Source organism: Myotis yumanensis, unplaced genomic scaffold, assembly GCF_028538775.1.
Source record: "Myotis yumanensis isolate MYYU_CA2020_CCGP unplaced genomic scaffold, mMyoYum1.0.hap1 SCAF_6, whole genome shotgun sequence".
Taxonomy (NCBI): Eukaryota; Metazoa; Chordata; class Mammalia; order Chiroptera; family Vespertilionidae; genus Myotis; species Myotis yumanensis.
In genome coordinates, this window is record NW_027223757.1 from 8806703 (window position 1) to 8928598 (window position 121896).

The 121896-nt window shown below is 45.4% G+C and overlaps 2 protein-coding genes across 8 annotated transcripts; one reads left to right on the top strand and one right to left on the bottom strand.

Moving 5' to 3' along the window:
- The first annotated feature begins 7436 nt into the window (after positions 1-7436).
- ZBTB2 (zinc finger and BTB domain containing 2) lies at positions 7437-39270 on the top strand. 6 transcript variants are annotated; one of them, XM_070417464.1, is made up of 4 exons: positions 7507-7653; positions 24634-24692; positions 25158-25342; positions 36535-39270. In XM_070417464.1, the coding sequence occupies exons 3-4, from the start codon at positions 25170-25172 to the stop codon at positions 37907-37909; spliced, it is 1548 nt and encodes a 515-aa protein (XP_070273565.1). In that variant the 5' UTR covers positions 7507-7653; positions 24634-24692; positions 25158-25169; the 3' UTR covers positions 37910-39270. The 6 variants fall into 6 exon arrangements, with proteins under 6 accessions (XP_070273560.1, XP_070273564.1, XP_070273565.1 ...); XM_070417459.1 differs by lacking the exon at positions 24634-24692 and having other exon boundaries at positions 7437-7653; XM_070417460.1 differs by lacking the exons at positions 7507-7653; positions 24634-24692 and adding an exon at positions 8085-8188.
- A 7481-nt stretch (positions 39271-46751) lies between these two features.
- AKAP12 (A-kinase anchoring protein 12) lies at positions 46752-120442 on the bottom strand. Of its 2 annotated transcripts, XM_070417466.1 has the most exons (4): positions 120068-120442; positions 82014-82128; positions 50619-55521; positions 46752-49751 (listed from the first exon to the last, which is right to left on the bottom strand). In XM_070417466.1, exons 1-3 carry the CDS (start codon positions 120227-120229, stop codon positions 50627-50629), a joined length of 5172 nt encoding a protein of 1723 aa, XP_070273567.1. In that variant the 5' UTR covers positions 120230-120442; the 3' UTR covers positions 46752-49751; positions 50619-50626. The 2 variants fall into 2 exon arrangements, with proteins under 2 accessions (XP_070273567.1, XP_070273568.1); XM_070417467.1 differs by lacking the exons at positions 82014-82128; positions 120068-120442 and adding an exon at positions 64619-64749.
- Positions 120443-121896: the final 1454 nt, after the last annotated feature.

Sequence of the window (121896 nt, forward strand, 5' to 3'; positions counted from 1 at the left end):
AGAGCAGGACGGTGGCAGGATGGTGGAGGAGAGCAGGCGGCGCCAGGCCAAGGTGGGTGCGAGCAGGGGCCAGATTGCCCCATCAATTACCCCACAGACTGCGACCATAGGCGGGGGGCGGGGCTGCCACCTGGCTCCCAGGTGCCCAGGGAGCCGGGTGGAGGGCCTGGTCCTGATTGATCACCCCGCAGGGCGGGATGGTGGAGCAGGTGAGGATGGCGCCAGGCCAAGGCGGGGTGCCAGGCAAGGCTGCAAGTCTGGGGGCAAGAGCTAGGGCTTCGAGGCTGGAGCCCGATTCCCGCAGGCCACCGGGAGGGACCCCACCCATGCATAAATTCATGCACCAGGCCTCTAGTGTGTGTGTGTGTGTGTGTGTGTGTGTGTGTATAAAAAGGCTAATATGCTAAGTGTCCTTCCCACCGTCCAACTGGTTGCTATGATGTGCACTGACCACCAGGGGGCAAATGCTCAATGCACTAGCTGCCAAGCTGCAGTGACTTGGCAGCAGCAGTTCTCGGGTGACACACCCTGAAACCAGAGAGGAGGGAGCCCAATTCCTCACGGGGCCACGTGATTCCACCTTCAGCTGTGGGTTATGTTGTTGCTAGGCACTGAGGGCCCCAAATCTGGTTTACTGCACACTTGAATTTGCGCTCACACCCTGTGCGACAGCAACTTTGCAGAGTGCCCTCTCGCACTCTGGGACCCCTTGGCGGATGTCAGAGAGCCAGTTCCGCCCTATCCCCACAGGCCAGGCTGAGGGACCCCACCTCTCGGAGGGACCCGGCTCACTCCACAGACGCCAAGGAGGGACCATGGGAGGTTGGCTCCAGGGCTTATCCAGCCCTTCTCGCCCAGTCCCGCCCCACCCGAAACCTTCTAATTAATTTCCTTTCAATGTGCACGAATCCGTGCACCAGGCCACTAGTCCTATATAATAAAAGCATAATATGCAAATCAACCGAATGGCAGAACAACTGGTCACTATGATGCACACTGACCATCAGGGGGCAGACACTCAACGCAGGAGCTCCACAGTGGGAGTACTGCTGAGCCAGAAGCCAGGCTCACGGCTGGCAAGTGCAGTGGCAGGAGCCTCTCCCGCCTCCGCTGCAGATGGGCAGTAAGGAGTGAGGGGGTCCCAAGACTGCGAGAGGGATGTCTGACTGCCAGCTTAGGCGGACATCCCCTGAGGGGTCCCGGACTGCAAGAGGCGCAGGCCAGGCTGAGGGACAGCCCCCTCCCCCCCCCCCCCCCAGTACACAAATCTTGTGAACCAGGCCTCTAGTTTAAATATAAAGCAGTTTAAATATAAGTATTTCCACTGCTTAAACGGTTTTTTAAACTACACATTTTACACATACCAAGTAGCGGCCAGCAGGCATTCTGGGGTGCCTAGATTACTGCAGTAGTCAAAGGCAGAAATATTTCCATATGCAAAAATCAAGTTTTTAGGATTATCATGTTTTGACAAAATAATCACATTCTCCTATTTTTAATTACTGACCTGTCTTTCTACCACTTAGAGCAGTTTTTCCCAAGTCTGGTGCTCAGACCACTGCTTCAGTAAATAGCTGGGTTTCCAGGGTTACTGATTCCTGTGTTCTACAATCTGAGCCTGAGGCTGCAGTTACCAACCTGTTTTTTACAACTCTCCAAGAGATTCTTAGGCTTACTAAATTCTGAGAACCACTAACTTAGAGCCTATTAACTGGTTTAATACAGATATTAAGTAATTTGTTAGTACCTCTTGCTCCACTTAATGTACTAAGTACTAAATCTCAGGGACTCAATTCTGCTTTCCACAACCAATCTTCTCAAACTCCCATCTCCCTGCCTTTACAAACTGTCACTGTGCTGGGAGGGGATGAGAACGAGAAGAGGAATATTCTGAGTACCTTCAGTCCAAATCTATTTACTTGCAATTCTTTCTGAGAGTTCTGAATTGGCTGTTTTTAAAGAAGATTTAAAGTTTCTCTTCCAAATTCCCTTTCCTCAATGGAGATTTCCTCACAGAGCAGCGGTTCTCAACCTGTGGGTCACGACCCCTTTGGCGGTCGAATGACCCTTTCACAGGGGTCACCTAAGACTATCCTGCATATTGGATATTTACATGAAGATTCATAACAGTAGCAACATTACAGTTATGAAGTAGCAACGAAAATAATTTTATGGTTGGGTCACAACATGAGGAACTGTATTTAAAGGGCCAGAAGGTTGAGAACCACTGTCACAGAGGGTTAACAAAACGAAATTTAAATGCTGCATTCTCACTCCTTCAGCACAATGAAACAAAACATAGATTTACTGGTACAACCAGTGCTTTAGAGCAGAATGGGAACTGTCAGGAGTCCTGGTGGTTAAGAGAAACCGGAAAGGTGTTTAACCCCTAGAGTGCCGGGGAGCGTGATCACGCTCCTCCTGTCTTCCGCCAAAAGTGCCGGAGCGCTATCGTGCTCCTCCTGCAGTGTCACTATTAGATGCTAGTAGTTCACTCTTTATTGACAGATGGCACCTAAGTGCAGATTTCCTAAACTGCTGTAAAATCAGCAAAAATGCCTTGGCAATTTTAGCATAGTTCCTAGGATATTAGTTGACACTCAAAGGGTTAAGAAAAAAGCAGCCATTATCCAATCTATTACAGTAAAAGTGTAAGATAATTTACTGCATCCCCACCTATTACTCAGAAAAGCATAATGGATTAAAAAAAAAATCAAGGAAGGCCTTAGAAATTGATCCTAGCTTCATTCACACTACCAATGTCAGGGTCTCCTCCTGCTCCTTGTACCATTAAGTCAAACTGGTCTTAGAACAAATCCTTCTAGCTCCAGTTTCCATGAAAATTTCACAGCAGAAAGTACACTTGAACCTTGATTATCTTTAAGTTAAAACTGTTTTCAATAGGTTGAATCCACAGACTCAAAGGGCCGAATGGAGAGTTAAAAGTTGAAAGTATAAGTATGATTATGTGAAAGCTTGCAAACTGGAAGACTAGAGGACAACAGTTATACACTATAACTTCTTTAGAAAAGATTTCTTAAAAATCAGCCGATTTTCTCATCTTTATCAGCATAGATTATTCATGACAAAAGTCAGAGAAAAACTGGTGTTTTTTCTCCGAGAATACATGAGCCCACTTTCTCAAATTTAAGGTTGAGGAGAGAATGAGATTAGATGCCCTCAGAGAAAAAAATGAATTAAGCATGATAATTACTTAAAGACTGACATTTTAGCAAGGCTTCCGGTTCAATCCTAATTCATCCATAAAGAGGAAAAATATAGAACTGTGTTTGTTGCTAAAAACGCCAAATTCTTTGATACTTCTCCCTTGAAGACATGAAGCTTAATACCGTTCCAGTTGGCCACAGGCTGAACTTAGTGACTTGCTTTGAACTAACAGCAAGTGACAGTGATGGTGCGGCTTCGTCCTTGGCTCTTTCTTGTTTCATTATTTCTGGGGGAAGCCAAGCACCACCGCACCATGAGGACACTCAATGAGCCCAATGGGAAAACACTGAGACTTGCCAACTGCGAGCATTAACCTGCTGGAGTGTGAGCCGCCTTAGAAGCAGATCCTCTGGCCCAGTCAACATACTGACTCTAAGTAACCTCGTGAAAGACCCTGACCCAGAACCACCTACCTAATTAAGCTGCTCCCGGATTCCTGACCCACAGAAACTGTATGAGATAAACAAGTGACCTTCAAACTCTGAACCTTGATCCATTTGTGATTGATGAAATCCATTTAAGGCACCACAATCAGCTTTAAAAAAAAATAAATGAACTAGTTAAAAAAGATAGCAGAATATATAACTGATAACAAGTACTAGTTCCTGAAAATTTTGTTTCAATTTTATGTATTTGTGTACATTCAACAAAGCATATGTCTCAGAATCACAACTGAAAAAGTTTGAAACCCACAAGCCTACACTTAGGTTTAAGACAAAATGTTCCCTAAAGTGTAGGAACTTTTGAGGGAATATGGTCTCAACAACAACCAACTATAAAATGAGCATTTTCTATAAATTTTATAACCAAACCAATAAAATATAAGAGACTCTAAAAATACATATTTTCAGACTTATATGTTAAGCTTGATATAAAACACAAAAGGCATGGCAGACTTATAAGTGTGGCTTGTAAAAGCATGTCACTGTCCAAACCTAAGAGGTTACCCATAAAATTATGTAGTGCAAAAGCTGCTCTGGGATACACCCACATTTATTAGTATATTACTTTAATAAACAATGTTAAAGGAAATTCCATCTTCAACCTGCGCACACACACCAATTTCTGCGAAAAACAAGTACAGTATTATTAAATTGCTTTCTGCCCACAGTCCAAGGCTCACTGGACCTATCTCTTCAGGACACAGCAAGCATATTTTTCTCATGTACCTCAGCATAACTTATCAAAACTTTCAGCACTACAAGAGTTTGCAGAATATTTATGTATAACAACTTTTGATGAATCCACTCAGATTATTTATTTGCTTGCACTATGATTTTCTTGGGAAATGTGTGAAACTATTTTTGAACGCCTAATCTGCCAAATGTATTTCCAAAATGCAAACTCAGCACATAAACACTAAACAGATACTTTAACTTATTTTTCTTATTTAATTCAGGTTACTTATGGCTCTCCCACAACCAGTCTAACAGCTTTCCCTGGAGACACTAGTCCTTCTTGCAAAGACTAAGTTTTCTCCCCAAACTTTGCGTATGCATCCATTTAATTATTTCTACTTCAAGTTGCAGAAAGCAGATATAATCTGTACAGCATCCCTTATAATGCTATGACTTGATGGTAACTAAAAGTCAAACTAATTAGCATACTTGACAAAATCTAAGAATGCATGCCTATGCCTTGAGAGAACTAGCAGCAAAACAACTGACCATTTCTAAATTCAATAGCAGCTCTAGCCCAGCAGGCGTGGCTCAGTGGTTGAACGTTGACCTATGAATTAGGAGGTCACGGTTCAATTCTCCGTTAGGACACATGCCTAGGTTGCGGGCTCAATTCCGTGTGGGGTGTGCAGGAGGCAGCTGATCAATGATTCTCTCTCATCATTGATGTTTCCCTCTCTTTCTCTCCCTTCCTTTCTCTGAAATCAATAAAAATATTTTAAAAATAAAGAATAGCAGCTCTTGAAGAAAAGTCTAGGCCAGTCCTTGACAGCACTTTTCTCTAGGAATAAGACTGAGTTTCAGGAATAACCACTGGGTCTATTTTTATACAATTACATAGAATGTAGTATTGAGAAACTATTCACTGATTTTAAGAATAAGCAGTTCTGCCCAGCTGGTGTTAGCTCAGTGGTTGAGCGTGGACCTATGAACCAGAAAGTCACTGTCTGATTCCTGATCAGGGCACATGCCCAGGTTGCAGCTTTGAGCTCCAGTGTGGGGTGTACAGCATGCAGCTGATCAGATCAATGATTCTCATCATTGATGTTTCTCTCTCTCCCTTTCTCATTTTAAAAAATCTATTTTTTAAAAAAAGCATAGTTCCTTTGACTCAAAGCCAATTACTCTAAACACATAAGCAAGTTTCTACTTCAGGGCTTTCATCTAAAACTTTAGCATTAGTTTCGCCCACTTTTTCTCTTTAGTTTCTCTTTTTTTTTTTTTAAATATATTTTATTGATTTTTTACAGAGAGGAAGGGAGAGGGATAGAGAGTTAGAAACATCGATGAGAGAGAAACATCGACCAGCTGCCTCCTGCACATCTCCTACTGGGGATGTGCCCGCAACCAATGTACGTGCCCTTGACCGGAATCGAACCCGGGACCTTTCAGTCCGCAGGCCGACGCTCTATCCACTGAGCCAAACCGGTTTCGGCCTCTTTAGTTTCTCTTAAACCAGTTCACTCTCCATGTAAGCACTCCATCATATCATAAACTTGAAAGTTCAGAGTCAAGGTCTAAAAGAACTAAGGACCCGGAGATCTTTAATAGGACTTTCTACCAATCAAAACCACTTTAGTTTCCCAGTAAGATGAAACAGATCTCAACTGGAGAGCCAATCCAAGAAGCAGGCCTGTCAGCCTGAAGGCCAACTTTGATGTTTAGTGATAGCGCACTAGAAATACTTAAACCAGGGTCAGAATTTGGTTTTGTAGGCAGACATTTAACCACTCACGTCATTTATCTCGCTGATCAAAGAACAAGAGAAGTCCAAGGCAGGTATGCAGTAAATCCATTACCCACGTTTGGACCACTAGTTACACAGCTGCCTGCTCAGTTTCCACAGAGGGAAGCAGTCATCAGTAGCACAAGTGTAACTACCCGGGTCACCAGATCAAACGCAGTGCTTTAGAAGGGACGCTGTATGTTGCATTAGCTATCTTAGATAGTAAGCTTGCCTTAAATATCTGTGAACTATGTACCAGGGCGCTGGGCTATGTAAACCAACATGGGTTGGACAACAAATCAAGGACCTTATGACCAAGATAACATGCTCTCAAACCAAAGTACCCTGCAAACTGCTGCCTCCATTCCCGGAAACATCAAGCCACATTCATTTTTAAGACTTCAAAATACTGTGCATGTAAGTTATTACATCCAGTCCTCAAGGGACTACATTGTGCTTCCAAAGACATAAAACTCTAGCAAAATGGCAACAACAAACCAGTAAACTTTAAAAGGTTAAGAATGACTACCAGACGAAGTCCCCTCGCCTGCCCTCTGGCAGCTCGGGACCCCCCTGCGAAAAGGTCTGGGACCTCTGCATTCACGGACACCAAACTCAACAGCAGAGGGAACTGTTCTTAAGTAGCAAACATGCCTTGCAGACGGATATTTTTGGACCAAAGCTTCAAAAGCTAACACCCAATGACTGACATAAACAACCAATTCAATCCCGACAGAAACTTCTTCGATCACACCCAGCTAGTCTGTTGGCACCTCTGCCTCCACACACAGCACCAACCGGCCTGGCTTTCCCATCGCCGCTGGTGACAACAGGTATTCGTGACTTATGATCTCGGTGGCTCTCAAGTCCACTCCATCTCGAGTCCTAAAGTTAGAAACGTAGGTCAGTAAGGGAGGTCAGGGGACAAAGGGACGGGCCGCGAGGTGTCCTGCACCGGGAGCCTGCAGGGGGGTCCGACCAGCAGCTCCCCCGAGCATCCCTCCCCGGAGCATCCCTCCCCGGTCCTCCTACCGAAACCCCGCACGTAAACACGGGGCTCGTGACTCAGGCCTCCGGCCCCGGTGCGCGGAGAGAAGTTCCTCGCCGCGGCTGCACATGGCCTGCAGAAGTTTGGCTGAAGCGGAGCGCGGAGCCCGGGTGGGAGCGGCAGCGGAGCGAGCGCTGCAGGCGGCGGCGGCCGAGCAGCAGGAGGCGGAGGCGGAGGCGGGCGAGGGGGAGGGGAGGCGGCGGAGGGGGGCGGAGGGGCTCTTGCCGCCACTGCGCTCGCCGCCTCCCCCCCGGCGGGAGCCGCTCGCAGCCTCTGCACTAGTCGCTCCGCTCGCTCGGTCATGTGACCTTAACGTAACCGGACAGGAAAAGCCCCGCCGCCGCCGCCGCCGGAGACACCGACCGCGGCGGCAGCAGCAGCAGCAGCGAGAGGCGGCGGCGGCGGGCAGGGCACGGCCAGGCCGCCCGGCGGTGCCTCCTCCACACCCCGCGCCACCGCGGCACCGGCGACAGGTAAGCGCGCACCGCCTCCGCTCCCGGGCTGGCGCCCACGTGCCGCCCCCGGCCCGGGCTCCGGGAAGGCGGAGGGGCGGGGGGCACCGGGCTCGCAAACGGTTCCGGCGGAGACGGTAGCAACAAAGGCGACGAATGCCCCCGGCCCGGCTCCGGGCGAAGGCAGGCGGAGGGCCGGGGTCCCTCGGGAACGCGGTTCTGGGAAGTGAGGGCAGGGGCGCCCTGGGGGCGGCGGCGGCGGCGGCGGCGCCTGGCGCCGGGCTCTGGCCGCCTGACAAAACCATCCCCCGGAGCCAGGCGGCGGCGAGTCGGCGGCAGCTCCATCCGGGGCTTTGCGGGAGGGGGAGGGGACGGAAGCCGAGAGGGCGGGCGGCGGATCGGAGGGGAGGAGGGAGGGAGAAAGAGGAGGGGGCGATTCGCGTTCCGTTCCCCATCGCCGGTCCCTCCCTTCCCGCCGCCACCGCGAAGTGCGTCCTGGCGGCGGCGGCGGCCGGTGAGCGTCCCGCGCCGGAGCCCCGAGAGGTTGGCCCGTCAGGTGCGTAATCCTGCCGCCGCCTCCTGCTGCCGCCGCTGCTGCTTCGGCGGCCAGGCCGCGAGCTGCGGAAGTGGGCTTGGGGGAGGGGAGCGGGAGAGGGAGGGGGAGGGGAGGGATCCGGTCCGACCGGAGCAGGCCCGGCCTCTCTGGCGCGTCTCCCAGCTGCAGCGGCTCCTACAGCTGCTGCCGCTACTGCCGCGGCTCCGCCTCCCGGCCGCGGGCGGGGGCGCGCACGCGCGCTTCCGGCTCCCTGGGTCTCGCGCTGTCTCCGGCTCTCGCGCGCGCTCTTCCCGCTCCCTGTCTGGCCACCGCCCGCCCCTGGCGCCGGGGCTGCTGCGCCGGCCGGGGCGTCGCGCACGGCGTAGGCGTCGGCATTGTGTTAAACTCCGCGGGACTTGGGAGAGCGCGCGCGCACGCGGGGCCGCGCAGCCCGAGTGCGTCGCCCCTCCCCGCCCCTCCCGTCCCCTCCCTTCCCCTCCCCTCCCAGTCCCCGGAGGCTGGGGCGGGCCGAGGTGCGCGGCGCCCGGACCTCCCGGCCCCCTCGGGTCTGGCCGGCCCCGCCCCCTGGAGCGGGCGGAGCCGGCGGGGCGGCCGTTGCCCCTCTCTCCCGCGGGCCGGGGAGACAGAGACCTTCCTGGGCGCCGCCGCGGGCCGACGGCGGGTGTGGGCGCGCCGAGCGGGAGGCGTCGGGCTTCCGCCCCGCGGGCGATGTGCGCCTCAGATGGGGCCGAGCTGCGCTGTGGTTTCTGGCCGCTGCGCCTCGCGGCGGGGGTGTGGCATGCGAGCCGCGCTCCGGGCAGCACAGCCCTCACCCCGAAGGGGTCCCCAGAAGGGAGGAAGGTCGGGGGTGCTGAGGCCGCTCCCCAGCCCCGTGGAACCCCCAAACCATGAACGTTTAAACAGGCTGCAGAGAGACCTGGTGGTTCAGAACATGCTCAGGAAGCGAGGGTTTTGTCATTGGGAGCTGGTGGTGAATACAGAGGGCAATAAAGAAAGCAGGGGTAGCAGAGCGAGCAAGAAAGCGGGCCGCGTGGAAATGCAGTTGTTGCCACGCCATTTGCTGCAAAAACTTGGAGCCGCCGAGCTAATGGTGCCTTAGGGAAACATCCCAGGCTCAGCCCCCCCACCCACCTGCAGTGTCCATTTGCTCATCGTAAAGTGGGCTCCCTTAGTGTGAGTCTCAGTTGTATTCATGTTCAGACGTTACTGTCTTGGTGAAATAAAACATTGAAAGGTCAGACTCACTGGCTCCCAGAACTGCAAGGTGCTCTGGGTTTCCTTAAACACGCCTCCCCCCGCCCCGTCCCTTCAGACTATGTTGACCCCGACCCAGCTCAGGAGCAGCCTGCACGTAGCAGTAGCGTTATAATCCGAGAGGCCTGAAATTTCAATAGAAAATTAGAATTAAGGCATTTTAAATCCTCATTTCTCTGATTTATTATAAACCAGAAATAATTATTAAATTTTGTTTTCTATTCTAAATACCCTTGGTGTCTATCCAGGGTGTTTTGAGGTCATTAAAAGGTAATTTTTAAGAAAGAAAGATAACTAATACCACATTCCTTTAAACTGGGTGTTTCTCACTTCAGTGCCTGGTTTATATAAGGTTATCTTCTAGCCAAAGAATTGACCCGATGTTGAAAACCATCATGAGATCTCAAAGCACAAGAAGTAATAAAACAGTGTCAGTGCCACCGATGGTCCCCAGGGAAGGAGTCCTTAGAGTGGCCGATGAACCGCCCCCAAGCTTTATTGTCCAGTCCAGCTGCTTGCTTGGAGTTTTCAAGTTTCTCCTCTCTTCAAAGAGGATGCAAATAGGCGCTCCACAAACTCCCACCAAAATACTCCAGCTGCAGAGAATAAGCCCTAGGCGTGTTTTAGCTCATAGAATAAAAACTTCCACCGTGACGGTTTCTTTTTTATTTTAAAGATTAACAAAATAAAACTTTGCACTGTCCTCCCAAGTCTACACATTTGTAAAAATTCTATAAAATAACCCTCTAAGAATATGTACCTGCATGAGGGGATATGCTTTTCCCAGCTTGAGAATTACTGAAGTAGAGTTAGGGAGTTGAAGGAGACAGCTCAGGCTGGTATGTCACATTGGCTGGGATCAGCTTCATCAGACCTGGAGCCTCCCCTGCCATCTCCTGTCTCATCTCTAGGCCCACGCATCTGTCCCTGAAGTAACTGGGAAACTGGGCACGTAGTGTGGCACCAAGCTGTCACAGTAAAGGGAGAACTGCTGGTTGGCTGGACACTGCCATAAATTCCAGAATGCACCTGGTGAAAGGGCATTTATCATTTTACCTACTGCCTTACGGTCTTCAGGTTGCAAAGCGTGACCCTGAAAACCTAAAAGGAAGTTGAGAATTTTTATTTCCTAAAGAAGAAACAAAAGGCAAAGTAAACATTCGAAGCATTAGATAGAGAACATCTTTTAAACCTTTTTTATGCTCGAATAGGTTATAATTCTTATTAGCAAATTAAACTTAAATAATTAAAATATTACTTTGAATCAAGAGTAAATACGTAAGATCCAGTGTTTCACAATGCTAATAGGTCAGTAAGGGATGGAGTCAGTAGCCTCAGGACACTTATCAGGAGGTGGCAGTCTGAGACATTTACAACCTTTTTTTTCTTTTTATGGTGCAAAGGCCAAGTTAGAGGCCAATATCTATGCTCAAGTACATAATCCCCAGTTCACATGCATGAGGTATGTATCGTGTGACTTCCTCACTTCAAGAAAGGTCTGTGCAGAGGGAGGAATTTGTAAAGCACTTTCATGTGCCTGGTTCAGTACTCGTGAAACAACTGTCTTACTTTACAAGAACTTTTAGTATACAGTTCTTGTAAATAGTGTGCACCCCTACGTTCTGCACCAGGCAAAGGGGAGCATCAAATGGTCTTGAGAACCACCTCACAGTGTGTGTGTATTTTCCTACACCATGCCTAGTCACTTAGATCTCCAAATCCCCAAAGTGTCTAAGTGTCATCTGCAGTCCCTTGTGAAACATAGGACCCCCTCGGGGCTCCATGAGGTCAAAACTGTTTTCATAATGATACTAATGTGTTACTGGCCTTTTTCACTGTTGAAAACGTGTCCCCATTGGGAAGATCCACATAACTCAATAAGCTGACATTTCCAATTGATCAATGGATGATCTTAAAAGTCACCTGCAGTTAAACAGTTCATTCCAAGCGCAAGATAGAGCAATGAATTTTACTGTAATAGAGTAGGAAAATAGCATTTATTGATGTATTTTGAGATCACACAACTCTTAAGAAACTAACACTTGTCAAGTTTTGATGTAGTATCAAAGAATATCCACAATTACCAAAAATGGCTATTAAAAATTCCTTTTTTTTCCAGCTATACAGTTGAGTTAGGCTGGATTTTCTTCAATACTCAACCAAGCTCTATCCAGTTTGCTCAGTGGTTAGAGTGTTGGCCTATGGACCGAAAGGTCACAGGTTCTATTCCAGTCAAGGGCACATCCTTCCCACCAGCAAGGGCACCTACAGGAGCCAGCCGATCAATGTGTCTCTCTCACATCAATGGTTCTCTGTCTCTCTCCGTCCCTTCCGCTCTCTAAAAATCAATGGGAAAGGATTAACAACAAAAAAATACTCAACCAAAACAAATTATCACAACAGTCAGTGGAGCGCAGAGTAGATGCAGAACCCAGCTCTCTTCTACTAAAGAGATTTGTAAAATTACGACAAGATGCCATTTCACTAATTTTTGTTTTGGAAAATATATTATATTTTTAATAAAAGTGTTACATTAGCGCACAGTGGGCTTAATAAAGGAGTCCTGATACCAAAAAGTATGAGAATTCCTGCCCTCAAATCCTATAAAATAAAAAGCTAATGCGCAAATCAACTGAACAGCAGAACGACCGGTTGCTATGATGCACACTGACCACCAGGGGGCAGATGTTCAATGCAGAAGCTGTCCCCTGGTGGTCAGTGCGCTCCCACAGGAGGAGCCCCGCTCAGCCAGAAGCCCTGAGCCTGGGCTCACAGCTGGCGAGCACAGCGGTGGTGGCGGGAGCCTCTCCTGCCTCCGGAGCAGCGCTAAGGATGTCCGACAGGGAGCAGGCCTTAGCCGTCAGTCAGACATCCTCCAAGGACTCCTGGACTGCAAGAGGGCGCAGGCCAGACTGAGGGACCCGCCCCCCCCAACCAAGTAAATGAATTTTGTGCACCAGGCCTCTAGAATTACTCAAGACTTTTAATGAAAACACATTTGGTGCTCCTTTGTCTGGCATACACTGAGCTATTTCTGTAGATGACTATATTTTCTTCAGATTGATTTTACTAATCATACAGCATTTTTAAAAAGGCAGTCTCTGCTTTGGTGGGTTATTATAAGCAAATTAGATTAGGTTTTAAATTTTGTTGTGTGTTCATATGTAGATTTCCTTAAAGTTGATTGTAGCATAATGCCTTTAGAGTTATAACTTTAATATCAAGTCTTTATTCGCCATAAATCTCTAACTTGCTTCTCCTTGACACCTAAACTGTCCCTGAACTGGCCTCAGCTTATACTCAGAAACTAAAAACTAATTTTAATGTTAACAAAATATAATTGAAAAGACAAATCTTTTACAAGTTCATGTTTTCCGAAGTCAAAATAAGTGCTATTGGTTCATTTATTTCCCTCCTTTTTTAATTACTATAGAAGAGGATTGACTAAAAAAAAAGTTAAAATATACATATACCATTCTGTCACCACAACTAAATAAGATACATTTCCTAGCTTTGAAATACAGTTCTAAAATATATTAAAATTCAAATGACCAGGCTTGTTCAAGTTTACTTTATGGGCCTTCAAGTATTAATTATTAATAATACTGAAAAAAAGCAGTTTTTCCATCCTGGTAAGTGGTCTAAACCACTTGAAAGAATCAATCTTACTTGTGGGAAGTGCTTTTCTGTTACTGATGCATGCTGTGCATTACAATTTTCATATATGCTTCACTTGAATAAAATCAAGGACTTCAGAGGACCTTTGAGTGCCCTTGAAATGGGTAGTCTAAGTGGTATTTTGTATCTTCAGAGAGCTATTATCTTTAAAAAGTAAATCATCAATTCCAAGAGCTGTTTTGGCCTCCTCTTCTCATACTAAAAGTGGAGGAACTTGAGTTGTCAGAATACAGTGTGATTATGTTTGTTCCATTCAGCTGTACCTCCCAAAACTGAGTAACAAGGATCAGCCCACATGTGCTATGTGATAGAAGCTGAAAGCCCTTGCCATCTGGGTAGTATCAGTTATCAGTGTGGGAAACAGTGGTGATCAAAGCCAAAGCTTTAAACAATATAAACCATCATTTACATTTGGCTTTGGAAAGTGTTTTTCACTTATTTCAACATGACATCTTATAGTCTCTGAATTTACTTAAGGGAAAAACCACTTTGTACATTTAAACATACATAAAGAAGGCATTCTATGAAAACCCGCTTTTAAGAATTGCCTCCGCCCTGGTTGGTTTGGCTCAGTGGTTAGAGTGTCTGCCAAAGGACCAAAGGGTCTCTAGTTCAATTCCCAATCCCTGCCCAATCAGGACACGTGTGGGATGCAATCAATCTATGTGTCTCTCTCACATCATTGTTTCTCTCTCTCTCTCTCTCTCTCTCTCTCTCTCCCCCCCCTTCCTTCCTCCCCTCCACTCATTCTTAAAAAAAAAAAAAATCAATGGAAAAAATATCCTTGGGTTAGATTTGATTTTTTTTTTTAAATTTCAGAGAGGAAGGGAAAGGTAGACAGAAATAGAAACATCAATGATGAGAGAGAATCCTTGATCAGCTGCCTCCTGCACACCCCATACTGGAGATCAAGCCCGCAACCCAGGCATGTGCTTTTGACCGGAATCGAACCCAGGACCCTTCAGTCTACAGGCGGACGCTCTATCCACTGAGCAAACATGCTAGGGCTCCTTGGGTGAGAATTTTTTTAAAAAGGAAAAAAAATTGCCTCCCTTAAAGAAAAGAATTATGCATAGTCTAAAAAAAAAAAAAAGAATTGTCTCCCTTCTCCATCTCTGCTCACTATTCTGATTTAGATTTTTTCTAAGTTCCATTAACAGTGTTAAATGGCTGGGGGCTTTATTAGCAGTCCTCTTAGTATTAATAAGAACTTTTAGGAATGATCTATAGCAAGGTAGGGTAGTGGGAAAAGCATGAAATTTACACACAGAAGACCACGGTTCAATGAACTCCTGTTTTTTACCGTTTTTACTTCTCTGAACTATCATCTAGTGATTTAAGGATGTGGCTTCTGGAGTCAGACATACCTGGCTTCTCCCAAGACTCTCAGACACAAATCACAGTCAGGACTTCAGAGCTCCAGACCTTTACAACGAACATGTAGATGTTCTGCACAGCTCTCCTTGGGTGTCTGTGAAGCCTCTCCACCCCAACCTGTCTACACCTCACTTCATGATCTTCCCCCCAAAATGGGGGTTTTGCCCCGGTTCCCTCTCCTGGCAGAGAGCCCCATGATCTATCCAGTCACACAGGTTAGAATCCTAGGAGTCATCTGGGACACCCAGATCTTCCCCATCCTCCTCCATCTAATCCACCAGCCAGTCCTCTGATTTTTTATCTTCCAACTATCCCCGCCCCCTTTTGTCTTCATCATCACCACCCAGTCTGTCATCTCCTTTCTCGACCACTTCTACCATGTCTCCCCTCTCCCACCTCTGCATCACCTCCACCTCCCCAACTTAGTTAGCTTTGCAATTGCAGGCATCTGCTGATGTCACCCTGCCTCTGGAAATCCCCTGCAGTGGCTTCTTACCGCCTTTAGGATGGGAACCAAAATCCTTAACCGACCTGAGTCTCCAGCCTCATCTTGCCTCATCCTTCTCTGTCTGGCTCTTGGCCCTAAAGCCACTGTGACCTCCTTCCCACTCCTCAATTGCATCTTGCTCCCTCCGATCTTAGGGCCTTTGCAAATGCTGATCCCTCTGCCTGGGATACTCTATTTTGATCAGTTAACTCTTCTCATTCTTTATTCACTTAACTGGCATTTCCTTACAAAAGCCTTCCCTAGCCCTAGCTGGTTTAGCTCAGTGGATAGAGCGTTGGCCTGCAAACCCAAGTTCTATTCCAGTCAAGGGCACATGCCCGGGTTGTGGGCTCGATCCCCAGTAGGGGGCGTGCAAGAGGCAGCCAATCAAAGATTCTCTCTCATCATTGATGTTTCTGTCTTTCTCTACCTCTCCCTTCCTCTCTGAAATCAATGAAAAAAATATTTAAAAAAAACAAAAGCCTTCTCTAATCCCCAAACCCCAAATTAGACCCCAGTTTATGATCTCATATTTATTTATATTTTTCTTTGATAGCTCTTATCAGAGTTGGCTATTATAAATGTGTATACTTATTTGATGACACCCTTGAACTCTGTATTCTGTGTATCACTGCATCCACTGTGCCTGGTACCTTAGAAAGCTCTCACTAAATACCTGACCACTTCCCAAATCTGCTTCTTATGAGTTAGCCCTACATGTGGGCAAGGTACGTCACTTCTCTAAGTCTAAATTTCTTCTTCTGGAAAGAGGATAATTGATCCTTGGCACATAAGTGGTCATTTTTAAATTAATGCTGTAGTTATTATAATTAATAATGAATAGTAAGAAAGTGATTTGCCATGGTATTGAGGATTAACTGTTATGTGTAAAGGATTATCATAACTCTAAAACACTATTCAGAACTTAATTGTTAACATGAAGTAACATTTTAAAATTGAAATATTTTTCCAAAATGTAGGGCACAGTAAATTGATGAAGATTTTTTAGGTTAATCTAAGATCAATCGAAATTGAACTTTTACCCCAAATCACCCATCTAGTCAAGGCCAAGCCATGACTGGGACTCAACACTCTCCTCTCCAAACATATAGTTATCAATTTATTTAACAAATACTGAACACCCGACCACTTGCTGTGCACATGGGCAAAGTAATAAATGATAAATAAGGCTTAGTGCTGGCTTTCCGGAAGCATCAGGCAGACACTTGCAAGCTGTCTTGTTCGCGGATGCCCCGGGCAGGACATTTCTGCAGAGGACAAGTACAGCTGGGGGGAGGGGGCAGGTGGCAGTGTGCGTCCTGCACAAGGGCCTAAGGCCCCTCCCCACCGTCTGTAGAAATCAGGCTGCTGAGCTGCCCAGCACTGAGAGCGAGGCCTCAGCAGTGAGTGGTGCAGACCGTTAGGACCCAGCAATTTCCTGGGCATTCAAAGCCTCTGGGCAAAGAAAATTGCCCTTCTTCATCTTCTCATTCATCCGGAATTGCCAAAGTGAGTGAAATAACATCGTTGTGTGTCTGTTATTTACGTACTTGCATGAAACTGTATTTTTCCCCCCCTTTATTGATTTGAGAGAAAGAGAGAGAGAAACATGGATGTGTTGTTCCACTTATTTATGCATTCATTGGTTGCTTGGTGCATCGGACAACACTGTAACCAACAGAGCTACCCAGCCAGGGTGAGACTAGATTTTTGGTGATACTTGGACTTCAGAACAAATTGGGACACTAAATGATCACTTCGTAAAGATCACCAAGCGGACAATCTTGTATCAAGAAAGCAATCAGGCACAACTTGATGTCATACAGTAAAATCTTAGGTTGTGATGTCTTTGTGTGGAAAAAAAAAAAATTCCATATATTAAGTCTAGTGCCAAACTTGCCCTTCCTTTAGAAAGATATTCTGACATTATGTCCTTTCTACCTATTTACATTTTTAAAAATCTCCCTGCCCAGCTGGTGTGGCTCAGTGGTTGAGCGTCGACCTATGATGAACCACGAGGTCACTGTTTGATTCCCAGGCAGGGCTCATGCCCAGGTTGTGGACTCGATGCCCCAGTGTGGGGTGTGCACGAGCAGCCAATCAATGATTCTCTCTCGTCATTGATGTTTCTATCTCCCCCTCTCCCTTCCTCTCTGAAATCAATAGAAGTATATTTTTAAAAATCTCCCATCCCTACCAAGCATGTATATCTTTTCTTGCAAAATAAAGAGGGAGCCACAGACTGTTGGAGCGCTGTTTCGAGGTTGGGTGTGTGGTTTTTAGAAGGTCTGTGCAATCCCAGGCCTGGAAGCCATCAGATTAGATCCACACTAGAGCCTGTGGTGCAGAGTCAGCAGGGGTTGGGTCATGCGGGCTGGGTGAGCTATGCTGAGGAATTTGGGTTTCTTCCTAAAGGCAGTAGGGAGTCACAGGAGGATATTAAGCAGGATAGAAGCATCGCATTTGACCTTTGGGAAGATCATTGTGGAGGGATTAGAGGGGCGCTAGAGCTGGAAACAGATGAGCGGGGAGGTAGAGCTCAGGTGTGATAGGGTTCAGGTAGGAGGTGGGTGGCTGACTGATGTGACGGGTGGAAGAAGTGGAGGCCTGAAAGCTGAACTGAGTGCGCTAGCTTGGTCAAGGGGTGGCTGATGGCGCCAGGCCTAGGCTGGGGGAACAGAAGGATCAAGTTTGTATCTATGGCTTTTACAATCCTTTTGGAGAAAAGGGGGTGGAAGAAAGCGGGGGGAGGATTTGGGTTGTTTTACCCAGATTGAACGTAGGGTTCCTGTGGGACAGCCAAGTGCAAGTGGATCAGATCACTAAAGAGCCTGCAGATGAGAAGTGGGCTGTGGACCAGAGGAGGGGAGCGTCAGCAGAAGAGGAATCGTTAATGGGGATTAAAATAGAATAGCCAGAGGTGAGACCAAAACCAGCACAGCGGCCTGGAAGCCAGGACCGAACAGTGATGGTGCAGGAGGAAGGGTGTTAAGTGCCGCAGAGGTGGCGTCTGTGGGGCTGGGGCACAAGCCTGGGTGACCTTGGTGAGCCATTGCAGTGCAGGGGGCTGATGTGGTTGCTGAGCAGTTGATGGAGGTGGGAGAATAGACATCCATTTCCACAAGGTGGGGGCACCTTGAGCAGGGCGGCCCGTTAGATGCTGCATCCTCAGCCTACGAAGCATTCTTCGCAAGTACAGCCACTTGGGAAGGGGCCACGTGAGGAAAGAAGGTTTGGGAAAGGGCAGTACTGTCAGCTGGGCTGGGCATGTAGGGTGGGAGTTGCCCGTGATGCACTTCAGCTAGAATCCAGGCCTGGTTCCCTCCCCCCTCCTTCCTCTGACCCCTCCTCCTCCATCTGACCCCCCCCCCCTCCCTCTGACCCCTCCCTCCTGCCTCTCATCCCTTGATCTCAGGATATTCACAAATGTAAGAGTTTAAGGTGGTTGTTTTTTTTCTTCCTGAGAAAGACTTTTTCGTGTCTCAAATAAGATTTTTAAAAATTGATCTGTGTGGGATTTTCCCCCATGTGAATTGTGAACATATGACTGTTCTTTTCTTTTTTCCTCCTTTCATTTGCTTCACCTCTCTGCGACTCCTGTACACGTGTTCTTCCCTCTGTGTTTGAAAGGCATGTCCGTCAGTGTGTTTCCTATTCTAGAGGTTCCAAAATTGAGACTCTAAAATAACCAGTAGATTCCCTTAGAAAAGAAACATTTCACAGTTTAATCATGGCTTCATTCTTAGGTCTGAATAAAATACTTATGTTAGTCAGTTCAGGGGATGAGAGGGAGCCAGTCATTTTGCTGTGTCCAAGGAGATGACATATATCTGTTAATACAAAACCTGAAAATCCTATAAAATACTGATAAGTTTGATGCCATTAAAATAAAAGTATATATGTAAAAAAATCTCTATAAAACAAAATCAGAAGAGAAAAATATTAGTAAAAGCTGTAACAAAGGGCTCACATATAATTTTCCTTATATGGAAAAAATTTTAAAGATCTACAAGAAAAAAAAAGCAACCTAATGTTTTGTTTTATTTTGTGTGTTTTTTGTTAATCCTCACTCGAGGATATTTTTCCACTGATTTTTAGGGAGAGTGGAAGAAAGAGGGAAAGACAGAGAGAAACATCAGCGTGAGAGAAACACACCAATTGGTTGCCTCCTGCATGAGTCCTGACCAGGGCCCAGGCCAGGGAAGAGAACACAAATAAGGTACCTGCCCTTGATCAGAATCGAACCCGGGGCCTTTGGCTCTATCCACTGAGCCAAACCGGCTAAGGCAACCTGATTTTTAAAAGACAAATCTATCTTTTCTTTCTTTCTTTCTTTCTCTCTCTCTCTCTCCCTCTCTCTCTCTCTCAAAATCAACTTTTTAAAAAAAGTTATGCCCAGTGTTCACCAGTTTGGGGAAATGGTGGGGATGGAGAGACAGCTCCCACATTTTAAGTGTCCATAATATTTGAATCTCTTATAACAAATACATATACTTAAAAGCAGCAGTAACAAGACTATTTCTCATTATTTTAAACAAACACGTTTGCATTGTATGCTCTGACACATCAAATGGACCCTTTTGCACTTATGGATTCTATCATCTTGAGCAAGCTACCTAACCAATCTAAGGCTATTTACTCATTTATATAATGTGGGTAGCAATTTCTCACAAAGCTCAAATAAGTTCATGTGAAATTAAGTTAATAGCACAAGGAAATGAATGGTTAACAGTAAACACTCCATAAAGAATAGCACTCTCGTCATAACACCGAGCGGATAACAGCAGTGTGTTCATGCACTTGAAGCTACTGTCAGTGGACGTGGCGCCTGAAGCTGCCTAAACGTCGATCATCTTGATTAGAGCCAGAGCACGTGACAAGGCAGCTCATCACAGTTTGCTCTTAGAAGATACACTTTTTTTGTAGAGAAAAGTAGGTTAGTGAGATAGAAAAGGAGTTCTGGCACTTTTCAGAGCACAGCCTTGAAGACAAACTTCTAAAGTTATATCCTGGTGGAAGTTAGGTTAGAGTGATGTTCTTTGTAACCCAGGTTACCTTGCAACCTGGCGCTGTCACCTGGCACCATCTCTGCCTTCATCATGAACCCCGTGCTTTCCTGTCTCCCCTTCCTTATCTGAGCGCCTTCACCTTCTCTGACATACACAGAAAACACTGGGGAACCAAGTTCCTGACCCTCCCATCCATGTTCGCACTTCAGTGACACTACAATCTAGGTCTTTATGCTCAAATTACTGCGATGTGGATCCAGTTCTTGGTAGAAAACACGCAACTCGACATCCTGGAGTCTTGCTTTGTGACCTGATCCATCTCTTAAAGTATTATTTCGTTTGATTCATTTATTTTAGGGCCCACTTGCTAGTTTCTGAATCTCTCAGCTCATCCCTATCACAGGAAGGAGAGTGGGGAATTCACCTGTTGAGTCAGAATTGCTGTGGGTCAGATTTTGCTTTAGCCCAGCCCACGGTGCTCAATGGTTGAGTGTCAGCCTATGAACCAGGATATCACAGTTCGATTCCCGGTCAGGGCACATGCCCAGGTTGGGGGCTCGATTCCCAGTGTGGGTGGGGCATGCAGAAGGCAGGCAGCCAATCAATGATTCTCATCATTGGTGTTACTATCTTTCTCCCTCTCCCTTTAAAAAAATTTTTTAAGCTTTTTTAAAAGTTTTTTGGTAATGCATTCTCCACAGTAGCTTCCATAATTCTGAAGTTATCTATTTTTTTTAATCTGGCTAATTAATTTTTATGTGTTGGGCTTTTTTATAAATTAAATTCTTTATTTTGAGGTAACTATAGATTCATATGCAATTGCAAGAAATGAGAGTGGAACCTTATATGCCCTTTACCTTTTTTTCCACTAATGGAAACATCTTGCAAAACTGTAGTATGATATCACAACCAGGATGTTGACAATGACACAGCTGAGCTACACGACATTTCTATCGCCATGGGGATCCCTCCTGTTGCCCTTCTAGAGCAGAACCCATTTCCCTCCTGCTCCCCTCACCCCTCCGCTGCCAATCTGTTCTTCATTACTGTCATTTTCAAGAATGTCATATAAGTGGAATTGTTCAGTATATAACCTATTGGGATTGGCTTTTCCACTCATCATTGCATGTATCTGTAGTTCATTTCTCCTTATGGCTGAATAGTTTTTGTTGTATGGGCATACCACACTTTATTCACCCATCAAAGGACATCTGAACTGTTCTGGTTTTTGACTATGAGAATAAAGCTGCTGTGTGTATCCATGTGCAGGTTTTTTTGTGAGTGCCAGGTCTTCACTTCTCTGGAATAAATGTCCATGAGTGTAACTGCTGGGTAGTATGGTGCTTACATATTTAGTTTTTTAAGCAACTGCTAATTGCCCTCCGGAGTGGCTACAGGGCTTTACATTCCCACCAGCAGGGTTTGAGCAATCCAGTTTCTCAGCATCCTTGCCAGCACTTGGTGCTATCATTGTTTTGTGTCTTGGCAATCCTGATAGGTATGTAGTGAAGTCTCATGTGGTTTTAACTTGCTTTCCGAATTGCTAATGTGTTTAACATCTTTTCTTATGTTTATTTGTCTTCTGTACATCCTCTTTGGTGTAAGATCTCTTAAAATCTGTTCCCCACTTTCTAACTCAATTGGTTTTTTACTGTTGAGTTTTAAGAATTTTTATATATTTTTGAGACTAGTTCTTTATCAAAGGGCTAGTTTGCAAAGGTTTTCAAATTTTTCTTACTGGTCTTTAGCTTTGTTTTGTTTGTTTTCAATTTTCTTAACAGGGATTTTTTCAGAATGAAAGTTTTTAATTTTAATAAAGTCTAATTTATCAATTTCTCCTTTTATGGATTGTACTTTTGATGACATGTATAAAAATCCTGTATCTAACCATAGATCTCTAAGATTTTCTCCCTTTTTTCTTTTCCAAAAGCTATACTTTGGTGTCTTAAATTTGAGTCTGTGATCCACTTTGAGTTAAATTATTTTTAGTATGTTTTTTAATTCCTTTTTAATTTTTAAATATATTTTTATTGATTTCAGAGAGGAAGGGAGAGAGAGAGAGAAAAACATCAATGATGAGAGAGAATCATTCATCAATCATTCATGGACTGCTTCCTGCATGCCTCCCACTGGGGACCGAGCCTGCAACCCAGGTATGTGCCCTTGACCAGAATTAAACCTGGGACCCTTTGGTCCACAGGCTGACACTCTATCTACTGAGCCAAACTGGCTAGGGCTTCTTAAATATGCTTTTATTGATTTTTTTAGAGAGAGGAAGGGAAAGGGATACAGAGAAACATAAATGAGAAATATTGGTCAGCTGCCTCCTGCAGGGCCCCCCACAGGGGATCCAGCCCGAAAACTGGGTATGTGCCCTGACCAGTGACCTCTTAGTTCCTGGATCAAAACCCAACAGCCGATCTACACCAGCCATGCCACTTTGAGTTAATTTTTATTTAAGATTAGTCTTAGGTCAAGCTTCCTTCTCTCCCACCTCCCCCTTTTGCCTATGGAAGTCCAGCTGATTCGGAACCATTTGTTGAAAAGACTATTCTTCCATTCCTCCATGGAATTTTTTGTGCCTTTATAAACAATCAATTGTGCATCTTTGTGTGGGTCTACTTCTGAGTTCTCTTTTCTGGTCCACTGATCTGTGTTTATCCCTCCACCAATACCACACAATCTTGAGTACTGTAGCTTATATAATACATCTTGAAATGAAATACACCGATTGCTCCTGTGGAATCATGAGCAGAGCAAGGATGATGGGCCGGGTACAGAAGGTCACCAGGGTGGAAAGCCCCAAGGTGCCTAGCAACGGACAATCAACTGTTGGGTGACTTTTCTCCCCGAGCATATCACTGGTCATGCAGTTTGGACCCCCTGACCTTTCCTACCTAGAGATAACATCTATGCCTCAAGTTGAATTTCAGCTGCAGGCCCATTATGCAACAAAACCAGCCTCAGGACCAGCTGCACTGGAAAATGACCCCCTGCCCTGGTGCCGGCCAATCAGTCAGTGACCACACCCCTGAAAGGACACACCCGGAAAGCTGCTGAGTATTCTGTTAAGATCTCCCCTTGGGACCTCCCCTAACATCTCCACCCTTAAAACCTTAAGAGGACCCAGTGTGCTTCCCTTCCTCTCTCCTTCCCCCCTCTCCCTCCCTGCCCCAGGCACGTTACTGTTAGCTTCCTCACTCCCAAGTTCCAAGGGCCCTTCTTTTACCTCTACAACTTATTTTCTAAGCCCATGTCTTCTAGGAATTACTTCTAACTCTGTAATTTACCAAATAAGTGTTCTCTTACAGTTGGGTCTTGGCTCTGAATTTTTTCCTAGCCAGAACCCAAGTACCGAGGTTGCTGAACACAAGGGTCAGACACCCAGTGCCATTCCTGCTGCTTACAACACTCCCACTTTATTACTCTTTTTAAGAAATTGTTGTAGCTATACTAGATCCTTTGCCTTTACCTATGCATTTTAGATTACTGTCTGTGTCTTTAAAAAAAGTTCCTACTTGAACAGTATCTCTCTAATTGCCAAATGGAGGTGCTGCTTAATCATGAATCCCTTAATAAAACCAATTAATCTTCCAAAAAAAAATCTTACAAGGATTTTGATAAGAATTGTATCAAGCTCTAGCTGGTTTGGCTAAGTGGATAGAGGGTTTGGCTAAGTGGATAGAGCATCGGCCTTCTGACTGAAGGGTCCCTGGTTCCATTCCGGTCAAGGGTGCATGCCCAGGTTTCGGGCTTGATCCCTGATCCCCGATCCCCAGTTGGGGCGTGCAGGAGGCAGCTGATCAATTATTCTCTCTCATCGTTGATGTTTCTAGCTCTCTCTCCCTCTCCCTTCCTCTCAGAAATCAATAAAAATATATTTTTAAAATAAAATTTGTATCAAATCTATAGATCAGTTTGGGAAAACACTGATATTTTTACTATGTTGAGTCTACCTAACTGTAAATACAGTATGTCTCTCCATTTATTTAGATCTTTTATTTCTTTCATGAGCATTGTGTAGTTTTCAACAAACAAGACTTATGTTTTAGATTTATGTGTTGTATTTCTTTTTTTTTTCAGTGATTGTAAATGGAATATTTCTAATTTCAGGGTCCACAAGTTCAAAGTTAGCATGTAAAATTAGTTGATTTTCATATGTCTATTTGATGGCATCCTATGGCATTGCCAAACTCAGTTATTAGTTCTAGGAGTTTTGGGTACATTCCTTGGGATTTTTTAAGTAACAACCATGTCACCTGCAAATAGAGACAGTTTTGTTTTTCTTTTCCTGTGTGAATGCCCTTTCGTTCCTTTCCTGCTTTATTGCACTCGCCAGAATGTCCAGGACTATGTTGAATAGTGAAAGCCGACATCCTTTCCCTGGTCCGATCAGAGAATGACTCTTGTAGCATTAGGTATTCTGTTAAACATAATGCTGATCTATGTGTCGTTATAAATGCTTTTATAAATGCTGTTTGACTGTGAGGAGGAGCCGGCCACAGCTTTGCTGAACCAGCTCCTCTAGAGTCCGTTCTGCTGTACATGGATTTCTTGCTAGGGTGCCCTGTGAGAAATTAAGATCTTAGAATCTGGAGTCAGAACACTCAGATTTAAATATTGGCTCTCCTACCTTCTAGCTCCATGGCCTGGGCGATGTTACACCTCGAAGCCCATTTCCTTCTCCACAAAAAGAAGGGTGAGCACCCACTCCACTTCCTTACTCCCTCCCTCGGCTGGAAAACTGCCCAAACTTAGTTCGATCTTCACCCCGCCCTGCTGTGGCCCCACCCAGCACCTTAATTTATCTCTAAGGAGATTTGATCATTAACATTTGCATTTGGAATCCTAAACTAAAAGACTAAATGGCCTGGGAATGCTTGCTGTCCGGAGGGCAGACTCAATTTCCTGGCTCCTCCTCTTAAACTGCCTTTGTAAACTTGGGCTGACCCCGCAATCCCTGAATCCCCAACAGTGCTGTCCTCTGTGAATGGGAGTTATGACAGCTACTCCGAAGGCTGCCAGGAGTCTCAATGAGTGGACTTAGGGAACGTTTTCAGCAGTGCCTGGCATGTTACCTGTGATCATTGCTATTGGTGACTGTAAGGACACATACTTGTTTGTGAATCATCTTTCTTAAAAAAAAAAATTGTTTGCTTTGCAGATTTTTAAAAAAATGGATTTGGCCAACCATGGACTTATTCTCCTGCAACAGTTAAACGCTCAGCGAGAGTTTGGTTTCCTGTGTGACTGCACGGTTGCCATCGGCGATGTGTACTTCAAGGCACACAAATCAGTTCTTGCTTCATTCTCCAATTACTTTAAGATGTTGTTTGTCCATCAGACCAGGTAACTAACGTGGTTGTGATAATCGAATGACTGCAGACTGAACTTCGTGGCCCTCTGTCCCGCTGGACCTGCTCTTTGCCCTCAGCAGGACCACGGGTCTCGCTCCCCGTCCCTGGGCTCCTGGGCTCCCAGTTCCCTCGTGACCTCACTCCCCCCTCACCCTTCTCCGTTACCACTTACTTTCTAAGCCTGTTTCTTCTAATCCCGTCCTTCCAGTAGCACTTGGGAATCATGGGCCTTTGCGCCCCAAGCAGCCCCTCCAGGGGCCCTCACCAGTGTCACCTGCACGGTCCAGATCCCAGCTCAGGCCCATTAGGAAGCCGGCTGCTCCTGACCTCATTAATCTCCTCCTCCCCCTAATCCGGCCTCAGCTCCGGGCTCCCAGGATTTATCCTCGACTCCTTCTCTAATGAGAAGCTTGATGGCAACTCACTCCCCCAGTTTTTTCCTTCTCTCTTTTTAAAGGTCTCAAGCTCAGTATGTTTACTTGTTTGTTTTTCATCCCATCTCTTCTGTCTTGGAGAAGAGGGCCCCTCAGTGTTTAAGGAAAAGGCTCTTCCTCCCGACCTCACGCCCCCAGATCCCATCCCCTAGTTTTTATTCTGCACTTGGGATTGTATACTTTTAAGCCCCCCAGTGTATGAAGGGTCAGTGCTTCCTTACACGCTGTCTGCCTGCGTTCCCGTGCCACTCTCCTCTGTTTGGCTACGGAAGTGCTCCAGGGTGATCTACGGCCTCTTGTACGGGCCTCAGCCCACATGCTTCCTATCCGCGGGCCCTGTGGCTTCTGAAATCATCCCTCCAAGGTCACCTCTTCCTCAGCACCTCTGCTCTCCTGTCTCTGTGGTCCTTGTCCTGTCAGCACTTGCTGCTGTCTTCTTCCTCAGTCTTCTCTGCATTAGGTCGCTCTGAGCCCATGCTCTCCTGCCCTCTGTGAGGGGGGTGAGGAGGGCCTGGGGCTCTTCCTTCCTTTCTGTGTGCAGTTCTCTGGGGTGCTCACGGGTCTCCTGGATCTCACCTCTGCCCGAAACCAGTTTCCAGCTCTGACCTTGATCTTTATTTCCCAAGGCCCCAGGCTGTCAGGCAATTACAACTGTATTTCCTCCTTTTATGTCATTTAGCATATCTAAAACTCAATTAAGCCTTGCCTGAGGTCCCTCTGGGTTTCCCCATTTTTTATCTTTGAGAAACCCATAATTAAAATCTTAGTTCCCAATCAGGTTTTCTTCAAAATACCTTTCATTAGTAGTCCTTCCTTTCCCCTCACTTCCGTTTGCTAATCATCTCCACGTTAGTGTCCACTTAATATTCCTGAACATTGCTTTCAGTGTAGTGTGCCTTTAATCAGAAATCCACTTGCTCTGATTAGAAACCTAGAGGGTACCCACTGCATACCAAAATAACATATTCTGCTTTCACAGTCCCACCTCATCTCCAACTGCACCCCAGTGGGACACCCCGCCCTTCACCTGAACCACACTGTGCTGGCCGTATTCTGCCCACCCCCCACTCCCAATTCACCTCTCCAGCACCCCTCCCCTAACCGAGTGAACCAAAAGCTGTCTTTCTCTCTCACATCATAGCACTGGGTGCCCTTTTGTAAGATCTATCCATCTTCCCTTTGCTGTCCGTGTACTTGCCTCCCCTCCTCATGTGTATGATTCTCGGGGGCAGAGACTGGGTTTCACAAATCTTTTTAACTGCGGAGTGTGTAGTTCAGGTATTTGTACATAATAGCACTTGATAAGTTTTACCTTGTGACTCTAAGGATGTGCTCCCTTTTACTCGACTGTCAGAGACTTGCTTCACTTACTGACCTCGCCGCCAGTGTGTACTTAGACGCCCCAACACAATGCATTACAGCTATCTTGAAAGGGGGAAGGTTTTATTTGGGGGGAGTAGAAGAATACAATGTAATGAGTTTTAAATGGATGCAAGAAACTTAAGTGTTGGCAGTAAGTAAAGGACTTTCCAACAAGGGAATGTGGTATCTGTGCAAATAGGAGTCCCGAGTTTAAGCTATAGTGTGTGTTACTGCACCAGAGGTGGCACGTGCCCTGTGGGCTGCCGCACAGTGGCCTTGCCCACCTCATTGGGACAAGGCAAATACTGGGTGAAAATTACTCCCTTTTTCTCAAGCCACTAAGAGCTGCTGCCTGACTGCTTAAGAGAGAGAATCTGAGAGCATAGTTTTTTCACTTGGCAGGGGTGGGGAACCTTTTTTCTGCCAAGGGTCTTTTGGATATTTATAACATCACTCTCGGGCCATACAGAATTATCAACTTAAAAATTAGCCTGCTAGCCAAAACCGGTTTGGCTCGATGGATGGAGCGTTGGCCTGCGGATTGAAGGGTCCCAGGTTCGATTCCGGTCAAGGGCATGTACCTTAGTTGCGGGCACATCCCCAGTAGGAGGTGTGCAGGAGGCAGCTGGTCGGTGTTTCTCACTCATCGATGTTTCTAGCTCTCTATCCCTCTCCCTTCCTCTCTGTTAAAAATCAATAAAATATATTAAAAAAAAAAAAATTAGCCTGCTATAGTTGGCCAAACATGTAAGTAATTCACCCCTAATGCTTTGGCAGGGCCAGACCAAATGATTTCGTGGGCCTTATCCTGGCCAGACGATCCCCACCCCTGGCTTAGAGAGTGTTTTGTCTGTAGTTACCACTAGGTGTCTCTGTCCTGTGAACGCTACTCTAAGTGGTTTTAAATCATGTAGGACAGCAGGCTTGCAGCTCTCAACTGAGACACGCCTTGCTAATAAGTACAGCTTCTGGCAGTGTCTACCATTTGACTCTTTCTTTTCAAACTCCTTTAAGCCCATCTTAAGATACTAGAATGTGAAGGAAAAAATGAAATTTTAAATGACTGTGAAAATTTTAAATGACTTTATACAGAAGGCTTGTAGCTGTGCTAAAACTATGTTTTTCCTACATAAAATGTTCTGTCAAACAGACATGTGCACATCAGGCCACTTGGTGAAATTGTATTGTAGCGAGCTGAGTTCTTCCCAGAGGACTTGGAAATGACCAGCGTGGCCGTAGTGAGCCGAGTGGTAGCTGCCTGGGAGGGAAAGCAGTCAAGGATAAAGGTGGCTGGACCTTCTCAAAACAACTTCTTTATGTGTCTGTGTCTACATGTGCTTCTGCTTTAAGGGGAAAAAGTTATAATGAAGAAACCAAGATAAGTTTATGTCTGGAAACGCCCTGGGCCCTGGCAGTAACCCCAGGGGCCTCCCTTCCTACTCCTGGTGGTTTCTCACCAACTCTTGGGGGCCCCAGAACTGGCTGAAGTATGGACTGGGGTCTCCTCAGCACCATCTCTTCTTTGCCATCAGAGACTCACATTGTTACTACACAAAACACTTGAGCAAAGTGAAAAATGTGTAGTCTCTGATAGTTCTTGAAAATCTGAGATGTGTACTGTCCAGTCACCCCCATTCACAGACTGTAGACAGAGGACAACCTACACAATAACAAATGAGGGGAAATTGCTGAACTTACAGCAAAGCTTTCATTAAAAGGGCCTCTGCTTGGTACCGCTCATGGATGCTGAAAATCAGAGTCCCAGTTTGGGATTTCGGCCCTTGCTTTTCTTTCCTGGGGAGGCAGAGTGCGCACTAACTCTAAGCCCTCCTTCCGCCTGGAGGAATATTCTGTCTGGACAGAACAAGAGGTGCCCACCATCTTGTGGGGGTGATTTTTACCCCTAAGGGCCTATGGTTTCCCAGTTCACTGGCCCCTGCCTGGCCCTGGAAAGATCCCCCCTGGTTATGTCTTCAGGTTAGGGTTGACTGTTTACATTATTTGTCACCACACTCTCTGAAGCCTTATTCTGAATGCTGAGCTTCCTGAGGGCATCTAAATATGTTACAGTATCCGCAGTGCTGTTGGCACTCACCTTGTGCTTAATGGGAAGACCACCTGTATCTTCGTTCCTATTTAAAGGACTGTAAATAATTTAAAAGGATTATAAAAAGAGGCCCAGTAAAGATATGAGAGATCTGTATATCTTCTTTTTTAATAGTCATGTAACTCTTCCCCTTTAAACTCTCAAGGGATGCTAGTTTTTACGTTTATTCTTTACTAGAGGCCCCGTGCACAAAAATTTGTGCACTCGGGGGTCCCTCAGCCCAGCCTGTGCCCTCTCGCAGTCTGGGACCCCTCCGGGGATGTCCACCTGCTGGCTTAGGCCTGCTCCCCGGGGGATTGTGCCTAAGCTGGCAGTGATACATCCCTTGGGGAATGTCCACTTGCCAGCGGGCCGAAGCTGCAGTTGAACATCCACAGAGCTGCTGAGGAGGCAGGAGAGGCTCCCACCATCGCCAATGTGATGCCTTCAGCCTGGCTTGTGGCTGAGCAGAGCTCCCCCTGTGGGAGTGCACTGACTACCAGGGGGCAGCTCCTGCATTGAGCATCTGCCCCCTGATGGTCAGTGTGTGTCATAGTGACCAGTCATTCCCAGTCGTTCTGCTGTTAGGGTCAATTTGCACATTACCTCCCTAACGGGTTTGGCTCAGTGGATAGAGCATCGGCCTGCAGACTGAAGGGTCCCAGGTTCGATTCTTGTCAAGGGCATGTACTCTGGTTGCGTACACATCCCCAGTAGGGGGTGTGCAGGAGGCAGCTGATCGAAGTTTTGCTCTCATCGATGTTTCTAACTCTCTATCCCTCTCCCTTCCTCTCTGTAAAAAATCAATAAAATATATTTGGGGAAAAAAATTGCATGTGCACATTACCCTTTTATTATATGGGATAGAAGCCTGGTGCACGGGTGGGAGCCAGCTGGTTTGCCCTGAAGGGTGTCCCAGATCAGGGTGGGCAGGGGACCCCCAGCTCCCTACGATTGCCCATGCCGCCCCTGCTCACGATCGCTGGCTCTGCCCATGCTCACGCCTAACACCTCTGGCCAAGGCATTAGACCTGGGCAAGAGACCCCCAGCTCCCCACCATCTTCAACTCGGCCCCTGCTCCCTGCAATTGACCACTCCGCCCTAATGCCTCTCACCCAGGCATTAGGCCTGGGCAGGGGACCCACAGCTCTCCAAGGGACCTCCTGCTCCACCCCTTCCCAGGCCTAATGCCTGTGGCCAAGGCATTAGGACTGGGCAGGGGACCCCAAGCTCCCACCATCAGCGACTGTGCCCCTGCTCCCCATGATCACTGGCACTGCTCCTGCCCAGGCCTGATGCCTCTGGCCAAGGCATTAGGCCCGGGCAGGGGACCCCCGCAGCTGCAGCCTCCCAAGATCATGGGCTCCACCCCTGCCCGGGCCTTACGCCTCTGGCCGAGGTGTTGGGCCCGGGCAGCAGGGACCCCCAGCTGCAGCCGCCCCTGCCCCGGCCTAACACCTCCTCTGGCCGAGGCGTTAGGCCCAGGCAGGGGAACCCCCAGCTGCAGCCGCCCCCCGATCGTGGGCTCCGCCCCTGCCCGGCCTTACGCCTCTTGCCGAGGCATTAGGCCCGGGCAGGGGACCCTCGCTGCAGCTGCCCCCCGATGGTGGGCAGGGGACCCCCACAGCTGCAGCCGCCCGCGATCGTGGGCTCTACCCCTGCCTGGGCCTCACGCCTCTGGCCAGGCATTAGGCCCAGGCAGGGGACCCCCCCCCAGCTGCAGCCGCCCCCCGATTGTGAGCTCCGCCCCTTCCCGGGCCTAACGCCTCTGGCCAAGGCGTTAGGCTGGGCAGGGGACCCCCCAGCTGCACCCCCCCCCCCCCATCGTGGGCTCCGCCCTTTCCGGGCCTTTTGCCTCTGGCGGAGGCTTAGGCCCGGGCAGAGGATCCCCCAAGCTGCAGCGCCTCCCGATGGGCTCCGCCCCTGCCCGTGCCTAATGCCTCTGGCTGAGGCGTTAGGGCAGTGAGGACCCCCAGCTGCAGCCGCCCCCCCACCCAGCTGCAACTGCTCCCTGATCGTGGGCTCCGTGGGCTTCGGGCAGTGGCTGCAGCCACCTCTCGATCCCAGGCTCCACCCCTGCCCAGCTCCCATTGCTGGCTCCACCCCTACTTCCTGCTATCACTGGCCAGTGCGGCAAAGGCCAGGATTCTCCGATCATGGCTGGGGGGCCGCCTTTGCCCTGCCCCTGGCTCTTAGCTCCCCCCTGGGAGTGCCAGGGGGCTTATTCTGTGCTTTCCATTTTGCCTCCCTGCATTGTGCCTACATATGCAAATTAACTGCCATCTTTGTTGACAGTTAACCGCCATCTTGGCTGGTGATTAATTTGCATATCTCGCTAATTAGCCAATGGGAAGGGTAGCGGTCGTACGCTAATTACCATGTTTCTCTTTTATTAGTGTAGATTCTTTGGCTTCCACACTTTGTAGTCAGATATTTCTCATATAATTATTTGTATGCATTCATCTTGAAACATAATCAATACAGTAATAAAGTAATTATTCAAATCTTCTCTGTCACAAATTCCAATTAAAGTCATTTTTCCCCTTTTTTAATAGAATAAAAATTTAATTTAGAAGAGCTGAGTATACTGTTAATAGTTTAGCGTACTGGAAACTATTTGTTAATAAGATAAAACACCTAAAGGGGCCAAAAAGAGTTATAATAGTAAGAAGTGGTATAATAAATTATTATATCTGGTCAAGATGACAGCATAGGTAAATGAGGTACTCATATCCTCCCTCAACCACATCAAAACTATGACTAAACTACAGAACAACCATCATTTAGAACCACCTGAAATCTAGCTGAACAGAACTTCTATAACTAAGGATTCAAAGAAGCCACATCGATACGGTAGGAAGGGCAGAGACAAGGAACTGGCTGGTCCCACACTCGTGTGTGCCTGGATATCTCAGCTCAGAGGTCTCCCCTGTGGAGCAAGGGGTCCCAGCCCCACACCAGGCCTCCCAGCCCAGGGTTCCAGTGCCAGGAAGAGAAGTCCCAGAACTCCTGGCTGTAAAAACCAGCAGGAATTGAGGCTGAGGGAGACGGAGGCTGCTGGAGTCTCGGGCGTTCCTCGTAAGGGGCCCGTGCATGGACTTACTCGTACTCACTCCTGGGCTCCAGGGCTGGGGCAGCAGCTTGAAAGGCTCCAGGATACAGGGCATCAGGGTGAGAGCCGGGGGGCCGCTTGCTCCCAGATGGAAGCGCTGACAGAGCTGTCGTTCCTTTTCTGAGCGCCTCCCCCAGGAGCTGGCCGGTGGGCACCATATCTGAGTCTCCATGAGCCTGGCTGAGGCTCTTAGCCCTGCCCTGGTGATTCCCCGAGACCCTGCCTACCCAACTTTTAGGTCCACTCACACTGTTTCCGGTGTTTTTCCACACAATGACTTCTCTTGCCTTATGCTTCAGATGTTCCTACAATCTCAAATAAGCTGAATTTGGCTGCAGTGTGCCCCGGACCTCCTACTGAGTGGCCCCAGGCCTGGCACTAGCAGCAGCTGACTGGTTCACAGTGTGGCCTCCTGGGCACCTCCAAGCCCAGTAGCATCTGCAGATCTCTTTGTAGCTCATGCTGGGAGGCTCTGGGCAGAACACAGGCAGCGGCTGACCTTGGCCTACACCCCCTGGGAAGCCCCACAGCCAGGGCACCCAGTGGACAGCTTAGGACCACATTGAAGCATCACCACCCAACCACTTCCACCATGACACACTCAAGGGGCAGACTCAGTGGGCACCAGAGCCCTGCTGAAGTAAGTCCTGCTCTGTGGGGTGGTCTCCTCCTGCACAGCTGATCCTCTACAGTGGTTGGTGGTAGCAGCCAGTCCTTGCAGCTGACCAGCCTGGGGAGTAAATCCTCCCATTGACATGCCAACAGCAATCAAGGCTCAACTACAACAGGAGGGTATACAACAGCCCATCAGGGGGGTGGAGAGCCCAGCTTGGGTGATCAAGGAGGTTATGCAGCTGGACCTTACAGAACACCTACTACATTCAGCCATTCTACCAACCTGGGACACATAACAGCTCTAACCAATACATAGAAACAAACACATGGAGGCTTCCAAAATGAGGAGACAAGCAGGTTCCAAGTGTGAAACAAGAAAAATAAATGAAATGGTGGCAATCAAACTAACAGTTTAAATCAATAGCTATAAGGATGCTCAGGGACTTAGTGAGAACTTCAACAGCATAAAGAAGGATATGGGAATCATAAAACAGAACCAGTCAGAAATGAAGAATACACTAACTGAAATGAATAATTTACAGGGAATCAACAGTAAAGAAGACGAAGTCAAGAATCAAATCAGCAGCCCGGCCAGTGTGACTCAGTGGTTGAGCATCGACCCGTGCACCAAGAGGTTGCCAGTTTGATTTCCAGTCAAGGCACGTGCCTGGTTGTGGGCTCAATCTCCAACAGGAATGTTCAGGAGGCAGCAATCAATGTTGATGTTTCTCTCTCTTTAAAAAAAATTTTTAAAAAAGAATCAAATCAGCAATTTGGAATATAAGGAAGCAAAAAACACCCAATCAGAATAACAAAAAAACAAAAAGTATCCCAAAAAATGAGTTGTGTAAGGAGCCTCTGGGACAACTTCAAGTGTACCAACATTTGTATCATGGGGGGTGCAGAAGGAGATGAGAAAGAGCAAAATATTGAAAACCTATTTGAAAAAATAATGACAGAACACTTCCCTAACCTGATGAAGGAAAAAGACACATAAGTTCAGGGAGTCCCAAACAAAATGAACCCAAAGAGGCCCACACCAAGACACATCATAATTAAATTGCCAAAGGTTAAAGAACGAGAGAATCTTAAAAGCAGCAAAAGACAAGAAGTTCGTTACCTACAAGCAGTTCCCATAAGACTGAAGCTGATTTTTCAGCAGAAACTTTGCAGGCCAGAAGGGAATGGCAAGAAATATTCAAAGTGATGGAAAACAAGGACCTGCAACCAAGATTAATCTACCCAGCAAGGCTGTTGGTTAGAATTGAAGGGCAGATAAAGAGCTTCCCAGACAAGAAAAATCTGAAGGAGTTCACCAACACCAAACCAATATTACATGAAATGTTAAAGGGTCTTCTTTAAGAAGAAGAAAAAGAAAAAATACGAATAATAAGATGGCAATAAGTACATATCTATCAGCAAGTGAATATGAAAAACAAACAAGCAGGACAGAAACATTCACAGATACAGAGAACATTTGATGGTTGCCAGATAAAAGGGGGTTGGGAGAATGGGTGAAAAGGGTTGAGGGGATTAAGAAGTACAAATTGGTAGTTACAAATAGTCATGGGAATGTAAAGTTCAGCATAGGGAATAGTATAGTCAATAATATTCTAATAGCTATGTATGATGTCCAGTGGGTGTGAGATTGGGATGATCACTTAGTTATGTAATGTACACCTGAAACTATTATAATATTGTGTGTCAACTGTAATTGAAAAATAAGAAATATATATTTAAAAGAAAAGAAAATTATTCACAAATTTAAAAAAAATGATTGTAAAACCTAAAAGCATTTAAGGAAGGTGTCTTTGGAGCTGAAAATGCATTGTCTATAGAGTATATCCATTCGGTGGCTGATAGCACGTGCCCCATAATATGTGGAGCTGTATCTCCCTGACTTTTAATGAAGCAGTAGAACTTCTGTCACTGCGGATGGTCCAGGAAGAGCTCTTGGGGACCTCTTGACTATCACTGCTTGGCTCAGGATACCTTTTCAGGGGCGATTGAAACACTAAAATCTAAGAGCTGGAAAATCAACAATCCCACATCTGCCATAGGTACCTCCCATAGATCACTTAACTTTTTGAAACCTCAGTTTCCATGTCTGTCAAATGGGAATAATCACATCTGCCTCATTTACTACACAGGATTGGTTTCTTTGTTTTTATTTGTTTGCTTGCTTGCTTGTTTGTTTGTTTGTTTTTACACAGGATTGTTTTAATGCTCTAAGGCAGTGGTTCTCAACCATCTGGCCCTTTAAATACAGCATGTTGTGACCCAACCATAAAATTATTTTTGTTGCTACTTCATAACTGTAATGTTGCTACCGTTATGAATCATAATGTAAATATCTGACATGCAGGATGTTCTTAGGCGACCCCTGTGAAAGGGTCGTTCGACCGCCAATGGGGTCGCGACCCACAGGTTGAGAACCACTGCTCTAAGGAATCTTGGTATCATGGCTTTGGTATTAGACCCAGATTTAATTCCCCATTTTACCACTTAATAACTCTGTGATCCTGAGCAAGGTATGAATTCCTTTGAGCCTGGGTTCCTTATCTGTAATATGAGAGTTAATGGCAATTATGTGAAGTAATGCCTGGAAAGCCCAGCTGCAGTTCCAATGATGATGATGACGGTGACATTTGATTAAGGAACTGAGCTGTCCTAGAACCACCTCTTTTTTTTGATTTGTGGTCCCACTTATTTAGGCATTCGTTAGTTGATTCTTGCATGTGCCCTGACCGGGGATCGAACCTGCAACCTTCGAGTATCAGAACGACGTTCTAACCAGCTGAGCTCCCCTGGCCAGGGCCCCGCAGCCACCCATGAGTGCAGTCTCACAGCACTGGGAAGGTGACCCGACGGTGCCAGAGCTGGGCCGAGGCCGGCCTTCGTCTCCGTCACCGCCCTCCTGGACGTAGATCAGAGAGTTGCAGACAGACAGAAATAGGCTTTGTTTTTCTCACTTTTGTTGTCTTGCTCTTGGCCACTTGTTCTGACTAGTCCAGCTCCCCATGTCATTTTACAAATGAAGAAACTTTTAAAATCAGGAAGATTGTTTGATTTACTTTAAAAGGTCTCCTACTGAACTCTGGGTGACCTTGGATCCATACAGAACCCTAGACTTTGAGTAAAGGATGTGCCAGGTCATTGGTTCCTAACCATTACTGGGCCACAGGCCACTCAGACTGATAGACAGTGAAGGATCCGCTCCATAAAACACAGATTTGATAGGATACACTTTACATAAACCCCTAGGAGAAAAACTGCTTCAAGACTGTGAGTTAGGATATCTCATTGTTTAACATGAACTTTTTCTTTCTCAGTCCTTGAAGATATACTTATTGTATTTCTCTCTGTTCCTAATATAATTAACGTTAAATTATATGGATTCCCATTATCTCCTTGAGTATTCCATGACACTGACTAACAGTAAGAAATGGGAAATGTTCGTGTTTCATTCACCTTTTTAAAAAGTGCTTGTTTTTTCCTTCAGGCTTGATGTTATCATTTGAGACAGTTACTGACACATTGACTGACAGACTTTTGACTTGTTTCTTTCTTTCAGTGAATGTGTCCGTCTGAAACCGACTGACATCCAGCCCGACATTTTCAGCTACCTCTTACACCTGATGTACACCGGGAAGATGGCGCCTCAGCTCATTGACCCTGTTCGCCTGGAGCAGGGGATCAAGTTCCTCCACGCCTACCCTCTGATCCAGGAGGCCAGCCTGGCCAGCCAGGGAGCCTTCTCTCACCCCGACCAGGTGTTCCCGCTGGCCTCCTCCTTGTATGGCATTCAGATCGCAGACCATCAGTTGAGACAGGCCACCAAGATTGCTCCGATGCCTGAGAAACTCGGGCGAGAACCCCGGCCCCAGACCTCCAGGGTGAGCCAGGAGCAGGTGCCCGAAGCCACGCAGCTCTCCCAGCTGACTTCCAATCTGCCCCAGGTCAACCGGACACACATGACCCCCTCGGACCCCCTGCAGACCTCCCTGTCTCCAGAACTCGTTTCCACTCCCGTTCCTCCCCCTGCCTCCGCCGGGGAGGAGGCCAACCTGGAAGCCTCTTCCTCTGACGAGCAGCCCACCTCCCTCACCATCGCCCACGTCAAGCCGAGCATCATGAAGAGGAACGGCAGCTTCCCCAAGTACTACGCCTGCCACCTGTGCGGGCGGCGCTTCACCCTGCGGAGCAGCCTGCGGGAGCACCTGCAGATCCACACCGGGGTGCCCTTCACGGCCAGCCAGCCCGGGGAGGGCCGCGGGCCCCTGTCCCTCTGCAGCAACGCAGCGGACCTGGGGAAGGACGCCATGGAGGCGCCCGAGGCCGGGATGATCAGCGACAGCGAGCTGCAGCACATCTCCGACTCCCCCATCATCGATGGCCAGCAGCACTCAGAGACGCCGCCGCCCTCGGACATCGCGGACATTGACAACTTGGAGCAGGCGGACCAAGAGCGGGAGGTCAAGAGGCGCAAGTATGAGTGCACCATCTGTGGCCGCAAGTTCATCCAGAAGAGCCACTGGCGGGAGCACATGTACATCCACACCGGGAAGCCCTTCAAGTGCAGCACCTGCGACAAGAGCTTCTGCCGGGCCAACCAGGCCGCCCGGCACGTGTGCCTCAACCAGAGCATCGACACCTACACCATGGTGGACAAGCAGACCCTGGAGCTCTGCACGTTTGAGGAGGGCAGTCAGATGGACAACATGTTGGTACAAACTAACAAACCCTACAAGTGCAACCTGTGCGACAAGACGTTCTCCACTCCCAACGAGGTTGTCAAACACTCCTGCCAAAACCAGAACTCGGACGTCTTCGCCCTGGACGAGGGGCGGTCCATCCTCCTGGGCAGCGGGGACTCTGAAGTCACGGAACCCGACCACCCCGTGTTAGCGAGCATTAAAAAGGAACAGGAAACGGTGTTGTTAGACTGAATGTTACTTATCTTTTTAAAACTGTCATTTTTTTACAAAGACTGTCTTCCTTCCCTTTCCCGATTCAGAACTATCGTTCTCCAAGGCATGATACGAGAGGTCCCAGGTCCCTTGCCCTTCTCCTTGCCCGTGTCCCCAGCCCCTCCTCCCCCTCCTCCATAAGGCTCTGTGCATTATAAACCTGGAACATTTGCTTTCATTCAGGGGACATCGGAAAGATAATAGCCCGTAGTACTTGTACACTCAAATGGGTTTTGAGTCTTAGATTATTTAAAAGCATACTTGCTTGGAACTAATGAAGGGTATTTAACAAAACCAAACAACCAGAATGCAATTTGGTAAGCTAAAATTATGACCTTCCCCGGGCAGTGTCTTCCTTCTCAGAAAAACAATGTCAGGAAATCCAGCATGCTTCTTGGAGACACAGCTGGGCTCTTTACTATGCAAAGTCTCGGGTGGAAAACCTTAAACCCAAGCGAACACTCTTAGTACTCATCCTCCAGGTGTCTCATTTCAGAATGCGTTCTTTGAGATTATGTCCAGTCAAGAAAAATCATTAGTTAAGAAACCTCCTTGAACAAAACACAGGAAAAAAAGTAATAATGTGATGGCAATCTTAATTTTTGGATAAAACATGACAAGCTGTGAGTTTGTGTGTTTGTAAGAGAAAACGTGTGATCCTTGCTGCAAACAGGTGAATTAATGCACATGCCTTATCTAATTGCTGGCTTCTTTCCAAGTTGAACAACAGAGTACTGTATTTTCATTTTTGATAAACGTGTTGGTTTTAAAAATGAGATTGAAAGTGCTATTCTGTCGATGGTCTTTCTGAATAGAGTTGACATGCCATTCTAGCAGTTGCCAGTGGTAAATTTGTATTAGCACCAACCTGCTGCTTTTAAATCAGTGTGTCTACTGCAGGAAAAGGGATACAGGATCTCATAGGGGAAGCTGTGAGCAGAACATGGGAGCCTTAAGGGTTTTTTAAATTAATGCTAATAGTTTACTGGCAACACTCATTGAAAACATCAAAAATGGCAAAGAGAAATCAGGACCAAAAAACCTAATTACTGTTTGGGAAAAAACATGACTTTGATATTTAGTCTCCAGTTTTTTTAACACCTGAAGTTTCCTCTATTGGCCTGAGAACAGTAAAATTGGTCCATTAGTCTTTCCTTTGGACAAAACAGGAGCCAGAAGTAAGGACCGAAGGGGAGAGGGGAGAACAATAGCAATGCTGTATACGAATATGTTAAAACTGACCATCCCATCCTCCTCCTATTTCATGTATAGTTGAGTTCTAAGATTTGTAAGTTTTTATACATACTTTCATTAAATAAACATTTAATTAAATGGGTACATATTTTATCTGTGTATGACTTTGTCAACCCAAAACGATGCAAGGAGGGGAAGTGGAGATGCTTTCTTGCTCTGTCTCCTCCTCCTCCTCCTCCTCCTCCTGTAGAACTTTGGGCAGTTTCCTGACCTGAGTGGCATTTTCCACATTTGTTAAATGAAGACATTGATAACGGAATTATGTCATCATAGTGTGAGAGTTAAATGAGGAAAGTCTATATGAAGATGCTATGAACAATCAAAGTTTGACCAGGAATGGGTCTGGAGATGGTGTTACCCAACTTTCTTTTACAAGGAAGGAAAAGGCCAAGGAATGTTTGCTTAGGTTCATGCTATATAAACCTAGGTTATGAAATATTGAGTGGTTTCTGATTTTTTTTTTTTTAATATATTTTCATTGATTTCAGAGAAGGGAGAAGGGAGAGAGAAACAGAAATAACAATAATGAGGGATGTGCCATGCCGGCACAGCCAGGTTCCCTGAGCCTGAGGGGGCGGTGAAGGATTTAGAAAAGACAGACAAGAGAAGAAAGCTGGGTGCTAGGTGAGACGCTGCCCTCTCTGATGGAGAGACAGCGCCTCGGCCTGCAAACCGAGTCTTTATTTCAGGGGTCCTCAAACTACGGCCTGCGGGCCACATGCAAATACAAATATTGTATTTGTTCCCGTTTTGTTTTTTTTACTTCAAAATAAGATATGTGCAGTGTGCATAGGAATTTGTTCATAGTTTTTTTTTTAAACTATAGTCCGGCCCTCCAACGGTCTGAGGGACAGTGAACTGGCCCCCTGTTTAAAAAGTTTGAGGACCCCTGCTTTATTTTATAGCCAGATCCCAGGAGGCAAAGTAAGGGCGTGGTTACGACATTCTCACGGTTTCGAATCTACTCAATTACATGCACCTGATCAAGCTTTGTTTACTTGTTACACCTCCCGCAGCCCATATCACTCAGCCACGTGGGGCCACAGGTTCGGACCATAAGGTCAAGCTTACAAGAGCCTTTGGCTATAATTGTGCTGGGACTTGCATGTGGCTTTACCACGAGAGGATCATTATTAGTCCCAGGCTTTGAACCTGTCCAAACGCTCTACAGAGGGAGAATCACCGATTGGCTGCCTCCTGCAAGCCTCACATGGGATCATGCCCGCAACCTAGGAATCGAACCATGACCTCCTGGTTCATTGGTCAACACTCGACCAGAGCCACGCCGGCTGGACTATTTAAAAATAATTAATTAATTAATTAAAAAATATATATATATATAAATATATAAATATATATTTTTTCCCAGACAGAAGGGAGAGGGATAGAGAGTTAGAAACATCGATGAGAAACATTGATCAGCTGCCTCCTGCACACTCCCTACTGGGGATGTGCCCACAACCAAGGTACATGCCCTTGACTGGAATCAAACCTGGGACCCTTCAGTCCGCAGGCTGACGCTCTACCCACTGAGCCAAACAGGCCAGGGCTGGACAATTTCCTTTTTAAAAAATACTATATTCACATCTCCTAACTTAAATGAGTCTTGTGTCCAGTTAATTCTCTGAATATCTATGAAAGGGGAAATTGGGGCATCCTCCACCACCCTCCACACCATCCCCAGGCTGCCTTAAAGGGACGAAGGATCAGCCTAAAGACAGGGTCTTGGAGACTTGAAAGGGAGTGGAGTCATTCCTAGCATGCTTCCCGATTTGAAGCAAGGGGCTCCTTAACGAGATGTGTACAATGTACAGATTGGTGCATGAGCTCTTAGAAGAAGTGCGTGTCTGAGACCCTGGGATTTACTCTACATCTCCCTGTTCTCGTTCTAAATGCCCTTGTTAACCTGGGAGCACAGAAAAATCATAAAACACCCTACATAGTTTTTGAGGAGGCCACCTAGATGGGCCTCCTTGCTATAAGAGAGGCAAGGTCTGGATGAGGAGATAAAATGGTGCTAGGTCATGGGCCAAGGTCATACAACTACTTAGGGTAATTACAGAGCCCAGGCCTCCCAATCCAGGGCTCTTTCTGCTACCAGCACACTGCCTCAGAGACCCTCCTTAGCAGTTGTTTAAATTTATCTCTAGGTAGCCCTAGCTGTCTTGGCTCAGTGGATAGAGCATAGGCCTTCAGACTGAAAGGTCTCAGGTTCAATTCTGGTCAAGGGCACATGCCCAGGTTGTGGGCTCGATCCCCAGGCAGGAGGCAGCCAATTAATGATTCTCATCATTGATATTTCCCTCCCCCTCTCTGCCTTCCTCTCTGAGATCAATAAAAAACATATTAAACAAATGTACCTTTATGTATATTTTTGTTAGCAAAAAAAGATGGACTAAAGAATTATTTCACCTGTTTAGAGATGCCCCTAAGCAGACAACGGATAGAAGGCAGCATCCAGAGATGATGCCCAGTCTGGGGAGCCTCTGGAGTGACCAGGGAGAGACTGCAGATTGACTTCCTCCAACCCAAGCCCCCACCCCAGATGGCTCCCCTGCAAGTGTTTCTGGGGGATGTGCTAGCAGCCACAAAACCTGAAAAGGCACAAGGGACAGGCGGAGAGAAAGGAAATGCAGATGGCATGAGGTGGATGTTTCCTCTCTAAAAAAGAACATGGCCCGGCCGGCATGGCTCAGTGCTTGAGCATCGACCTATGAACCAGGAGTTCACGGTTTGATTCCCAGTCAGGGCATACGAGTATGCCTGGGTTTGGGGCTCGATTCCCAGTATGAGGCATGCAGGAGGTAGCTGATCAATGATTCTCTCATCATCAATGTTTCTCTCTCTCCCTCTCCTTTCCTCTCTGAAATCAATAAAAATACATTTTTTGAAAGAAGATGGAAAATCCTTAAGAAGGGCTATCGTGTCTTGGCAGGTGTGGCTCAGTTGATTGGGTTGTGAGGTGGTGGGAACAGCACCAGGTGTCTGACAGGAAGAGCGGGGCGGGGGTGGGGAGGGGCGGCCGTCAGACCAAACCTGGGTTAGAAAAGAATTCAGAGCCAAGACCCAAATTGTAAGAGAACATGTACTGGGTAAATCACAGAGGCAGAAAAAGTAATTTCTAGAAGAAATGAGTTTAGGGAAACAAATTACAGAGGCAAAGGAAGGGCTCTTGGAGCTTGGGAGTGGGGAAGCTGACAGTAAAGTGCCTGGGGCAGGGAAAGAGAGGGGCGGGTTGGAGAGGGAAGGGGGAGGGAAAGGGAAAGGTACTGGCATGCTCCCAGGAGGAAGAGCCCACTGGGTCCTCCATCCTAAGGATTTTATTTTTAATTTTTTTGTTAATCCTCACCCGAGGATATTTTTCCATGGATTTTTAGAGAGAGTGGAATGGACGGGAAGAGAGAGAGAGAGACATCTAACCAGGGCAAGGGCAGAGGATTGAGCCTGCAACCCAAGAGGTACGTGCCCTTGACTGGAATGGAACCCAAAACCCTTCAGTCCTCGGGCTGATGCTCTAACCACTGAGAAAAACCAGCTAAGGCATGTCCTAAGGGTTTTGTTTTTTTAATATATTGATTTCAGAGAGCAAAGGAGGACAGATAGTAACATCAATGATGAGAGAGAATCATTGATCGGCTGCCTTCTGCAAGCCCCACACTGGGAATTGAGTCAGCAACCGAGACATGAGTCCTGACTAGGAATTGAACTGTGATCTTCTGGTTCATAGGTCAACACTCAACGACTGAGCCACACAGGCCAGGGCCAGGGGACGATCTTAATAGAATATTCAGCAGCTTTCTAGGCATATCCTTTCAGGGTGTGTTTCCCACTGATTGATTGGCAGGCACCAGGGCAGGGGGTCATTATCCAATGCAGCTGGTCCTGAGGTCAGCTGTGCCTGGCTTTGTTGCTTATCTGAGCCTGGAGCTGAAATACAACTGAGGCATGGCTGTTATCTCTGGGGCTGAAAGGTCAGGGGATCCAAACCAAACCGCAAGACCAGGGCTATGCTAGGGGAGAAGAGTCACCCGGGGCGAGATCCCACCCTACAGTTGGTTGTCCTATGCTAGGCCCCTGGGCTTTCCACCCAGTGACCTACCTAGCCCCTCATCCTTGCTCTGCTCATGTCAGTCTATCAGTGGTTCTCAACCTTTTGGCCCTTTAAATACAGTTCCTCATGTTGTGACCCAACCATAAAATTATTTTCGTTGCTACTTCATAACTGTAATGTTGCTACTGTTATGAATCGTAATGTAAATATCTGATATGCAGGATGGTCTTAGGCGACCCCTGTGAAAGGGTCGTTCGACCGCCAAAGGGGTCGCGACCCACAGGTTGAGAACCACTGCTGCCTACAACAGTCCCTTAAGCCAAATGATTGCTGGTTTGATTTCCTTTGAGGGCATATGCCGGGGTTTCGGGCTCGATCCCCAGTATGGGGCGTGCAGGAGGCAGCCGATTGATGTCTTGCTCTCATATCAATGTTTCTCGTGCTTTCTTCGCCCTTCTCTCTAAAAATCAAATACAAAAAAATATTTTTTTTAAAAAAGAGGGGAGGGTGCTATCCTTTGGCCTTGCAGGATCACAAACATCTGTGGCCTACACTCATCAAATTCTAGCCCAGCTGGTGTGGCTCAGTGGTTGAGCATTGATCTATGAACCAGGATTTAAAGGTTCGATTCGCAGTCATGGCATATGCCTAGGCCCCCAGCAGGGGGCGTGTAGGAAGCAGCAGATCAATGATTCTTATCATTGATGTTTTTATCTCTCCTCGCTTCCTCTCTAAAATCAATAAAATATATTTTAAATGATAGACATACTTCTTTATTCATTTTCTTTTCAATCCTCACCTGAAGATATTTTCCCATTGATTTTGAGAGAGAGTGGAAGAGAGAGGGAAAGACAGAGAAATATTGATGTGAGAGAAACACATTGATTGGTTGCCTCCTGCACATGCCCTGACCAGGGCCAGGGAGCAGCCTGCAACCAAGGTATGTGCCCTTGACCAGAATTGAACCTGGGACCCTTTGATCCACAGGCCGAGGTTCTATCCACTGAGCCAAACCAGCTAGGCCCTAGCTGCTAGGCAATGAAATATATGCATTTTTAAAAATTCTAGTAACACCCTAGCCACTGTGATAACTGAAAACTCACAGCCCCCAGCACTGCCTTGGAGGCCTAGCATAGCATAGATCAGGGGTCCTCAAACTTTTTAAACAGTGTTCACTGTCCCTCAGACCGTTGGAGGGCCTGACTATAGTTTAAAAAAAAACTATGAACAAATTCCTATGCACACTGCACATATCTTATTTTGAAGTAAAAAAAACAAAACGGGAACAAATACAATATTTGTATTTGCATGTGGCCCGCGGGCCATAGTTTGAGGACCCCTGGCATAGATAGCATAGCAGAGACAGCCTCACTTCCCTGCTAAAATATTTGAATACTTGTTAGGGTTAATCTCATTCCTTGATACAGCCCACCTGCCCACCCTATAGTATCATTTCTGTCAAGTCTTTTAAAAGAACCCTAATTATGTTCAGGTTTCAAGTTCAACAGGCAACCCCACCTGCTTTTCCAGGTACGAGGTGAGCTCCTAAGACTAACAGGGATAAACAGGATCAAGCAGTGTGGCTTTAAAATTTAAATTCGCCTAATTTAAGTATTGCCCGTGTGCTCACTAATTACACTGTTATTAGAACTGAAGGAAAAGCACAGGGTGGTTACTAGGCTCTAGTATCCAGTATCCAGTATCCTGTTGTAGGGAAAAAACACTAATGTCATCAGTTAGGAACTGTTACTCCACCCTGTCCCCAAATCCGAGTGTTATAGTGAAGCTTCTCTTAAGAGGTCAGATGTAACACTGGTGTTACAGATTTCAGTGTTCACAAGCAAAGGGAAAATACACAGAGTTATGAGATTACAGAGTAGAGCGCTGTAAGGATGCCAGTTATATTTCTATCTCAAGAAATGGGTCTCCCCCTGGCCAGGTGGCTCGGTTAGAGCATCGTCCCGAGGACCAAAAGGTTCCGGGTTCAATACCCGGTTGGGGCGTATGTGGGAAGCAACCAATAGCTGTTTCTCTCTCACGTTGATGTCGCTCTCTACCCCCACCCCTTCTCTAAAATCGATGAAAAAATATCTTCAGTGAAAGAAATGTTTGATTTGTGAGCTGTGACATTAAAAAAAGAGATTTTCTTCATTATCTTCACCACCATGCCATCCCCAAGTCCTGGCCACCTTGGCCTAAACCTGTTATCACTTAAGAGCAGGTGATAATCTCAACTCTCATCTATAAAGATAGACCCTCGATCAGTTTCTTTATTTCTTTTTTTCCTAATCCTCACCCAAGGACATGTTTAGAGAGAGAGACAGAGAGAGAGGAACATTGATCCATTACCTCCCGTTTGGGCCCCAATCGGGGACTGAACCCACAACCCAGGCATGTGCTCTGGCCGGAAATCAAACCGGCAACACTTCAGTGCACAGGACAAAGCTCAACCAACTGAGCCACTCCCGCTAGGCCCAGGTCATTTTCCTAATTCCAGTGACCTAGGCTGGAGATGGTAAGGAATTTGGAGAGGAGTGTGCCGAGCCGGCACTGCCATGGGCGAACCTGAGAGGGAGTGCTGAAGGATTTAGAAAAGACAGACGAGACGAAAGCTGGGCGCTAGGTGGGACGCTGCCCTCTCTGATAGAGACAGCGCCAGGGCCTGCAAGCCGAGTCTTTATTTTATAGCCAGATCCCACGAGGCAAAGAAAGGGCGTAGTTACACGTTCTCGCGGGTTTCGAATCTACTCAATTACATGCATCTGATCAAGCTTTGTTTACTTGCGGCACCTCCCACAACCCACATCACTCAGCCACGTGGGGCCACAGGTTCGGACCATAAGGTCAGGCTCACAACTTTGGCTATAATTGTGCTGGGAGGGCTTTGACCTCCAAGCTGGGACTTGCACGTGGCTTTGCCAGGAGAGGACCGTGCCCTCTCATTAGTCCCAGGCTTGAACCTGTCCAAACGCTGTAGCCGCTCTCCACAGAGGAGAAACTTGGAGTTACACAAAAATGCAAGGTTGCCCAGCAGATCCATTTCTGGAATCACTTTGAAAATGAATAGTCACGTAGGCTTGAGGTTACTGGACACATTGGTTGTGTCCAGGTTTTATCCGCTCACTACCTGGAGTCCTTGAACTGTGTTCATTTCCTTTCTTGTGGAGACTTAACTCTAGTTCTTATTGTTGGTTGGGATTTCAGAGTAAGTCTGTGTGACTATCCAAAAACTGTACATGATGACACTGTTCATTTTGGGGTTTTGGAGGTCAGTCAGAGGTTTAATAAGATTCCAATTAAAGGGCTCCCCAGACCCCAAAAGGTTAAGAATCACCGACAGAGATTTTTGCACATTCACACATATCCCAGAGACATTCCAAACTCCCATGATGCTCTGCGCAGTGTCACAAAGGGATGGCTTAGTAGTTAAATAGTTAAATGTGTGAGGAATATCACGAAATGACAGGGAAAAGCAAGCAAAACTGAATTAAGTAAAAATTATAGAGAGAATATCCATGGCATTTCATTAGGTTGCATTTTATTTAGATAAATGAAAATTTGCCCCCAAACAGAACTAGGAATCAGATATTGTCTTAGGTTAAAGAAAACTGCTAGGCTTGAAGCTTACACTGAAAGCTAAAATTTTCAGCCCTTGACTATCTGTAGCTCCAAACAGCAAAGGAAACTTCTGGAACAAAGTAGACATGTACAGAGAGAGACAACTTGTGTGAACCATTAAGAAAATAACCTTTAGGGGCACATTTTATAGTCTTCAATTACAAGAAGTGGCGAGAGTTTACAAGTCTTGCATTGCTTTCTGTTGTACATGGTTCCATAGTAATGCCAAAAATAGCAAAATTTAGGCACTTGCTCCAATTTCTGCAGTTTACACGGTTACTATGAACTTCATAAAGTAACGGCAGCTTTAGAATTATAACACAGAACTGTATTTCACGCTACAGTTGTTAATAGCATTCCTCGTTAGTAAAACAATGTTGCTTAACAGACAGAGGTACAGAGCTCGTACAGAAGAAATCCAGGGCCGGTCCAGATGTAGTCGGAGCAGAGTCATGAAGACCAGTTGTGATGACCTGCTTGGCCACATGTCAGTACAAATGTGATGAAGTGGCGGGATGGAATTTAAACCAAAAAAAAAAAAAAAAAGGAAATCTGCTTACCACAAACGACACAAATCTTTAATCTGCTCAAAATAGCACAGTTTCTTCCTGCCAGAGAGAGGAAGTTGAGTCAATATTGGAGCTATCATTGAACTCCTTCCAAATTGCTGTCATCTCCAATACTTTTTGGTTGATCTTCAAAAACTGACACCAGCGCCTGGCCGGTGTGGCTCAGTGGTTGAGCATCAACCTATGAACCGGGAGGTCATGGTTCTATTCGTCAGGGCACATGCCCAGGTTGTGGGCTCGATCCCCAGTAGGGGGTGTGCAGGAGGCAGCCAATCAATGATTCTCTCTAATCATTGATGTTTCTAAATTTGACACTAGCACTTTTTTACAAAAGTCCCAAGTTGGCCAGAGAGGCTATTTAGATCAGCGGTCGCCAACCTTTCCGACCACCATTGGTCTGTGGGCCACCAGTTGGTGACCACTGCTCCAAAGGCTTCCTTAAACCAGTGGTCGCCAACCTGTCGGACCTCATGGACCACCGGTTGGCAACCGCTGATTTAGGTCACAGGTTTTTTTTTAATTTGGAGATTTTAAAGTTTAACAATTAAGCACAGGTGGCTATTATACATGAGAGTAATTCCTAAAAGCTAGTCAGTACTTTCCAGCTACAAGGCCATACACTAGAACCGATGTTTTATTATAGTCAGGTGTGTTGGTATCAGAGCAACTACTCTTCACTTCTAACAGCAAATGTTCTTTCTGCTAAAAGGCTATTCTAGTCTTTCTAGAATGTTATCCTTGAAAATCAATTGGCCATTGAAATTAAGTTCTCAAACTGGGAGTACCAAGCTGGAGTAAAATTTTAAAAGTGTATTTGCCAGGCCAGTTTACCTGCGGAAAAGTGGAATTTTAGGGCAGATAATGGACTATTCTTTGTGTGGCAACTGTTCAACAGAATCCTTTATGTATTAGCAAGAATCAGACATCATTTTTAATATTTAGAAAAATCCCAAGATCACCTGTTGCAAGGCAATTTTACTACGAAGCCTTCTTAAAATTTCTTTCTAGAAACACTCATCATGGACAAACATTAATGCAGAAAATTGACCTTTTCAGGAAGATACCACCAGATGGTAGCATTGTATCAGTACCGTCCATCTGAAAAGCCCCTGGTTTATTTTGGCAGACACCTATCTGCTATGACTTCCTCTGAACATGAAGTCAAACCGGTATGAAGTGATCATGCCATACAGCAACTACATTAGAAAGCTCTAGCTTATCCTGCTTGCAGAAGGCGGGAAACATGGATCTCAGCCTTCCTAGTATCTAATAAAACCAGCAAATCTAAGTGAAGCAAATATTTACTAGTAAATCAGTTGTCAAATCACAGTTTATCCAAATGAACATAATGCAACATTGTTCTAAAAGAGTGGGCACAAATATGGCACAGACACAATCCAGCATCTATCAAAATGCCATTGTAAAGCGCCTGACTTGCTTCATGCTGTGTGGGAATGTGGTCCCGCATGTAAGGGCAGAACCCCAAACTTACAGTCAATCCTTTTCTTGAGAGTATGAAAAACATTTCACTACTTTGCCTCAGGATTAAGCCCACATCTGTCCAAACCACCATAACAATTAGGAGAAAAGACTGGAAGTTAATCTACTACTGAAAAAAAAAAAAAAAACTTCCATCCTCCATTGGGCTTGAAAGAAAAATTTCACAGTAACCACAGAACATTCTGTATGCTTCCGCCCTAAAGATGCTTTTCATTTTTAGCACACTGTGCATCAGAGGAAAGTGGACGACTTCAGAGTAATACTAAACACGGGCCTCGTCCTTAGGGAATTTTAAAGTGAGAATGTAGCTTCTGCTCAGGAATGTTATTCTAGGAAGCTGTTTTCACAGGTGCTACGGGAGGCTCAGAGCTGCCGAGGCGACACCATGGCCCATGCCCCATCACAGACTGGGGTTCATCGGAAGTGTACTCTACCGCACATCTCCTTAAACAGCAGGAAAAAATATACAATAGATACAGGAGGAGGATTACTTAAGACATACATATAAATACATAAAGAATGATACTCCAGTTTGAGAAGTGGAACTAGGTATTGCCAACTCCAGTTCCAGGTGAAGAATTCAGGACCTCGGATGAGAAACACGATATGGCATCAAGGGGACGCTGCGGCAGGCGGTCTTGAGGAGGAACTGGTTCTAGCTCCCGAAGCAGCCTCAGGATTGTCGGGGTTCTCTGGGAATGAGATCGGTTGGCGGGCCTGTTCTAGGGATCTCAAAGTTCTGAAATCTTGGTCTTGAGTGTCATCAGCAGCATTCATTTTCTTCTACCACTTGTCTTCACATTCTGGTCTTGCAAAGACACTCGTGTAACTAGAGGAGAAAGAAAGATTCCAAAGTAAAAATAGTCTCCTTTTCCTCTCTCCTCATTTATATAGCCACAGAAGAGCTGTGAAGGTGAGCTGCAGTCACTGGCCACTTCCAATACCATCGTTTAATTCTGTAAGAAAGTAAAAGGTGCTCTTCCACTTCAAAGCCAATGTCTGTGGTTCCCTAACATGTCACATGCCTGGAATCTTTTAAAAAGTGTTTGTTAGCCCAGCCGGTGTGGCTCAGTGGTTGAGCATTGACCTATGAACCAGGAGGCTGAGGTTTGGTTCCCAGTCAGGGCTGAATCCTCATTGGGGGACTTGCAAGAAGCAGCCAATCAATGATTATCTCTCATCATTGACGTTTCTCTCCCCCTCTCCTTTCCTCTCTGAAATCAATACAAATATATATTTTTAAAAGTGTGACTAATGCTGGAAAAAAATTAATTTTTCCTCTAAAGAGCTATAAAATAAATTTCAGGCAGTATAATATAAACCTACTTTGAGTTTCTAGTTACAAAAAAAATTCAACAGACTAGTTGGTATGGGGCTGAGTGAGCACAACATATTTCTTAGATCTTTGGCCAAACACGCACATGTGGGCCTTTATTTTCTTTGAAAGCAGTCACATTGGGGATAAAATGACATCATTATTTTCATGACACAAAGATGACTGAATGGCATTTCAATGAGAGAGAAAAAAATTAACTAATTAACCCAGATCTCCTAATCTGGTGGACGGGCATTCCCCAATGGCAGGTTCTGCCTAAAATCATCATGGTTTGAACTCCTGCTTCCCCTGTAACAAATTTGCCATCAAATGGCATGAAAGAGGAAATAATTATTTCAGAAGAAAAAGAAGCTTGCTTACATGACGTCTTAGGGTTCCGAAAGTTCTGGCGTTGCTGGCTGCCTCTCTTGTTCCTGCGCCTCCTCCTGTGTTTGTGTTTTGATCTCTTTTTCTGGCTCGCTCGGCCCTTTTCCTTCCTGAAATCCCACTTCCTTCTCTTTTAGTTTTGGTCCATTTGCATCCGGGGACTCTTTGGTTAAGTCTCCCGAGGCCTCGGGGTCTACCAGGGCTGAGATTTGGTTCTCAGGGTAATGGACAGCGTCACGTTTTTCATCTTCTTGGGGTTCATTCTCTGTTCTTTCTCCTAAGCTGGCACGATCACCCAATTCTGGCACACACTTGGTTCCGGTTGCTTCTCGCTTTTCCTGGGTTGGGAGGACGAGCTCTTCAGGCAGCTGGTCATTTACTGGGGAGCCTTTGACCTCAACGGCCGTGACCTCCTCTGCAGCTGCATTCGCGTCTTTGGAAATATCTGAGGGGGTTTGTCCCATGGCGGTCAGTGCGGACTCCTCTTGGGCTGCCTCAGCCTCTGCCGAGCCCTGAAGTTCCCTTTCTTCTTTTTCAATTTTCTGTTCAGCCTCCTGATGGTCAGCCTTTGCCAGCTGGGCCGGTGTCTGGCAGTCGGTGGGTGTTCCTTCGGTGCTTACCAACTGGTCAACGGCTGTCTGAATGACGTCTTGCACAAGTTTATGGCTCTCAGTCTTAAGCTGCAAAATCTCCTTTTCGGCCTTTAAACCTTCCTCTCTCGTTTCACTCACTCTGTCTCTCTGCCCGCTAACCTGCTCGCAGTCTTCTTCGGACTTCCCTTCCTGGGAGGTGGTTTTATCTCCTTCCAGGTCAGCACGGACGCCTTTTGCAGGGGCGGCGGGTATGACGACCGGGGCCGATTCTGTCGGAGATGCAGGGCCTGTGGGCGCTGCATCTTCCCTGGGCTGATCCATAACATCTTCTTGGTCAGAGGGCTTCGCTTCTGGTTCCAAATGTGCATCTGCAGACTCCAAAGGTCCAGCTGCTTCTAAAAGCTTGACGGTTTCTCCTAAGACCTTCTTCTCCACAGCGGCAGCTGTTAGAGGTAATGATGCCTCCGAGCTTTGAACTTGACTGTCTGTGCAGACTTGAACTAGCCAAGGAGAACTTTCTTCAAAATGGAGAACTTCCTTCTCCCCGTCGATGATGGTTACATGAACCGTGTGGACCAGCTGCTCGCTGAGCACTTCGGCTGGTTTTGGCTCAAGCTTCTCTTCACTCACTCGGGCTGCTTTGGCTTCCGCTTCCTCCCTTTCCACTTGCACTACCATCTCTCTCTCCCCTGGGGCTGGAAGAGACTGAGCAGGACTCTGGAATTCAGTATTTTCATTCTTTTGACAATCAGCTTCTTCAGTAACTTCATCTTTAAGGGCAACTTCAATGGCCTTTTTCTGTCCAGCTGTCATTTCTGTGTCTGCAGACACTTCAAGTCCTTGAACGAAGGGTACGTCTTTGGTTTCTTCATCAGCAAACTGGCCAGCCTCCCGAGTCGCCTCAGCCTTTGAAAGAATGGGTACAGTCTCCACTGATACCTCTTTATCTATATGCTCTGGACCCCCTGCAATTTCTGAGTCTTCTTTCTTTTCTTCCTGGGATTGAAGCCCAGAGGGTGCTGGGGGCATCTCTTTCGGTGCAGGAGCTGCCTGGGCCGCCGTGACCTGCGATTTCGTACCGGATGCACCTTCACCCTCTGCGTGGACTTCCATGACCTTGACTTGCTGTGTGGCGTGGGGAGCCTCACAGTCGGCCACGGGGGTGCTTCCACTGGTCTCGCTGTCTGTGAGAGTTTCGGCCGAGTCGGGGCCAACAGCCTGTTCCAGGACGATCTCTGATTTTACCCCAACCAAGGTTTCAGTTTGGCAGGGGGTTCTGAGCTCGCTGGACTCGACGCTCTCGGGGACTTGAGGGACTTCTCCAGCGTGTTCTGGGGCGGCCTGTCCAAAGACCTCCCCTGGTGTCAGAGTCTCAGCTTTTGTTTCTCCTGCGTGTCCCCGCAACACCACGTCCACCTCTTCCTTCAGCTTCGACACGGGAGGGTCCTCTTCGGTCTCCTCCACCTCTGGCAGCTGGGATCCCTCTTTCCGCGTTGTGTGAATCTCGGCTCCCGGGCCCCTGACATCGAGCTGTGACGCTTCTCTAACCCTTTCCGCCACCGCCTGCAGGACCTCCTGGGTCCGCCTCTCCTGGCCCTCCACGTCGGGCTCGCAGCCCTCCACCTCCTGAACCGGCGTGGCCTCCTCAGTGGTGTCCGGAGACTCACTTAACTGGGAGACGGCCGAGACCATGTCGGTGGTCTCCTCGGCGCCAGATGCTTCGGTCGCCTCCTCGGCACCAAACGCCTCCGTGGGTTCCGCAGCCGTCACGGCCTCGGGAGTGGGTTCCACCTCACTGGTGAGGGCGTCACCGGCATCTCGGCTCTCGGGCAGGGCTTGGGTGACGACGGGGCTGTCCTCTGCCCTGACCTCTCTTTCCAACACCCCTGCAGGGGGTGGTCCAGCTTCCTCTTCGGCTTGTTCGAGGGGCCCTGTCGCCGAAGCAGAGATCCAAGAAGGCGACCTTTCCTCCATATGGGTCACGGCCCTCGCCCCATCGACGACCGCCACAGTCACGGTATGAACCAGACTCTTGCTGAGCTCCTCCGACACAGAAACCGCCCCCTTCTGCTCGGCCTTCTCCTCCCTCTTTTGGGCTTCCTGCGCTTCCATTTTCTCCCTCTCCACGGCATCGTACTCGGACAGAGGGACCACGGCCGGGACGTCGGAATCGTCTTCGTTGACTTCTGTCGGCCCCGCATCCTCGGCAGTGGCGTGATCTTGTTTCCCATCCGACCTTTTCTTCCTCCGGCCAGGAATAAATTTCTTAATTGAAACCCAAGATTCTTCCTTCCCGGGTTCCACCTCTGCCGCTGAGTGTTCTGCACTGGCCCCCGTTCCAGGGTCTTCGGTTTTCTCTTCCAGTTTGGACTTGGATTTTTTCCTCGGGGTGACCAATCTTTTAAAGGACTCCCAGGTGGAAACGCCCTCCCCTTCCGAGGGGCTTCCCGCTTGCTCAGGGGAGGAGCTTCCCTGCCCTGGGTCGTGCTCCTGGGAACCTGCGGGGACAGCCTCCGGTCCTGCCTCTCTGTCTTTTCCTGCTTCGTCTGGTTTGGGGCCTTCTCCTGCCATCGGTTTCGGTCCCTCTTCCTCATCGGAAGAGGATGCCTTTCTTGCTCTTTTCTTGGACGATCCCACACAAATCAAAGCTTCCCAAGACACCGAAGTGTCAACCTTGCGCTTCGGCTCCTCCCCGTGTCCTTTTCCCTCCTCTTGCATCTCCGAGGCCGCGCTCTCCGTGGACGACAGCGTGGCGCTCTTCACCTTCTCCAACTCCTCTTCCTTGTCGCTTTCCGAAAGCCTTCTAACACGTTTCTTGGGCGTCACCATCTTTTTGAAAGATGCCCAGGGAGTCACACCTTCTCTCTTTTTTTCTCCATCGGAAGTGGCTCCCTCTTCGCCTTCCCCCTCCGGGTGTGCCTCCGCAATCCCTTTCTCCAGGCACGTAATCTCCTCGGGCTCCTCCGGGGAGGAAGCAGAGCTCTCGCCCTTTGGCTCATCAGGGCTATCCGGAGAATCTGCCTGGGCCGCGTGCTGCTCCCCCGACTCTTCATCTCCTCGCTTCGCTTTCTGCTTCTTCCCGGAGAGCTTTTTCAAGCCAGTGCTTGTAAAAAGTTTCTTCAGCGGGCTTCCCTGCACCTTCACTCTCTCCTGGGATGCCAGCATCTCCACCTCGCTCACGATGCCTTCCGGCTGGGCAGACAGCGCTTGCTCCTCAGGACCTGGTTCGGGGGGCTGGGTGTGGTCCCCTCCAGGTGCACACACTGGAGGTTCGGCTTCCTGTGGCCCAGCGTTGGTTTCAGCCAATTTCTCAGCCCGTAGGGGCTCTTCTGTTCCTTCCACCTCAGCTTTCTGCTCCTCTGCATTCTCCGCCGTGCTCACGTGGACTTCTGCAACAATCTCTACCTTTTCATCAAATATTTCTGTTGCCAAAGGGGCAGATCTCTCTTCAGGAGATGCCTGCCCTTGACCTTCAGAGGGCAGCTCCACCTTTTCATACTCAGCTGATAATCTGGCATCGTGGACACTCTCTGTGGCCTCCCGTGGCTGTGGTTGTTCCGAAGCAGCCATTTTCTCAGAGGTATCTTCTGTCTTTTCCTTTTCTTCTGTGTCGACTCTTTCTGTCTCTTGTTCCTTTTTCTTCTCCGAAGCTTCCAGCTCATCCTCCTTGGGCTTCCTGAAGCTGGTCTTTTTGCGCCAGCCAGCCCAGCCTTGAGTGAAGAATTTTTTGAAGGGTGACGCCGTTTCGCTGGCCACTGGACTGGTTGGAGAGTCTGGAGATTTGGTGGGTTCTTTTTCTTGTTTTTCTTCTCCATCTTTGCCTTCCTCGGCTGCTTGACCAGACTCAGCTTGAAGAGAAATCTCTGTGCTGCTCTGCTCGGATTGCCCAGGCTTCTCGGGGTTCTCTGTGGATTGTTTCAGTTCACTTTCTTTGTGTGTTGCTTCTCCCGCCTCCCGGCTGGGCTCTTGGTGGTCACCAGCCCCCTCTGCTTCTCCTGCTCCTTCACCTTCCTCTTTTCTGACAGTGAGTAGCTGGACCGTGTCAGACTTCTCGCTCTTATCCTTTTTCACAGTGAATTTAAAGCCAACAAACTTAAACACCTTCTTAAATCCAACGTCATTAGTCTGGGACTCAGCAGGCTGCGTTAGTTCTTCTAAATTGTTTTCCGAAGAAGGAATCTGCTCAATTATTTCAGGCATTTCCTCCTGCCCATCCTTTGTGATGTCCTGAACAACCGATGAGTTGGCAGCCATCTCTTTATCTGAACCTCTTTCATTCACATCTTCGGATTCTCTCTGGCCAACTGTTAACAGAAAAAAAAAAGGGGGAGGAGGGGAGAAGAAAGGATAAAATATTACAATTCACGAAAACGAAAACATTTTGAAAACACAACTAGCTAACACTTTCTTTAATGTCAGGCAACTCCAGGATAGGCAAGGGTCTTATCTAGTATTTGTGAATCTCAATAGATTAAGGCAGGATCTACTTCTTTCAAATGACCTTAAAAAATTCAGGTTTAAAGGTACTACTCTGCTCTGTCTGTAAAGAGAAAGTTAACAATCTCAACTACCAAAAAACGAGTAGCCACAGCATCACAAAGGGCGGGTCAACCAGACGGTGTACATTCTGTTGCAATGAAAAATGGAATCACATATCACACCCACGACCTAGAACCCATCAAGTTTTAGACATCACTTCTTCCACTTTATAGGAAACACAGGGTTAAGACACTAGAGCTCCTTGGGAAATTCTGGTTGGGTCAGGGAAAGTATGAAGAATATTTTTCAGGAGAGCAGAAAAGAGGAACTCCAAAGCTGAGGGAGGCATAGCAAAAGGACAAGAGCCAGCTTGAAGGCGCTCCTTCTGGCCAAACTTTGAAGCATAAAAAAGAATAGTAACAATGATGGGTTACCAAGCATTTAATAAAATAAAAAATCCATGAATCGAGAGTGATACTAAAGCCCTGGCTGGTTTTGCTCAGTGATTAGAGCGTCGGCCCTACACCTAAGGATTTCAGGTTCTATTCCCGGTCAAGGGCACATACCTGGGTTGCAGGTTTGATCCCTGGCCCCAATCAGGACTCAGGCGAGAGGCAACCAACCGATGTATGTCTCTCTCACATCGATGTTTCTCTCTCTCTCTCTCTCCCTCCCTCCCTTCCACTCTCTAAAAATCAATGGGAAAAGATATTCTCAAGTGTGGATAAAAAAATAAATAAATAAAAAAGAGTGATACTAAAAGCATGAATGGGAGCAGGGAGTACTTCCTTACGAAAAAAAATGCCAATCAATCAATTCAGATATAACGTCCATTTTGATCCTTGTAGTCATTCTTCTGCATCAAGAATTAAAGATCTCTTTAAGTGTATTTCCATGCTATGCACTACTTCTTATAAATGTCCCCAATTATAAAAAACATACTCACAAACACTTCGTATGCAACACAAGAGGTGTGACCTTTTTTGAAAAGGTGGATGATATCACTGGAAATTCACCAGAGGAAAAATGTCAAGACCCCCCCGCCACACACACACACAATAAACTCTATTCTAGTACAATTTTACTAATAAACACAAACATAAATTTCCTGCCACTAAGCATGAGGTAAAAACAAACCCATTCACTAACCTTTCTAGAATTCAATAGAACATGCAGGGAAACTTTGCTCACATAGTGGGAAAGCAGGTGTTAACCACACCATCCTCCCCACCCCTTTTCCTTCCATGCTCCTACATCTGCATTTCAATCTGCAACACTTTTTCTTAAATTCTGGGAGGATGGGGATATGTTTACAGTCAAAACCAGGGAAACAAAGATGAGCAGCTGCCAAGTGGCGAACAGAACAGTTACTGGTAGTGCTTATAGCTTAGCAAGATTCAGATGTTTTCTTTACAGAGGGGAAATATGGGCTGAGCACATTAAAAAATGTATACGTATAGGATTACAAAAAACGTTAAATCCTGTCAACTGGTCTGTAGTCTCTTTTTGACCTAAGTAATCCTAGGAGCTACTCTTGTGAGAACGTCTGGAAGATGTTTTTACCTCATGCGGGCGCAGATGGCGCCTTCGTGCTTTGTGCAAAGGCTGGGCAAAGGCAACTCGGCCTTGATTTCAGCTCCACTAGCCTCCTGCACCCCGCGGACCTGTTCGGAGACGCCCTGCTTCCTAAAATACCGCTTCGATCACCTCAGGAAGCTGTCACACACCTTTAATAGCCTCAGGACCAGAGGGCGGCCTTCCAAACTACCAAGCCTGACGGCCAAGGCTTACACTGGGTTCCAACATAAAAGCCAACTGGGATCGCACACGTGCGCATTCCCGGTGGGTGTCCGGCCCCGAACCACGTGCGACTGCGGCTCCGCACGGAGCTAGAACCCGCCTTGAAACCCGGACCCCGCTTTCTGCCTCATTGTCTACGAGTCGGCCGCACTCAGCTCACGCTGCTCGCCAAACAGCAATGCCTGCGCCCTCCGGCCCCGCACCCCCCCCATTTGGGTCACCTCGGGGCTCCCCAGGGAGAGCATCTGTCGGCCCTCGCTAAAGCTGGTGAGGTTTCCGCGATGTAGCATTTTCCACCTCTGCTCCCGCCACTAACGGAGAGCCAGTGGGCCTCAAAGCCGTCCCGCCCGCCAGGTCCCCGGGGTGAACCTCCGATGGGGGGCGCACTACTCACGGCAGAGGTGACTCCACCAGGGCATGGTGCCCGCCTGGCAGGGGCTGTTCTACAGGGGCCCGGGAGGACCAACCTTCCCCTCCCGGTTGCCCCATCGCGGGGTGGAGACTGTTGGCCGCCAGGAGCCAAGCTGCTGACGACAGCGCCCCCTGGGGGCCACCGAGCGCGTCACAGAGGGAACCCTCAGGTGGCCCTGCGCATCACCCCAGTGGGGTCCCTTCTGCTGTGAGCCTCGCCGCTGCGGGGTCCCCGAGCGGCCTCTCTCTTATCCGCACCCCATCAGGCAGAGCGCTAGCGGAGCACGTGCCCTAACGCTCTGCTCTCAGAACGGTGAGTCCGCATCCAGCAGTCGACTCCAAAGCCCGGGCATGGCCTGAGCCAAAGCACGCCTTTGCTAGGTCGTAAGAGCTTTAATTTCTTGAGTATTAATAGCACAAGGGCTGGGACCTCGTGCACGTTCCCATTACAAAGTTATCATTTATAGTCATACATGAAGTCTGTGTTTGTAAGTGGTCATGTGACTTGGCCACTGTCGAATGGTAGGTGGGTGGCATCCCTGGTGGGCCAAAGGCTGGCAGAGGAGCAAAACACAAATTTTATCATTTTAAAAGAAAAACTAATTCCATATTTTTCAAAGTGTCAAAATTCTTATTTTTCATAAATCATAACTTTTTATAATTTGTAAATGCCACTTATGACAAGAAGTATTTACACATGTCAACTCCCACACTTTGATGGGAAAATTGCTGTATGTCTAATGTGGCTAGCAATTTAAATTTCATTTCAGTGTAAAAAGCTGGGTGTGTTTTTTTCATGGTTACTCTCATGTTAAAAAAAAGGAAGGAAGGAAGAAAGGAAGGAAGAAAGAAAGTACACATATCCTACCCACCCACTCACAGATGCAAAAGAGTACCTGACGTCATTGTGTGCAGCCATCACGAAAAAGACTGGATAAGCAAGTACAATGGGCACTAAATGGGGGTCAGAGGGAAGGCAGGGACTGGATATTTGCATGCTTACTAGTAGGAAGGGTAGGTAAAACCTGGTTATACAGGGGAGAAAAAAGGCAAAATCTGTGAGGGACAGATAGACATGGGGTGCCATACCCTGAGAAGGACAGACCCATGGCAAAGAATGCAGAACCCGAATTGAATCAGGAGAACACAAACACAAAATAAGGAATGTGGTGGAAATGAGGAGAGAACTATATGCTCTGAACATGTCGGTGTTTTAAAAGGCAGTGGTTATGGAAATGTTCCAGAAGAAAAGATGCTGAAGAATATAATACCCAACCCAAACATGGATGTGGGTCAAGGGAGAGTGTTAAAAATGACGTCATTAGAATAATGGGTAAGATTGGAATAAGGATGCTCAGTTATTTACAAGCACTGTAATACTGTAAGTATATGACATTGATCACTGCACTGTGATTATGGAAGGGAATATTTCTATTCCTAAGAAACACACATGAAGAATTTGGGAGTGAAGGACCATGATGGATATAATTCGCCTCCAAAGGTTCAGAAAATTGTATCTCATGCTGGTTTTTGTTTTGTTTTCCAACATAGGGACTCAATAATGAAGCACATATGTTAGCAATAGCTGCATCTGGATGTTCCCTGGACTGTTTTTATTTTTGCAACTTCACGTAAGTTTGACGTTATTTGTGTGTGTGTGTGTTTTAATACATTTTTATTGATTTCAGAGAGGAAAGGAGAGGGAGAGAGAAACATCAATGATGAGAATCATCAATCAGCTGCCTCCTACACACCCCCTATTGGAGATTGAGCAACCGGGGCATGTGCCTTGACTGGGAATCAAACTGTGACCTCATGGGTCAACACTCAACCACTGAGCCACACTGGCCAGGCTGAAGTTATTGTTTTTTAAAAATCACTCAGAGGAGTAAACAAGTGCAGATAATAAAAAGTTAGAAAACAAAAACTGAGAGCATGATGATTCACCCTACCTGATTTCAGAGGACACCGGATCTTTGTCTCACATTATCTATACTAGTAAAAGTGTAATATGCTAATTAGACCGGTTGTTCTACCGTACAACCTTCCGGATGAAGCCGGGGCTGCGAGAGAAGCCCGGGTCCTGGGTGCCAGAGGGAAGTTGGTGCCAGCAGCCGGGGGAAGGAAGGCCTACTCTTGCACGAATATCGTGCATCAGGCCTCTAGTCTAATATAAATGCTATCAATGTAGTGAATAATAGAAAAACTACTCTCCCTTACGCTCCTACCCCCTACAAGAGGAGACAGAATTCAGATAGAGAAGAAGGTTAAAGCGCATGCATTCTGGAGACAGACTGGTGCTTCCATTTCGGCGGCACCACCGGTGAGCACGGGGCCCTTGGCCAAATGCCCTGACGTTTCTGTTCTTGTCCTCAGCTGCAAGGTCACCTCCAGGACTCCCTGCAAAGGCTACTGAGGAGGATGAGCTACCAGTGGGTCATCTATGCTAATAATGAAACAAATGCTAGAATGTTTTTTTTTCTTTCTTACTGTTTCCTTCATAACAGAACTATTTGTTTTTAATTATTTTTACCAATTCCCAAAAGAATTAATATAAATTATAGGGCATTTTAACATAGAGAAAGTGGGGATTACATCCACAGAGACACTGTTCAGAGGTAATCACTATGAATATTTGAATTTTCTTTTGATGAGTCACCCAAAATCTTAGAAGCTGGTATACAGGCTGCATGTTTATTTTTACGTCCCCCTATTGTATGTAACAATGTACGTACAATATTGTACCTATTGTACCAACAATGTACGTTGGTCCAGGTTTTCACTACCACACGAAAAGCCCCGGTCCAAAGCCCTACATGTTTTCGAACAGAAGAGGGCAGCAGCGAGCAGCTTTTGGCTCTCCCAACAGGAAGCCACCTTTCCCAGGACCTCAGCACTAGAAGGCCTGCGGAACCCCCAGACATACCCTTCAGAGATCCTTTCAAACTCTGAAAGCCGAATGCCATATTGCACCTTTTTTTTTACCTCTGTGACACCCAACATAAACATGTCAAGGGGGAAAAAGAGGGGCACAGGCATCCCTCTCGCCTCTTTGCATTAAGTAAAGATCTAGATTCTGTACCCCATTTCGGACTGAGTGCGGATCAGATGTGGCTGAAGCCCTCTTTTCTGTGTTAAACTCCTTCCTCACTTTCCCACCCCAAATGTACAGCCAGGTCAGCCCACATTACCCAGGTCTGGCTGAAGGCAGAGATCTCCAAGCAACCCTATCTCTCCCACCCATGACCCAGTTTGTGCGTTAGCAGAAACCTTTGGTAAGGTATTTTCATGTGCTGTCTACACACGGGTTCCGGATAAGTGAGAGATTACAGCTTGGTGAGCAAATGGAGTCAAAAGAACAGCCTAAAAGATGCGGGGCACATCCCTGGCCGGGTGGCTCAGTGGTTGGAGCGTCGTCCTGCACGTTGCATGAAAGCAAGAAGTGATTTCATTTTCTTTTTACCTCGTTTGAATTTTATTTCAAAACATTTCAACACGAACAGTGTGATCTAACAAGAAGTGATTTTTAAAATAGCGTACATACAAGGTGCTTTCACGCATTTAATTGTTTTCTTTTTCTTTTTTTTTTTTATTATCTCACTCATGTAATGGTGAAGTCTAGTGTAACCAGCGCTCTCCTTCCCCAGGCACATCGGGGACTGCTGGCGGTGACATCTGGAACTGGTTAACTTTCCCCTACGAGTTGCAGCATTGTCCTGGAACGCTTCCAGGAATTCTCTGCATTCTAAATCCACCCCTTAGATCCCACACACCCCACGCCCCTTGTTTTAGGGCTCACTAACCAAAAGCCTCCAAGGGGAGGTGTTTAACTGGGATTAGAACTCAGATAAGCCAAACCCACCACAGGAGCACACAGGTCGCCACCCCCTGGCCTCACATGGTGTTCCATGGACGCATCCTACCCAAGAAGAAAGGGGCCCCGGACGAGGTACTCGGCACTGACGCTTCTGTGGGACAAGAGGAACCTCGTTTTCGGGATAAAAGGAGAGTTAAACCCCCGCTTTTTGCAGGGTGATTGTGAGGAATAATGGTCAGGGCCACACTGTGGGCACTTGTATGTGGCAGTTATTATTACTACTCTCACAGTTGTGCGGGTATCGATTCTATGTCCCCCAAGTTGCTTGACAACTATACTCTGCCTCCATGGCAGATAAAAGCAGCCAGGGGAAGGGTTTTTATTTCATCTTGGAAAATGACTTGCACAGAGAAATGCGTGATACATCATCGAGACCTTGCCTGAATGCGGGAGGAGTCTTTCTTCAACAGTTTACTGCAGATTTACAGAATGTTGCTCTAATTCCTCATGGTGCTTTAGTTAGTCTCGCTGTGTGTGAGTTCCCTAATTCAAGAAGTTTTTGTGTTTTTTTTTCTGGCACACCATTGATAAGTGGGGGGAGGAGACAACATCTCTTTGATCATCATATCAAATCATCTATTTTCTAGATTTTAAGCTAAGTTATTGCTAAGGTGATATGTGGGAAGGACCTCAAGAAAGGCATGTAATGTGAAGGCTCAATCGTTTCATCATTCAAATCCTGCTGCCCCCGTTTGAATGGTGGGTGTGGGGTCGGGGAGGGGAGTCAGCTCCTTCAGCTTTTCCCTGCTTTTCAGAAATGAAAGCTCATTCCTAAGTAATTCTACCAACATGTCATCATCCTGTTCTCTTCCTAGTAATTGTGAAACTTAAAGCTCCTTGCGTAACGTAGTGCTAAAGGACTGGAATAACTCACATTTAGGTGAGTAATCTGATATTTAATTAATCCTGAATGCCAACTATAAAACTCTTCATTGCTTTTCAAGATTCTGACCAGCTATATAAAGACAACTGGCTATAAACCTTCCTCATCAGGAAAAGTTACAGAAGGAAAAAAAAAAAAAAAAAGACGGTTGAAATTCCCCTTTTCCACTGCGAAATGTTTATTTGCTGTTATACTTTTTAGAGTTAGGATTTCCTATGCACTTTCTTTTTTCTTTTTTTTTAATAAATGAAGCCTATTTTATTATTTCAAGTGTTAACGATAAAAAAAATTTCAGCACAGCTGTTGCATTTAAAAAACTGAAACTACATACTATGTTTCTAGTTCAATAAATAGATGAACCTGATGTCTTTGAATGACATAACAATTTAGCATTGTACATACAGTACATCCTATGCACTTTCTTATTACCAGAAAAAGGGTACTAAATTTTGTCACATTCTCCATTGTAATAGAAGTAAAACTCTGAAAGCAATGGAGCCAGTTACTTTAAAAATTAGGTTGCCTTAAAAATTAGAGAGCCCTTCACCAACCACTTCAGATCACATATGATTCCATTGGGATGATCTGAACCAATTTTTAAAAGCCCCCTCAAGTTCTCTAAGTTTAACTTCTGGCTCGTGCTAAATAGGACGACCTTCCTTTCCCATAAGAAACTCAGCCCGTGATAATCAAGTAGTGACTATAGTAAAGGCCAGGCTGTATATACAAAAAGCACCCAGAAAAAAAGGTTGATGGGAGGAGCCCCACCCCCAGCTGTGACCCACAGACCACACTCTCAGGCAGCCTCTCTCAGGGTGGGGCGTTTGTATATTTCATTCACAGGAAAAGTAGTGATCTGGAAAAAATGGGGAGTCTTGTGTTTCTAATTTTTAAATTTTGTATAGTCTGTGTCATGATCACTTCTAAGCACCATGCAGATTTGCATGCCAGATAAAGGATAGAAAGTCTAGTCCAGTTAACTTTGGGAAGGAATTTTAAGGAAATCGCAAAGTAAACAAGCTAATCTATAGGAAGTGAGAGATGTTTTGTGTTTGGCTAAACTTCCACATGTACTTAAAATTCTTTAAGAGGACAAGGCTTTGCAGAAGCAATTATATTGAGTGGGGGAAAGGTAAGTCCTAAAAATTCTTCTATGGAAAGAACACATGTAGCTTTGGCGAGCGATGACCTCAAACATACAGAGAAGAGCTGGTCTTGTAAACCTAAGTGAGCAAAAGGAGTTTCAAGCTCTTGACGGCGGGGAGACGGGAGAGAGGAGGAAACAGGCAAGTTCCTAAGCGGTCACCCCGTGATAAAAACCAAGTCAGAGGAGCTACAAGTACAAGCTGCAAGTCTGATATATGTCACTCGTTGCCTAGAGGTAGGTACCAAATAATATCAGTCCTACTCAGCCAGCCTTCTAGAAAGCAAGCTTAAGAAGCATTCATTTGTACTATGCGTTGTCTACATGCTGCTACCTGCTGGCCCCCAATTTTCCAGTGTCTGTTTCTTTACTGAAACCGCCACTTTGACCAGTGCTAACATTTCCGTCCCCCAAATCGCCGCGGACCCTTCCTGGGGAGTTCCAAATAAGCAGGTTCACATACAGATATTACAGTTTCTCAAAAACAGGGATTTAATATTTCATGACAACAGCAAGTGATAAGGCTTTCGCAACCTATTTTGAACTTCACCCCCATGAAGGGGACAGTCCCCAACAAAATACCTTCCAGGTCTCCCCTAGACACAGCGGGAAGATTCCTGCATCGGCAACAAGAACACATTAGGCTTGTTAGGTTCTTACTGAACCACGGAGAACGCGCTTCCTATCAAACAAGTCAGAGCCCCGAGAGAATCACACGCCCACCAGTAGGTCCTCCAGGTCCCCCCCAAATGCAGGCCAGAGGGGAGGCGGCCTTCACTCCACCTGCCCGGGCCCTGCCCGCCTCACCTGTGATTGTGATGATGCCCAGCATGGTGACCAGCTCCTCCCGCTGCTGCAGCGGCCGGCGCGGCGCCCACACCGTGCGGTCAGGCTCTGTTCAGAGAGAACTCGGCGCCAAGCCACCCTCCCCAGGTACCGGGGAGCTGCTGCACAAAGCGGGGAGGATGCGCGTCCCGGGCAGTTATAGGCGGCCCCACCCTCGGCCCGCCGCCCGGGCCTGGCCCCGCCCTCGCCGCCGCCGCTCGGGGACTCGAGCCGCGGGTTTCCTTTGCCAGGAGAGCAGCCCTCCCCGGAGCGGGGCGCTCGTGGTCAGTGAGGCTCTGCACGGACCCAGGGAGGGTTTAAACGTTGCCGGGGCCAACAGGACCCCGAGTCAGCGGCGTTTTTATCTAAACCATGACTTCATTCCTGGCACCCCGTTAGTTCTGTATCTCAGCTTTTAACATGATCGCTTTAAGGGAATAGCCGCACGGATAGGACGCTCTGCTGGCGTTTTTAATGGTGTTCTGCGCCCTTCTGTTTGTTTAAAAGCTGGTGAGGTGCAAAACACGGCTCCTCTGTAGCACCTGAGGTGCGTGCTGTTTCGCCATCTGTTCCACACACACACGTTGCACGGGTCTGAGGGCTGGTGTCCTGTTTCCCGGACTCTGAGAAGGGCTGTGACAAGGCAAACTTTGTGTCTTCAACCCTTGATCAAGGCAACTTTTAAAAAAGCCCAAATACTCGAGCATTCATTCTGTTTGGTTTTAAGCTAGATTTTTAGATCCAACAGTGCCACATTCCAACATACAGACACTATCCCTCCTCTGATAGCCAGGCACACAGCAGAAGAATCAGCCAGAGCCTATCTTAGAAATTAAGAACATTTTAGGCAGCCCTAATTTTTTGAAAAATCTTCAATCAAGGGTATGTTTTTATTGATTTTAGAGAGAAAAGGAACATTGATGTGAGAGAGAAACACTGGTCAATCACCTCCCTTATGCACCCCCAGCGGGGATTGGACCCTCACAATCTAGGGATGTGCCGTGACCAGGAATCGAACCAGAAACCTTTTGGTGTAAGGGACGACACTCCAGCCAACTAAGCCACCCGGCCAAGGCAGGCAGCCCTAAATTCTTAAATTCTTTTTCACCAAAACTTCGGCTTTGTTCTCTATATAAAGACGCAAGGTAACTGATAAAAGAGTCGGTGTGCTCTCATAATTTTGACACACTCTTTTGTATACCAATCTCCGGTTAGGGTAGGCCCATATAGGCCCCCTGGGTCAATTTCCTTCTTTTCATCCTTTTCCTATTCATCTCCTCATGCCCTGCCTGTCTGACCTCATTAATACAGGCTCTTCCTCTAAGCAAACAAAACAATAGTTTTACTATTTCTCTTTTCTTTAGACCTCGAAGATCTTGTTCCTTACTTCTAGGGGCAGGGAGGGAGGTGGGGTGCATAGGGTGTAACAGGGTGGTGTGGGTTTATCAAGAAAAAACAAACTAGTACAGAAGTCTCAGCTCCTTCTGGCCACGAGGGGGCGCTATGCACCACATTCAGGCCTAAACTGAACAGTTAGGAAAGCTTCGTTGCTGGCTATCTGACCTTGTTACAAAAATCAGCTTCATCCTCTCCATAGACCTGATTTCCCTCTTCTATCCCGGCAGATGCCCAGCCTGGCCCGAAATCCACGTGGCAACGGGGAGCTGTTGCTCAGAGTGAGCCACTTCCCAGCTTCCTAACCTGTTATCCTCCATGAAGGAGCCTTCACTTTGGTTCACAAATTCCTTCCATTATAATAGGAGTCTGGTGAGTGAGAGATGGTGCTGGTGCTAATGGTCCCTCTGCAGCCCACACAGTAGCTCCGCATTCTTCCCTTCCTCCCACCCCACCATGCCCCCAGCCCCAGCCCCAGCCCCAGCCCCAGCCCCAGCCCCAGCCCTGTGGCTGTGCTGATCACGGATAAAGCCGGCTCTGGAGGCTACATTTGTGACCATTAACTGAGTGGCCTGTAGCCTTCCCAAGCATGGGGATCAGCCCACACACTGGGTCCCCAGGTGGAGCCCACAGTCTGTGTCCCCTCCCAGACTTGTCCCAGGAGGCCCGGCTACCTCCAGGATCTGAGGCCCCAGTTCTCAACTCCAGCTGCTGGGGACAGCACAGGGCTTCCGTTCACTTGGTGTCACCTGTGAAGTACACATGTTCCACTTACGGGTGCACACACCGATTGTGACCTTGCTTCACTGCCGCGCCATCCGCTCCTTCCATCCCCAAAGTGTAACTTCTAACAACAGGGTGAGCAACAGCTGTTTCCCTGAGCTGGGTAGGAAGGTGCTTCACTAGTTACCAAGTTTAGGTCCAAAGCAACATTTAAAAAGGCAGATGTGTTGCTGCTCAGTTGTCACTTCAACTTTTAATTTATTTTGATGACACTGGTAAAGACACTAGCACAATTGATTTGATATTCTTAAAGAGGCCGTGTAGAAAGCCGTTGGCTCCCTTAGCAGACAGTTCTCCTCTGTTCCCCACCTCTAAGGGTGATCAACCACAGGTGTGTGGCCTAGCTGCTCCCTAAGCCTCCATGTGTCTGGATTTAAAAAGAAAAGTCATCGATCAGGACAAATGCAGGAATAAAAGATGGCACCTAAGGTGAGTGCATAGTGCAGGCAACCTACTTTTATAACCACTTCCATTCCGTTTTCTTGCTTTTGTTAAATCAGAACTTTTAGAGGATGACATTATCACCCGAAGCAAAAGTTATGGGAGAATGTTTACCAACAAAATAGACGACAAAAAAAAGTGTTTTCCCCGAAGGTGTCAGGTTCAATTCTCAGTCGGGCACATACCCAGGTTTCAGGTTCTATCCTTGGTCAGGTGTATGCGGGAGGCAACCAATCAATATTTCTCTCTCTCATTTTCTCTCTCTAAAAAATAAAGAAAAAAAATTAAAAGAAAGCTTCTGCAAACTGGAAAACTGTGAACAAGGAGATGAATATATACATTGAATCTAAATGATACCTAAATGGCACAGGCTGACCCTACTGGTTTGGCTCAGTGGATAGAGCGTTGGCCTTCGGACTGAAGGATCCTGGGTTCGATTCCAGCCAAGGGCACATGCCCGGGTTGTGGAGGGTTGCAGGCTCAATCCCCAGTAGGAGGCGTGCAGGAGGTAGCTGATCAATGATTCCCTCTCATCGTTGATGTTTCTATCTCTCTCTCTCCCTCTCCCTTCCGCTCTGAAATCAATAAAAATATATTAAAAAAATATATGGCACAGGCCGGGCAGGCTCTCCTGGGCTCAGCATATTTTCAAGTCTCCCTGTGCTACAAACACAGACAAATACCAGCTAATTGAATTTTATGGTCCAGTTGAATTGGACATGTTTATACAGACACGGATATTTTGACTCAAAATCCTCAAGACAAATAATCAGGAGACTAGTTCCTCAAAGGGACAGTTGTGATACAACAGAAGAGCTAAAGGGACTTAAAAGCACTGACCAAGGCAATTTAAAGAAAGCAAAGGGAAAACAAATATTTAAAAACACAATCCAAATAACAGAAGTGACATAAAATAAGTATTATGTCTCCTTTTTATCAAGTCCACCTATTTTACACTCTTTGATCTGGCAATTCTATGTCTATGAAATATGCCAAATGAGAGGTATAGATTTATGTATGAGAATGTCTACCGCTCGGGACGTATAATATGTAAGAACCTAAGTGTCCCAATGGTAGGAAAGTGTATATCGAACTCCTCAGTGGAATATTTGTGATTTATAAATCTACACCTCTTCAGGGCAGATGCAGGATAAAATTATATATTCCATATAGTCCTAATTTTGCTTTAAAAAAAAAAATATATATATATATATATGAAGCTGAGATAAAGAGACCTGGGAAAAAAAGCCAACCATAATGAAATCATGGGCAATTTGTCTCAGAATTTCCCTACATTTTACTAATCTCCTAAATGCCCTGCTGTCACTCTTACGGTGAGACCGAAGCACACTGGACACCTGGCCCTGGTGTCCGGGGGGCCCAGCACCGCAGGGCCCTGAACCTCCGATGTTTATCAAAAGTGCAAGGCGGCCTAAACCAGGATCTTAAGCTCCCCAGTCATGGACGCCAATGTCAGCAGGCTGAAATCAGACGGGAATCAGAGTGCGATCTTTTTAAAGTTAGGCAATCAGGAAAAACCTGCTTCCCTACCAGGTTGGGTCAGATCCGTGGTCAGGAAGGAGTGCTACCCCAGTGGCCTGTGTTGGAGTGGCCTGCTCATCTGAAGGCTGAACACCTGTCTCTGGGTGGTCCAGAGGCCCCAGGGTCTGAAAAGCTGGCTTCCCCTTCCCGGCCTGGTTCTCCTGAGAGCTATGTGGCCGGGGGCAAATGTCCCTGGGCTTCAGCTGGTGGGAGAGTAAACATACCACCCAAGCTAATGTTATTCTGAGGGGCAAATAAAGGTTAACGCCAGCACTTCTGAGTATGTTCTAGAAGCAGAGTACATGTTAGCTAGCCGGCTTATTTTAAATCATGCATTCCTTTTTTTTTTTTTAGTTTTTAATGACTCATCCTTTTATTTAACCAATACGGCAAAAATCTTTGCATTTAAGACTGTCAGAAGTGGGAATACAATGTAAAAAAAAAAAAAAGTCTTAAGGTTCTATACATATCAAAAATTTGCTTTCCCAGAAAAACTGTATCATTTACTCTCTTGGTGGAGGAAAATGCCAGTTTTAACACATCCTGGTCAGCATTGTAAATCATGCATTCTTAATGTTGACAACAGCTGCCTCCAATGGGTGAAAATGGGTTCCTAGTGAGGAGGCTAAAAAAAAAAAAAATAACTTTATTATTTTTTAATTTATTTTTTAATATATATTTTCATTGATTTCAGAGAGGAAGGGAGAGGGAGAAATAGAAACATCAGTGATGAGAAAAACCTCATTAATCAGCTGCCTCCTGCATGCCTCACACTGGAGATCAAGCCTGCAACCCTGGCATGTGACCAGGAATCGAACCGTGACCCCCTGGTTCATAGGTTGACACTCAACCACTGAGCCACGCTGGCCAGGCTATCTTTATTGATGAAAGTAATACAGATGTCCCTTTCCCCCCATTAATCCCTTCCAGCCCTCCCCCACCTCCCAAAGTTAACTCTTTAGGTGTGAAGCACAGATACAGATATATAACATAAACGGATACATAGTATATCTATGCTATTAAAATTTTAAGGAGGAACAATTAGGAAAAAAATGTCTCAGGAGACTCCTTAGGGGAGTGATCATGAAAAGAAGGTTGAGAAATACTGCTCTGAATATAGTTAAGCCTCATTTTAAAGAAGCCTTTGAAAAAACTATATATATAAAAGCCTAAGTGACCGAACGACCGGTCGCTATGATGCACACTGACCACCTGGGGGCAGGTGCTCAATGCAGGAGCTGCCTCCTGGTGGTCAGCAAGCTCCCACAGCCAACCTGCCACAGTCCGTCCCCCCTCACCCGCCCCCCCCCCCCTTGCTGGCAGGCTACAATCAGCCTCCCAACCTCCAGTGGTCCTTCCCCTCCCAGCCCCACCAGCTGGCCATGATCGCCCCAATCGCTGGCCAGGCTGATGGACACTACCTGTGTACGAATTTGTGCACCGGGCCTCTAGTGTTCTCTATTAAAAACAAGCAAGTGCCTTTATCATCAATTTTTCAGAAATGCATCCTAATAAGAGAAGCATCATCTTGTGCTAGAAGCAATCAACCTGAGAGTCAGCTCACTTCTCCAAGAGAAACAATCTTTCATGTGCCTGAAGCCATAACCAAAAGGAGTGGGAGGGAGGGGCAAGCTGCAGTCAGGCCGGGAAGAAATGGTGACCAGCGACCCAACCCCTCTGTCCCACAGCTCTCCACTTGACTTACAATGTGAGCCCCAAGCAAGCCACAGGTGACTTCAAATTTTCTAGTAGTCACATCGAAAAGAATAAAAAACACTCGTGGTTAATTTTAACATATTTGATTTTCTCCCAATGTATCCATAATGTTCTGTCAACATGTACGCAATGTGGAAAATGATTAACTTTACATCCTTTTTTGTACTAAGTCTTCAAATCTCCAGGTGAGCACACCTCTGATATGATTAGCCACATCTAAAGTGTTCAACAGCCACATATGGCCAGAGCACACACTGGACCTACAAACAAAACTGAGCATCCCTCCTCTTTCTGCTAACTTCTTTCCCAATGACAGTTTAATCTCCCTGACTCTTGGAAAGAAATGACCCAATTACAGAATTACCCAACCGTCTGCAGTGTCCAATCCAGAGCTGGTCCCTTTGTTTTCTCAGGAGCATAAACCCAAATCCTACAATAAACACTCCCACCACCCACTCACTGAGATGCCCAGGCAGGCGTCCTCCCTTGGTGCAGCCGCTACATAAAGGTCACAGGGTTGGACTACAGATGAGTTCTTAAGTAGCAAGGAATTCAATTCCTATTCATAGATTTAATGGTTACAGCTGTCTTTTGCATTGTCTCTTAATTTGAGTTAGCATGTTCAAATCTATTATTTTTTCCCACCAACTTTTAAAGAGACTTTGCAGAGAAATAAACTTTTAAAAGAAATCCTCAGAGACATAAAAGATCCTGGAGCCAAGAAAAAAAATAGGATACTTCAAAAAAGAAATTAAAAATATAGTAACAAAAACAAACCATATAGATAAGCAAAATGAACTCTAGTCTTGAGGACATGCTCCCAAAACACAGAGCCAAATACGAAGAGATAAAAAGTAGAAAAAAGGCTTTACTTAGGCCCGGTCTAGAAAGTCTAAAATCTGAACAATGGTATTTCCGAAAGGAGAACAGAGAAAGGAAAAGAAGAAAACCACTTCCCTGGAGTGAAGTGCATGCGTTTGTGGACTGAACGAGGTCAAGAGAACCCAGCAGGCTGACTAACGGATTCACACACGGCACCGGTTGTTACAGGATCTTCAGGAGGCTGAGGACGAAGGATGGACAGGACCCTCCGCGCTGTCCCAGGGATTAAGACGCAGAACAGCATCAGACTGACTGACTCCTGTGTTCGAACAATGAAGGCAAACGAACACAACTGGGAATGTTCGGGGCTAAGACCGGACAAGCATGAGGCAAGCGTTGCATTTTTGTAAAAGGTTCACTCACTGGGTTTGGACAGTGAGCTCGGGGACTCCGCAGGAGGCCAGCTGAGGAGCCAGCCCTGGCTGTGACTCTGCCACTCCATTGGCGAGGAACAATTACTTGGAAAGTGGGACTTCTGCTCTCACTTCTAGCTGCTGTATCAGGTAAGGCGTTGAGCTTATGATCATGGTGAGTGAAGTACCGAAAGGGTGAGCGGTATTTCCAGCAGTAGAAATACATACCGACGTGTACTAATACTTCCTTCATTCTTTTTGGCTTCGGCTCATGTACCAACATCCTTGGTAAGAGGTCTCTCTTATATATTCTCCCTCAATGTACTTAGCTCCTCTGACCAATTCTTTTGGTACGTAATCACTCTTGGTGTGAAGCAAACTAAGTTGTTCTCACTGTTTATAGAGTTTGAGAGAGAGACTATTCTTAAAGAGCAGGAATGTTGACATTGAAACCCAGCTATGCTTGGCAAGCTTCCATCACACACATTCATATTTGAAATAGATATATAAGCCCTGGCACTGTTCTTTTAATGTGGGACTTATTTTCTCTGGAGATGTTTTGCCTAGGGAAGAAAAGATGAAAGAGAAGACATGATGAATGTGTTCTAATATTTAGAGGGCTGCCGTGCGGAGAAGGGAGGGGATCTGTTCCAGAGGCAGCGCTGGGAGCAGAGCAGGGCAGTGGGGCGCTGGCTTCCTTTTATAGAGAACCCCCCACCCCCGACCTTCCAGTGTTTAAGCAGGACAGCCTCCGACCTGGGGGCAGGAGCCTGGATAGACAGCCGCACGTCCCCTTCCACCTGACTTTTCGTTGGTCCCTCATGAAGGCAGGTGCTCTGGGCTGAACTGTGTCCCCTCCCAAAAGAGAGACCTCAGAGAAACTAAACGTGATGACACCTTGATCTTGGACTTCCCGGCCTCCAGACTGAGAGATAATAAATTTCTGGCCCTGGTCGGTGTGGCTCAGTTGGTTGGGTGTCATCCTGTGCACAGAAAGGTCGCTGGTTCAATTCCCGGTCAGGGCACATGCCAGGTTTCGGGCTAGATCCCTGGTAGAGGGTGTGCAGGAGGCAGCCAATCCATGTTTCCTTCTCATATTCCCCTCTCATATCACTGTTTCTCTCTCTCCTCCTCCTTCCCCCTCCCTTTCTCTAAAAATAAATAAAAATATTTTTAAAAAATTTTAAATAATAGATACATAAATAAATTTCTGTTGTTTATACTCTACCCATTCTGTGGCCTTTCATCATGGCAGCCCTAGCAAGGGAACACAGCAGGATAGCTGCCTTGTGTTTGGTGTCAGCCTAAATACTGCAAGGCCACACAAAGACACATTCAGGCAACCCGTTCGTCCATTAATTAAATCCAGCACATATCTCTTTTCACCAAAGTACGTAACACAGGCACTGTTAACACTGGAGGTAAGAGGTGGACAACGGCAGGGTACTGACACTTTCGCTACACAAGTAGTTGGGAAAAATTCAAAGTATGCTACTCAGGAATAAGACTCCATTGATACGCTAGAAAGTTGTAAAGTTTAAGCCCAGAGAATATGTCTTCTGGAAGTTATCAAGCCATCCTTTCATCTAATATGGGGACATTGAGCTCTAGAGCATCTCAGGGTAGAACCATCTAGGAGTGGCTAGAGTAGGTAAAACTGGGGAGGAGTCGATCTCTGAGAAAACACCTACAGAATGTTCATTAAATAAGTTAATTGGCTAAAATAACTTACTGTTTTCATTAGTGGCTTCGTCACAGTGAGAGAGCCATTCATCGTGGGCCACCTCATTCTCTCAGAGGAAAGGGTCTGAATCTTGGTTGATTATCTGGACAAGCCCATAGGCTGCCTCATCAATGCTCTTCCTCAAATGGACCAGAGCATCAACGCTACTCATGAAGGACTGAAGTAACCTCTAAACGTTAGCCACGTATAAGTCTCTGCAGTAATTAAAGATTGGCAGTCTTTAGGGCAAGTAGGTATGGCATTTATCAACATCTTTCACCCATCCTGGGCCATAACCAACCCCTATTACATAATTTCCATCTTCTCCCATATGGGGGTGGCGGGGGGGAGACATGTTACCTGTAGACACATTTATGAAACTACTTACCTTTCTTTCATACCTAAATGATTACACAAGGGGACATTCTCCAATAAATTTTCCCCTCTTGAACTTTTTGTTCATCAAACGAAAACTTCGAATCTAGGAGATGGCTTTTAAGATCAGACTAACGAGAAAAAGCATAAAAGTGTTCTTATAAAAAGGCACAAAGAAATTATCAAGTAGATTCCCACCTGCTCAAGGTCGCTTCAGTGTCGTCAGCGGCCAACCCATCATTGGTTCCTAATGCCTGTATTACTACCAATTCTGAGGTTACTCGATCATAGATTTTCAGATGGCTGAAAATGCTCATGTCACAGATGGAAATTGACGCTCAGAGAGATAAAGGGATGTGTTCAAATTAAGGTTACACAGTGGCACGAAGTGATTTATAAAAGGGAGGGAGAATGAATAAAGATCTTATGCCTTCTACCTTCCCCACCCCCATTTTTTAAGCTAGAAGGAAAAATTAAGGTTCATTGCACTGTCAGAGTTGGATGCAGTTCAGAGGGAAAAAGTCTTCTCCATACAGCTTGACTGTTAATTACTAACCAAAAAAAAATCTGTGTTTCTTTAAAGATGAAAGCACTAGAGTATTATACCCAAAATTTGTCAATGACATAAGTAATTTCAGAGAGGCATGCTAAGAACATCGCTACAGAGCGGGGAATGGATTAAAACCGTTCCCAGAAACTGCACACTGTCGTACTTTTGTTAAGTTCAAGGCCTATTTTGTGAATGTTCTCCCTCGTTTTCAAAACATTACAAAACAGGATACAGCTTGAGAAACCGTCATGCAATAATATTGTACTCGAAATACCAGAGTAGGGAAAACAAAAACCCCTCTCTTTGTGTATTGAGCACTTACATTAGATAGCATTTGAGGACTAGGAGTCCTCATTTAATCACGAGCAGGTCAGGGTCTGATTTCACGTTTCCAGGCAACACCTGGGCAACCACTAGCACGCGCCTGCGAGCCCAGCGCGAGGACTGAAAAGCATCCAGCTGTGTCAGAGCTGATGCCACAAAGAAGCCACGGATGACTCTATAAAGCAGTGGTTCTCAACCTTGGCTGCACATTAGAATCACCTGGGAATCTTTTTACAAATCCTGATTTCTGGGCTTCACCCTCCGGAAATTCTGTTTCTTTGTTACTAATGTTGTGGCCTCACCCCATAACAAAGAAACAGAATTTCCGGAGGACGAGGCCCAGAAATCAGGATTTTAAAAAAGATTCCCAGGTGATTCTAATGTGCAGCCAAGGTTGAGAACCACTGCTATAAAGCTTTGTGCTAAACTATGCAGGAAATACATGGATATAAAGCGAAAAACAGATCCTCCTCTCCCATAGAAGTAAACGTATAATATTGTTAACTCTAACTTAAAATGTTGTCTTCATTTACTCAAATATTTGTTGAGCACTTACTATGTGTCAGACACTGTTCTAGGCCCAGGGGATTCCGGATTGAACCATCTAGATCCCTCCTCGGTCCCTAGCAGAGGTGAGGGTAAGACACAGACATGTGGAATGCCAGATGTTGACTAGCGATGTGGAGAGAAATAACAAGGAATGTGGGCAATAGGCAGGTCTTCATGAAAATACCAACAACGTGCCAATTATGTCACAAACTGAAATAGAAAAGGGTTTGAATCATAAAAACGTTTCTTCCCAGTAGAGAAACAGCCTCTCAGAGAAAAACAAGTATTTGGGGGGAGGGGGTCATCTTTGAACAGAGACCTGGAGCAGCCCCCAGGGTACTCACTATCCAGAAAGTTCTTAAATGATCAAAAGCAAAGAAAAACTACTTGTGATTCCAGAATGGATTTTCTGTACGGTAACAAGATCCGCAGGGAGGGCTGCGATCGCTTGGCAGTGACCCTATGGCCTTGCCATATCCCACAGGCCCTGCACTCCAGGAGCCGGCAGGTTCAAACAGCAAATTTAATAAACGCAAGACGGTGCTAAGAAGCACCATTTGCAAAATGAAATTCTCCATTGTGTTACAAGTTAAGCTTCTAGATAACTGGCCAATGGCTCCTTCGTTAACTGTGTCTGTGGGAAATATCCAGATACAGAAAAGTGGAATCCTGTGACAGGTCAGAAACCCACCCTCAGAAAAGCTGCTGCTTTAAGCAACAACATTTTGGGGTCTTTTTGGTCTTTATTTTTTCTTTTTTTAAACATATATTTTTATTGATTTCAGAGAGGAAGGGAGAGGGAGAGAGAGATAGAAACATCAATGATGAGAGAGAATCACTGATCAGCTGCCTCCTGCACACCTCCTACTAGGGATCAAGCCCACAACCGGGCATGTGCCCTGACCAGGAATCAAACCGTGACCTCCTGGTTCATAAGTCGACACTCAACCACTGAGCCACACCGGCCAGGCGGGTCTTTATTTTTCTTGGGATGAGTGTTGCCCCTGGGGTCAAAGCAGATATACAACCATGGTCCCCATGCTCATTACCTGAGCAACCTGGTCACCATTCTCTGAGGAGGGCAGCACAGCCTGTTCTCTCGTTAGTGGGGAGATACTCTGAAAGCAGCGGCCCCCAGTGGCCAATGCTAGCGCACAGCACCCAACTGCTGGTGCAAATGTCCTCACTCTGGGTGTGCAAATAGTACAAAGTCCGTGTGAGCAAACATGTCAAAACCAAAAGAAGACCACCACTGTTTATTTGCTCACACAAACACATGTGACCTGTGAAAAGTGGAGGGGAAACACGGCTCTCACATGCTTTACGAAGTTGGCTGTGTCTACTCTGCAGAAAGGCAAAAAAAAAAAAAAAAAAAAGATGCCTTGTCAACGATAAATTCAAACGTATTAAAACCCGAGACAATCGCTTGCTTGCTGGTATACACAGTGAGTTCTCTAGGTCCTTTAACAACCAAATATGTTACTGCCAGAACAAGGAAGGGTCTTTATATGTTTAATGTCACAGTGTTGAATTTTCCCATTTGTTTAGGGGGAAAAATAACCTGCCCAACAGATACTAAGATTGAGTTTTGCCTTTTTTTTTTTTCATCTAAAAGTTCTAAATTTGCAAAAGTTTTAAACCTAAAATTGGACCCAGACCAAGATATAATGTTTTAAAAATCTTTTTTTGTTCCAGCATTTAATTCCATTTCTGGAAATAACTATGAAATCTAACCATAGGCCATCACTGATGTCAAGAGAAAAAGCACAAAAAATATTGTTTAACAATTTAACACCAGGACTCCATATTTACCTTACCAGGTAGACAAAGTGGGAACAGAAAAAACAAACAAACAAACAACAAGTGTACGAAGCTGCCTCAGAGACCCAGTAACTCATAGGAGAAACAGTTCAGTCTAAAACAGTGAAAGCTCATCCCAAAGGCAGGGCCTCTGGGGGCCTGGGCAGCCCTTGGCTCTCTGTGTGTGTGTGTGTGTGCGTGTGTGTGTGTGTGTGTGTGTGTGTTCTTTCCAAGATGACAAGCCTTTTCAGGATCTTTTGAAAGACGAGGTATATGAATGTCCACTCTTCCTGCACGAGGCATTTACTATTTGCTCAGCAGCCCCAAGGCCAGGGTCAGACGCCTGAGTGGGCTTAGGGAGACAATGGAGTAAGCCTAGGGTGGGGACAGGTCGCTTTCTAGAACAATCAGTGTTGACCCACATGGCTGAAAAGTGAATGAAATCATATCTGGACTAAAGGAAGACAGCCAGCAGACCTCCAGCAAACATGCCACAGATAGAAAGGATTATATGGAAATGTGGTCACCTGCCCGGTCTCCCTTCTCTTAGCAATCCCACACAACACGTCAGGTAACAGCCTGACCCCAGCACGACCTCGGTGGCACATTTCAGTGATACTGTCTACCAAATGCCTTCTATTCTCCACCCTTCTTTCAGGGCCCAGCACCGGCTGTTTTCCTGTCTGGGTTTCTATCCTATCCTTTGCTCCGAGTACATAGTTCCAATAGGCGAGCCTGTGGACACGCCCCGCACGGCAACAGCACAGCAGCTGAAAGCTGGAGCTTGGCAATGTGCCGACATGGGCTTGAATCCTGGGAATGGCATCAGCCCACCTCACAGGGGCGCTGTCACTTTTTAAGGCCATAATGCACAAAAGGCACAGTTCCAGAACCCATAATAAAAACTGGTGACGTGGATAGAACCTGGCGAGGAAACCAAGATGGCGGTATAGGTAAACACCGGAGATTGCTGCCGCAAACAACCACTTCAAAAATACAACTAAAAGACGGAACGGACATCACCCAGAACCACAGGAAGGCTGGCTGAGGAGAGATTCTTCAACTAGAAGGAAAGAGAACAGCATACTGAGGCTCAGAGGCGGCGCAGTGTGGAAAATACAAAGGTACGGAGGTGTGCGTGGAGCCAGCTGGTGGCTGAGGGCGAGGTTGTCGTTTTCAATCAGGAGGGAGTCTCAGACTCTGAGCTCCAGATCCGGGCGAGTCTCTAGGGACTCAGACTCAAACGGGAGAAGCGGGACTGTCTGGCATCAGTCGGAACGTGAGGGCAGCTTTCTCTCCGAGGTTTGCAGCAGTTGCTGGGGTTCTGAGAAGCAGAGCCTCTGGGAACGGGACTGAGAGCAGCCATAACTGCTCCCTCCACCCGTCCTGTTGATCCCCTGTGACCTGACCTGCCCAAGCCCTGCGCAGAGCCATTTGCCGGACAGCCTCAGGCAAAGGCTAGATTAGCACTTCTCCAGAGGACAGAAGTTTTCCCACTGCAGACACAGCTGATTCTCACAGCCAGTAGGCCTGGTGGTCAAATCCCTCTAGTATTAACTACAACAATCAAGGCTTAACTAGAACAAGACTGCGCACAAAGACCACTAGGGGGTGCACCAAGAAAGCATAAAAAATGCGGAGACAAGAAAACATGACAGAAATGGAGGATATAGAGCTAAAAAACGCACTTTTGAGGGCTTTCAATAATTTGCTAGAAACTGCCGATAAACTTGATGAGAGCCTCAAGAAATCTAATGAGACCCTCGATGTTGTGATAAAGAACCAACTAGAAATTAAGCATACACGGACTGAAATAAAGAATATTATACAGACACCCAACAGCAGACCAGAGGAGCGCAAGAATCAAGTCAAAGATTTGAAATGCGAAGAAGCAAAAAACACCCAACCGGAAAAGCAAAATGAAAAAAGAATCCGAAAATACGAAGATAGTGTAAGGAGCCTCTGGGACAGTTTCAAACGCACTAACATCAGAATTATAGAAGATGAGAGACAGCAAGATATTGAAAACCTATTTGAAGAAATAATGACAGAAAACTTCCCCCCACCTGGTGAAAGAAATGGACTTACAGGTCCAAGAAGTGCAGAGAACCCAAAAGAAAAGGAATCCAAAGAGGACCACACCAAGACACATCATAATTAAAATGCCAAGAGCAAAAGACAAAGAGAGAATCTTAAAAGCAGCAAGAGAAAGAGACTCAATTACCTACAAGGGAATATCCATACAACTGTCAGCTAATTTCTCAACAGAAACTTTGCAGGCCAGAAGGGAATGGCAAGAAATATTCAAAGTGCTGAATACCAAGAACCTACAACCAAGATTACTTTATCCAGCAAAGCTATCATCCAGAATTGAAGGTCAGATAAAGAGCTTCACAGATAAGGAAAAGCTAAAGGAGTTCATCACCACTAAACCAGTATTATACGAAATGCTGAAAGGTATCCTTTAAGAAGAGGAAGAAGAAGAAAAAGGTAAAGATACAAATTATGAACAACAAACAAGCATCTATCAACAAGTGAATCTAAGAATCAAGTGAATAAATAATCTGATGCACAGAATGAACTGGTGATTATAATGAATCAGGGACATAGAAAGGGAATGGACTGACTATTCTTGGGGGGGAAAGGAGAGTGGGAGATGTGGGAAGAGACTGGACAAAAATCGTGCACCTATGGATGAGGACAGTGGGTGGGGAGTGAGGGCGGAGGGTGGGGCAGGAAGAACTGGGAGGAGAGGAGTTATGGGGGGGAAAAAAAGAGGAACAAATGTAATCTGAACAATAAAGATTTAATTAAAAAAAAAAAAAGATAGAACCTGGCTATGCTGATCAACTGAAAAAAAAAAAAAATGGTGACGTGTTGGCTGTTATTCTCACTTTGGCAGCATCCGGTCTCCAAACATCTAAACGCAACCTCGCCTCAGCCCCCAGATCTTACCCCACCCACTGGCCTCAAATGATTGCCCCACCTGAACTCGGAGCAGCTCTCATCTCCTACAGAATTCATGAGACCACCACCCCGTCTTAACCTTATTTTTATCTGCGGCATCTATCCTTCCACAGGCTAGTTTCCTGTCCCCCAGGAAGGAGAGCACCATAGGTGATGGGCCATTTCTCAGCTGTTTTCATCTTCCCTGAAGGCCCCAGCACGCTGGCTCGGCCATGGAAGACTCCAAATCTGCTGCTGGCAAATTTGGACAAAGTGTGATTTGGACAAAGTGTGAGACTTTGGAGTCTGGGTTGGGCCCTTCCGATTATTTTGGAGGAAATGATTTGAAACTCTATATTAGGTTATGCAAACCCTCCTGCTGGGAGACTTGTCTGTATCCTAACTTTCTATTGTGCCTATCGTGCCATAGGAAGATCAGCACTGAAGGGCTTAAAGCAGTGGTTCTCAACCTTCTGGCCCTTCAAACACAGTTCCTCATGTTGTGGTGACCCCCAACCATAAAATTATTTTCGTTGCTACTTCCTAACTGTAATGTTGCTACTGTTATGAATCGTCATGTAAATATCTGATATGCAGGATGGTCTTAGGAGACCCCTGTGAAAGGGTCGTTCGACCGCCAAAGGTGTCGCGACCCACAGGTTGAGAACCACTGGCATAAAGCAAGTCTCTCAATATGCCACTTTGGTCGGAGGGTTATTTGGAGCTAAAGGCAATCAAAACCCAGCAGATTCAGGAAAAACTCTTCACCTCCATGCTCAATTGCCACATGGGAAAGGGAGTTGGTACCAGTAAGAGAGCTAGTACCAGAAACCCCGCTTCACCTAAGCAACCTCTGTTTCCCAAGCATCCCCTCGGCCTTCCTCCTCTTTGTATCTCCAGACCCCACCCCTTTCCTAGCTCAAGAGGTTATAAAGATTCAATCACCTGGCTGCCTTTTGTGTCTCCTATCTTTATACACCCCCGAGCCCCAGACCCCCTGAATGTCCCTAATTAAATTTGTTTTTCTCCTGTTAATTTGTCACGTCATACTGTCTGACCAGCCAAATAATCTGGAAGGGAAGACAGGACAAACTTCCCACCCTACAGCTCGAAGCAGTTTTATGGGGCCATCAAACAAAAACGGGTCCCACGTGTTGGAAGAATCTCATGTAACCCAGGCAATGGCCGGTCTCCTCTCACAGGGCTTTCCCATTCACTTGTCTCGTTCACATTACGGAGTCGGTTTACCTTGTGCCAAATCATCCGTGTATGTCCTCCGATAGTGGCTGTTAAGTTATTCCTTCACTGATGACGAAAGAGAATGACGAGAAGAGAACAAGGACAGAGCCAGGTTCTTCAACATGTGGCCCTTCACATGTGGGCCTTCACGGGGGCTTGATTCTGACACGAAGGTGTGGTTCTCGCCACTCCTCATGGGCTGAAATCAAACCCCTGGTTCTGTGGTGGGAGGCTCGATTTCCAGTAACCACCCCTCTAGGACCTCAAGGCTCAAGGGCTACGCACCTACAATATCTCACAGTTTAGGCAAAGAGAGGCGCCCAGCGGGGAACGCACACTACTGACACATCTGTGTAGATACTGACTCTTAAAGCAACAGGACTCCAGCATTTCCGAGGGTTCACATTAGACACCAGACAAGTAATTGGGACAAGGCAACAGTGGAAACACAAAACAAAAAACATGACGCTCCAGGTAAGGACATCTAAGAAAGAGGAAACGTGACTTCACTTCCTGTACCCAAGAATTGGTACATAACTTCCTAACCTCAGTGTAGGGACCTACCCAAATGGCCAGATAAATATTTCCTTTTGTAACCAATTCACTGCTTGTCTGGTCAACACCACCCACCCCCAGGGAGGATAACGGTATATACACATCCTGCCCAGACCTGTGTTTACTCCTCTCCTGGGTTCACTGCAGGTGTCGTTTGCCCTCCTGCCCCTGTGGTTCTGCTCAGAGCCGGGAAGGGTGACTTACCCTCTGGGACAATGACTTCCTCCTCCTGGCCATTCAGGACGCCCTCCTGCGGGGTGAGCTCTTCTTGCTCAGCTAAGCCGTTGAGGGTGGACAGCTGGCCATTCTTCTGTAGGAGCTATGGGAAGACAAAACTTAATTTCAGTCTTCACGGCCAAGTTAGAAATCCTGTAACTTCAAGAAAAAGAAATCATTTTGAGGAGAAATACAGAGAAAGGAGGGTCGATGACAATGAAGATTTAAGCCTTTTTTATTCATCTGAATGATCCAACTACTTTACAATAGGTACAAGGAGCTACTGTTAAGCAGATAAGTATGCACACAATTCATTCACTCACCTGAATACCATGCATGATTAACACACCCACCATTCCAGGCTTATTTGAGATATAACAAACAATAAATACGTCAGGTGTGGTCCCCACCATTTTGAGCTTATAAACTACCATGGAACGCAGATTTTTTAAAAAGTCTTTTACTTTAATGTTTCCTTGTGGTTAGAAGTTATGCGTATTTGACTAGAATATGCATAAGTGACAATGTGTCCTTCTCAAGATAGAGGGCAGACAGTTAAAAATAATAATTACTAACTCGCAGCTATGGAAACTGTCATGAAGGAGGAACACATAGAACAAAGGACAGTAACTGAGGGCCCTAACCCAGGCTGGGGTGTCAGAAGGGCTTCTCAGAGGAAGTAAAGGTACCACTGAGGTCTAAGTTCCCAGGCAAGGGGAGTTTGAGAAGGGGGTAGTGGATGCAGAGAAGGGGGGCAAGTTGAAAGACCCCATGGTTCAAAGGCCAGTTTATCCAAAGTGAACAAAGAGGTATGTAACACGTTTTTATGAGTTATTGTTTTTCCATAAAAATATTACTAAAATGGTCATTTGCAATCTTCCCTATTGGATAGCTTGTGCAATTGAGGTCATCAGTTGCAAAAACAATAGACATACAGACATGCCGTCAGGCCATTTTTTAAATCCTGAGACTACAGGTAAAAAAATTGTAAGCCAAATAAAAATAGCACAATAAACCATAGCTGATTTGGCTCAGTGGATAATCGGCCTGGCAGACTCAAGGGTTCCAGGTTTGATTCCGGTCAAGGGCACATGCCAGGGTTGCGGGCTCGATCCCCAGTAGGGGGCATGCAGGAGGCAGCAGATTAATGATTCTCTCTCATCATTGAAGTTTCTATCTCTCTCTCTCCCTCTCCCTTCCTCTCTGAAATCAATAAAAATATATTTTAAAAATAAATAAATAACAAAAATAGCACAATAACCCACAGGAACCTAAAGATTTCAACAATGCTTTATAGCTCATGTACTTTTCTCATTTATCTTAAAGCCAACGTAGCAGGTGCCATGGATTCCATTTCACAGGTGAGGACAAGAGACTGCAGGTTGGCTGGACAAGCTCAGGAATGGAGGCAGCTGTGGCCTGGAGGCCAGGACTCACCACTGACCACTTCCAGGGTTTTCCTACAACACGATAAATTGTTGCAGGACCTGTTATTACACACAGTGATAAAACGCCTCAAAGGAGTATTCCACAGTATCCAGCCCTGGACCCCAAAGAAACCTCAAAGCTTAACACTCCATTTGGCATCACTCCACGCTGCCGACAGGCTGGCCAAATCAGTGACTCCCATCAGAGCCTTAAAGGAACAGTGGGTTCACGACGGTCCACCTAGAAGGCTTGAACTGTGCTGCATTCATTTCACCTGGCTGTTCTCTGCTCCCGGCAAAGCTGCCCTTCAATTGCATGAGCCACCTCCTGACCTAGTACCACTGCACTTTAATGCACTGCCCATGGACTGGTTGGCTTCCACAGGCCCATGCTGAGTCCATTTATTAGTCAGAATACTCAGATTACATTTCCACTTAAGTTCTTCTCTTACCAAAATATGAAAGATGGGACTTTTAAATGAAACCCAATGACAAGAGCAAAGGTAGGGGAGGGAGGACTCCACAAGGCCCATCAGCAAAAATGTCAGTGATTATGAGTATTTTCACTTAATCCCACTAGTTCTGTGCACAGGTTAGACTTACATTTGATTAATAACATGAAGAAGAGCCAAGGGAGGAAAGCAAGAAACATATTATCTTAGGCTACACGGTAACCCCATGAATCCCAGACCTAAAAAATGCTGACATATACACCACAATAGGGCAAACTCAACAGGGAACATGAGAAAGCTGTTCTAACTCATTAATATCAATGCAGTAAATGTTGGTCAACTGTGCGCCTGGTTTAGGAACCAGAATGCTGAAGTTTTATAGAATTTAGAGTTCTACAGAGTTTCTATAATTCTTGAAAGATTTCTCATAATGCTTTGTGAGCTATCAAATCCAATTTGATAATTCACAAAGGAGTCAAATTGAGTATCTTTTAACGTGAAGGATCTTATAGGACACAGGCACAAACTTTCATCCACATTTAGAAATGTTTTATGTATATTTAGGTGAATGAGTGAAAAAGGAGAAGGGATTAAGAAGTACAAATTGGTTGTAACAAAATAGTCATGGGGATGTAAAGTACAGCATAGGGAATATAGTCAGTAATCCTATATAATAAAAGGCTAATATGCAAATTGACCAAACGGCAGGAACGACCGGTCGCTATGACACGCACTGACCACCAGGAGGCAGACACTCAATGCAGGAACTGTCCCCTGGTGGTCAGTGCGCTCCCACAGGGGGAGCACTGCTCAGCCAGAAGCCGAGCTCACAGCTGGCAAGCGCAGTGGTGGCGGCGGGAGTTTCTCCCACCTCTGAGGCAGTGCTAAGGAGCAGTGAGCCCAGCGGTAAGGAGCAGTGAGCAGGTGGGCGGTAAGGAGTGAGGGGTCCCGGACTGTGAGAGGGCGCAGGCCAGGCTGAGGGACACCCCCCCCCCCCCCCGAGTGCACGAATTTTGTGCACCAGGCCTCTAGTATTCTAATAACTAATTATGGTGCCAGGTGGGTGCGAGATTTATCAAGATGATCACTTAGTAAGTTACATAATGTCTAATCATGTGGGGAGAGGGTACACCTGAAATCAAAATAATAATGTATATCAATTGTAATTGAAAATAAAAAATGATTAAAAAATGTTATATGCATATGATGTATATTAGACGATGTAAATAAAGTGAGTCTTAAAAACTAAGATAACCTGTCAGCCAACTTTGTATGTGAAATGTGGTAGATAAATGTTAGATTAGTCATTCCCAGTGGCCTCAGGCAACTGTCTCTACTTCAGGAAGGCACTTGATGAGGTGACTTTGGTGACAGGCAATTTATGACGGTGACATTGTTAAAATTGAGTTTTAGCATATTCATAGCTTGGGTCCAGCAAGTGCACCCATACTGTGACCCCTGGGTAATGTCTCAAGTGAGCAGTCAGAGTCCATGACACACTGACGCCCCACACAAAAATGGGACTTCGTTCCTCGCCACACCCAGGCATTTTCACTGCTCTGTGCTCCACTTGGAGATGCTTTTTACAAAACCTCTTGTGTTCTAGAGGATGGGTAATTAACTTTTCCTCGCCAGAAAAAGGGGGGCCTTGTTTTCCTTTCCTCCCATCCTAAACCATCTAAATAACTCATACTGTTGCTAAGGGTTCAGGTGCCTCTAAGAGTTACCAGTACATTAAGGTCACCCCAAATCATAAGAAACCTAACCCACACTCCTTAACATTTAAGTCCTTTCTGTCTATATATGCCTATGGGCATTCATTTTCTAAAAAAAGGGAGAATACATGCTTTTTATAACCCGATTGTTTCAGATATTATGGATGTATTTCTTTATCAATAATCAATAAACACGTAACTGCTCGTCCTCAGTCATTCTCTCAAAAGTTATGTCTTTTGAGATGGGAACCAGACTTGAAAGACAGGCTCCTTGCATTTAAACATAGTCAGCACCAGAGAACCTATTTTCCACTGGCTTTGCGCTTCAAAAAGGGTAAACGCCTCCTTTGAGCAAATCAAAACCCTCAATGTTTTCAAGCTTATATCCTCTGAGAAGGTCAGCCAGAGTTCACTCCCGTAAAGTATTACCACATTACAACTAAACAAAACGGTGAAAAAAAGATCTCCAGTGCTTCCAGCAACAGTGCTTTCCTCCTGTTCCTGTAAGAACAACGGACAATCTCCAAAATGGTAGCCAAGGCATTGCAGAAAAATGACCAGATTTTGCTCCCCTTCCTTCTCCACTGGAGTCAGCCATGGGAGTCTCAAGCTCTTTAATGAATGGACAAAACAGATGCGCTCTTGACAGCTGTCAGGATGTTGGGGAAGAGGAGGTGGGCCTGCTAAGGTCACTATGTTCACCACCAAAGCGATGCTCCTGGCGGTTCATTCTCACTGGATGACGCACTGGGTGGGAGGGGCCCCGGGTCCCACATTCCAGGTGGTAGATGGGGCTGCGAGCCTGCAGTTCACCCCGACTCCAGCAGCAAACCCCACGAAGCAGAACTGTTAAGTGGGTGTAGGCAGGAAGGAACCAGAACCTCATGAATATAACAAGGAAACACACATAATTAGAATAAAAAAGATTACTTGGAAGGAATTTTAAAACCATGACAAAATTTGTAAAGAAAACTCCTCAATGTGTTTCCTTCGTTCTAATAGAAAAGTGTTTTGAAAGTAAAACTTTAAAAAAAAGTCAAAGAGAAGAAAATCTAAATCAGAGTATAGGTCAATAAATGTCTTTGGTGAATAAGTTTAAGTGTGCACGTCCATTGGCTCCACCCATTCTAACAGATATGGATCTGTATACACATGCAAGATGCGCAACACACAATAATTGATCATAGCAACAATCTTAAACATCTATCAGTAGAGGGAAGAATGAAATTATGACATATCCATATCATAGAAAGCAATAAAAGGAATGACGTAAATCTAGACACAATGATGTGGGTAGATGTCCCCAATGAAAGTGAAAAAAAGCAAGCTGCTGAGACTGTTTGTTGCTTTATAATTTCTTTAAATTAAAACAAAAATAACTAACAGGAAGGGAGGTGGGGGAAAGTGCTTGCTCCTATGTTTGTAGAAGCATTTAAAAAAAAGTCAGAAATGAGCCCTGGCCAGTTTGGCTCAGTGGATAGAGCATCAGCCTGAGGACCAAAGGGTCCTAGGTTTGATTCAAGTCAAGGAAGGGCACATACCTTGGTTGCAGGCTCCTCCCTGGCCAGGTCCCTGGTCGGGCGCATGCAGGAGGCAACCAATAGATGTGTTTCTCTCACATCAATATTTCTCTCTGTCTTTCCCTCTCCCTTCCACTCTCTCTAAAAATCAATGGAAAAATATCCTCAGGTGAGGATTAACAATAAATAAATAAATAAATAAATAATTTTTAAAAATTAAAAAAAAAGTCAGGAATCATGTCTCAAATCTTTAACAATGGCTACCTCTGTGGGATTGTTTGGTTTTATCCTTTGGAGAGGGACTGAGGAAGAATCATGGTGTAAGTTTTATTCACTTTATCGTTATAAAAGCGAAACATTCATTGGGCCCTAAAGTCCATTGACTGTTACGCTATAAGCATGTCCAATGTATATTTAAATTCCTAGAAACAGGCAGGAACCAAAGTGGAGGCTAAATGTGGGAACCGATTACTCCATCAACAATCCATAGAATACGAATTTTAGCCCTAATTTTTGTGAGCAATCCGGCCTGAACTCTTTAATCCCTCTCGGCCTCTCCCCACAGCGGTGCTTTCCAACAAGCCAGCTGGAAGAAGCCGTGTCTCAAGATGAAAGCATCTACACGGGCGAGCCCCCTCCGAGATGCAGAAAGAAAACCGTATAGCAACATCCGTGTTCAAATACTTTCAAAGGTTTTCTTTAAGATGCTGTAACATTATTGGAAATCCTGTAATGTGTGATATAATAATGTGGGTATACTGTTTTATAACACCCTCAGCGCTTACAGGTATATAATGCTGGATCTACAGACGACATATCCTGTATGCTTTAAAATGCTCAAAGAAAATATAAAAATTAACATGAGACAAAATAAGCTTGGTACAATGTTGATGACAGCGGAAGCTGGGGGGTGGGTACACGGGTGTTTGTTATAGTATCCTCTGCTCTTGAGGATGGCTTGAAATTTTCCAGAATTGAAAGAAAAACAATACGTTTTCTTTAGAGGAGCTTCTTGCAGTTTAACCTTGGGGTGCAGTCAATAAAATATGTGAAGTCCAGAAAGCTTCAGAACAGTCGACAGGATTTTTAATTGTTTTGTGTTTTAAATAGTAAACTGTTTCATCCCTTCATCGTGATCTAATTTCTAATTAACTCAAGATCTATAGAAAGTGGCACTACAGCAATCCTTATATAGAAGGAAGACATAATTTACATTCCACGAATTTAAATAAGATTTAAGGCAACCCACAAAAGAAAAAGATGAGATCTTTTAACTTGCAAGGCTTTTCAGAGACGGAATATGAACTGTGTATCCAGTTTCCGAGGAACTGTCAGCACGTTGAGCCGAGAGCTCTCTCGGACCAAGAGGACAGTGTCCCCCGGTCGGGAGCGATGCTAGTGACCTGTAAACAGAAGCAGCCCTGGTCTCTGAGAAGCTGACCTTTCTGCCCCCAATTTTCCCCCTGGAAGGGATGACAGAGCCTCCTGTAAGTGTGACAGCTTCCCCCACTCAACTCTTCACACCCTGAAGCCTCTGATCTTTAAATAAAACCTCCGCTTGCTACTTCCTTCCACTCAGATATTCCACAAATCAAAACCCGGGAACAAACATAATCTGACCGGTGACACTGCTTCTAACAGGATGGCGATAGTTTCAAGGACCCAGAAAGGGCGGGGATGGGCATCTCATCACCATCATCCAGAGTCAGGATGGCTGCCAGCCCCGTACAATGAGAACATAGGGTCCAGCCAGGCCGGTGTGGCTCGATGGTTGAGCACCGAACTATGAACCGGGAGGTTGAGGTTCGATTCCTGGTCAGGGAACATGCCTGGGGTTGCTGGCTCGATCCCCCATAGGGGGGGTTGCAGGAGGCAGCTGATCAATGATTCTTTCTCATCATTGATGCTTCTATCTCTCCCTCCCTTTCCCTTCCTCTCTGAAATCAATAAAGATATATTTTTAAAAAGAAGAAAGCAAGCGCAGGGTCCAGCTGTCTGGACTCTCCATACACCAGCATTTTATCTTGCAGGTCTTCATTTCTTAGATCTGACTTGGAGTCCACAGTGTTGTTCAACTGGACAACATCCCCCTACCAACTGCCAGAAGTAAAAAATACTCACAAAGGAGCAACATTTAACCAAGTTCCTACTTGATTGGCTTAGACTGTTTTCATTGTGCACCATGGATTTAATTAAATCCTAGTGGAAAATATTCTAATGTGCAGGATGCGAAGATTAATCTTATTTTGCCTTTGAAATTGCAATGCACTATATAAGGGAAGTTTCTGGAATAGTATCTGAACAGCACATGAGCCTATGGGTGCATAAATGCCACTTGGTGAAGGGTATAAAAACCACATAGACAGTCTCTGGTCACTGCCGACAAATCCCTGATTGCTCTTAGTTTTCAGTAGAATTTGTGAAAATTACTTACGGTAGTTAAGTAACTGCCTTACTTAACTCAGACTCATTCTTCCAGACAGACATGAGAGAAAGAATGAATGCTAAGAGAGCCACTGAAAATCACTATTTGCTTTTAGCGTGCATAATTAATTTTCATTTTAATTGAACAGTATTCAAATTGTTGAGTGTTTTAGAGAATAATATCTCATTTTGATTACTTAAATCCCAAAGGACACTGCCCACTTCAGGTGAACTCATTTTATTAAGAATGTTGGGGTGGGGGGTGGGGGGGCCTAGACGGTTTGGCTCAGCGAATAGAGTGTCGGCCTGTGGACCAAAGGGTCCCAGGTTCGATTCCAGTCAAGGGCACATACCTTGGTTGCAGGCTGCTCCCCAGCCTGGGCCTTGGTCAGGGCTCGTGCAGGAGGCAACCAGTCAATGTGTTTCTCTCATATCGATGTTTCTCTCTATCTTTCCCTCTCTTCCACTCTCCCTAAAAATCAATGGAAAAACATCCTTGGATGAGGATTAACAACAACAACAACAAAAGAATGTTGGGGGGGCGGGGCAGGTAGAGGGTGGAGTTGGCAGAGGGTATATGGCGGGAAAAGGGGCAAGAATTTTTAAAAAAGAAATGAAACAATTCATTGGCCTGTAAAAAAAACAACAAGGAAGACATAAGGAAATGCATAATGCTAAGAATTATCAATGTCAGGATTCAGGTTTAAAACTTAGAAAATTCTTCAGCAGAGATTAAATCAACATGGATAAAAGAAAAATGCTGCAGGATGAGGTAGAAAGAAAGATGGACAGAGATAGATGGATAAGAAACAAAAAAAGAATGTTATCTACAAATTAGGTCTCTAAATTTCAAAGATCAGCTTTTTCCCAAACTAGTAGCCAAGCATAATGGTAATATACCAGATATACCAATGCCATTATACCAGGAATTATCTCAGAAGTGTTCTGTGCTCAAACTGGCTTGGGAACTCTGATCTAGAAAAGATAAGCAGATTTATTTGACTTTGGAAACTCTTTATGATGCATTTTTTTCTAAAATGACTTGCAGAACCCTTTGTGAGCCACAGCTATTAACATCCCTCCTAAGTAAAGACACCAGGGTAAATACAGCATGTTTTAACACACAACATTTCAGTCAAATACTGCCCTACTCTGAAAAGTTATAGTTGTTTTAAAAAGTATTAAAACTCCTGGATTCTCTGGGAAAGTATGCAAAAGAAAACAAAGAGCTCTAAATCTGGGGAGGTGAGAGAGCAACCGTGCTGATTTCAGGCAAAGGGAATTTATAAGATCTCTGCTTGAGATTAAGGAAATGAAAAGCACCACCTACCACCGACAGCAATTCACTGTGTGAAGATGGTCTACCAGAAGTCCAGTATGTGAAATGCCTACCTGGGAACGTTTGGAGCCCCCACAACATTGACGTCTGTATTGTGCTTAGGACAGAGAGATGCTCCATGAAAACAACTGAAGACACCTGTGCATCCTATGCCAAGCCTCTGACACTACCAGCATCTTCCTCTCGGTGGACACTGCACATGGGATTGTAGGACATGAGGCATCCTTGTTCCCCACCCCAAATGTGCCACCTAACACTCCTGGTTAAGAATCACTACTCACCTTCAGAGAACCAAAAAGGAGCTCTAAAGGTTGAACTGAACTTGAAGAATTATAGTCTTTTTCTTCCCCAACTTGCTTTAAACCAAGTAAATGCATTCCTAGCCCTAGCTGGTTTGGTTCCGTGGATAGAGCATTGGCCCACAGACTGAAGAGTCCCAGGTTCGATTTCCGTCAAGGGCACGTAAGTTGGTTGCAGATTCCCTGGCCCTGGTCAGGTTGTGTGCAGGAGGCAACCAATCGATGTGTCTCTCTCACATCAATGTTTCTCTCTGTCTCTCCCTCTTCCACTCTCTCTAAAAATCAATGGAAAAATATCCCGGGTGAGGATTAACACAGAAGGGAGGGAGAGAGGGAGGGAAGGAGGAAGGAAATGCATTCCTAGTTATAGTACCGTTGTGTTGGATCAATGACATAAACCATCTAACAGATCCAGTGAACCACGGTTCAGATGGCTTTTGTGTTAAGGACAGGGAACAAGTCCCACTCTCACTTTATTTCCACTCTTCTTAAACTTCAAAACAATGCTAACGTTCCATGTTTAACAGAAAACTAAGCACCTAATACCTATTGGCTACTTATTTGACACTGGGCCCCAGTGGGTGGGGCCTACACCCTATCAAGATCGTGTCCACCCACCTTGTCAAGTTAGCTTATATTCTAAAGCTTATATTCTAGTGTTATGATATATAGCGTGAATGTCTAAGACAAGCTATTTCTCCCCCCTTCTGAGTCATACCTACAAGATGTACAGGGCAAAGCAACCGCCTCCACAGACCCCAAATGCAAAATATTCCTGGGAAGACAACCATGAAAACGAGTTGCCTAAAAGCACAAGATTGTGTCCTGAGACATTTCTGACAACTCTCACACCGCGTTCCTTCAGAGCCCCTGTACCAGCAAGTTCACAGTCCCATTTGAGGTAGATGTAGAGGTCAAGATCCCAAATCCCACTCAACCCCTACACACCACGTCACCTTCAAGTCGTTACTCTCTCGTTGAGTGCCTGCTTCTCTCAAAGGGATCTGCATTTGGTGTGAAATACATCACGTCCTGGCTGAGGAATTTAATAATATAAAATGGTATGAAACCAATGCATGCCACAGAAAGCCTGAATAGTTTCTTAGCCTGGCAGATAAATAATTTTGACAATTGATAATGGAGAATGTATCTTCAAATGCCCATAGAACATGCATGAAAAGTGACCATATATTATATCATAAAGGAAATCCTAATAAAAAATTTGAAAAGAAAAAAAAAAAATTTGACAAAATTGGGAAACCAGCGTCATCTCAAGTAAACTTTAGATTTTAAGGCGCAAAATATTTTAGATGCTAGTATTATTTCTTCTAATCAAAGACGTGTCCCCAAGACACGATATGAGAAACCTCACCATGGAGGGAGTCAGAAATGAGATATGTACAGCGCCCAAACTTGGCACAGCGAACACCAATATCTCAAACAAGGCGCACGTCTGGATTTGAGTGAGGACCTGGGGGCAGAGGCCCATCCCTTATAGGACAGAAGGGAGACCCAGGAAGGAGGGAGGGTCTTTTAATAAGAAGCTCTTCTCCCATCCTGACAAGTTTGTTTATTTGCTCATTTGTTAGTTGGGTTGTTGGTTGGTTGGTTAGCATTTGTTGTTAGTTGTCTGGTTGGTTGGTTGGTTGAGCATCCCAAGGCAGCACGCATCACAACACCTGCTGCGGGTTCTACACCCTGGAGACGCCTGCAATATGGGGCGATGGGAACAGAAGTTTACTCCAAATATCACCCAGCACAGGTATTATTTAGGAGGATCACTGGGATCACTGTCAACATTAAATAACATCCACTATCCGTGTGCACATTTAGTGGCTGTACTGCCTTTGACCCACACTGCTTAAAATGACTGCTGATTGGGAAAAAAAATCCAGTTAGAATTTATCCATCCCCCCGCTGCTCCTTCCATTCGAAGTCTGTGCTCCATTCGATGGGAAAGAAAATGAACAAGCACCATCCATCGATCGTCTTCTTTGCAATAGAATGAACTTAATTTGCAAAGATGGCCCATCTAAGATAATGTGATTTACCCAAGAATAACGATTGTGATCCTCTAACGTTCTACTCCAAATATGTCTAGCACCATCTCTGAAACACTTAAGAAACAGAAGAGAAAAGCAGCAAATTGCTGGTCCACAAAGAGCCGTGCTCTGTTTGCTAAACAGCATCGACGGCTTCCTGGGCTGAATTCGAAGCTGCTTCTCAATTGATTAAGTGTCGGCCTCACATCTGCTGCGTCCTGAGGTCGCTAAGGCAGGGGTTCCTTCCGCTGCCAGAACCTCTCCCACCCGCCCACTGGGGGCTGCTGGGCTGGAAGGCCCGGGCCAGGAAGGGGAGGGGCGGTGAGAGCTATACTGAGCCATCCCCAGGGACTTCCAGACATGCCTCCTTCTCTGTGGAAAAGCAAAACCAAACAAACAAAAACTAAAGGAACTTTCCTCCACACCAGGGCAGGGATGGCTTAAGGGAGTCACGAAGCAGCCAGCTCTGCTAATGGACTTGCAGATGCCATTTTGGAAAGTCCATGTAGGGTCCGTAGACGGTTAATAGCAGAATTCAAATGATAAACTGAAATGGGTTTCTCTGACGTGTGCGCTTAGCTCAGCACTGCCTGGAATGCGAATGGCCTGCCATGTGCCAAATCTAAGTGACGCGAACGCTGTCCCGCCGCTCCCTGGGCACAGCCAGGGTTGACTCCGGGTCCGAGTAAACAAGGATTCTGTCCAGGCCCACGGACTCACAAGGGGCAGGTCGCGGCAGGACCCTCCCCTGCCTGGTAAAAGGCTACGGTGCTTCTGTGGGCCCAGCAGAGCAACGTGAGACAAACGGAAAGTGTGCTTTACAACTACACAGGCGGGAGGGAACCCCAGCTCAGCCCCGAGACGGGTGAGCTCATTTCTCAGGCTCGGAGCCTCGGTTTGCTCCCCTATGAAATGGGGATAATACTGTGCAGAGTTGGCGTTGTGGCCACATCCCAACCCAGTTCAATCAGAACCTCTGGGTAGGGGACCCAGGTCTTACTCATGTCAAACGCTCCCCGGGAGATTCCAGGGCAGCCACTGTCCCATCAGCAGGAGATGGACCAAAGGAACCTGATGATTGGTGAGTGGGGACACTGGGTTTGGTGATTTGTAAAAACCAATCAATGATTCCTTCTCATCATGGATGTTTCTACCTCTCTCTCCCTCTCCCTTCTCTGAAGTCAATAAAAATATAAAAATAAAATAAATATTTTTAAAAATAAAGCAAAACAACAACAAAACTGACCCAAACCCTAACCATGCCAGTCATCCTATTACCTAAGGAGCAAAGAATCACCATCTAGGTCACACAGTAGAAATCTTTGCAAGGTCAGCATCTCTCAGCCTTGGCTTTGAATGAGCAGGGAGTTGAGCCAATTACATCCTCAGGAGGGAAATGACATCTGGGCAGCCCCACACCTTCTCCTTACAAAATTAGCCGGGCCACAGAAAAAAGAAAAAATGGCCCAGGACATCTAGTTAAAAAAAGATCCTCCAGAAAAACACAAGCCAAAGGAGGAAAGCACTTTCTGTAGGGACTTGATTATTACATGAACAGAAGTGATCTTATACAAGTGCATTTCCCATTAAAAAGGAAATCCATTAACCTAATTTATAAATCATACGTTATCCCTGTCAAAATAGCTTTTAGAGCTCCCAGCTACGGCAGAGAACATGTAGTAATGCCATTAGCGCCTTACCGTTTAGCTTCGTCAGTGATACCGTGGAACAGAGGCGGCCTCCTTCCCCGCATCAACACCCACAAAGCCCTGTCCTGAATCAGGAGGTAGAGGCATTAGTTGGGGAGAAACTGGCTCTGTCCTCCAAATGCAGACGTTTTTACTTCTGAGAGGGAGCCGCTTGGACGTGAGAGGAGGAAGGGACAACCAGATGTATCCCAACTCCACCCCCCCCTCAAATATGAATTAAATATTTTAAGAGATCTCTGTAACCCTGAGTTTTAACTACCCACTTTCAAATAGCACTTAATTTTAGCACCTATTCAAGTCAGTTTGAATGGTGTGCCCCTGTGTCTTTAACCGAATAAAATATATTTACCACCATCTCAGCTGGCTTCGCCACCCCAACAACTGAGGGGTCTTGATCAAATCAACAACGGCAGCTCTGGTTCTCTTTTGATTGTTTGTTCTATACAATTTAAGCCCTGAGCTCTAAGCTTCTTTGAATTCGATCACATTCAAGACTCTCAGGGAAGAACAGCAAGTGCCCTGGCCCGTGTGGCTCAGTTGGTTGGAGCGTCATCCTGTACACCAAAAGGCTGCAGGTTTGATTCCAGGTCAGCGTACATGCCAGGGTTACAGGTTCTATCTCTGGTGGGGCGCCTAGGAGAAATAAATGATCTCTCTCTCTCTCTCTCTCTCTCTCTCACACACACCCACACACACACACACACACACCAATGAGCATGCCCTCAGGTGAGGATTTAAAAAGAAGACGAAGGACCGAAGGACCGCAAGTTACTCTGCTTTGACACCTGGATACACAAAGAGTAGAAAGTGGCTTGTCCACAAGTGCTTCAATAAACAATGGGCACCCACATGCAGATGGCTGATTCCTTAACCACTTGGCAAGCAAATAAAATGAAATGACTTCCAGAAGTAAAGACTTCAACGGCTAGCAAAATAGTCTCCAATACTCCCATTGAGTGACTAGAAGAGGAAGTTTCTTTGCTTTTTTTTTTAAATTTTTATTTTTATTGATTTTTAGAGAGGGAGAGAGAGAAACACTGATTCGCTGGCTCCTGCATGCCTGCTACTGGGGGTCGAGCCCACCACCTGGGCATATGCCCTGACCGGAATCGAACCAGCAACCCTTTGGTGCACGGGATGCTGTCCAACCATCTGAGCCACACCGGCCAGGGTGTTTTTGTTTCTTAAGAATGCAAGCCAACACCTGCTCTAACTCAGGGTGGTGGAGCAGTGTGGGCTGCTGTAGATCTTGAACTCTGTTTGAGAGCAAGCCAGGGAGAAGCTATTTGGATGCAGAACATAGAGCTGGGAAGACAGGTGCCAGACTTCCCTGCTGACTTGATTTGAAATACGCACAAAATCCTTTCAACTTAATGCTATTCCCACAGCAAGCTCACTTCTTCAGGAGTAAGGGATATACCTAAACAAGCGTCCTATCAATGACCCATTCTCAAAATCATTATCTTCATCTTTTTTTTTTAATTATCACCTCCAGCAGATGACCAGATTGTAGGTGTGAATGATCACAAGGCCTCTGCTCTTTGGCGACCAAACACTAACTTACAGGAGATGATTTGCTTTAAATTCATAGAAACTGAAAAATACATCGGCTTCTTCATCACAGACTGCACAAATGACTTCCCCTCCCCGCCAAATTCACCCAAATGGTAAACTGTAATACATTGAATATTTTCTGTTTTCTTTACACAATCTACACCAGCCCCCTTTTTTGCATGAAACTGGTTTTGTTGTTGTTTTTCTGAAACAAGCATGGATTATGACTGGAGAAGTTACTGCAAAAAAGAGCTTTGTTTGAATACACATCTGTCTCAAACTTCTAAAAAACATTCTCTTTTCATCTTTTCCATAAACTCTCCACTGAGGATTGCAAGCTCTCTGGTAATCAGTAGTTTGAAAAGGACACACAGAGAAAAGAAATACAGTTCTCTGATGTCTAAGATCACCTCCTGGCAAGGAAAAAATAGCTCAATGGCAAACACAAAACTGTGAGTCACTGCCAAGACAGAAAAATATGATTGGGTACCCATTTCATATAATAACGGGAAAATAGTTTTAAGATTGAAAAGTTTTGATACCAATTAGATTAACAAACGTCCTATAAAACTGTTTCCATTTATTGCCTCTGGCAAGCCGGGGACAGCATTTTGCTTTCATATTTAAGTTTTTATGATGGAATTAGTCTTACTTGATCCTATTCATCCCCATTCTTTTGCTTCATAAATTATGGTCTTTACACACTCTGATCTTGAAGTCGCAGAATCTTGCAAGCTAGACCACTACACACTCAAGTGTCTGTATTGGCCTGCTCCAGCTGCTATAACAAACACCACAGACTGGGTGGTTTCAACAACAGACATGTATTTCTCAGTTCTGGAGGATGGGAAGTTCAAGATCAAGGTGGCAGCAATTTGATTTCCTGTAGAGGGAACGAGCTATAGGATGGTTCAGTCATCTCTCACCCCTGGACCCAGGTCTGACCACCAATTCGCAGTCAGGACCGCTATGGGCCTCCACCAGGGTTTCCTCTGGCTTTGCCCTGCCCAGGCATAGTTCACCATCCCTCCGGTCCTAACAAGGGGCTCATGCTCCAGCTCCCGCCCAGGATTAATGGATCAAGTCATCAGAGAGGAGGCATCAGGGGGAAAGCAGCTTCAAAGAACCACCATGAGTGGTTCTTTAGACCCCTGGTTCTCATTAGACCCCTGGCCACAGAGCCCCTCATTTTAGAGAACCCCATTCTGGCCCTCCTCTACTAACCTTTCCCTATCCTTCAGGAACCAAGAGGGCAAACCTACCTGATATTAACATCTCACCTGCCCTGTGACCTAAGACTCGAGTTCCCAGGGGCATCTCTAGGCCAGGGGGCCAGCCAACGGGCATTTGCTATGGTGGAGGATGGGAGGAGGGACAGAGCATGGGCAGTGGGCTGGACAATCGCATGCATGTGCGGGCGGCCCCTCAAGGTGGAGGGGCAGCCAGGAGTGGGAAGAGGACAGGCTGGAGGCTGGCGCTGCCTGCATCACCACATTCTAACACAGAGGATCTAGGGTCTACAGATTCTAACCTCAGACCTGGACTGCCAGGTCATTTCAAAGGTTTAGTTGCCAAGATAGGAGGATATGACACTTCATTTAATAGTACCTAAACCTCATGGGTCTTTGAGAGGATTACAGGAGTTATCATTTGTAAAGGGCCTTCCACAACCCCTGGACCACAGTCAGCACTAGGTAATAAGATAACACCAGGGAATACAATCTCAATACAATCACCACTTTTGTTTTCCTAAGAGTTAGAAAAGGTTCTGGGTGTGGGCATTCTCGGCCACTGAGGTAAGACCGGTATGAATGGCGCTCAGGGTTTGTTGTTCTCAATTTGAAATCCATTATAACTGTTGGCTTAAAAATTTATGCAAGGAATTTAGAAACAATGACGTGAGTCTTGATGAAGAACGCTTTAAAACTCACTGTCCTAAAGCTAAGACATGAACGAGACACGATCTTTTAATAACTAACACCAAAAATACCACTGCATAGAGAGCGATCTCTAACCAAACGGTGTTCAAAGAGAGGGCCTTTCCAAACCCCAAGTCCGACCAGATTTATGAGTCTTCTTCGATAACAATGAACTACACTTGGCTTCTCCTTCCTTGTGAGTCTATCCACATTCATACAGCATGGACCCCAAAATTATTTTCAACACAGAAGTTAACATGAAATTAATTCATGAGCTCTTCCTATATTATCTTAAGTGATGAAAATCTACATCTCATCACGGTAGATTTTAAATAAAATGCAAAAGATGGATAAATCCTACTATCCCTCTTCCATAGTAGTAACAGAAATGTTTCATCCTTGCTAAGAAACACACACACACACACACACACACCCCTATTAGCTATTCCCTAAGGATAAGACTTAACATGTTTCATATATTTCGAAGACTAATGCTTTATTTAATATTAGGAAAAACACCCCGTGCCAAGTGAACCAACAAGTTGAAAAATAAATTCTTACAAAATCCACACATTACTCTAAAATTTGTTCCTATGTATATTCTTATTCGCATTTAAAATGCCTTTTTATGATTGTTCAATAATAACAAAGCTCAAAAAAACACTGGATTTCTAGCCCTGTCTAAACATAGTACACCAAACAGAACGGTTAAATAGAGGCAATAGTCTATTTGTGGGTTTGAGTCTTCCTATTTTGTTAAGGAACCTGGTTAGTTTTTAGATCTACGAATTAACTCATTCAACACATATCTATTGAACGTCTATTATTTATTAAGCATAAATTTTTAAGGCAAAGGAATTTAACAGGTATTATTTCAAATTATTTCAATTCTAGAAAGTTCTCCCGTTGTAAACATCTCAATGTTTAAAAACAGTATACCCAGGAGCCCTCTTTCCATTCATTTTGCATCTTAAACATTCTTTTTAAAGGAGCAAAAGTCCAGGAAGTGAGTTTTATCTGTACGGGCGTGATTACCATCTCCACCCCTGGAGAGATAAATTCCAGGCTTTCTTTTAAATTAGGAGCACGCATTCTGCTTAGTAAGGCATTCCAGCCTATGTAACATTTATAACTGACAAACATTCCTGGCAGCCCCATCGGTTAATAGCCACGCTCAGCCGTTGGCTCAGCCTCTCCATCTGCTGCGATGGAGCCCGGGAGCCCCGGCCTGCGGAACCCACCTTTAAACAGCTGCAGGGGTCATGACCCCGAGGAAAGAACGGATTCATTTGCCTCAAGATTTCCTAAGGTGCTGTATTTGCTTTTAGGTTGGCTTGTTTTCTTGTTAACTAAATGTCCAAGAGCAAGACTGGCTTTAAATCGCTGAAACCGAGTGTGTGCCTACGGAAACGCATGCACAAAGGATTCCACCTCAAAACTGCTAAGAAAAAACGCAATGCTGGAATTTATCTCTAAAAGACAGGTCTCTGTGTTTTTCTTATTAAATAGATACATCAATAAAGGGACAATGACATCAAGGGGCTAGCTAAATCTTCCATAAAAGCATATGATTGTGATGAAACACCATCGGTGACTTCCTGGGGGAAAAGGGGTATAAAAAACGGTGAGTTCCTCCAAGTGGTAGGTCCCTGGGTGGCTGTGCTCCTGGAGCCACGCCCAGCCCTGCCCCTTCCCTTTGTTTGAGGCTGGGGCTGGGGGTGGGGGTGGGGGTGGGGGTGGGGGGTGCTGTCCACAGGGAGACGCGCTGCGGTGACACATTCAGAGCTGGGAGCCACGGCATCCCTCGGACTTTCCCGAATGCTGACGAAGCTACTACCTCGGGTCCATCAGCCACCCCTTCTCAGTTCCACTCAAGCCCTGAACTGAAACAGAAACCTGCCATCGACTGTACTGGCACCTTGGAAAAGGTCTTCATCACTTTTAACACGAAGCCAACCCTTGGAGATAGCATCTGCATTTCCAATGCCTTCCTGGCTCCGGGGAGGAGCTCGCAGCAATGGCTCGGACCACCAGAACACCATGCTCTTCACATTAACTCTGACCCGTTTAGCTTTTTGCTACCAAGTGCCCGGGAACGTGGAAGTGTAAAAGGAACACAAGATTTATTGTGCTGTGCTGATCACGGCATTTCAAGCTCTCTTTAGGCTCCACATAAACTTTACGTTCAATCCTAATTTTTTTTTGAATCCTAATTTTATTTACACACAGAATCCCAGTCGGACCAATTTGTTAGCCAACCGTCGCTAGGCCAAGACAAATGACCCGTGGTGTCATCAAGGAATAATTATGTTCAGTCTAATTTTTATTATTTACTGGCTGTTGTTCCTGCAGAGATGAATGCGAAACAATTCAACAAAACCAGTCTCGATGTCTAGATAACAAGAACAGCTTTCCAAGTCAAGGCAGTGTCCCGTGGGTTTAAGCTACATCAGGTCATTCAGCAAAAATCAGAATGAAAAGCAGCCCTTCTGCAGCCCTAGGCTGGAGTGAAAAATACAGACGCACAACTTGGCGCAGGAAACGAAATGCCGGAGGTCCTCCCGAGGCAGATGGCAGGAAGGTAACTGTAAAATCCTGCTCCTCCCAGTGACAGGCACAGCCTAAGATCTGTGTTTAGCATTCAAATGACTGAGTCAATACACAGTAGAGCAGTGGTTCTCAACCTTCTGGCCCTTTAATTACAGTTCCTCGTGTTGTGACCCAACCATAAAATTATTTTCGTTGCTGCTTCCTGTCATGTTGCTACTGTTATGAATCGTCATGTAAATATCTGATATGCAGGATGGTCTTCGGCGACCCCTGTGAAAGGGTCGTTCGACTGCCAAAGGGGTCGCGGCCCACAGGTTGAGAACCGCTGCAGTAGAGTATCGTGATTTAAACAACACCGTAAGGACTCATTCAAAAGTCTGCTACAACAAAAGATGAGTTTTAGAAATGTGATGTCTCCTAGAACGGGGTTTCTGGGGGAAGGTCTCAGTCAAGCTGTTTTGTTTATCACCTTCTCAGAGGGTAAACTCATTTTTAAAAATTCTGTTCTGCAGACTGCTGGGTTGGCTGTTGTCATCATTTTTATATGTGTGGTTTTTTTAAAATTGATTTCAGAGAGGAAGGGAGAGGGAGAGAGAGATAGAAACGGTTCAATTCCCAGTCAGGGCACATGCCCGGTTGCGGGCTGGATCCCCAACGCAGGAGGCAGCCAATCAATGATTCTCTCTCATTACTGATGTTTCTACCTCTCTCACCCTTTCCCTTCCTCTCTGAAATCAATAAAAATATATTTTTTTAAAAAAGACATTAAGATCTGCTATCGCAGTGAACCACTTCCCTGTCCTCCCCCCAGCCCTCCCGTTCCTCCACATCACCGCTCACACCTGGGGATCCTCAGGGCAACCATCTTGATCCCGCCGCTCTTTTAACCAGTCTAATAATAATTACTTAGCCATTCCGTTATTTTATTAAATGTCCCTACCAAGGGGAGTCTTTGAATTGGCATAGAGGTTTCTTTCCATAAAATAGATTTTGAAATAAAAATTGGAAGTATGTTCATAACCTTATTATTGAGGGGGGGGGGGGGGGCGGGATTTAACTTTAAGGGAAAAGCAAGGGTAAAAAGGAAAAAGTCTTCTACACAGAATGCCAGATGTAGAAATGTAGAAAGAATGATGGATGAGAACCATCTTGCAACCCCCGGGGTGAGTCAGGCGAGGACCATCAATGGATGCTGAAACAGTGGCAACAGAATAGTGGGCATCCAATGACCATATCACCCCAGGGGGAAAGCATACCTTCCTCACGGAAGGATCTGGTGGGAGCCCTGATCAAATCACCGAGCTCCACGTTCCCTACGTGGGGGGACTAGGCTCCTGCTGTGATGTAAGAGGGAGGTGTGTTCTGGCTAAGAAAGTGCAGCCTGAAGCTCAGCATAGAAAAGCCAATCTGACAAATTCTCTATGCAAGCAACTGGGCTCTTCGTAGAGAATAAATCCCCTGAAAAACAAGAAGGCAGGAAAAGGACTCTAGTTTAAGAGACTTTAAAAAGAAACATAACAACCCTGATTAGATCCTGAACCCAATTTTTTAAAATGCTGGTATAACGTGTTTTTACGGAATAACAGGGGAAGTTTGAATATGGAGTCTATATTAGTGCCATGAAATTAATCTTAAATTTCTTACGCATGGTAACGGTACTGTGGTTAAGCAGAAGAATGTAGGAATTTATTCTTGGGAGACAGTGCTATAGGAGTGAAGTATTTCGATGTCTAAAAGTTTCAACAACAAAAAGTTACAAATGTGAGAAGGAAAGCAAACCTGGCAAAAGGTTGATCACTGGTGAATCTCCTAGAAGAAACGGCCTCTGGTGAGAAACACTTACCCAACAGAAATTCTCACCGCTATCACTGCTCCCCACCGTGGAAACATTTTATTACTTGAGCAACCCCCCCGCCCCCCCCCCCCCCCCATCTAGAAACAGTTCTTATCTATTAAGTCAGGACAGCAAGAACCATTTTTCAGAAGGCAGGAAGACACGTGCTTGAATAGCCAAGTGCACAATGCATGATGGTCACGTGGACTCATCGCGAGTCTGTGGCACACACATTGATTTCAGAAGGCATCTTTATTTTTTAGCTTTACTTGGTGTATAAGAACAACACCAGACATTTAGTTCACTAAAAACCAGGGGAATCAACATCATTAGCCACCAGGGAAATGCAAATCAAAATCACAAAGAGAGACCACTTCACACCCACCATCATCCAAAAGGCAGGTAAGTGCTGGGGAGGGAGTGGGGGGACTGCACCCCTCTTACACTGCTGGTGAGAAAGTGAAATGGTGCGGCTGCTCCGGAAGGAAAACAGTCTGCCAGCTCCTCAAAAGGTTAAATAGAGAGTCAACATAGAACCCAGCAATTCTACTCCTTGGTAAACACCCAAGGAAAACACATGCCCACACAGAAACTTGTACACTGATATTTGTAGCAGAATTATTCCTAATATTCAAAACACGGGAACAACCCAAACGTCCATCAACTGATTCATGGATACATAAAATGTGAGGTATATGCATACAAGGCAACATTATCTGTGATAATAAAGCATAATATGATAATTAGACCAGACAGCCGAACGACCTTCCAGACGACCTTCCGGACGACCTTCTGGACGCAGCTGAGACTGCAAGGGCTGAGGGCAGCTGCCACGGCTGTGAGGGCCGAGCCCCTTGTACAAATTTCGTGCACCGGGCCTCTAGTTTGGTAATAAAAAGAAATGAAGTACTGATACAATGCAACATGGATGAGCCTTGCAAACATTACACCAAGTGAAAAAAGCCAGACCCAAAAGGCCACAGAGTATATAATTTCATTTATATGAAATGTCCAGAACAGGCAAATCTTCAGAGATAGAAAGTAACTATCTCTTTGGTGCAATCAAAATCACCATCAACCCAGGAATCAAATCAACAAAAAAGACCAAGAAAGGAAGAAAAAATAAAATTAAATAAATATGATTGTTGGGTATGTTCTTACTGAACCCAAGCTGACTCCTAGGGATCACCAAATTTTTCCCCTCAACACATCTGTTGAGTAATCCATTCTAGGCTGGGAAGGAGATGGTGATGATGATGTGGTTCCTTCTGACCGAGGGAGACCGATGAGAGATGGAGAGGTAAGGAGAAAGAATGGCTTTATATACCTCTGTATGTACTGTTAGATTTTTAACAAGCATTATTATTCTTGTATTTTAAACTAAGTGGTCCTTCCTCCCAGAAGGTTAATATATTAAAGTTCAGTTTCTTTGGCTATATTTTTTCAAGTTCTTTTTCCTCTGCTATATTTTAAATTAATATAGCAGATTTATTCCAGTGGATTAAACTTAGTTTAGCTAACTGATTGAATGGGTCATGAAATCCCCTGGTGATTATTTAAAGTTCAAAAAGCAACTAGTTCCCTTCCTAGACTTTGATTTTCAAAAAAATTTTAGAAGGAGCCGACTGAATACTCATGACGGAAAAGTTTTAAGCACCTATAAGAATCTAACTCAGATCAGTCAACAATATCACCTGCCTCCAGTTGTTCAATAACGTTTTTCAGTTAAGAATGTTTTGATTACTAAAACCCATTGAATTATAGATTTTAAATGGGCGAACCGTATGTTACGTGCATTATCTACCAATAAAACTGTTGCAAAAAAGAAAAGGCTGCTCTAATTTACATGTATAAATTTAATTTTGTCCCTAAAATGTAAGCTTTTAGACAAATTCTACTTTCCTACAGATTGAAATTCAGTCAACATCATCCAATAAGATTTTTGAAACTAAATTCCGTTTGTTTTTTAAAAAATATATTTTATTGCTTTTTTACAGAGAGGAAGGGAGAGGGATAGAGAGAAACATCGATGATAGAGAAACATCGATCAGCTGCCTCCTGCACGCCCCCCAGTGGGGATGTGCCCGCAACCAAGGTACATGCCCTTGACCGGAATCGAACCTGGGACCCTTGAGTCCGCAGGCCAACGCTCTATCCACTGAGCCAAACCGGTTCGGCTAAATTCAGTTTTTTAACCAGAAATATTACATACATGTTTATATTATATTAAAATGTATCTTTTTTTAAACAACGTTTTTATTGATTTTAGAGAGGAAGGGAGAGAGAGAAGAAACATCAACGTGAGAAACACTGATCGATTGCCTCCTGTACACACCCAGACCAGATATCGAACCCACAACCTGGGTACATGCCACGACTGGGAATCGAACCCGCAACCTTTCGTTGCATGGGACAACACTCAATGAACTTAGCCACACCAGCCAGGGCTAAACGTGTATCTTGAACATGCATTTGGATATCATGCTATCTTCATGTAGAATTTATGGGCAAAAGAACCACCGAGGATTTTACAGTAAGTATACATCTCTTATAATGTTAGCAAGCAAGACTAGTAAACTGCTTTAAACACGTAACATTTAAGCGCTAATAGGCTTTGGTCCCTTGTCCTCAAGGGTCAGCAGTCCATCCAAGCCTCCTTTAGGGTCACACCCTCACCCTGCTCCAGCTGTCAGCTTGGCTCACCAGACTATTGGGCCATGCTCCACCCTGATGTCTCACTGCCTTCCTCTCTTTCATCCAACCCCTTCTGTATATCACTAGTTTTCCTCAGAGAACAGTCTCCTCTCTATGGGCCCGAGGCTGGAACAGGGAAGAGAACAGAAAGGTATGGATCTGAGGTGGGTACCCTCAATGGGAAAGGGCAGAAGACAATGAACTAGAGGTGCCCAGGAGGAGAGGTGGATAGTTTCAGGATCCAACAGCAGGTGATGTCACAGAAGCCTAGAGTCCAGGCCTTAGACCAGTGATGGCGAACCTTTTGAACTCAGCGTGTCAGCATTTTGATAAACCCTAACTTAACTCTGGTGCCATTGTCACATATAGAAATTTTTTAATATTTGCAACCATAGTAAAACAAAGACTTATATTTTTTATATTTATTTTATATATTTAAATGCCATTTAACAAAGAAAAATCAACCAAAAAAATGAGTTCGCATGTCAGAGGTGCCCTAGACAGTGGACAAGGCATCTCAGGAGAGCATGTGGAGGGAAAATGAAAGGAATTTAGTTATTTGTTAAATGATGCTTCAAAGAACAATTCTGCGCGGATATAGGCTACAAGAGGTCTGAGTTGGAGAAAGCCCAAAGCGGCTGGTTCACTCAGGAATTCTCTTTTATGGAGGAGGAGGCGGGCAAAGTGGACAGAGAAATGCTGTTCTTCAGAGAAACCTGTCCAATACATGGATATGTACGTGGGTCTGAAACTTGGTGAGCATGACTGAGTGTTAAAACCCGGGCGAGGACAAAATCCCCTAACCACAATGCCTGGATCTCAGCTGGGACATCAGCTGGGAGATGACTTTAGGGAGGAAATGTGCTTAAATTCAATGAAGTTCAACAAGTGAAGTGAGATGGATGGTGAACTAGAAGTCAGGAGAGCAGAGTAAAACGGGAAGGGAGAAGAACATGGTTACTGTATGGGCCTGGCATTCAGTGACACCAGATAAAGGAGAAAAATGAGGTACTGGTTCTCATTTAGGTCTATGACCTGCCTCCAAACCCAAAGGGTGCTTATTAGTTCATTCTCTACAGATTTCCTCCTATAATCAACAGAGACACAGGCACAGCTCACACAGCCAACACATCCATCCCATCCCTCACTCCTGTCAAGCTAATGCTTCGTGTGAGAATAAGCACCAGAAGTTACATTGAAGAGTCAACCCCTAGCCAGTTTGGCTCAGTGGATAGAGCGTCGGCCTGCAGACTGAAAGGTCCTGGGTTCGATTCTGGTCAAGGGCACATGCCCGGGTTGCGGGCATGCAGGAAGCAGCCAGTCAACGATTCTCTCTCATCATTGATGTTTCTCTCTCTTTCCCTCTCCCTTCCTCTCTGAAATCAATAAAAATATTTATTTAAAAAAGGAGTCAATAAGTGGGTATATTAAACTTTCTGTGTATATATGCTAATTTTTAAAATAAACAATTTTAGTAAATATGTATTATGAAGGAAGAATCAGTACCTTATGCCTACATTAAGTTACTTCTGCTTATATGGCCTAAAGCAATCTTAAAAGACAAGCCCTACACTGATTTTTAGGTTTTTACAAAGAAGCAACTTTCTTAAAAATTTCGCTGAGTTACAATCCCAGAATACAGTTATTTGCTTTGATCAGGCTCAGAAAAAAAAAATACATCAGTGTCTCTCTCAGCTTCTTATCCGAAGCCGAAATAAGCCAGCTGGTCAGCTCATAGCAAAGGAATCATAAGCTTTGGGGATTTTTCCTTCTTCATGACCATAAAAAGCAACAAACGGGTGACATTTCCTTTTACTCTTATTTGCCAGAGGAAGAATTTGCAACTCCATTCAAGAAGGCTCTGTTTTGACCTTCTCCCCTCATCTTCGTTCAAGTTCACATACAGTTACAATACCTCCAGTCTTCACTGCAGGAGCTGGAAATGGTCTGGGGAACACAGTAATTTACAGCATTTAACTCCACAGTAGTCTAATTGTCTCTGGCCCCAGAAAGTACGGTGAAGGGAAAGTTTGAAGGCATAATGCGGCGTGCACTGGGATGTTTAGCCCTAAGAGCACTTAATTAAGTACCATAGAAATTGAGTCTATAAACAGTTATTAGACTTATTGCAGACTGAAAATACAAAGTAAACCTGATGCAATTATCTGGATTATTGAACAACGAAACGCATTCAAAGTGTACTCTATCCCCCAAATTTTAATGACCCTTAACTGCTGCCTCAATTCTCTACTTCTTTCTCTCACCCCTCCTCAAATGTTGATGTAACTGAAAGATATAAAATCATTTTAAAGGCTCTGAAAAGTCCTGCAGTTAAAACTTTTCCTAGACTATTTTTTTACTCAGTGTCTCTCCTAATAGAATGAGGCTCACTTGTTTTTTTAAAATATTATTTTTTGATTCCTCTCAAGTATCTCATTCTTCAAAAATTCACCATGAATTCCATTCCCTCTGTCTTAGCTCGGGCTACTATGACCAACGGCCATGGCCTGGGTGACTCTGGCACCATTTATGGGATTTCCAGGACTGAGTTGGTTCCTGGTGAGAGCTCTCTCCCTGGTTTGCTGAAGGCCTTTTCTCGATTATAAGAAAAGTTCTTTTGTGTCTTTCCCTATAAAGACACGAATCCCATGATTGTCCTTATAATCCACCCTCATGACCTAATCACCTTCCAAAGGCCCATCTCCTAATGCCATCACATCGAGGATTAGAGTTTCAACACATGAATCTGGGGGGACACCATCATTCGGTGTATAGCACCCTCCTGCCACCTTGCCTGGCACGCCAGTATGTGGTCTCTCGCCTTTGGGACCTGTCATGTTTATGCCTCTTGTTCAGCACTTAGCTACATCTCACAGGAAAATATGGTTTCCAGCCTGGTTGGGTGGCTCAGGTGGTTAGAACATCACCACCATATGCCAAGGTTGTGGGCTCAATCCCCAGTCAGGGCACATACAGGAATCAAACAATGAATGGAGCAACAAATCGATGTTTCTCTCTCACTCTCTCCCACTCTTCTGTTCTCTCTCTCTAAGATCAATAATAATAATTTTTAAAAGTTATATATATATATATATATATATATATATATATATGGTTTCTACAAGTTAAATCCACAATAGGCTTTGAGCATTAAGGTCAAAGATAGTTAGTTATAGGGAACTCAGTGGGTACCTTGTAGTTCTTAACACTTGTCCGCCAGAAAAAATAAAAATAAAAAGACCCTCAGTTCATTTAAAAGAAACTTTCTACTTTTCCTTTTCTTCCTATTTTCTCTTTAAATTAATTTTTATTCTAAGATCATGCAATTAAGAAAAACCCCTTATCAATCTATGGTTTCCCGGTCACCATCCTATAGCCTTAGCTTTTCATTTCTTTCTGGTGTGGGGAGTGCAGGCCCATCTGTCACTCTTTCGTCCAGCCCCCCGAGAGGCTGGGATTCGTCCAGGCACCTAATCTGCCCAAGACTCCAGCATCCTGGGTAGCACAGGGCTCGCAGCCATTGCCTGAGAAACGTGCTCTGACAACGGCAGGACTTTCAACCATGACCTACTTCCCTGAATGCTGAGGCATTCTCGTCATTCCTCCCCGTCCTGGAGGACTGGTGCGCGGGCCCAGGTCCAAGTGACTTGAAATCCCTCATCCCAGATAGTATTGCAGGTCCTGTTTGGTCACCACGGAATCTCCCTTACAGGACAGAACCTCTTGAACATTCAAAGGACCTTAATGTGTCTTTAATGAGTATCCAAAGAATAATCAATCTTTGTTTTAATCAACGTAAGACAAATTATTGTAAAAAAACAAAAACATCTAAAACTGCCATCAAATTGAACTTAAACTCTGGAAGGCTTTACAAAGAAAAAAAAAATCAGATATTAAAACCAATCAGCTGAGTTTTGCCCTCATTAGTTACTGTGAACTATTTTTTGTTTAAATTTTATACACTATCGCCCTAGCCAGTTTGGCTCAGTGGATAGAGCGTCGGCCTGTGGACTAAAGGGTCCCGGGTTTGATTCTGGTCAGGGGTATATGCCTGGGTTGCAGGCTTGAGACCTAGTGAGGGGAATGCAGAAGGCAGCCAATCAAAGATTCTCTCTCATCATTGATGTTTCTATCTCTCCCTTCCTCTCTGAAATCAATAAAAATGTATTTTAAAAAAAACTTTATACACTATCTTTCATCAGGATTGGAGAAAAGATCTTGATAATCAGAATTGGTTTTAGTGGTGACATTTTTTACTTCTTTTCAGTAACTTAATTCCTATAAAACAGAGTAGAACAAGAACAAAATTTTCCATTTCAATATTTACATTAACACTGTAGGAGTCAGGGGACTTATGTCTAAATATTGGTTAAATGTGTCATTTCTGAAATAATTCAGAAAAATTCATAGTAGAGAGACTGCCTAATTCTTAGCAATTTCCTGTAGATTATAATCTTACCTCCCCCCTCCAATTTATAGTTGTGTATACCAATAGTAACTTCAAAGTAGACAGACCACATCTACAATTAAACCTTGCATAGCATTCCGTATGTTACAGGTGTGGGCAACACTGTTTTACATATATACCCAAGTGAGGGATAATTTCAAACAAGTTTCTTAAGAGGTATTCTACAAGGAGTATGAAAAATTATCATCCAGAATGAAAGTCTTAAAAAAACACTACAAACCATCAAATCTGTCAACGATCTTATTTAATGCATCACAACACGACGTATTTTAGAGAGTAAGGAAAGTTATCAAGGGGGAAAAGAAGCATGCCTCCCGTAACGATGGCCAGTATCAGGGAGTGACGATAGAAAAGTGATAGTGCGGCAGACAAAACCCAGAACCTGTGATGGGTTTCAATTCAATAAGAAATCATGTGCTCTGACATGGAGAAAAACAACAAACCATAAATCGTCCTCTGAACTACAGACCAAAGGGCAGACACCAGAGATGGAAAGAATGACAAAGAAGAAAGATAAATACAGATAAACATTCCCCAAGCTATCTGCTTTCTTTGCCTCCAAATGGAATGCAAGTCAACCATCAGGTTCCTTCATTTTCAGGTGGACACAGACGTGAAATGGTCACTGTTGCCTGATGAAGTAGTGATCTAATAGCTGTTCAATACAATGGTGTCTGGTTTGTCGTCTTTCATTAATATTCATTTTTGGTTCCACCTTCTCCATAGACACCTTTCATATGGTAAGTGGTTGGGAGATCTTAACTGACTATTTATAATGCATAATCTTATTACATACCAACAGCTCCATCAGTGTTATCATCTCTTATTCTGTGATACTTGACCTTCCGCTCTGACCCCCACACCCACCACCCTCCGAGCCTGGATTGCCCTGGCACCGATCTCATGTCACCACCTACAGAGTCTGCCGCAAACTCTTTAAAGTCTTAAGTTGCTGCTACACGCGATGTTCTCCCTTCTGAAGAGAAATCATTGTTGACACAGGTTTACACAGCAACAGACAACTGAAGCTGACCTCATGAGGGGGTGGTCTTGTCTGACTACTGGGGAAACTGAGGTTCTCCATATCCAAGTCTGGAAACCTCGGTATTTCTGACTGCCCCCAAGGCAAGTATATATTCCCTGCCCCCAACCCCGCTGCCCCTGCTAATTAATGTCTGCTACACACGTCTACCATATTGTGGAAATGTTTGCCGAGACAACCTTCTCAGTCACCCGATCCAGTCTCACCTCCCCCCACTCTCTGGCGGATCCTCTCCATCTTGTGTGAGCTGACCTCCCAGGAGTCCATCAGCCATGCAGGTGGCATTTCTGCCTCTTTGCATTCTTTTCTATCAGGAACCTTCACTGGCTCTCTGTTGCCTGTGCAGCTTTTACAATGACTGGTTGCAATTCTATTTTTCATCCTCTCTCTGCTATTTACCCTTATAATCATTCAGCCCCGTAATGTCATGTACTTTCTGGCCTCCCTACTAAATGGCCTTTTATCTGCCTGCAACATTCCGAAGGGTTCTTTCTATAGCAGTTACCTGGACAATTCACTGAGAAGACATGTACCAACTAATGGCAATTTTTTCTATTGGCCCTCCAATTATTTCAATCTTGGTTATTGACTGTTTCCTCTAGTGGAACCCTCTCAAATTACCTAGATTATGAGGTACACAAGGGTAATGCTATGTGGTCTTATTCTTTTTTAAAAAAAATATATATTTTTATTGATTTCAGAGAGGAAGGGAGAGGGATAGAGAGATAGAAACATAAATGATGAGAGAGAATCATTGATCGGCTGCCTCCTGCATGCCCCCTACTGGGGATCAAGCCCGAAACTCAGGCATGTGCCCTTGGCCAGAATTGAACCCGGGAACCTTCAGTCCACAGGCCAACGCTCTACGCACTGAGCTAAACCGGCTAGGGCTATGTGGTCTTATTCTGTTATCTCTCAGAGAAATCTAGTCCATTGCCTTTCATATGGTGAAGTGGTCAGGAGATATTTGACTATTTTAATGCATAATGTCATTACATACCAAGAAAACAAATTAAGTTTATAAGATAATACCTGCCTCCCACTTTTTTACATTTATGTAGATATAAATCTACCATCAGAGACCAGGGTAACACCTCAGATGTAGAATATGAAAGTGTTTTAAACCATGGACTTGCTATTATAATTGACTAGATTTGTAGCCACTCCCTTAATGCTTTAAACTTAGTGTACAAAAAGACAGCAGGAACATTTTAAAAGTAAAATGAAATCAATAAACAGATTTACACATATATGGAAACTCAAGTTTTAACAGGAAGGACTTTTAACCAATGGTACTGGAACAACAGGTAACCATACAGAAAACAAATTTAGTTCTCTCCCTCCAGACATCAAGTCCTCAAATTTCCAGTGGCTGAAAGAGCTAAGTCTATGAAAGGGAAAACATTAATTTTTTAGGACTGAGCTCTGGAGTTCTCCCTTTGTCTCCGCAGTTCCCAGCACGGTTCCTGAGCACAGACACTAGCAAAGAAGTGTTTATGGAATCAAGATTGAACAGTGATAAGCGTGGGGAAAGCCAGACTCTACTCTGATCTGCAAGGACTTGCTTAGGTTTTAAGATTTCATCACAGATTTTTGGAGCAGCCAAAGGCCATAAAGTAAGCCCTCGGCTACTGTCTACTTATCTAGCAAAAAGGAAGTTTAGAATCAATCAATGAGGGAAAAGGCTTAAGAGGCAAGCAGATGGGAACGAAAACCGTGAACAGTGACAAGTAGGCGCTTCTTGCTCAGGAAGGATAATAGCATTTGATTCCACACCTATTCACCCTGAACAGTGCATTCTTTTAGAAAACCCTCTACCAACAACAGCACACTTGCTTTTGATACAAGAGAAGAAAGGAATGAAATAATGTAGGAGAAATATTTTCCTTTGTTTATGTGAGAAGGGAAATACCTAACAACTCTTCCAACATCATCTGAAACCCTCCCTCCCAACCACTCTAGCTCCAACCTCAAGCAGTCTGTGCAATTGTCATCGTGGCCTGGACCACCTGGCCCTGGCCCTCCATCAGCTCCTACCTCCTACATTCCTTCTTAAAACAATGGTGGCCACACCAGGCAGATCAGAATATGGGAGAACATGAAGGCTACGGAATCTCAGTTCTCCGATTGGCAGCCTTTCTGATTCAGTGCATCTAGAATGGGCCCAGGGATGTCTTTCAACAGCTCCCCGAGTGATTCAATTGAACAACCAGGTTTAGGAACTGGGAAAATAAAATCTCTCAACACTCCCGCAGTTTACAATGTCTGCATATAACGAACAGAAGACCGGCCAATCAGTTGTAGTGACCCCCCCACCCCGCTTCTTACTGGTGGCTGGTCTAATTTACTAATCAAATAAAACTGACATTTTATTATAACAGGTTACAATTAAACAGAATGCAATTGCAGGGTTTCTCCTCATTCTTTTTTTTTTTTTAAACATGGAGAAACTGTAGGAAAGACTAAAACCATTGAACTGGAATGAATACTTGTAGTAAGAGAAGCAACAGTGTCTGGGAAAGATCCTGAAGTTTCCAGAGCTTTGAATACCTACCGTTTTCTGGGAAAACACATTTATTCCAGTTACCCGAGCCAGGCCATCATTTGTTAAGAGAATGAGAAGAGACAAAGCCCAGGGGAACTGGATTTCTGTGACCCTCAATCGCTGTTTCCAACATGTATGTCATGGATCAGAAGTATGAAGAAATTTCTGGCAACTAGATTTTAGATGGTTCCCAGAGGGGAAATTTTAAATTGATAGCCTAAAAAGTAGGTCACTGTCTAAGCAAATAAAACTAAAGACAGTTTACAAACTTGGGAAGAAAAAGGAGTCAAAAAGGATGGTCCCTCAGCCACCTTTTTGCTCTTAAACTTGCCCCTATTTTGAGTAATTTCGGAGGGAAAGTCTTTAAAAATTAATTAACTGTAAAATAAACCATAGCCTTTATTTAATGCTCTGAAAGCCAGTCCAGTTCCTGACTGGGTGGCCAATATACATGACAAGGCACTCAACCTCATCATTAAAAATGCAGAAGGAATTTCAAGTGCCAACTGAGGTGCAGACCGACCAGTATTAGAAAATCTGTGATGCATTGAGGCAACGGCTTTGGAAAGCGAGTCCTGACCTCCTAGACCAGCGGTTCTCAACCTGTGGGTCGCGACCCCTTTGAGGGTTAAACGACCCTTTCACAGGGGTCGCCTAAGACCATCTGAAAACATATATATAATTACGTATTGTTTTTGTAATTAATCACTATGCTTTAATTATGTTCAATTTGTAACAATGAAAATACATCCTGCATATCAGATATTTACATTACGATTCATAACAGTAGCAAAATTAGTTATGAAGTAGCAACAAAAATAATTTTATGGTTGGGGGTCACCACAACATGAGGAACTGTATTAAAGGGTCGCGGCATTAGGAAGGTTGAGAACCACTGTCCTAGATGGTTGGATGCAAAGTGGAAGAATCTCTTTGTTAAGAGATTTAACAAGGGCTATCACAATTTAAAGTAGATATGAATCCTCTGGTCCAGCAATTCCACTTCCAAAATCTACCCTAAAGATACACTTGCACACATACAAAGATATCTGAACTAGGATATTCCTTCCATCAATTTAATATAACAAAAGATTAGGAAAATATAAATATAAAAGCAGGGAATTGGTTAAATCGCTATGGTACTTCAACCCATAAAGGAGAAATTTATGTATGTAGCCATTAATAAGAATAGGGGTAGATCTTTATGTTCTGATATGAAAAGATATCCAACACCTAAAGTAACAGAATATGTATAATATGACCTTATTTGTTAAAGATGGGACTATTTTTATTTATATCCTTGTCCATGCATAAAATTTTTGAAAGAATAAGCAAGAAACCACCAATATTGATTTCAAACACTGAGTATTTGAGGGGTAAAAAGAATAGGTGGCTTTCACTTTTTACCACATTCCACAGATTGAGGTTCTCAACTATGGACATTTTTAAAAAGAAACAAACATTAAGCAAATCCTGTTATGCAATGCCTTTAAATAAGTCATTTTAATAAAAGTAAACAAATGCTTTTGATCATCTTAGAAAGCCTTTACAATTAAAAACTGATATGAGATCTACAGTCAGCTTTAAATAAGTAAGCTCAATTATTCATAAGAGATATGAAGGCATGTATGGTTGAAATTATTCGATTATTTTAACACCTCAATCCTTTTATTAGATGTACTAATGAGTAGGTCACAAAAAGATGATCATAGGTACAAAATCCTACCCTCATCCCAGCCTGTGTGGCTCATCAGTTAAGTGTTGACCCATGAGCCCGGTCATGGTTCCATCCGGATCAGGGCACATGCCCCATTAGGGCGTACAGGAGGCAGCCAATCAATGATTCTCTCTCATCATTGATCTTTCTATATTTCTCCCTTCTTCTCTCTGCAATCAATAAAAACATTTTTTTAAAATCCTACCCTTACATTCTCTAATATGGTGCTAATTTGTAGGAAAATGATCCAAAATCTAATTACACAAGTCAAATAATTATAATTATAGATTTTTCAAGAATTTATTGAAAATGTGCTTATATATAGTGCTTCTCCCTTTCGGAACCCAGCTTTTTCCCCATATATTTTAATTGAATTCTTTTAAAATTAAATCAAACTTATTCTGAATTGTAAGAGAACTAAGAAGTGGGCTTGAGGATATTTAAGTTTTTTTCATGAGTTAAAAGTACTGACTATATTTTTCTCAGAATTCAAAGTGCTATAAATTCTAATTTCTCACTTCATGAATGACTACAACATATAGGGTTATAGAGGTCAAGGAAAAGCACCATTTAATTTGATTTTCCTTTCTTTTGTGTTCTACAACACTGAATATGTGTTAAAGCTGATAAAGAAGAAGCAATAAAAACCCAATTCTATTAAAATACCTTTTAACATAAGACATTTTATTTCCATTTTATTAATCATTCTGTAAGATACCAAACTAGAATGATCCTTATAATATCAGTTTAAAGCTATCCAGGCGCAGAGTTTAGTCAACCCAAATGAATGCAAAGGGATGCGCATTGAGGCCTGTGCTTCACTCATAGAGTGAGGTATTTCAAGTGGAAATCTCCACTGATCGCATACGTCCACCAGCCTAAATAGCTGCAACAGACTCAAGGGCAGGGCCTGCAGTCCCCACAGGCTACGGCTAATCCTAAATGACCATCCTCGCATCACATCTCCAATTTCAGGGCTGTGTTCCAATCAGATAGTAGCACCTTTTAGAATCTGGCGAAAATCCACAAGACAGGGTAGCCACACACATAAAAATACCACTCTGGACACAAGGGTTTGTAAAAGAAAACGAAAAAGAAACACCACTCTACTCACAAACATATAATTCTTGCCTAATCATCTTAAATTGTGGCCCTCTTAGTGTAAAACTGGTGACATAATCCCATCAAGGCCATCTTCAGTCTCCTTCCCCATTTTGTAAAAACAGGGGGGCAAGTGAGAGAAAGCATACCACCACGGTAAGCTGGATGAGGAATTACGAAATGCACTTAGTCAACTCAATGGTCTGTTTTAACGCACGAAAGGCAGACATCCTTCAATCTACTCATAGATAATGGATCCTTCTAATTGAGTACAAGTTCATGTTTTTGGTGATTCAGCTCTTGTAACCAAATGGAACCACAACTTGAAGGACTGACAGGAGTCCCCATCTTCCCACCCGACAGGGACACTGGCCTCTCACTGTGGCAACTGACCACTGTTCCATTTCTACTTCTGAAGTCACTGATTAAGCAGAAAATGCAGAAAGGCTGATGCAGAGGATGGGGACTGTCCAGACTTAGCCGGGAGCTTGGCTCCAGAATCAAGATTTGCCAGAGTCCTGGAAGCCATTTGTCATTTATGTGCCATACACTCCACCCGATATTGCCACCGGATTTAAGACACTCTTTGAAGACAAGATTTTAAAACAGACAATTGAGGATTAATACGAGGTTTTATTTACCCCCTGTGTTTCGCAGTCTAATATTCCTGCCCCTGTAGTAGCCAAAATAGCCAAGTCTCAAAATTAAACCTGGAAAATGATTGATCAAGCCATTTTCTCCCAGAATTCACATATGACGACTATAAAAAATGGACTAGAAGATATAAGATTCCTTCCATTTATTGAAAAAATACCACAGATAAAACCAAGACTTCTGCCTCAGTGCATCTAAACGTTAAGCTTGAGTAATCAAGCTTGACCTGATAGGAGTAACAAGTCAATGAGTGTAACATCTTTTGATGTGTGAGCACTTACTCAGGGAGCAACTGGTAACTGAAATTAGCAGAAAAAAGCAAAGTAAACTGGATTGCTAAATAGGCAACGTGCATATGATACGATTATCGTTTTAGATGGGGGAAAAATCTGCTAACAGCCTCTAGTTAATCATCAACATTCTACTGGTGGGAAGGGAAGGATGTATTCGTCTAAACCTGCCCAAATGTCCAAAGACCCAAACAAGAAAGCTCAAGATGTTAATTCATAACTATTCAATGCACTGAAGTGATCTCATTTGAGCCACCTGCGTATTTGTGGCCAATATATTGGTCTATCTGATATCACAGGCAATTCAAAATTGCCTAGTATGCCACCCTTTCAAGAGAAATAGAAACCAAAGTCCTCAAATCTGAATTTTTGCCAAAATATCCATTAGATCTCATAATAACCAAACAGACGGACTTGACGTAATCACTGTCTGATACATGAGATGGATCATGATGAGAAGGTCAAAGGTTAAATTGTAGAAAAATTAGACGGGCAGGGTATTGCCCAACTTGATCGTCTCTCATCAAAACCAGGAAGCCAGTACCATCCCTTCCTGAGAGTCCTCTACGTGCCAGACAGCAGGCAACACCTGGGGGGACACCTGTTATAAACCACAGACATGGTTCCTGCCCTGGTGGGACATTCAGAATAGCTTCAAAAAAAACACAAAACAAAAAAACACCCAAAAAGCCCAAAACATTAGTCAAGTCACTAAACCCACAAAAGTGGAAACTGCTAGAAGAAGGGTCCATTGCATGGTGAGAGCTTAGAATGGCAGATGGAATTACTCAGAGGTCAGGAACCGGAGCTTAACAGGGTGAAGAGGGGAGGCAAGCGCCGCGTGCTGAGTCACTGTTGATTAGAGTTCTTTAGAAAAGACTTAGGTCTTCAAAACCTGAGAAATACACTTTGCTCATTGAAAGGAAAAACTACACGTTTTCCAAGGATACATGTAAGTGTATTGATTGCCTCCAAATTGATAACTGGGCAGAACGCCAAAAAGGTCAGTGATATTCTGGATGTCATTTAAGTCATTTTTTTTTAAAGGACAGCGTTTGGCTGTTTCAAGATGGTGGTGACCAGGAAAGAGGGAGAAGACTAAGATTCTGAGAAAAAAAAAGATATAAAGAGAAGCGAATCAGAAAATGGAAGGAATATTTTTACATGAACAAATTAGAATTTACTGGGAAGGGAGTAAGTACCATATTTCAGTGTGAACTGTTAATAGGAGAACCTGAGGAGCAGTAAAAGCCACGGAAAAAATAAACCTGACTAAAAGCTTTAGCAATTACACATTAACATTACGTTCGTTACTGGACTCTAAATACGGGTTATGCAACCGTTTGACAGTAGTTGGCATTAAAAAGTGATGTACAGTAAGTATTAAAATGTGACTCAGATCTCAAAGGGACAGTCCAGTCCTTAGGCCAAGGCGTGGGCACCTTACAAAATCTAGCTATACCAGGAGGTTAGTACCTGTTAGTATCTCCAACTACAGGGACCATGGGTTTTACAAGGATTTGTAAATTAAAGACTGAAGGTAATCTAGTTAAGAGCTGTCCCAGCCCAAACTAGACTGGGGCATCTAAAGAGGTCAAGACAATGAGGCCATAGTTCTGTGACATTTACCTAGATTTCAGCTTCTTTTTCCCTATAACAACATTTATCAAACATATTTACCTACGTATGCATTAAATATGTATCAAACATCAATACCCCTGCCCAGATAACTCTCAAAGGTCCTCATGTAATCTGCATCCTCAAATTGGACACATGATTTGTTTGTTTTTGACCACATCTTCCTATGAGGGCATCATCACAAAACAGGCTGGGCGAAGCTTTGCCAAGGAACGCACATGCCGGAAAATATGTCTAAAATCCAATGACGGAACCGAATACAAACTCGGCTGCTGGAGTGGCCAAGAATATCTATTTCGGCCTTGGAGACTGAAGACCATCCAATGCAAATGCCCTAGCAGGTTCACGGATGCCTTCATAGACAAGAGCACAGACCGCATCCTTTGAAAACTTCTAACTACTCCTCCGGGATCTGTTTATCCAACCGAGCCCACAGGCAATGCACTGAGCGAAAGGGAAGACGCTGCCTCGTTTTTCAAAACCTGTCATTCCTTTTGGAAACGCGGCGTCTGCCCAGGTTTTCTTTGGCTCCGAGCGAGCTACACCCCAGGCTTTCTCTGCATCAGGAAGGCGTTGTCTGCTCCAGCCGCTGCCGCAGGAGGACTGGGTACCAAACCCAGGTGGCTCCAGGCACAGCTGGCAACAAGGACGGCAGGCGGCCTGGGACCCAGGGGTGGCCCATTCGCCGGGCGGCAACACGGGCCCTGGCCCAGCAGCTGACTTTCCGCATCTGGGAGAGGCAGGGCCCGGGGCTCAAGACTCTGGGCCCCGGGGGTCAGTTCCCCACGGACTCCCCCCGCAGCCCAGCGGCTCGGGCTGGGTCGCTAGCCCCGGAAGGGTGTGGAGAAAGGCTCGGGTTTTCCGACTGCGGATGGCGCAGTCGCCCGCCGTGGAGACCCGCGACAAAGGTGCGAGCCCCCGGCCGCGCGCGCTGCTGCTCGGGTCCCGCCCCGGCGCAGAACACCCCACCACCACCCTGGAAAGAGGGGTACGTGCGCCCGAGTTCGCAGATGGGCTGGGCGGGCCGGGAAGTTCTCGCAGGCAGAAATCAGAGGGATCCCCCCCTCCCGCTCCGCCTCCCCGCGGCAGGTGGCCCGGCGCTCCCGTACCTTGGTGGCCGGGTCCGCGGCCGCGATGTCCGGGTCCCCGGGAGCTCCGGGCGCCGCCTCCGCCACCGGGCTGCCGCCGCGGGGCTCGGGCTCGGCCGGCGCCCCGCTCCCCGCCTCCGGCTGCTCCGGGCTCCGCTGCTCGGTGGAGCTCCCAGCACCCATGGCTGCTCTGCGGTTCCCCGCGCCCAGCCTCCGGGTCACGCCTTCTGCAAATCGCCGGGCCGCGGGGCAGAGCGAGGAGCCGTGCGCCCGCGAGGTCCCAACAGCGCCTTCCTCTCCCGCTCCTCCTCCGAACGCGCCGGGACTGCGAATGGAGGAGACGCGCTCGCGGCAAACTCCTTAAAAGAAAAAGAAAAAAAAAGCCACCTCTTCGCCTCCTCCTCCCCCTTGTTTTCCCCTCGCTTCATCACATGAGCGCCGCCCAGACACGCCTTGCAGCAGCATCCCCCGCCCCACCCCCCCCCCCCCCCCGCCCCAGGCCACTAGGACCCGAGGCGCAGGGAGTCTCCAGCCCAGGTCCCGAGAGCGGCCCCCAGGGCTCCCCCGTTCCGAAATTCGGACCTGAGCTGAGGGGTACCCCAGGATTGCCGATGGCCAGGGGAGATTGAGAAAGAGGCGAGGGCAGGAAGCCGCCGGGGAGATGGGATTAGCCGGGTTTATTGAATGATAGGTACCCAAGGCGGGAGCTTCTGCTGCAGCTGACTTTCAGCTCGCCCGGCGGCGACCCCAAAGCCCCATTTGCTCTCCTTCCGACTGTGGTTGACTCTAAAGGTTTGTGCCTGCCCCCTCCCCGTTCACAGGAGAAAGGCGAGCGCTCCGCGGCTTCTCTCTGGTCGGACCATATTAGGACACCTCACGTGGCAGGCGTGGGGAATGGAGAGGTTAACGCAGTCAGGCCACCGAGGAAGTGGACCAGGCGGCCCCGCGCGCTCCTACCATCCGGAACAGTGATGTCAGGCGATGTCATCAGCAGCGCTGGCCACCCTCCTTCCCTGAGGAATCGGGAAATGAGACGAATTACTGGAAAGGAGGGCCTGATGCCGGAGGTCCAGGCTACTTCTGCCTGCGCCATGCTGGACAGGATGGGATAGGTCTTCCTTTGCATCAGTCTCTCTCCCTTCCTACTTTTGAATAGTGTTTGTTATATGAATATAGCGGGCAGTCAATAAATATTTGAACTACATTAAAACCTTAGCTGGGTTATTTGACACATAAGCATGAAGGTGGTGGGGCTGCAAGAGGAATGATCCCAGTTTTAACTCGCAAATTAAATGCCGTAGTTTCGCCAAAACCGGTTTGGCTCAGTGGATAGAGCGTCGGCCTGCGGACTGGAGGGTCCCGGGTTCGATTCCGGTCAAGGGCATGTACCTGGGTTGCGGGCACATCCCCAGTGGGAGATGTGCAGGAGGCAGCTGGTCGATGTTTCTCTCTCATCGATGTTTCTAACTCTCTGTCCCTCTCCCTTCCTCTCTGTAAAAAATCAATAAAATATATTAAAAAAAAATTAAAAAAAATAAATGCCGTAGTTTCCATAAATAGTTGGAATATTGACAATTAGATGCCAGATAAATATCCCATGCCCAGATTTAATACAATTTAATAGAGTTGATGTAAGCAGCAGTTCAGTACTGGAATATTTTGTGCCTAATTAATTGTGTGTGAGTTATCTGGAATAAAACTTCTCTGAATTTATCAGTTTTATTTGAAGGAGTGAATAAGGACCACGTTCTCTGGAATGTTACCCCTTAAGAAGCAGTATATTTGCCAAATGGTTGGTTTTTAGCATTTTTAAGCATTTCACCCATTTCAACTTAAATTTTGACTATTTA

Excerpts from the sequence above, each read along its gene's own strand:
- ZBTB2 (XM_070417459.1), top strand. The coding sequence starts at position 25,170 with ATGGATTTGGCCAACCATGGACTTATTCTCCTGCAACAGTTAAACGCT. Across the intron at positions 25,343-36,534 it reads TTGTTTGTCCATCAGACCAG|TGAATGTGTCCGTCTGAAAC; the intron begins GTAACTAACGTG and ends TCTTTCTTTCAG.
- AKAP12 (XM_070417466.1), bottom strand. The coding sequence starts at position 120,229 with ATGGGTGCTGGGAGCTCCACCGAGCAGCGGAGCCCGGAGCAGCCGGAG. Across the intron at positions 82,129-120,067 it reads CCGCGGACCCGGCCACCAAG|CTCCTACAGAAGAATGGCCA; the intron begins GTACGGGAGCGC and ends GTCTTCCCATAG. Across the intron at positions 55,522-82,013 it reads GGAAGTCATTGTCCCAGAGG|TTGGCCAGAGAGAATCCGAA; the intron begins GTAAGTCACCCT and ends TTCTGTTAACAG.